The 144,179-nt window shown below is 35.8% G+C and overlaps 7 protein-coding genes across 8 annotated transcripts in view; 1 reads left to right on the top strand and 6 right to left on the bottom strand.

Moving 5' to 3' along the window:
* Positions 1-25,765, bottom strand: part of LOC144436349 (afadin- and alpha-actinin-binding protein A-like) — a 36,949-nt gene extending 11,184 nt beyond the window's left edge. For both annotated transcript variants that reach the window (XR_013480951.1, XM_078125122.1), the window contains exons 1-7: positions 25,661-25,765; positions 11,591-11,897; positions 9,343-9,500; positions 4,243-4,550; positions 3,088-3,160; positions 2,232-2,397; positions 874-1,048 (exon numbers count right to left, since the gene is read on the bottom strand). Coding sequence is in view for 1 of the 2 variants with exons in the window: in XM_078125122.1 (XP_077981248.1) it covers positions 874-1,048; positions 2,232-2,397; positions 3,088-3,160; positions 4,243-4,550; positions 9,343-9,500; positions 11,591-11,851 (1,141 nt within the window). In the remaining variant the exon portion in view is untranslated. The remainder of the gene's footprint in view (positions 1-873; positions 1,049-2,231; positions 2,398-3,087; positions 3,161-4,242; positions 4,551-9,342; positions 9,501-11,590; positions 11,898-25,660) is intronic.
* Positions 25,766-36,982: 11,217 nt separating this feature from the next.
* Positions 36,983-41,962, bottom strand: LOC144436619 (uncharacterized). Its single transcript, XM_078125445.1, has 6 exons — positions 41,670-41,962; positions 39,848-41,079; positions 39,392-39,470; positions 38,725-39,029; positions 38,017-38,139; positions 36,983-37,672 (listed from the first exon to the last, which is right to left on the bottom strand). Exons 1-6 carry the CDS (start codon positions 41,782-41,784, stop codon positions 37,628-37,630), a joined length of 1,899 nt encoding a protein of 632 aa, XP_077981571.1. The 5' UTR covers positions 41,785-41,962; the 3' UTR covers positions 36,983-37,627.
* Positions 41,963-44,294: 2,332 nt separating this feature from the next.
* On the bottom strand, positions 44,295-45,212 carry LOC144436748 (uncharacterized). The gene has a single exon (XM_078125606.1). It carries the CDS (start codon positions 45,187-45,189, stop codon positions 44,638-44,640), a length of 552 nt encoding a protein of 183 aa, XP_077981732.1. The 5' UTR covers positions 45,190-45,212; the 3' UTR covers positions 44,295-44,637.
* Positions 45,213-60,064: 14,852 nt separating this feature from the next.
* On the bottom strand, positions 60,065-69,554 carry LOC144436284 (spliceosome-associated protein CWC27 homolog). The gene is made up of 11 exons (XM_078125032.1): positions 69,440-69,554; positions 67,909-68,118; positions 66,767-66,910; positions 66,337-66,435; positions 65,747-65,850; positions 64,874-65,023; positions 64,508-64,699; positions 64,152-64,261; positions 61,887-61,993; positions 61,084-61,259; positions 60,065-60,637 (listed from the first exon to the last, which is right to left on the bottom strand). Exons 1-11 carry the CDS (start codon positions 69,479-69,481, stop codon positions 60,478-60,480), a joined length of 1,494 nt encoding a protein of 497 aa, XP_077981158.1. The 5' UTR covers positions 69,482-69,554; the 3' UTR covers positions 60,065-60,477.
* A 295-nt stretch (positions 69,555-69,849) lies between these two features.
* LOC144436764 (uncharacterized) lies at positions 69,850-73,202 on the top strand. Its single transcript, XM_078125622.1, has 4 exons — positions 69,850-69,953; positions 71,233-71,442; positions 72,322-72,385; positions 72,768-73,202. The coding sequence occupies exons 1-4, from the start codon at positions 69,935-69,937 to the stop codon at positions 72,952-72,954; spliced, it is 480 nt and encodes a 159-aa protein (XP_077981748.1). The 5' UTR covers positions 69,850-69,934; the 3' UTR covers positions 72,955-73,202.
* A 139-nt stretch (positions 73,203-73,341) lies between these two features.
* On the bottom strand, positions 73,342-77,662 carry LOC144436478 (small integral membrane protein 7-like). The gene is made up of 5 exons (XM_078125278.1): positions 77,503-77,662; positions 76,643-76,684; positions 75,971-76,032; positions 74,930-75,020; positions 73,342-74,366 (listed from the first exon to the last, which is right to left on the bottom strand). Exons 1-5 carry the CDS (start codon positions 77,526-77,528, stop codon positions 74,351-74,353), a joined length of 237 nt encoding a protein of 78 aa, XP_077981404.1. The 5' UTR covers positions 77,529-77,662; the 3' UTR covers positions 73,342-74,350.
* A 58,534-nt stretch (positions 77,663-136,196) lies between these two features.
* Positions 136,197-138,296, bottom strand: LOC144436763 (uncharacterized). The gene is made up of 3 exons (XM_078125621.1): positions 138,166-138,296; positions 136,923-137,172; positions 136,197-136,746 (listed from the first exon to the last, which is right to left on the bottom strand). Exons 1-3 carry the CDS (start codon positions 138,214-138,216, stop codon positions 136,472-136,474), a joined length of 576 nt encoding a protein of 191 aa, XP_077981747.1. The 5' UTR covers positions 138,217-138,296; the 3' UTR covers positions 136,197-136,471.
* Between the last annotated feature and the right edge of the window lie 5,883 nt (positions 138,297-144,179).

The raw sequence follows: 144,179 nt of genomic DNA, 5'->3' as shown, positions 1-144,179 counted from the left end.
AAACAAATTAAGGGGTATGAGTTATACAATGACCAAAAAAATATCAATTACATCATAAGAGAAGGGGGGGGGGGGGGGGGGGGGGTTGATCATTACTACTAAATTAGATTTTCACTTGTGAAAACAATGATAGAAACCAAAACTGTCATGAATGCTGTAGAAAGACACTGTATACACTCAGTAGTTTGATTGGGATTAGTTTGTAAGGTAGGTGCCCCCACACATTGGTCAACCCCTCACAGAGACGGGAGGCTGGTGAGGGCAAAGCGACACAATGCTAGGTATATTACAGTCTGGACTGGGATCCCTATTCTACTAATCACACTCTATTCTATTCATACCTCTGATTTATTACTAGATTCATATTTTTTGTATAATTGTATTTTGACTGCATTTTATTTCAACGTTAATTATTATAGAGGATTTTTCTATAGAAGTTTGAAACTGTCCTGGTCAGTACACTCCTTTGTTTACGTACATGCATGTATTTCATTGCTCCAACATCTAAAGAGAAAAACTGGAACCTGGGAAGTACAACTGAGAGTTCAAAAGTGAAAATTTAAACCTAACTAAAACTAACCTCAACAATATCGATTGTCTGTTGTTGAAATTACACTTTGTAGGGATGGGTGAGGTGAAGGAAAGGTTGTAGCAAAGGGTTGGCAGCAGGGTTCAAATGTAACTTATTTGCTTGATAGCCTGCTTTAGCCAAGTGAACTGTCTCATCTACAGTTTCCTATTGATATCCATTGGTCTAACAGATAATCACTGTATAATTTGGTAGTCTAGATGCAATGTTAAGAAGTCTGTGTGTCCTGGACTACTGCTAACTTTGAGTCCTGAAAGGTTACCCAGATTACAAAAAGGACCAACCTTTGCCATTCTCCATCTTCTTGATATGTGCCTTCAGTTTTCTCCATTTCTGTCTCATACTATTTTCAATGCCTTCCTTCACCATCTCATAAGGCATTTGATAATGACCTGTAGACAGCTCTTCAATGGATGATGATACTGAGGTACTATCTATGTCAGATTCTTCACCTGAAGACTGAGTACATAAAGTCACAAAGTTAACTATATAAAAGTGTAGAATTTGATACAAGTTGGTCCTTTTTACGTAATGGCATGTAGCGCTTCTTTCAAGTGATTAGGGATGAACGTACTGATGATGTATTTCAGTCTAATGATAGCCATGACTTTGATTCTCTGATGCTGTATGATACACATGACTTTGATTCTCTGATGCTGTATGATAGACATGACTTTGATTCTCTGATGCTGTATGATACACATGACTTTGATTCTCTGATGCTGTATGATAGCCATGACTTTGATTCTCTGATGCTGTATGATACACATGACTTTGATTCTCTGATGCTGTATGATAGACATGACTTTGATTCTCTGATGCTGTATGATACACATGACTTTGATTCTCTGATGCTGTATGATACACATGACTTTGATTCTCTGATGCTGTATGATACACATGACTTTGATTCTCTGATGCTGTATGATACACATGACTTTGATACTCTGATGCTGTATGATACACATGACTTTGATTCTCTGATGCTGTATGATAGACATGACTTTGATTCTCTGATGCTGTATGATAGCCATGACTTTGATTCTCTGATGCTGTATGATAGACATGACTTTGATTCTCTGATGCTGTATGATAGACATGACTTCGATTCTCTGATGCTGTATGATAGACATGACTTTGATTCTCTGATGCTGTATGATACACATGACTTTGATTCTCTGATGCTGTATGATACACATGACTTTGATTCTCTGATGCTGTATGATACACATGACTTTGATTCTCTGATGCTGTATGATACACATGACTTTGATTCTCTGATGCTGTATGATACACATGACTTTGATTCTCTGATGCTGTATGATACACATGACTTTGATTCTCTGATGCTGTATGATACACATGACTTTGATTCTCTGATGCTGTATGATACACATGACTTTGATTCTCTGATGCTGTATGATACACATGACTTTGATTCTCTGATGCTGTATGATACACATGACTTTGATTCTCGATGCAGTACGATACACATGACTTTGATTCTCTGATGCTGTATGATACACATGACTTTGATTCTCTGATGCTGTATGATACACATGACTTTGATTCTCTGATGCTGTATGACACACATGACTTTGATTCTCTGATGCTGTATCCAAGTCATCCCAGTCATACTTACCGTTGATCTGTTTGTCTTCATAGGTGATTGTTGATTTAACAGATCTACAAGTTCTTTTTCCATATTCCGTAGTGATTCTCTCAGATCTTGGTTTTCTAACATCAACTCTTTCTGTCTTTCTTCATAGTTAGTGATTATCAATCGATACATGTCTTCCTCATGCTTACTGAAATACAGGTAACATTGATGGTATTACATTCCTGTGAATAGTTATGTACTTCTAATGACTCTGATTGTACAATAGATGTGTGCCCTCTCAGACAATTGACATGCCACTGACACACAGCTATTCCTTGATGCATCAAAACTTTGGTGTTCCTCATCCTTTTACTATGTAGTCACTCACAAGAAGACAGGGTTGTATAAATATGATCCAAAGACTTTCATGAGAGGGCACATTTTCTGTGACAAGTCGATGAACTTGACACAAACCATACAATGGATAGATGGAAAGTCACCACTGACCGACCATCAATTTAAAAGGAAACGCATAAAATATATTGTAGGTGGGTACAGCAACACACTTTCTATTTCTACTCATCACCATTTCATGGACTATATATACTTCTTTAATTTAGTACTTTTCTTGTAGGTGTATTATTGTTTTATCTCCTACTTGAAGAGACCATAGAAATATTAATATTCCGTAAGTAGCCATGTCATTGTAAAAATGACAATATATGAACATACCAACCTCTCAAAAAATTGAATCAAACACAAAGAAACCTAACACAAAACCTACACAAGTTATGTATATTTGAATGTTGCTAATTCTTGATAAACTTTGAGTTTAAGTCTCTGTAACATGGAGAAATCACTTGTTCATATGATCTCTATATGTGATATTCTAAAATACCTGTTTTGTCCGACAGTTTTCCACGTTCCTCTTTTGCCATCTGATCTTTGTAATGAGTTTAAGATATCCATTCCTGTAAGTAAGTAAGCAAGTACATGTATTATTTACTACATTTTTGTAAATGAACATCACAAAATATGGCTAGGAGCTAGTAGCATAAAACAAATCAGTGAAATGTCCTTAATGCAAAATTTCAGAATAGAGCTATACTTGAATTAAACTTAAAGTACAGATATTTTATCATATTTTGTATTAATAGACATCAGAATTTTATAAAACATGGTTAGAAGATAGGAGACACAAATAATTGAAATGGCCTTCATACTAAGTTATATATAGAACATTTCAATACCATTTGGAATATAAATCATACTCTCAGCTTTAATAACCTTTAATTACACACAATATTTCATCTAATTTGTGACAACATTTCCATTGAAATCTCATAACGATGTACATTCAAAGTAATTTGTCATTTTGTCATCATGGCAATAGTCAGAACATTCTAGAAATGGATGAAATTTCATACAATAGAAGATATTACAATACAAGCTATGTTTGGCCGCCTATAAGCCGATTTGATGCACAGTAATTTCCTATGACACACCAAAATTTGATGTGCCCCTATTTCTTACTATGGATTGACTCACAAGAATACCTATCATTGTTCTGACCCATATCTTTTTTATTTACTGTTTATTAAAGGAAATACTGAAATACACAATTGCATTTGTAGATTTCATTCTGGTGATATACATGTAGTGCTTCAGGGTTAGGGTTGGGGGTTTCAACAGCTGTAGGATCATGTAGAACACAGCAAAGTCAGCCATTAGGCAAAAGATAGCAAACACAGTACGTCATCCAATATTATCAACTGTCTACTATCCTAGAATGCAGGCAAATGGGGTTTTTGTATATTGATTTCCCCATCTCAGAAATAATGCTTGCAAAACCCACATCCACATGGATTCCAGGCTAACCGTACACACACACACACACACACACACACACACACACACACACACACACAAGAAAACACTCAGTACAATCACAAAAAAACACACACAGCACAATCACAGAAGTTGTAAACACCCATAAATAAAATAATCAATCCCTCCCTCCCTGAGATCAGATTTGATTGCAAATTCAACTCACCTATTCTTCTCTCCTGTGTTTTATCAGTTAACAACTGATGTACTCTTTCTTTCAGTTTATTAATTTCTCTTTCCTTTTTCTTGATCTCATGTTTAAAATGAGTGTCTCTTTGTTTTAAAACACCTTCAAGTTTCCTTAGTTCTTCTTTCCCAACTTTGACTTTGTTGGACAATGATTTATTTTTGTTTTTTAATTGTCTTTCTTTTTCACACAGAGCAGCAATGTCTCTTTGGCTTTGTTCTATTTCTTCTTTGAGTCTGGTTTGACTTGTTTGAAGATGGTCCAAGTCACTGAAATTACGATGTTGCCTGGAAAGGAGAAAATCAATCAATCAATCAATCAATCAAAAATGCTCGAAAAAGTGCAAGCTTCCATATGTACTGTTTTCGAATTTGGTGACAACCAGCTGACAGTTGTTACCTCACCAAGGAGTATGACTTTGGTGTGTAAATTTGAATTTTAAAATGACATTCCTTACAACTTTGTTTTAACACTACCACCCTATGGCAATTGAATGCCATCAGAGCTGTTACTGAATATTTGTGGACATAACTGTGAAGCATTCTGAAAACAGAAGTCACATCAATATTATTATTATTATTTGGCACTGAAACAAAGTTTACAGATGATTTGCTTTTTATATTCTAAAACACGTGTAATTATAACTACCATCCTATGGTGGAGCTCTGTATTTAGCTTATATGATCACTGTTGTGAAAATATTTTACACGTAAGATGTCTGAAAAGTTGAAATTGTAATCAAATATGATAATGCATATTTTTTCTAAAAAAAAGAAAGTGCACATAATGATTTGTTTCATGATAATGAACCAGTGAAATGAATATGTCAGGTACCGTTATAATAAAAATCTTATAGCGTGTCTTCAATAGTATATAGGCAGACTCTCTATTGTACACCCACAATAACAGTAACTTTACTGATCTCATATACCTCACTCCTACATGTGAAGATGTGTTATTAAGGACATCAACACAACACACACTTTGGTAATGAGACCCTCTAGTCAAGGAACTGTCATTATAAACATACATACAGACAAACTACAGGACAAGTTGCTATGTTGTACAGACAAAACTTCTTTGTCATTGTGAGTACTGTCCAACATTCCTCAAACTAAGAGTTTCTGTCTAATGCAGTCTAACAAAGTGTATGTAGCGATGGTTTTATGGACAACATTCAATGGCAGGATAATAAGTTTTCTAGCGGCCTCTCCAGCTGCCATAGTCATTTGTGTGTTTTTTTCAGTAAACCCCATATCTTGGTGTTAAAGTACCAATCCAATTGATAGTTCTACAAAGAAACAAATCTGTTTACCCCTTGCTACGTCAATTAAATGACCTCTCTACTGATTGTCCCTCTACCACTCCAATACCTGGAGTGACAATAACAAAAGACACAACAGTGTATTCATGTGTAGGTGGTAACATGTTTGCTATTGAAAACTGGTAAAGTAAACAATTCAAGGTATGGGAGAAAGGTAACCTGGAAACTGTGCTGCTCTATTATTGTAGACATCAAAGTCTTACAGTCATTATGAGTTTCAGATAAGAGATCAGTTTTCAATTCAGATATGGATAGCAATAATTTCATCAAGACAGTTTGTACGCTAACCTTCATTTTAGTGCTACAACACTGGTTAGGGTATTACCTATACACAAGTAGTTTAGTCTTGCCATGATGGGTATTCTAACATCCCTAACCCTAATGTTACTTGTCACCTTCATTTTTATGGTTACAAAACAGACTTGGTTAACAGTGACTGTTTTTTAGCCTTGACTGGACTACGAGAAAGGTTTCACAGTTACAAGTCAACCATTTCACAGCAAAATAAAAGAATGTATTTAATGTGCACACCACACTGACCAAGGTAAGCCATCATTCACAACCCAAGGAAACTATTCTACAACTTCCAATGAAATATTTCACACCAAACAAGAAGAGAACACATTTATAGTTTAATACACAGGAAAGCATTGACTTAGAAATAATACATCAGTGGATATTTTTAGAAACACTCTATGAAACTTGAGAACATGTTTTGGACTGTCTCTAGTTTAGGGATATATATCACACATTAAACATACCTCCTACATATCCCTAAATATTTCATTGCTCTACCACAAAACAACTGAAAATGATTCCATTATTGATGATAATATACTAAAAGATAAATAACCTTCTAAGAAAAAGTGAAGCCATTTTTTAAAGATCCATATACTATGTTGACAAAACGACAACTGGGATCAATACTGGGGTATGTTGATGACTGAATATTGCCCTGAAGTTGTTTGGCCTCAGTGTGGTTTTCAGTAGATAAATAAATCCTTGACTAAAAATAGAATCCATACAACGTGTGTCAGTTGAATCTTGATATGTATTCACAGATTTCACACAGACTTGTTTCTGTAATCTTTTGTTTTGGTGACTGGGACTTTAAAACTTAATACAAATGAATGTTTTGGCGCTGGGAGTGTCAATTGCATAACAACCTTTTCAGTACAAGGGTTTAATCTTGGTCTTTATTGACAAGTCCTTAATTGTTACTAATCTTTGAATGTGTGCAGGTCAATCATGTCAATAGGATTGGGATAATTCTGTTTTTAAAATAGTATCCTTGTAAAATTTTAGGAACTTTTATTGCAATACCTGTCAACACATAGATATATTGAAGTAGAATATGTCAACAAGTGGATAACACAATAGGGGTTACGACCTTTGACATTCCTGACACAAACACATACAGTACAATGATACATACTTTGCTTTGGTTCATGTTTATGAAATTCTTCTCTGTTTTCAATGAACAGAAAAATCTGTCCTGATGTTGTTGAAAAATGTACATGTTACTGTGTAGAATTTATCTGTTTGTGTATCATTTTTGTCCCAGAGAACTGAAAAGTCCCTGTTAATGATTTGTTTATCTTATAAATAATACAGGAATAGAACAGTTTGTTGAAAAATGGATGTATAAATGTGTTATAGATTTTATCTGTTTATGTACCAGAAAACAAAGAAGTCTTTATTAAATATGATATTTTTTCTGTTTCAACGAACAGAACAATTTGTTTAAAATGCCATGTATACAAAACAAATTACTACATTTGTAGAATTTTTAAGTTGTATCATTCAAGTTTGTACCAGGAAATGGAAAACTCTGTGTTTATGAAAACTTGTTTATGTTTTAAGGAACAGAACTTTGTTGAAAAATGTGAATGGTATTATACTAAAAATGTAGAATTTATCTGTTGGTGCCATTGTTATACCAGCATCTGATACAAAAATAGCAAAAAAATCTAACAATGTATAAAAATGTTACCAATGTTATAAAGCCACAGGAATCTCATCTGGACAAATAGATTTACACATACATACTGTCTTTATCTACATTTAAATCTATAAATGCACAAAGGTTTTCTGACTAGCTCAGTACACATGTCAAGTTAATATTCAGTAATGATTGTAACTGTTATATACAAGTACCATTGAAACTGATCACTTTTATGATCCTATTACATTCCCTGGAACACTTTAAATGTTGTGACAAGTGCTAATTTTGAGTAGCTCTCATTAAATAGATCAACTTCTCTCTTCTTCTGTGTTCTAGTTGCACTGCATAACTCTATTATATTTGTGAACTAGCATGGAACTTAGGAAGGTGGCAAATTTCTGAACTTAAAACTTTCTGTTAATGAAGTTACAAGTCCATCAATTCTTTTAATTTCTATATTCTTTTATTTCCCAATTTTAAATTACGCCATCTCATTTTTTGTTGTTTGTTTGTTTGTTTGTTTGTTTGTTGTTGTTTTGTTTTAGTTTTTTTGTTTGTGTTCTTTGTTGTTGTTGTTGGTTTTTTTTGGGGGGGAGGGGGGGGGGGCTGCTAGGTTTATAAACCATTTTAATGACAGACAATGATTGTAATGATGTAGGAAACCAAAACCCAGTGATGCCCCAAAACACTCCCAGACATTCTGCAATTTGTAAGGTGTGCTCAAACAATAGTGCTTTTTAAACAGAGAAATATGATGACTCAAATGGAAGGGTGTAGCACTTAGTGGGAAATTCGTGGTTAAAAGGAAATGTACACAGTATTTGAATGAGGAAATATGGCTAGCAAACAGAAAGCAAAGTATATTTTGTTTATCTATGAATGTATGAGAGACAAAACCACTACTGTGTACGTCAATATCATAACTGTGCAGATTTCACTAAAAAAGCACACATCTTTGAAAGTAAAGACAACAAAGATAACTTCAATTATTTTGGAGTATTTCTACTTTCATGTTTTTTTCTTGTGATGAAAAAGTATATACTCTGGAACTCCACTACCATGGTTTATACAAAATTTTGTCTCCGCTCACTCATCTACAAATCTAAGTATGAGTGATATGAATATTTCAGAGTGAAACCCCATTGCTTCCCCTAAATGTACCTCCTAAATTAGAGAATCCAAGATGTGCTATAACACAAAGATCATAGAAATACACAATGTACCTGTCAATTTAATGTTCTACATATAACCAGCCTAATGTAAATATCATGTACACAGAAATTTTGACCAAATACTTGGATATTGTTTGCCCTAATTGTTCTCAGATGGACATGGTAGAAAAACTTCACAAATATAGAAAGCTGAAGGCCACAATTATGCTGGTATGATATCCACATTATCTTGTTTACCAGAGGAAATGAATCCCCTGTAGTTTAATCATGGACTAAAATATACCACATATGACAACTTCTATGTCATTTTTCACCTTCTTCCCAGCTCCCATTTATAGCCCTAAAAACACTAATTGGAAATTCTAACTCTGCGCAGTAATAATTTGAGTTGAGGAAAAAAACTCCTGTGTGTACATTTCTGTTTTACATACTGCTTTGAATACCGTATACCTTATTGCTATAAAAAAAATATAGACTTCATAACAATAAACTAATCCTAAACATTAAAGTTTAGTTATATTTCTTTACTCAAGAGAATGTTGATAAACCTAATGAAATTTATACTCACTTATAGTTGTAATTCTGCCTTTCATGAATTTGAAGTTGAAAAGATGAAAGACCGAATTTAAGAGACTTACCTAACTTCCATTTCTTCTTGCAACCTCATACTTTTCTGATGTCTTTGAAGTAACTCAAATGTACAATTTATAAGCCGCACTATATCAAACGTATCAGGAGGACCTTTATCACTTGGTGATGTGGTGTACAAGGATGGAAAACCTACTACTACTAATTCCTGTAAGAAAAAATTCAGAAAAAATTCATTTTTTTCATTTCAGGTAAAATGTACTCTCTTATACAGTGAACAACCTAAGATTTTCTACACAACATAATAATCATTTATTCATCCAAATAAATTTGGAAATTTTGTTGAATGGTCGCCACAGGAGCAGCACACCCTTGTGTCCTAGTGTTGAAGCAGGAGGAAACAGAGTACCTGGAGAAAACCTGCATTGTTTGACAGGGTCAAACTGAATGACACTCTTCTTACTTACAACGTAGTAAATTATAAAACCCAGCCAATGCTTGGCAGGTTTGAACCCAGACTGCAGAGGTAAAAGGTGTATGAGCTATCTGCTCATTCCCTGACAACCCAGTAACTTAGCAGAATGCCTTATGTTTCAACTGTATGATAGGATACTATGATTTCACAGCTGTCTCCTGTTTGCCAGGTAGCGGTGACAGTGACATATCACAATTTCTTAGTATTAATATTTCCAATGGAATCTATAATTTTTTAGTGTTTGACCAACTATCACATATCTAATTAAGTGCTTGTTGTGAGCATATTTTTACAGTCGACAATTATTTAAACATTTATATTACATCATAGTGTCTATTGTCTATAATTACATGTGTATTTTGAGAGTGGCTCTGAATATGAAAGTGAAACTGAAATAAGTGATGTGGAATACGAAAAGGAATTATCTTGGTTAACTGTTTTTCTATTAGTAACCACAAGTAACAATATGGATAACATTACATATATCATATTGCAAAAATATGCATTTTACAAGGATTCCTCAGTATTTGATGACATCAAAACCAGCAGATTGCTACAAATTATCTGGTTTTAATAATTATCTGCATTTGTGATATTAAAAAAATCCCAGCCATAAATAGTGGTGGTAGTCAGTGTGGAGTGTTTGTCACAGCTGACTGTAACATGCTACATCAGTAAATACAAAGATTAGTATTATTATCATCTTTCTATTGTATTTGTCTATTAATATTGTAATAACTTTTAAAGCTATCATAGCAATGAAAAATTCACCCACTCAGATTACAGCTAATATGTTATTAGTCTCATGTAAAATTCACATTGCTATCTAGTACCTGGACATTCATATGTCTCTATTGTGTGTTTATCCACAAGCTTCAAGAAATGGGGTCAAACAGTCAACATTATGCATCAGTGACAATATCACACCATAGAAATAAAATAAATGTCTTAAATTTGCATACGTTGGTGTACACATACACTGACTTTTTACTTTATTTTATTTCTTTTCATTTGTTTTGGAGATGTCGACTGTAAATATTTGTAAAATTTAGTTTTCCGGTCATGTATCTGGTGTATGTTTTAATGTTGTGTCTGTGTCAATTATATGCAGTTATTTTGAGAAAGACTGTTATTGGGTGTACACCTGTTGTCATCTTTTGAAATAAATCTAAATAAATGAAGTCTTTATGACAAGAATTTTATCCTATCAATATTATTTTTAGTCAAACTGTAAGTGTTTTCTTCAAGTAGGCTATTAGCTACTTAGTAATTCTTAACATAAATATGAAACAGCTGAGCTTGTCTGGCACATACATTTTGTATCACCTGAGACTGATATAAATAATATGTATGAAATAGGCTACAAGTTAAATTCAATAGCTCTTCCTTCAAACTCAATAATATGTAATGCATATATTAGTTAAGGACATCCCCCAATTTCTAGAACATGCTTACAAATCCTAATGGAGTTACTTGATCATCAATCACAGTAACAGTTTCTAAATGGAAAAGTATTTTATGTTCTTCAAATTAATACACTTGGCAATTTCTTAAATTAAATTTTTTGAATTGTCAGTATAGGTTTTTTTAATATCGAATAATACTGACTATCTTTTACTGTCATCAAACACATCCAAATAAAACATTCTGAAAACATGTCTTGAAAACAGCTTTGAGGTTGTTTGTTATTGAATGATTTTTAATTTAACATGTAGAATTTCATAGACAGAATCGTTAACAAATACTATATATATACACAAACTCTACATGAATCCCACAGACTAATGCTAAACAGAGTAAATAATTAATGACTTCTTACTCACCTGATCAAGGAAAGCAATGCACTCATCTACACTGTCGCGTGTACAGAATACCGGCTGGATTAGCTTGTCTGTTAGGGCTTTCAGCTGTGGATGCTGTGGGGATGGCGTAAACTGCAACACGGAATGCTCTTTTCCTAGCATACTGGGGGATTTGTCGGAGTGTACAAGGTATTGCATAGGGAATCCATTACTGAGTCTATTTGGTGCTGTCATCATGTCTGTTAACCTTGTAAAACTACTAGCCGTGGTCCAGTCAGCCATCTCTCTACCAACTCATATCAGCTCTTCATTCTTTCACTCATACTCCCTGTAAAAGTCAAGAATTCCATTTCAAAAATAGAACCATATCACATAGATACATAGTATGGTGGATTTTATCAAAAAAACATAGTGTTTTTTTTCCACTTCCTGGCTAGACGTCTCGGGTCAGAGTTCACAATGTAATGTTTGAGACTAGGAAATCAATGTCACTTCAGGTTACAAGTATATGCAAGCAGTGCACAGACTTGACAGTGAATAAAAAAGGTATGTACACTAGACGTGACAGCCATACAACAAGCCAACTATGTCAGGATGGGTCAATGGAGTAGATATGACAACCTAGAAGATGTCCCAGTAGGCTGTGTGTTATCATCTTTAATTACTTAGAAAGAAAGTCAACTGCTGCTCAGTTAATGACCCGAACAGACCCATACAACCGTGCCAGTCAGAATTGACAATATCTTTGTCATATAGTGATACACAGTATGTTTTGGGGCAGAGAATTAATAAACTACCATAACACAACAATACTCACAAATTAATACTAGGAATCATTCCACAAAGTATTTCAAAATCCCACATACATAATCTTATCTATAAATATAATTTACTTTCATGGGGGCAATTTTTAACATCTTGAGTTTAGCAACCACAGAGTAATTCTGGATCAATTACCTGTAACATACACATAAAACAGAATGTAATAGAAAATAATATTTTGTCTAAAACCCTTGATATATCATTTTTGTACCACTACAATTATAACTTGTAGTTTGTGCAGTTCATCTTGTATTTTGGAACAGTAATTGTGGAAAGGTTGGGATATTTCAAACTGCTGCATATACAGGTATACCCTAATCAGTAATCTCTAGCAACAATTCAATAGCTATAGATAATTTATTAATTGACACAATGACAGCAATTTTCACTACCTGTATAAATTCAGTAACTAAACTCTGAACTCACACAGAATAAAAAAAAATAAAATTTTGACATTAATTTCCACACATTACAACAACTATTTGTGTGAATAGTAGATATGAAAAGGATGGACTAAAACATGCATGTACTAGTGTGTAGCATCCTTATATTGAATTTCATGACATCATTTCTGAACCACTTGCTGACCTTTCTAAGAATAACACACATATGACACAGGGATCACTCATTTACTGGATCACTTCAATGCTTTACTGGGTCAACCAAGCTTATAACATTACAAGGTATATAACATAAACTTGAAGCTAGGAAACCTACCAAAGTCATAACTCAGCAACCAAGAATTTCAATCATTACAATGCTAAAGACAAGAATTCATTTTATGATAGACTCACTAATTCTGACTAAATTGTGTGGAAGTCAGACCCACATGGTTGTGCCATTACCATAGTAACGCAGCAGATATTGACATACTTGTAATTCACTAGTGAAAAGTCCAAGCAACTAGTCCCTGTGACCGACATGCATCAACTACATTGTCAAGTCACCCATGGATAACAAAATAAATCACACATGAAGTTTAGAAGACATTACTAATGTACCAGGACAAGAATGACTACATCAATAACGTTGAATAACGCATTCATAACTTTATAATGCAAATACCACACACTGTTATCATATTATCAAAACTAGGTGATTCCGGAATTTTGTTCATTAATGCACACAAGTTGCTTTTATAAACTTTTGAAATATGTGGGTACCTACATAATCAGTCTTACAAATTGATTTCAAACTATTCATAATATTTACTATGGCAGGATAATGATCTAAGACTTACACAACATTCCTAAAAGTTAAACATTTTAGAAGAGAAATACAAATATAGGATAAAATCATCAAGTAAATCACATTTGGAATTAAACATGATAATTTCATCTTTTGAAACAAATATTCCAGTTTCAAATTCTTCCAATAGATGGGTTTATAGATTACATGATGTACATCAATTTCTAAATGATGAGATAATGTACATTACAAATATATGTGACACTATCAAATTACAGTAATTTGGAATTGATATTGATGCTAAATAATATCTTTATTAAGTTTATATGAAGATGTAATACCATACTGAAATTAAACTTCTACATTATAAAAATACCACAAATGGTGTTGTAGCACAACTGTACAGTTTTTGGATCCAGATTAAAATTTTCCCACCCCTCAAAAAAGATGTTTGACTGTTGTGAGTCAAAATGTTCATTTTCATTTGATACATTTGATCCAATGAACCCAGAATCCTGAAAATTCATTCTCGTATCGTATTATTGTATTTTGGGGACAGATAGTTTAATTCACTTATTTCCAATATTTCATTCCCCCATTTATAAATATTGTTCATACATCTTACAATTTAACTGCCATAAAATATGAATAATTATTCTCTGTTGACAGATATGACAGACATACATGTGAGGTGAACAACCATATGGTACAAAGTTAGACTGGAAACAAACATACATGTATATGACATATTGATTTTGTGACAATCTTGAATATTACACCAAAGCCTGTACATTTAGAATGCTTTCGTTGCACAGGAAACCAACTACAGTTACACATGATTTAATATGTTCTACACGGAAAAATTGCAGTCATAATCCAGAACTGTATTATCATTTATACATCCTTGAACTACTTACTTCATAGAATTATTTTCTAACTAATGGTAATAAAATTTAATAATCTTTGCAGAAACAATTTGTTCACCCACGCCATTACTTTCTATTGATAATGAACAATACAAAACCAGGAAGACATCACACAACAGAAGGGTACCGAGTAGATGAACACAATGAAATAATGGCGTGGTTCATTTTTATACTGGTATTTATCGATGAATGAAATTTCAATTTAGTTATCATACATAAATCAACTCATATTTTTCATCTCAATTCCACTTTCTAACTGACAACAAGTCAAAACAAGGAAGTACTGGATTACCTGTATGGTATCAAATCATGTTGACGGACTGTGATCAAATATAATCGTCCAGATTCTGAAGGGAAACTATGAGAGGGCATTATAATCTAATTGTTGGGATTGGCATTAAAATGATATGAAAATATGATATCTATGTATGTACATTATAATTCAATTATTTAATACCCTTTAAAATCATGACACGATAAGTTATACATTCTGGAATGAATGGAATTTACACTAAGTTTTGTGTTGTACAATTTAAATTATCCACAAACTATTTCATTTTATTATGATATACATTTAGTAATTTAATCCTGTATGATGAAACATTGTTATTTGTAATATGTATTCATAATTCACAATATGATAAAACATATTCTATTATCCTAAGGCAAAATGCCATGTACTTTTCAATACCTGTTTAAACACAATAGTTATGAATATCATATTTCTATATCTTTGTCAGTTTGTATCTAATATCTAGCACATGTTTAAAATGGTGAATGATATATCTCTCTGTCGCCCTATTTATTTATTTATTTATTTATTTATTGCATCCCTTTCGTATCAGGGGCTCACTAAGATTGTTAGGAGCAGCACTAACAAAAAATTAACATACACTACTAAAAAAAGACAAGTTAAAAAAAAACATATACAGGAACAAACAAAACAAACCAAAGTGAGGTTGATAAAACAAAAATAAAAAAAATACACTTCAAATGTTAGTTGTTGTCAGAAAATCTAACTGCTATATTAGTTTTAACAAAATCTTTTCTGTTTTCAATTGCATCAATAAGGTATTATTATCTATCTATTATTCTAATAATAATATATAGTGCATACTTTGAATGTTTTTCATATCATATTTCACTCCATCTAACCATCTAACACAGTTTTTATGGGTATAAAGTACCATATTTTTATATCTAACTTTAACATTTAATGCAGTTTTTACTTCTTTTTTTTATTTTATCCATAGTCCAATGTTTTTTTTTGAATTCAGCAGATTACAAACTAGGCTATCATTAAACATTATCACTCACAATCTAACATTTATCCTTGATAATTATGCCATTCTACATATTTCTCTCTAACATATACAGAATGTGTCATTATTTAGCATTTTTTTATTTCATCCTTCAATTTATGACCAATTTCTAAACTTTCTGGTATCATGTTCCAACTACCGGTGGTATATCATTTATCATGGCGCGCGTGGGAAAATACTGGTACTACCAGCTGACAAAAAAAACAACACATAGATAATAACAGAAACAAGTTGCAACATGGTATGATGATGAGTGGAGGTCTAATGATATATTGGTATATTGTCATGTCTGTTGGCTATCCATATCATAACAGTTATGACCTTCATATTTCTAATATTTCAGTAAATACCAGACATATCACAAAGGATATAACTGTCTGAAAATTTACAATTCAAGCTGTCTACATATGTTGCCTTATGTAAAATTACAATTGTGTTGGTAATATTTTTTAATGAGAGTAATGTATCTTTATTACACATAGTTATTTCACAAAGTTCTCATGAATTTATTTTTGAAATACCTGGATGTCTGAAATTTCTGAAATATTTCAGTGCCATGTATAGTTTATTCAAATTTTTGAGTGAGAGGTATCAATGACAAACTTTCTGGCATATTCTTTCTGAAAAGACAACAAATTATTATTTAACTTTTAAAAAAATAAAACCTGGGTAATACTGACTTAAACCTGAAGGTAGATTATGCAAATTTAGAACATACCAGTATGATGTTTTTGTCAAATGTGTACCAACACTTAGCTCAACTGTCAGAAGTCGTTAAAACTATAACAGAATGTCCAAAAAACTTAGTAAGAATAAGATAAAGTTCACTGTCCAAACAGAAGTTGGTGTAAAAAAAAAAGTTAAAACCAGCTGTTTTCAATCACACTTGTGAAATTGTGCCCGGAAAGTATACTATAAATGTTTTGTTGTCATATGTAACAGTTGTCTGGTGCATCGTTGTAAAATACTCTCAGTCTTGCTGAGGCAGTATTCTACTTGGTTCACAAAAATGCAGTTGTAGCAAATCTGAAATATAAATGTCCTGTAGTAAGCAACTGCTGCAAGTCTACATTGAGTTCACCTGCCCGAGGTCTTTACCACTCAAACAGAATATTCTGAAGTGTAAATGTAATTGTTGTAACGTAACAGTTGTCTTGTACTTCATTGTAAAATATACTCAATCATATTGAGGCAACTGTATAACTATATAACTTACATTTCAGGTCACAAGAATACTTACAAAGATTCAGAAATAAAATATCCTCAAGTAAGCAACTGCTGCAATTCTAGGCATGACTTCTAACACACAGAAACACTATCAGCCTAATTTGTATTGTACCATTATTTCACAACCTTTGGCACAGAAAACAACCCGCCACAGAACAAAGCCAAGTATTGTTCTTGACATTTCAAATTTCCCTTGGGGTGAAAACTTGTTTTTCATCATTTTTTAATCAACTCCAGTAACGTACACTACAAACCAAGGTTCAAAATGGGTCAGTGTCACGATGCTATTGTGCACTGTACGTTCCCTCGACACAAACAATTCCAGTGAACCAAAACTTCAATGATTACTAACCAGTCATCCAATTCACCAAGTGTTCAACCTTTTCATCAATACAAGTTAAACTGCATCAGCAGAATAGGGTCTAAAACTGTACACAACCATATTGAGATGATATTATGCTGTATGTACCATGGCTTCATTCCAACGCAGTGTCAGCATACCAACATAGAGCTAACAAGTTGTAAATACTACGTCAATAGCGCTATAAGCCAATGCAAACTTTCCTCCCCATATTCTACTAACAAACCCACCTGGTGAAAGGTTATAATAACAAAGTTCTTGTCCATATTAGTAATAGCAATCTATTTACAACTTTAGTCAAGCCATGATGGCTTTACCTTCAAAGTAATAATACTGTTTGTGGTTAAAAACAAAATGTAACTGAAGACATGGAACTAGTTGTTCAAACACTTTCCAAAGTTGAAATTGCAACCTAGCTGTGACCAAAACCGCTAACTGAAGTAAAATAATGATGTGATGGTCTGTCTACTTGCTATGCTATCTTTTCTGAGAGAAATGTTGAAGTGGGCAATACAAACAAATTCTTGTTTTAGCAAAATTTGAAGAAAAAAAACTTTCAAGATGCTGATGAATGGTTAACATAAAATGCACGGTCTCTTTGGTTATCCTAAACTATCCTAAGTTGATGACAGTATAGTCAGACACAACACATGAAGATGAAATATACATAAAATCATGAAAATCTTAGTCCAGGACTTAAGCTGCAATTCATTTGAAACTTTCACTATTGTTCTCATGAGTGAAAACATACTCTTATTTCTACTTTAACTGTCACTTGCATGATTGTTTTTTCCTAACACTTCATAAAGTACCCTACTAATCACAGCAAGGTCACACAGAAGTTATCCAACTTCTGAGCATCAAATCCTAAATCCCTTCCAAAGCCCTAAATACCACAGTCATCAAAGGAGAACAAATGATAGGACTATCAGTAATGTTCCAACTGAAACTTTTCATATGGCCCAGTTTGTCTCAGTCAGAATGTGTGGTCTACTTAGTATTTTGACCACCAAAAAGTACTGGGTACAAACCTTGCTGACCAATATTTTCAAACTACCTAAGGCCTAAGTCTTTGGTCAACAATTATAATGACCTTGACTAGTGCACATAAAGGGATGATGGAGTTGCTATTTTCAATGACCTGTTTTGTAATTTGCATGTGTGTCGTATGTGATAGCCTAAATCCAGGCCAAAAGGGATTTTGTATTTTGTAAAGATTTATTTCAATCTGTGTATTAATTTTCTATAAGTAAACACCCATGATAATGAATGAATTCAAAACCCACATTTGCATGGATTCTAGGCCACCCCATCTCTGATCTGCTACCTACATGCTGATTGCAGACGTAATTTTTCATCAAGTACATATGACATGAATCAGCGAGTCTATATACAATTATTGTGTAATGCAATATGCACAATGCATTGAAATGAAAATTTTGGCATTAGTATACCGAATTAAGTATTTTCTGCATGTAAAGTACAATGACAAAGTGTTGGCACATTACAAAGCATAGGTACATGCTATGCAGACCTGGATATTCACAACTGTGACCTCTGTGAGAGAACCATTTTGTTTAATGTTTGTTTTTAACTACTCAACAAGTTTACCTTGCTTCAATATTTTGGTATTCAATTTCTAAGTAACTAGTACTGGATGTGAGGTGTAGAGCACTAGAACTGACCCTTGACACCAATACATTACAACAGTGATACACTACATGTACCTGTAATTTAGACACTGATTGCACTTCTGAATTTCTTTTCAGACTCAAAACTGAAAGGAAGAAAGTACAGTGCACAATAAACTGTTACTCCACCTAGTATATTAAGCGTATTCTTGCGTTTGTGTTCTTTTCTAAGACAGTTTACAATCAGGTAACTCACTGTTCACCGTAAGCAAATTTCAATGTTCAATTGTACAGGAAAACCTTATTCTATCTTTTCCATTCAAGTTGGTTGTGTTTCTGGGCTAATTTGTCATGTAACATATGTCATGACATCTCAGTGCCCATATAACATATTGGGTTGTACCTGTACTAATCACTTCACAAACCCTCTATCATAATTACTAACCCAGAGATTTTGTTATCTGGCCCAACAATATTGTTCTCCAGAACATCTGTGGAGCCAGTATGTCAAGCCAGATAACCAAGTCTCTGGGCTATATTATTGCATGCATGAAGTATTATCAACTTTGCATTCTCATGATATGATCATTCTTGCAAGCTAGAGTATATTTTTCCACTGGCAAAATGTGACGAGTGTCTCTAGGATAGTTCTGTAAAGAGGCTTGTGGTTTTATAATGAAGATATATCTATTAACTAGGAATTCTAATCATGGCTTCAGACGACTAAACAAATATTCATTGCAGACAGACACTGATTCAGTGATTATATGATTCCAGGGTAGTGCTGGCATGTCTCAAAGATCATATGTTCTTACAGTACTTCTCAACGTGTAGTACACATCATAGACCTGTTGTACCACAATTTATGTTACTAGTCCTTCACATACATACAAATACTACCATTCCTTGGAGTACCGTAGTATAAGTATGTGTACCAAGAGTCCAGGTTATACCTCTTTAGTGTGTGTGACACACAATTTATTACAGGAACATTTCACCCTAATAAATAAACTGGTGTACATAATAGATTACAAATGATTTAGTATTGGGTTATGCATGGTCACACCGCCTCCACTTCTCCTTTCTATTATTTGTGATGTAAGGCAATAAAAGACAGAAAACAAACCACATATCTTGTTTAAGTCTAAACTTCAGTACCCTTTATGTTTCATTGAAGAAGTAACCATTATCAATAGGCTATGACATCATATGAACACCTGCACTGTGTACACATGGTTGCATCATAAGAGGTCACTTACTGGTGATCAGGTTGACACTGCTAGACTGGAATAAACTAGCCAGGCTTGTATTCAAGTCTTACAGTTCATAAAAACATAAAATTTGAAATGAAGCATCACTTCCACGCTAGTAGAATATTGTAAATGAACATAAATCAGACAGAGGTATAACATATTTCTTCCATTTTTCAATTATCTGAAGAGCTCTTACTTCATACAAACTGCACTGATTTTTTTTTTTTCAATTTTAGGAAGCTTCTAAATACTCAGAAATGAGTTATATTGATTATCAATGTTGTTGTTATCTTGTTACATACATGTAGATATTATAGATTTTAGTTCAAAGTCAAGGTCAAGACTGAAAAATGTGAATTCTGAACACAAAATAAAGCATGGTAAACAGTTTAAGACTCATTAGTTCTAGTTGTGGAAAATACTGATCTTATATATATTAATCATTATCTTTGAAATATTTTCCAGAATATATATGTACTACAAAGTACAGGCCATCTAGCATCTCAGCTAGTCTCTAAACGTCATTACCTATGATGATGAAATATTACAGGAAAATATTCAGATTGAAATGATGATTGATTATGATAGTAGACTAGTAGATGTACTACAGGTACCAAGTAGATTGCTGGCCATTTTAATCATTGACAAACCGCTCATTATGTCCTGCAAAACATGAACCATAAGTTAATAAACTGCTGTTCATTCACATATATGTACTTATGACATCATTTTTTACCAGCTAATCCAAGTAGACAAGGTTTCATAAGACACACTGCAAAACAGCAGTTTTGTACAAGGAGCATTACCAGTAACAAATGAACCTATTTATTTCATATTAAGTAAATAAGTTGCCTGGCCATGATATTTTCACAATATTCAAGTGTTTTATTTATATGCGGACAGATAATAACATTTTATTTCCCAGATTCAAAAAAAAAATGTGTTACAAACACACATTACATTTTATAAAATGGAAAAAGGGGAAAATGGAAAATAATTTTCCCATAATTAGTCAAGTCAATTCCTACTTACTGACAAGTGCTTAACAAACTTGGAAGGTAACTTTTTGTTTTCGTTTCCAAATACTTGATTCTACTGTCAGAAGTTCATTTATTTAAAACAATTTATTCTCATAGACCAAAGCTGATATTTCTTTTTTCGCGACGCTGCACAATATCTCTTGACGGTATGTCTTGGACAGTATCATAATAGAGGCTGTGGTTTATGATGATGAAATAATTATGCTATCTAGTCTTGACAGTAATAAAAAACTTGGCTTGAAATGCCTATATTTACTTATGACAACATGGACTTTTTTAAAATCAAATTTCATATCTGTTGCTATGAGCTTTGTAGTGTGTGACAGAACTTGTCAATAAATTACACCTAGACTATAATTTCATATCTGCTGCTGTTACGAGTGTAACAGTACTACTTATCATGAATTACACCGATCTATATTTTCATATCTGTTGCTATGAGGTATGTAGTGTGTGAAAGAACTTGTCAAGAATTTGATTGATCTATGTGAAAACCTGACACAGTACATTCGAGGTGAAACTACCTGTATGGCTCTGACAAAAACTGTCACATATATGTACAATATTCACTCTTGACTAGGATAAACTAGTGACTAGCCCTATTGATTTCTAATCCCCATTTTAAATAAAATATGAATTTACATCAGCCTGAGAAATGAGGTAAATCCTGCAATTTCTACCATCATAATCACCTGACTCCACAGATGATCACATTAGTTTCAGTCTCAAAAGCTCAGTGTGCTTCAAGTAGGGAAACGCCTCCCTCCTAAAAAACAAAAAATTATTTTCCGACGTACCTGACAGGTAAATACTGGAATCCTTAAAATCCATATATATCTATACTAATATGCGTTGGATTATTTTAGTGTGCACTCCATATTAATAAGAATATCGAATTTACGAATACACACACACACACACACACACACACACACACACACACACACACACACACACACACACACACACACACAGTCAGTCTCAAAAGCACAGAGTGTATTTCAAGCAGGGGAACATGTCCTTCCTACCTTAGTTGCTCTCCTGTAATCATGAGCTTGGACTGGAAAGACATATCAAATGTATTGACATATAGTCCCTAGGGCTACCTTCTTCATGGCTTTCAAGGACCCAAAAGGTAGACATACATGTAGGTTCTTCAAAACCTTCTTTCGGAAAAATCCTACAAGAACACTTCACTGCCACCATGTTTGATTTTGCTCCAAGCCTGAACAAAGAGCAACTCCTTGATGATATTAATCATTTCCTGACCATTAGGAAGAAGGAGATCATTATCTCCTCATTTCAATTAACAAGGTCATCATTAATGTAATCATTTTCTCAAATCAACTGTACAGTTCAATCAGCATGAATTTAACTACAGTTTTGTTTACATAAATTGTTTTCAGTTGACTGGTTCCTCCTCAAGTTCCCTGTCCACATGCACATAACACAATGTACACAGCAGGATAAATCCTTCTTATATTTAACTAATGTATGTCGGATTATTTTAGGGTGCACTCTACCATATTACAATGAAAATAAGAATATCGAATTTAATAAGAGTATCGAATTTACAAAATTCTACAAACCAGGACAATGTTACTTCACATGTAATTCAACCTTCACACCATACACATGCAAAGTTGAAATATTGTGTCTTGCCCAAAAAGTACTACCTACCAGTATTTGAGTACATGACAATCATTTCATACACTTCTAATACCCAGTAATCAGTGGAAATACTGTGGATTCTAGGCTAGTCTATTCAATAATTCATTGTTACTTTACTAATTACCTGTTCCCTCATTAGTTGAATGCAATACAATTTACAATTCAAGTATAATTGGAATACTTTATATCCATAGATTTAGCCAGGCTGATGCCTTACAAAGACATCACATAACATATTATATTTTATAAACAGATGTTCCTACTACCTTACCCAATCTCCAATTCATCCACAAACCACCTCCAACAGAGTTAACAGTGGTTATAACAATGAAATTTTTCTAAATTATTCTAAATTGCCAGAATAATGTTTCAGGCTAAACCATCCTGCATGACAATCCATCAAGCTATATCTTAACAATTACGCAATTTAATTTCCATAAATATGTCTTGAGTATTAATCATTTCTATTCCACTAATGCCTCATATGTGTATATAATCACTGGTCTATCGTCTTACTGGAAACACACACACACACACACACACACACACACACACACACACTGTTTTACTTTGGCTGTATTTACTAGAATTCACATCCTGGTCCACAACAATAGTTGATTGTATATGGCATATTAAAAAGTCAAGGAGCACAGCAATTGCGACCAAATAGTCACCAACAAAATGTCTCCACTTTGGTAAAACAATTCAACAGAAAATGATAGAAATGAACCACAACTTGCAAACAGTAAGGTTGACTTGTTCTCAGCTCTGTAGTTAACCACCGGTACAGTAAATACAATGTCACCTTCCTTATTGATGTGACTGCACAGTGACAACACTCCCTTCATTGTCTATTCTTATATCTGACATCACAATTTCAAATAACACACTGATTACTCAATAATTAATGAAATGTACATCTCCACCCTGTATATTCAGTACACAATGTAAAGGATTATCATATTTACATTTAGTCCTTGTACCAGTGTATTCCAATGTCACATTCTGTATTAAAATTCAATCAACAAACAAAATGTTGCCATGTGTCAATTAATCACCCTTTGTCACACCTGGAGATAGGCATTGTTGCTAAAAATAAAAGGGGATTATGTACTGGCCAGTTGTTTTCTACTAAATATTAGTCACAAAAAATTGTAATTTGACATCTATCTATAAACATCTGTTATTCAGACAAGGTACAGTTTCAATTTCATCAACAAATTCTGTTTGCTGATGTACTACAGTGACATTGCTCTTCACTGATGTCTTCTGTATGAACATCTTCAAACCATAGAACTGTAATAAATACTTCTCTAGTATACCTTCAACTAATATGGTCATATTCATTGTACCAAACAAAACTTGAACACATGATTTCTGAATTCTATAGTCACAATGATCAATTTGTTTCTATATTTGAACACTTTTTAGCATTGATACATTAAATATCTTTGTACCATATGTTATTTTGGTCAATACAAAGAGTACTAAAATTCTGGAAAGATATCACACCACCCAAGTGTACTTATCATCCACTATGAAGACTACTCCAACTTTTCATGGATATCCTATCTAGATGGTGATTAAAGCTTACAAAATGTAAAGCTGACAAACTGTCAGGTGTGTTTTCTTTGTTTTGATTTTCACATTTATCTTATTCCCCCAAAGACTTTCTAAATTATATAAAATCACACACTAGTTTGATGTAGACTTGGTGTTTACTTGATAACTTGGTTTTAACCTAGGTACAAGGTTGTTCAGAGTATTGGAACATTCGACGTCAGAGTGTACAATTTGATTGTCTATGACCAGCCATGCGAATCACCGGGGACATTGAACAAAAAAAAAACATGGACTGTCTCCTGACAGTTATAAAAGTCACTATGATGTTGCAATCAATATGGATAGACACTATTCAATTATAAATAATCATATATTGAAGTCACTTGTAGCATTAAATAAATTGTGCGAGGTATGAGCTTTATACGGTGATTAACCATATAGAACATTACTTTGACAGTTCGGTGAATCTTGTAAGTTGTACGATACAATAGTTCCTTTCGGTGAGCTTGTTTGGGCAAGTCATTTCACCAGAATACATGCTTCAACTTCATATCTAATCCTCGTGGAAGTACTGTACATGTAACGACTGATGGAAAATTTACTGAATTTCACATATATCGTGGGTCGGACTCCATTGAATGTTGACGTACTACTTCCGTCATGGTGTCAGTTCGATGTGATTGCTACGATATCGCAATCAATTGACGGAGAAAATGTGTGTACTGTATCGTCGAGTCGTACGACAGTTTCCATTTGGTTTTTCAGTTGATTCCAAGACATAAAACGTGAAGGATTTCACTTGAATATTCAGGGCAAATCATGATAAAATCATGTTCATGTACGCATGTACAACATAGTAACAACCTTTGTGTCATATAGACGTGGTGATTTATACACTGACAACAGACAGTTCATATACATACAGGATGGACGGAACGGACGTCCATACTCCAGACGGGCCGGTGCGAACGGTCCACAGTTTGTCAATGTAAATAATCGGATTTTTCGGGAGAACTGAAGCGTCCATTGATTCATAAAAGGATTAAAATCTACATGGGATACATTATTATAACGTATAAATACTCACCTTTTCAATAAACTATGTATTCCGTGGTTAGAGAACAGTATTTCATGCAATATTGAACTGGTTACCTTCACCTACCAGCACACCTTTCCCAAATCTCTATTTGCATGCTCTGACGCATGCCTCCTGTTACAATGGCTCTGATTGGTTGACCTATTCACAGCGCCATTTTCAAACGAGCCTCGAACCAGAAATGCGTCTTTGTTGATATTGAAGCCCCTCGCGCGCAGCTGCTGACTTCGAGTCACTTTGAGTAACATCTTCGAAAGTATCATGTAGTATGTGGCTCTCAAGTAGATGTTTCTAAGCTTGTACCCTGAAATAAGTTTATAATGGATGTCTGACGAGAATAACACACTTTTAACGCCACCGTTCTGAGGTAAGGGTCATCAGCAAGGTCAACGTGACACAACTCATCGAGTCATCGCCAAACAACAATGGCGGAAGATTCAAACCGAAACAATCACGAAACTGGGAAAGTTATCATAGACTGTCGTGCCAACCTTCACAAGAATGGAGAAAGCAGCGCATACAAGTCTTGGAACTTTATGATCTGCTTACCAAGCGATCAGGCGACAGATTGTTCGAAATTTAAAGGCTTCAAGCAGATGTTGACGAGAAGGATCGAATCTAGTGCCATCAAACACGGCGTAACAAAGATCGAACACAAAAGCGTAAAGATAGCCCTGTTTCGTATTAGTGGAAGGAGAAGAAAAGAATTTCCAGTTCAATGTCAAATGGACTGGGCAGAATATTATCCACTGCTTCTGGAGCACAGTGAAAACTACGAAATCGAAGGTAAGATTGACTTAAAAAGAAAAAAGAAAAAACACCAATATTGTATTTTGTAACAGTAACACTGCGTCGACGGCGGAACATCACAAAAATAAACTTCTCGTTGTTGAGGGCAAAAAAAAAACTCCCAAAAACCTGCGAACGAAAAGATCCGTCTATTTCTGAAATAACGAGAGAGAAATGAGTATTTAATTTAACCTGGTTAAAAATGGCTGTTTAAAATCCCCACGAGATTAAGTTTTTAAAAGATTATACTGTTTTATCATCACCAATTAGTGTGATAACATAACTGTTGTACAAAGACAACTTGTTACATGTACAATCATGAATCTTTCATTTGTAAAGGCCATGTGACATCAATATATTCTGTAACATTTTTTTTTTCAAACAAGCGTTCGGATATTTCTGAGGATTTCTTGAAAAAGAAGAATCAGGATTTTACTGTATATGGAAATAACTCTAAAGTAGTTATCAAGTGTTACTAGAATTTACATTATGGATAATTAAATCAAAGTTTCTAAGTTGACATCAACATGTACGAATATCCTACAAGTTTATCAGATTCTATTTGATTTTTAATGAGTAATGGTATCAAAACACCAATGTAGATTTCTTAGTAGTACTAGTAATTTTTTTTAAGTTCAGAATTTCTTTGTCTGTAAGTTAAATTAAATTAAATTAAATCATAAATGTGATTGCTACCTAATATGGCAGTCATTTACACATGATTTTTTGTGTGAAAAAAAAAATATATATAGTATGATGTGATAGTTTTTATTTCATGGTGATAAACATTGTACCTATTATGTTATCCATTTCTTAATCTTGCAGTTCAGTGTCAGTTAGAGAAGAATACAGTTTCTGGTACCAAGCGATCACATGCTGATAGTGAAGGGGGTTATGAAACCGACGTGTCAGCAAGCAGCTGTAGTACAAGTAGAAGAGCTACATGTAGTCTAGGTAGTGGTTCTGAGAAGACAAGGTCAGTATTGACCTCACTGAGTCAGACCAGTGACTATCACCCACCCTCTCTCACCAATGATAATGAAGAAACTCATTATCAGACTTATGGATATTGGCTTTAATGTAGTATGGATGACATGCAGAATGTAGGTTGCAGTCAATATTTGTTGTACAAGAAAATAGTTAACAGAGAAAGGGAAATATTAGGACTCATTAAGTTCAGATATCTACATCATTATTTCACATAGGAATCATACATTTGTACCAGACTGTAACGGTTACAGTGGCTTTCCTATAATCTACACTCCACATATGACATGGTTTGCAATGTGTGGACTGGTGATTTTAGGGGACCTATGTGATTGTGTCTAAGTCTTCAAATATTGCCATTATTGGTCTAGTTTTCCTGTACAGTATCGTTACCTTCATTCACACATGGTTAAGTTAGAAACTACTTTGACATCCATCTAATATTGAAACTAGTGTATAGTGCTGTAAGAAAATTGCAAATATGTTCAAATCTGTTAAGTTTCACCACAGTGACAGAGGAACTTTGGTTTCACTGACTCTAAACATATACCATAGTTGACACACAAGATATTGATAGAAGGTGTTAGGTGGTTTTAAACACTGTTTGAAAATTTCACACTCCTTCACAAACTTGTGTATTGAGATTTTATTAATGACAGTCGGTATAGTTGTGCAATTATTGAGAACTGATATAATATTTGTTTAAATTTAATACTTTTTCTCCCAACTTGTATTTAGCTGTGTACAAATACCCCCAAGGAGAAAGAGTTCCAGTGTTTTTATTTAATGTTTGTGTACATTGCATTTCTGTGATCACAACCATTAATCATATATGCAAATTATTGTGTAATAGAGGGCGGTAGACACAGTCTCCCCTCTCTCCTCATTGGCTAACTCATATTTTTGAAAATTACTTGCCCACATCATATAGTTCAGTCATGGGGGTACCTGAAAACTCTGACCATTCTAGTAAATTATTGGTTAATTGACTGAAAAATTATATAATGTAATTAAAATGCACTATTTTCCTAATTAGGAAAGATGCCCTTTTAGATGAGAAAATACAAATGATTCAATCAAAGTAAACCAAGTCTTTGTGCATGTTATCAGACAATAGGTATTACACCAAGTGTGAACAATAATGATCAACATTATTGGCTTGTAGTAGTTTTAGACAACAATGGAAGTTGAAGCTATTAGTGTTGTCTGACAGTCTTATCATGTCGTCCTTTGTTATGGAGCTGGAATGGTCACTGTCTATGTTTCAACAGATTAGTGCTAAAATTTTGTAAGAAATGAACTGACATTTTGTCACCAGTTTGAAGAATTCCTGACATGGTGGTTACAAGTGTTACAATTTAAATCTGACACCATTTGCAAGACCATAATGTACTTGGTAAAAAGTGTCAAGTTTTCCTGGTGAGATAACCTTTTCTGATATTTTTGTCACTAGTGTGCTAATCTAATGTGTTGTCATATTTTTGCATTTCAGATCCATTGATTTACCAGTAGTAAAAAAAACCAAAAGTCTGAGTGTAACAGTTTTCATCAGCTCACCAGTCGGGGAACTCTTCTGCTATAAATTAAGTCGGAAGACACAGTTGAAAGCCATCTGTAAAGAGTACTGTCTGCGAACCGGATACAAACTACATGCTTTGAGGTTTATGTATGAAGGTGAACTAGTTTTTTATGAACACAGTGCAGAGTATTATGGAATGAAAGATGGTGATATTATTGATGTTTACTTCCAAGTTCCAGCCAAAAGTGAAAACGTTGATAATACACAATAATGAAACCTGCCTAGCCACTGTTCTTGCATAGAAGATTTGTTTTGCATTCCAACCCAAAATATGTCTAGGCAGTTTTCTTTGCATATGTTTGTCTTACGTTCGGGCCAAGTAATGACTAGACAATATCAAGAAGACTTGTTTTGCCCTCCAATAAGAATCAATTGATCTCACTAGATGATGATCTTTACATAAATTATATTGCCCTCCAATAGATATCAATCAATCTTACTAGATGTTCTTTACATCAGCAAATTGTTCTGCTCTCCAATACAAACCAAAGAATCTCAAAAAACAACCAACAACTCATCCAATTTAAATCTACACCTAGTCTACAATATATTGTATTTCTATTATTTTAGTTAGTTTTCTAGAAGAGCCACGTGACTTTTTTCCAATTCTTAGAAACCTACTCTTTTCATTCAGTTTTCTGAACAAATAACGAGATGCGATAGTTTTGTGTAGTCATAGTAACAATGACACAAAAATGGTACATTGCCGAATTATTCAAATTTTGAAATGGGGAGGGGGCAATAATTTCTTTACTGATAAACTAAGGATAAGGAGCTCGGAAAAAAAAAACAATTACATGAAAATTCTCACATAAGACTTTTATGAAATTTTATTAAATTAACCATACATGTCAATCATACAAATATAAAATGATTCATAAACCAGGAAGTGTAATATCCAAGTTATTTATAATTTGTACATTTTGTAGTATTTGTTTGTGATTCATTCACAGATTAATTTAGTGTAACATGTGTGATTTATGATAAGTATTGTTACTGTACATCCAGATTATAGCTTGACAATAATTGAAGTTGTACATTCTGTGATGTACAAAGACCACTGCCATGACAAAGCATAGTGCAATCAAATCACTTTTCAGACTGACTTGACTGATGTTGTCCCCCACGAGGGAGCTTTTAAAAGGGCCTCCCCACGACAAAAAGTCTTTCACTCTAACAACTTTTCAGCAGATAAACTTCAGAGTTACTGTAACTGTATTATTTTTTGTTTGTATTTTGATCATGTTAGTTTTTTATGAATTACCAATACTTTATCTGTCCTCTTTATATTTCAATTTGCAAATTTCAAGAAATTGTAAATAGTATTATCGAGCAGTTGTTGTAGAAAAATACAAGGTATGGTGAAAAACATGTGTTGAGTGTGTATTTAATGATTTTGAAACAAATCTGTGTGCATTGGCCAGAACTGTTACTTTTTTAGAACTCCTCCCAGGCTAATTTCTAAGCAACCCTACCTCTATACATGGACTGACTGACGGATGGGCCTACACATGGTTAGTCTAATCCCTATCTCAATCATCTCCACCATATATTCAAATGGATTTCTCTTAGTTTATGCTATTGTAACCAACAGGCCTTTCCAAAATTTGTCTTGGTGGCGCTTTACTTCCTGTCTGTGTGTGTGTACCATGGGGGTATACATGGTATAGGTAACTCGGTTAATCATAGAGCACTGCTGCTTTCCTCATTGTCTGAACAATACAAAAAACATCCCTGATATACACTTCTACAGAATACCAAGGGACAAAGCTCTTAAGAAATGGTACTATGAGGTGATGATACCCCTAATTTGAGCAAGGGTGCTGTATTCCTGTTTGCAGTCTGGAATGGCCTATTACAACTGCCTGTCAGTGTGTGATGGATTACTACTGACATGCACTGTCCACCCTTTCCCCAGCAGGAGATTTAGTCTGTTTGACTACACATGGGGAGAGAGAGAGAGAGAGAGAGAGAGAGAGAGAGAGAGAGAGAGAGAGAGAGAGAGAGAGAGAGAGAGAGAGAGAGAGAGAGAGATAGATAGATAGATAGAGAGATACATACAGTAACTAGACAAACACATAGTGGTAGTTGGTTCTTACAGTATGTCTTTTCTTGAACCAACTACATATGTATGTTCATTACAAAACCTAAAAGTCTAAAAAATAGCTGATTATTAGTAGCCTGCGATTCTACAATAAGCCAGGCACACATGGTGCCGGAAAAAACCCACAGCTTGTGTTTTACCAGTATATATGCATTGTTTCACATTGTGACACGCCATCTAATGTGACCAAGGTAACAATGAAACTATCAATTAAGGTTATAGACCACGATAAAGCTAGAAAAAATTACAAAATTAACTTTTTGGGGGGAAATGACTACCAACCATTTGAGCTATCATTGTATGCAACCCAAATAAATGTAGCACTTCTCAATCTTGAGATATGGGAAGGAATAAAAAACCAAAACAAATGCACATGGCTTTACAACCATTTGCACACTTTATTATAATATAACGGAAAGTGTCAAGTACTAGGCAGCTCATTAGCATACATTTGACGAAATGTGTCAAGTACTTGGCTACTCATTTACATAAACTTGCTGATACAGTACAGTCTCAGACCAGTAAAAGAATTGCTATGGTCATGGGGTCTGGGGTACAGTGTACCACAAGTATGAATAACAAGAGGACGTCCTTCCAGTGTCAAAAAAGAGTTGCCCAATAATGTAATGAGCGAGCTAAAAAAATGAATAAAGAGAATGAATTAGAGTTGCTGTCTCTCTCTCTCTCTCTCTCTCTCTCTCTCTCTCTCTCTCTTACTCAGTCTTTTCAAGATATTGCTTATAACCGATTGTCTACTCAAAACTATTTAAATGGTGAAAACATTTCTCAATTTTAATGAAATTTTACTGTGCATAAAGGAATGTATTACAATAGGTGTCAAAATGCAAGTGAAAGTCAGCTTTGTTACAGTTTAGCACAGATGGTCTTTGCGAAGTCTTCCAAAACCCAAAGGCATCCTACAACAAAAAATGGTGGAAAGGTGTAGATAGTACCACATCATCACAATTTTAAACAAAAAAGGGAAAAAAGTATTTATCAGCTGATTTATCAGCAACGCATCGATCCTCTGGGGAATCCATTTTCGCTATCTAGGCGAAGTAATGTAATGATTCATAGCCTAGATTTACAAAACATACTCGCCCTTGTGGTACAGTAGTGGTGATTATGTTTCAGCGAGTGAAGTCAAAACCCACGATTTGGAAGTTATCTTTTCGTGAACCACATGCATAGCTATTTTGTAATAAAAAAATCAACTCACCACTCGTATCTCTCCCGTTATCTAGTAATCTATCTGTTAGACCTCGGATGTTCTTCCGTTACAATTACGACGCACGACCTAACATCGCTATCGAGGATGTTCGGGCAAGCCCTCACTGCAAACTTCGTTCGCTTATATGTTATAGTAACTTATACGAAAGAAAGCCCGAACGTCTAGCAGCAAGACTAGTTATCTAGTACAGGTCAACAGATCGTTTCCATGTAAACATATACCGTCCCGTGTTGTTCATCGACACTACTTCACTTAGGTGACACTAAATAAAATGTCACAGAAACGAACAACGTGGTACATTATCATTCCCAGTTATTGAATTTTTGGGTACATGTCCTAAAAAATCTACGATATTCAATGTACAGATGTTCCATCGGTATACGCGGTACGTCAGTATCGAACGCTAAGTCCGCCCCCCCCCCTTCCCTTCGTAGCACGTAGTACGCGTCATCACTCTACAGTCTTCGACCTTCCAAATGCGAAGTCGTCGTATACGCGTAGTAGAGCGAAGCTGTCGGATAACTATCCCTCTTGAAAACTATGTACTCGCTTATTTCATTTTCTTTTGATTGAGTTCATTACCAACCACAAATTGACACGAGGTGGTTTCGTCTTCTTTCTAAACACGGCCCGTGCTCACTGAAGCCCCCGCGTGGTGCCGTGTCATCTCCGACTATTTTTGCTTTTGTAAAAAAAAAATTAACATGCCGAAGAGCTAGAGACATGAGAGAGCTATATTGCTAGACATGTCTAACAGTTTTCGTTTTGCATTGACGTTGAAGCGATGTTTTGAATCATAGACCCTCCACCCATGGTTGAATGTACTGTGTATGCTGTATCCAGATGAACCGGCGCTGGTAGACACAACAAATTCAACAATGGCAACATATCAAATTACAACAATAGTGGTGCGTCTTTTGACGTTGATTTCGACACAGATACATGTTATGTATCAAAATAAAAACAATCGACTCTGAGTAAGATGCTTCAAAGCAAAACATAGTACATCAACAATCGCGACCGGACTATACATTGTTACTCCAAGAAAATACCATCATACTAAAGATGTTTTATGAAGCTAACTAGATTCTTTATTAGTTAAAACACCACTTTCAAAGCATTTGGTATATTTTCCGTCGTTTCATGTTGAACGGGAACCCAGGGAACATTTACTCTCTAACCGGAAACCACTACGTTTATTTTACATAAAACCTGAGACCGCTAAAACGTAGCTTGACACTCTGCTTTCCATAAAAGGAAGTAGGCTCCGCCCTCAATTTGTTCGCAAACATATGCAAATGAGGAAGTTAATTTTTAACCCGAATAGCCAAAATCGCATGTCGAATAGTGGGCGTTGGCTACCTTTGAACTGACAGATTTCATATTTTTTGGCCAATAGAATGGTCATAACATGGAAAAAAACAAATTTTCGAAGGTGATAAAGGATGTGACACTTACAACTTTTCTGTAAGGAATGTGTTAAACGTTTTTTGTTTGTTTCAACTCAAACACACGTTTTTGTCATTTTCTCAAGTTTACATTTTGTAAAGAATTGCGTTACTTTGTGGAAATTAGCAACCTCAAAGAGTACCCGACAATAACAAACACAGTAGGATCTTATTCACCACGTCAGTGGCTCCAAAACCGTGTCTCAGATTTTTGATTGCGTCTTTTGTTCGAAAGTAAGACGGATTTAGATGAGACATACATGGTTTATTTGGACACTATTTATTATTATTTATATATCTTCGTTACAAAAACAGATAGGAAAAATCTGAGACACGGTTTTGTAGCCACTGACGTGGTGATAAACACTGTGCGTCGTTTTCTATTGTTGGTCGAAATTTGAAGGAGCTAATTTTTGTTGAACCAAACATGCAAATTATCACGTATGTAGAGGTCACGTGATCTGAAGTACATAAAACCAAATTTTACTAATTTCATTGTAAAGAGTGGATCAAGAGCTTTCAGAAAATGTATAGTTATGGATGTGTATAATCATTACTTTCTTAACTGCAAACCAATATCAGCAAGGGACATTGAACGTGGTCTATAACCTTAAGTGATGAATGACATGCTACACATGTTCCCAAGGAATTATTTCATTCAAAAACCTCAAACACTATGATCAGTAATCAGTGATCAGTAACTGACCAATGAGTTTCTTTCCAGTTTCTTTTCATTCATGTGCAAAGTTCTTTCATATAGTATATTATTGTTTATATAAAGTGATACAGTTGAGACTGCTGTCTCTTCTTGGTGTAGGTGTTCAGATTATGTTCTCACAACATGACAGCTCATTTCTAAAATGAACACGACAAATTGTATCCCATGCTCTACTTCACTAAAGGCTTACAGTTATAGCTCTTGACATTTCAGCAATGGGAAGAAAGTTGCCTTAATTTGTTTGTAAATTTAAAGGTTGAATAATGTACATAGTAAGAAAAGAAATTGTAATTACAAAGTCAACTTTGAATGATAATGAATCTTGCAATAGCAATGTGTCAGCTTGAACTCAGCTTATTGTTTTGTTTCAACACCCTGACATGTGTGAAATGTACAGCTGAAGTACAGCATTGTGACCCAATATAATATAATTGACACATGTTGAGATGTAACATATTGTACTGTGTCATACTTTGTCAACAGTATATATGTAAAGATCCCACCACACTTCTAACCCCAGCCCAAACCATGGCAAATGTTAAGAAATATTGAAAACCTTTCTTAACTGTATCCCAAACATTGCAAATGCAATGAACAATTCATAACATTTTCTATCCATAGACACTCCACCACAGAGCCCCCACCCCCACCCCACCACCAATGTTGGTGGGAGGGTCTACGATCTATCAGTACAGTTGTTGGTGACTCTCCAGTAGTCTATACTATGTATACTGTAAGAGCACTGTCCATCAGTAACTCTAACCTATTCCAAACACTGTATCTGTAAAGATCAATTCATCAAATTTCTAATTCTACTCCACCATAGACAGTCTATGACTCCACCCACTGCTTTTTTTGTAATTTTTTCATCAAATTTCTTACCCTAGCTTTTTCATGCATAAAACCTATCCTGACATATGGTCTGTGGTTTCAGCTTTTTGGGGGATAGATTCTACAATTCTCTTGTAATTTATTGTTTCTGATTCTACATATGTGAATATAGTAATCATATTTGTGATTTCTCTCCACATTACCAAACTGAGAATAAACATATCACCACAATGTTCTTGCATTAGTTAGAGTTGTTTGCAAACACTGGCTATTTACTCAGTGAAATATGTACTTTGCAAGGCTGACAGTGACTGCAATGCATTCATAGACTAGCTCTCTTCTTCCCCTCGAGATTAAGAAACATTGCACATAGTTAGATAATATTTCCCAATATATTATTTCTCAGTTCAGCTGTGGAAATTATGACTGACATAAGGGGTCTTGTCACTACTAGTCAAAGATGAGTACTGACAAAACTCTTACATTAGTATATTTTCAATAGTGGTTTGTGTATGTAAGCAAGGAATATACTTTCACAAAAACAATAACGTTTCCATCAAATCTTCTTGCCCTGAGAGAACACAAAACACAGCCATAATATGGAATAAGTATAGTGTCATTTATTATCAAATGTACCCCTACATCTACTAGATTCTGTTAACAACAACAAAATGTAACTCCTGACTGATTTCACTCAAATTATTTACATTGTTCTACAAAAATCAACGATATCACAAATACTTTCCACAAAATCTGACTTGTTCATTCCATTATCGTACTATTCTGCTTTAATAGTTTATGTACAGATTGTTGAAATATACCATAGGAAGCAGTTGGTTAGGCCTTCTTTCTACAGCTCTGTAAAACTTATATATTAGTCATGGCCAACATTTTGTGTCACTATAACGTATAGTCATGGCAAACATTTTGTGTCACCATAACATATATCTTTTATCTAAACTATATTTCATGCAAATCATATGTGAACAACAGATGTTTTTTTTTTTTAATTAAAAAATTCTAGTGACTTGAGTGTCTATTACATGTAATAGATAAATATATAGATGATATTAAAGGTGCTTGTCAAATTTTTGACAGCGAATACACATGTACCTCTCTACAGTATAGTGTCATTGTTGATGTAATTTGAGATGACCTCTGTAGAATAATGTTAGTTATGTGTCTAACTTCATCAAATTCAACTGTCTCCTTTTCACACTGCATGTATAATAAACACATGACAACTAGGGGTGAATTCAGACATGAGGGCCGAGATCACGATAAAAGTGGTTTCAGATCCGTTAGCTAGAATATCCATGTCACTGGTATAGTAATTATACTAGCTCTCATAGTAGACAAGAGTTAGTGCAGCACAGTTCCTGTGACATGGACATTCTAGGGCAGCACAGTGCCTGTGACATGGACATTCTATCTAACAGATTACAACCCATTTTTATCCTGAACTCAGCCCTAGTGTTCATCATGACCACAGTATATTGAGTCTCAATAGAGCTATGCTAGTCCTAGGACAGGTGACCATGAAGGTAGTTTTAGCTATGGTATCATTGGAGGTTGTTTCTCTGTAGTGTGTAAAACTAGTTCATGTAAAAACCAGTGATAGATGTTACAAATTATGTCTTCTTTACAGTGTACTGGTATTGATTCAGAATTACACACTCATCCATAACCAGAAAACCCATACAGTGAAATCTGATGTTAAACACACTTGAATGACAACAAGTACTTGAAGCAGGCAGTATTATCTTATCCAAACCTGGCTGGACCGGGATAGGCTGACACAGAGGGCAGTGTCACGGATCACTACATCTAATCACAGTCCTATGTGCTTAGTTTCAAGTACCCATGCTCAACCAACAACACAACAAATCGGTGGAAATTTGCTGTGCAAAAATGAGAAAAGCTGTGAATTTGGGTAATACATTATCATTCCACTTGTAAAGGAATAACCATCTTGAATTTGGCGACATTCAGATTTGTTTGCTCAAAAGTGCACTGCTTTCTGGGGTCAGTCATTTTGGTTCAGAAATTTTCTTACAGCATTTCCTACGACTCTTTGGAATGCTCTTTGAGTGTGAACAAAAGACTGATCTTATGGAACTGGGACAACAGCTTGATCACCCTGGCTGCCAGACACGCATTGTTATTGATCACAAAAGCTGACATGAGAGGGCAGTATTCATTGAAATCTCCACAGCTGAGAGGGCAGTATTCATTGAAAGCACCACAGCTGCTTAACCTTAGAAGTCTGCCTTACAATCCTGGCATAATATATGCAATATTTTCCAATACAGAGATCTGTTGAGGAAAAAAGATCAAGATTACAACACTTTAGTTTTTTTTCATGAAATGTGGTCTTTAAAAAAGGACTTTTTCATCAATACGAATAAGTATGATAGAAAACATACTATAATCTCTAATGTCAAAATTACAAAGCAGAAATCTCCTGCATTTGAAAAACAGTATACTTCTAGTTTTCACTTTTCCTAACAATATGTATATCATTTTATAGCAACTTTTTATCAATCACTTAGAAAATTCAAAAATTCTACAAATGCAGCTGGACCTCAAACAATGCCATTATTATTTAGGGAGACAGTGTGTTGTGATATTGACACTACTAGTGTCTGTATATCACTAACCTGTGTGTTGTGCGGACAGCCATCCAGTTCTTTGACTTGAGATGTTAGACACAGCAATGGCCCCAGTGCGCACAGTGTAGAATCCAGTAATACTGACAGACTACCATGAACTTCAATATTACCCTACAATCAAGAGTACAAATATGATTTAATAATTTCACATGTTCATTTTTGAAAATATGCATACTTATACACATATTCAGACATTGCAAACATGAATTAACATGTCAAATATACAAATACAAGGAGTAAAGTTTGTTGCATCAAGGGTTTGGCGCCTTCAATGACCAGTTTAGTCTGTGACAATACCATGACAAGTACTACACCAAGAGAGCAAATGAAGACATGGAACTGTGAACAGATGTATTTGAACACTGTAAGGTACCTTGAACCCCTTCAGTTGTCCCATTATAAATTATACTGAACTTCACCATAAAGAGTCATACATCTGGATCTCACAAAAGCTCGGATGTCTTGGAGTCTATAGTCAAGAAACCATGTAAACTATGCACACCACAATCCCCTATGACAAACCTTCTCCATACAAAGACAGTGACATCAACAAGTATTTTCAGATGGTGCTACGAGGCCATCCACTGTAGGCTAATCAACTCAAAGATATAAGTTGATAGGTCAGATATTTAGACCCAACAGTGCAATGACTTCAAGCTAGAATTTAGAAAGGCAAATCATTTAGAGTTCATATACCTGGTGTTCTTGCAGTCTATGACCAACAAGACTGAGAGATTCTCCTAGTAGTTTGAGATATGCTGCTACATCAATGGGTTCAGTGTTAGGATCACTACATCTCAATGGACTGGACGACTTTCTGATTGGACTTCCTGGTTTCTGTTTAGCAGCTTTCTCTTTCAACTCTTGTTTATTCTTGGACAAATTAGGCACATTCTTGTGTTTTGTCTTCTGTGCTTTTTGCTTCCTTTTCCATTTGCCTTTCTCTTTCTCTGATAACTGTTGCCAGATAGCACCAAGCTTCTTACTTATTGTAGAAAAATCTAAAGAAAAATTACCATGTGTTGAATTTATCTGCAACATTATTGAAGGGGACACAAGCTGAGTCTATACCTTTTGAGAGTAACTGTTGCTACACATTTAAGAGTATGTACAATAATATTCTACATACTGAATCATATTTGACTTGCAATTAAGTGAACTTAAACCAGGTATAAAGATATAACTTACAACTTGCATGATACAACAACTTAACCATTGCCTGGGTTATCAGCTACAAGTTTGGATCTATAGTGATTACATCACAACATGTATACTGACAATGACTTACCTATGCCTGAATTATCAGCTACCAGTTTAGATCTGTAGAGATTACATCACAACATGTATGCTGACAATGACTTACCTATGCCTGGGTTATCAGCTACAAGTTTGGATCTATAATGATTACACCACAACATGTATGCTGACAACGGCTTCTTACTCTGTTGACACAAAAGATACAGATGTATAAAGTTGACAGGAAACATAATGGACATACATATTTACCAAATGTAAAATTAACCCTTTCATTCCTAGAGACGACATTGGAATAAATAGAAACTTGATTGTAAGAACATTTTCTAAAATTTAAGAATATTACTTCATTGGGAAGTAATATTTCTTGAATTCTGGTCGAAATAAAGTTGATCTTTTTCCAAAAATTACAGAGAAACAAGAATTTTTGTTCAAAAATTTTGGCGGGAAAGTTTCTAGTCCTGAAAGGGTTAAACTATATTCAATCATTACCATAGATTTATTTCCACATGTAGATTATTTCAGAAGCATACAAATGTAGTATCAAATCCATAAACAAACTTACTTTTTCTTTCTTGTCCTTCTTCCCTTTTTTATCTCCTTTCTTGGAGTCCTTTTTTTCTTTCCTTTCCTTTGGCTTAGATGGTTTCTTCTTTTTCTCCACAGTTTGTGCAATAGATGTATCTACTACATGCTCCGTTCCAGGACCAGACATTGTTATCATATGTTGGTTTACATCCTCTCCACTCTGTGATAAGACTGCTCTCTGACTTTCAACTCCAACAGGGTGAAGCTCATGTTCAGTAACATTAAATTTGATTTTCATTCTATCCTTACTTTTATCTTTTGATTTTTCTTTCTTCTCTTTTTTCTCTTTTTCTTTTTTATCTTTCTTTTGTTTCTTTTTCTTTTCTTTGTGTGGTTTTTCATCAATGACAAGACTAGGTCCTTCAAAGTCTGGAATTGCACTCAGTTCACTTAAATCAGTGTGACCCTTCTTTCGTTTTTTCTTTGGTGGTTTTTCTACCACCTCTGGTAATAGTTCCATTTGCATTTCAAAAGTCTGTCTCTCTTCCAACTCACTATGTTTTTTCTTTTTCTTTTTACTTTTCTTGGGGTCAATGATACCCAGTTCCATTTCAGACATACTACTTTGCTGACTTCCATCAGATTGAAAAGTCAATTTTGTTTTCACACTTTCTTTTTCTTTCTTCTTTTTTTTCTTTTTTTCTTTTTCTCCACTAGGTGGCATCTCAGCCTCTGGAGAACTGATTTCATAGAATGGTTCATTTTTTTCTTTTTCTTTTGGCGATAGAATCAACTTTAGTTTTATTCCACTGTCTTTAGTTGGGCTTTCTGGATAACTCTCAAAGGGCAATGGTATATTTTTCTTACTCTTTTTGGAAGAACTTCTGTGTTTAGTCTCTGGTAATGTTTCTGTTGTCTGGTATGTTGGCAAACTTGTCATGGTGTCACTAGATTTCTTTTTTTTTTCTTTAGACTTTTTACTGCTTCCTTTCTCTTCCCTCTCTTTCCCAATACTGATTTTTAACTCTGGGATTGGTTTATGTTGATACAGTGAAAATATTTCTTCTTCCTTATTTTTCCCTTTCTTGTCTTTCTTTTCCAAGGATCGTCCCTGTTCAGAATAATGTGGCATCTCAAAAGTGATTTCTTCCTCTGCTTCCAGGAGTTTTGCTGATTTCTTTCTCACTCTTGAAGGTCTGTTCAAGCTTTGATCATAGGATGGCCAATCTGAATTCTCATCACTAGATTCCATTGATACACTACCAAAACCTACGAAGTACCACAAACAGTTATATTCAATTTCAAATGTTGTAAAATGCTACCGGTTGATATATATACAAAAAGAACCTATTGAAAAGAACTCAACAATGTGTGTTGCATGCAACGACTGTGATTTCAAAGTCGACTGGAAACTCAGACCACCCTTGTTTGGTGATCTGAGGTCAAACATACTATAGCTGTGTGCAATGCCACTAGCAACATGGAACCCATATGATTGCTTACTTAGAAAACTTGGAAATCCTGAAGCTACCTAAGCAGATCAGTTATAGCACATTTTATTCTAAAACTGACTTTTCCATCTCAAAAGGTGTAGACCTGTAATCTTACGTATGAGGATAATTAATTATCACAAATTTCCCTATCTTTACACCCACATCCCCTCTCCCTGCCGAGACAATGTTCTCGAGAAAACTTACGGACACAAGGTATATTGGAGTACTACCCGCGGTCATCATGGCACTGTCTCGGTATGAACATGGATGTATTATTAGTGAGATCCCAGTAATACATACATGGTATGAAATATCATCATTGACATCAATGCAATGTACTACAATACTAATAACAATGCAACTTACTGCTAACGGACTCGGTTGCTTTCTTGGCTCGTTTTGATGATTTCCTTGGAGTAAACTCTTCCTCTTCGAAATCATAGTCTGTAGAAGGACGTTTCCTCTTGCTCTGTCGACTCATGGTGCAAGCATACGGTAACAGACAGCGAAGTCTGGCTGGTGTATTGATTCGATTCACAACAAACAGTGCAAAATATGTCAACGTTTCAGCTCCGTCTCCTGTGGTGTAAAAAGAATGCAAAGATACTTGTGTTGGCGAATATATATAGCACGCGGTGATTTTCCGGCATTTAAGGTCCTCTAAAACTATTTGAACCACAATTATACATATGCCGATGGCAGAGTTGCAGTTTTTGGTCCAGATATGAAACACAGAACAATCACAACATTTCCGCCATTTTTTATTCAATGTGAGAGAATCGTCGATGAGGGCGCACAACATAAAAAAGGCGCCTTGATTTGAACACAGGTACAGACACAGTATATGTACAGACTTCAGGCGTGACAGACTAGGAGGCCGAGTCTAGTGCGGTAAGCGGTATCAGTTGCCGGCCCTACTGCCACCACCCGCGATACTTCTCGTCGCTGAACATTTCATTTCTCATGTGCACACAACCACCACTCAAAAAAGTCTACGTAGCGGCATATACGTGTAAGCGATAAGCTGATCCATTACATTTTTTTACAAAGGCTGTGTTGTCTCAAACAAAAACCACTCCTGTAATTCTTTTTTCCATTTTTTGAAGAAAAAAATTAGATTTTGACCCGAACCCAGAAAAGCTACTTGAACACTTGAAAGCATTATCTAGGGGAGTGTACACTTTTAACCTCCAGGGGTGTCCAGAGGATCTCCGGTTGGGGGGGGGGGGGGGGGTTAACAATGAAATTTTCAGAACGAAAAATAATATTCATATTTCATTAGGGGGATATTAAGAGAATACGCCCCCACCATGACTAGAACATTTTACTGAAATGAAATGAGTCACGACTCTCTGATTTCTCTACCTTACTTTATCTCAATACAAGTAGCTAAGAATTCACCACCACTGCCATCGTGTAATTCATATTTACTAGATGAACTGTCACTGTCGCTGTCACTGTCACTGTCACTATCACTCATTGTCAATTATTCCAATCACATTATTGTCTGTGTCACTACTGGTACTATCTGTTGGAGTTGTTTGTATGTGAACAGCAGCAATGATTTGTGTTATCTCTTTGTCTATTTGTTCGATTGCCTCCTATGATGTCATGCATTTATTTAAAAAAAAATGACTCGCCACTAAAGACTGTTGCAGTTATTACTCTTCTGCTGTTATCCACACTGTCTCTTTTCTCTCAATTCCATGCAGTTGGTTGGGACACTTTACAGTGAACAGGAGTGTTTTACACAATGAAACTGTCCACAATCTTGTTGACCATCTATGAAATAATTTATACATTTTTTAACAAGGGGATCACCGAAAAAATTCATTACTTTGATGAAAAATACCCCTCCGAAGTTAAAAAAATATACACTCCCTTAGCTTACATATATGTAAAATGAAAATACCTCTATCATGTAAAATGAAAATACCCCTATCATGTATTCTGTCCCTTGTATGCTTGTATATTTTCAAACAACGTTTAAACAACACTTTAAAATCCGATATACATTAATATTCAGCGACCTTTGTGTAACCATGGACACTGTCTATGGTGTAACAAGCTGGTTATACTTTACTTCACGATCATCTGTGTGCCAGTCTACCATTTGTGACTGGACTTCACATAATAAGTCATTATTCAAACTCAATCTGACGTAGAAATACAGCTAGATTTCCTTTATTACCTCTTCTTCCTTAGCATATTGTCAAGTTTTTTTAACAAATTACTTTGTCGTGGATGAATGAATGAATTGGTGGGTGGGTGGCGGTGGGTGGATGGATACAACCATAACACAATAATAATATACAATGTTATAACGTTATTGCTTTATTGGTGTTTTGTTAAAATCTTAAAATATACAACTTTGCAAATTGACAAATACATTTTGAATATCGCTTCCTTATAAGAGAGTACACGAGATCCGGTAGACGAACCAAGTTGAATTGGTAGTAGGTGAGGGCGCCACCAAGTGTTGAAGGATAAAAGTCTGGTAAACGTCCGTCTCCACTGATAATTGATACTAAGTATATCCGTGTATTAATTTTCCACACGTGCCATAGTCTGTTTGCCAATCAGTCTGATAAGAAATTGTTATGAAAAGAAATTTCCAAGATTGGCTTCCGCAAAATTGAAATATTACAGCAGGCTGAGACATTAAAATTTATAGTTTTATTGTTTATGACGAGCACAACAGGTAAACAATAATTTTCTATGTTTGTGCTATGAACTGGCACCATGAACAAAAGAGTATAAATTGTGCAATTGCAAGGAAGAGGGAAACATAATAGACTAGACTTCTGTCGTGAACAAAGACATACTAACAACTAAAGTCTCCAGTTTACTTCATTTTAATCTAGATTTATAGCCCACTAGTGATTGAGAAGGATTACATCATGTCTTTTATCTCACATAGTACAGTAATCAATCAGGGTAAAACTTAGCAAAACCTCGCGATATCTTAGAGAATTTCTATACATGTAACATTATATACAAACCACTATGGTGTAGAAAGTTATTGTAAAAACGTGCTTTAAAATTATTGAATTCCATACCGTTGTGCTCCAGAAAGTGAACACTTTGTGTTAAAATTGCTCATTAATGTTTGAACTGTCGGGTATATACACCTATGAAAGTCCAATGGGTCAAAACGGCGTCGTATGTGGAGTGCTGCCTCGTCCCTTTGGATTTGGTTGCTTACAATGTATCCGGGAGTTCGACGGTCGCGTGTCGCGTGTCGGTTGTATCAAAGTCTGTCACTTTTCCTGGTTTACATGTACTAGGAAAACCACAGTTTACGTAAGCAGACATTCATTTGTCCCCGGTGGTCTTAAAGATGCTGTGATTCCTTGGTAATGGTTCTTGTACTACTAGTGGTATGATTTGCGTTCGTGAAACACTTCATATCAATATGACCATTGAAAAAATCATCATGTACCTCGTCTTCATTGATATCACATATTATACTGTTATCTTGACTGCAACTTGAAAATGATGGTGACGAGATCGGGGAAACGTGTACGCTTCTATCATCGTCACTGCACTCTATACGAGTTACGTTAAAACTGTGGGATGCTGGTGAACCGGTAAACGAATCGCTCATATTTCCAATGCCAGCTTCTTTCTCTTGGTCGTCCCGTAGCTTAGTCAAGAAGGTGATGTATTTCATCGTCAGTCGCAGAATTTCGTTCTTGCTTAGTCTCTTATCGGGTGGATGGGTTGGTAGCAATGTTCTCAACTCGTTGAATGCGATATTTACGTTTTGTTGTCGCCATCGCTCCCTGGTGTTGGTATACATACGACGTGGAGTCTTCCACGGTGTTCGCTCACTGTGAATTCTTCTTTTTGCTGCGAGTAACGCTGCTGATGTCAAGGGTGGCATGTTAGCGCTAGTCGTGTGGAACGTTCCAGGGTACAGCTCTGGGCGTACTTGCCAAGGCAGACTCACCACTCTCTTTATATTGTCCCCTTTCAGCGTGTTTTCATTGTTTTGGTGACGTAAATCCAACCACGTTTCCATAGCAATAACATTTCGCCAATCAATTTTACTCACAACTTCCTCGCGACGCGGACTCATTAAAGTCACTTCCTGCACTGTTTCGTCTTTTTGTTCCAAAAGTTTCTGTCGTAGAATTTCACCGTTTGGGATTGTTGATTTTTTAATGTCTTCGTTTTCAGCTTCTAGTTCGATAGAGTTTCCGTCTTCGTCCACAGTTTTCACAAAGTGCGGCATGTCCAAGTATGGCGAAAGTTCAATGTCGATGTCATTTTCAGCTGATGGGTCGATATCATTTACTGAAGGGACTGGTGAAGCCATGCTGCTTTGTTCAAATTAAACTTTCTCTGCAAGAATGACGTGTTTTCCTATAATATTTACGTAACTTTGACAGTGGTGGGTAAAATGCACGATTGGGAAAATGTTTGATGCCTGCAAAAAGTAGGCAACAACAGTATTTACGTAGCCTAGTGTGATGACCCGATGATTACCTCCTAATGCCGTTTAACTCCAAACAGTAATTTACCAATGGCTTGTAAACTTTCGCACTTGTCTGACGGCTATCTTCCACTTGAGTTGATCACAGTTAACTATTTTCGTGCTCTTGAATGTGAACAAACACTTTCTTTTAAAAATACAAACAGAAGTATCAACACGGTGTACAGTTTACAGTTTTTGATGAGGGATCTGCCTTCACACCTCAGACTTACACCGATCGACGATATGTATATTCTTTGGATCGAACTCTGTGAGTGCTGTGTCTGTGGTCTGTGTCACGGAACATTTCACTCCGACAAAATCAGATCTCGTGATCGCCTCACGGCGACAAAGTCACGTGATTCACATTAATTATTCATAATAGTGAAAAACTTCTTTACCTTGCAAGAGTCGAAACTGATAGGTTGAAAAAACTATTGGGGGAAGCATGTTATAATAACAATACACTACTTTGAATCTGTATTGATGTATGATGTATCTCCCCTAATACATCCATGGTCATACGACCCCGGTAAGAAAGAAGTTTGTGGAATCAAACCGGAACTTCAAAAATATTTTCGAAGAAATTGAGCATATGAAGCTAAATAGTTGTTCAAACAGATTATTGTTGAAAGTTAAACATACAGCTGCACAATCAAACAAAAACTGTTCATTAACGATCGAATTTATACCGAACTGAGTTGAGTAAAATTTCTGTATTTTCCATCCGTCGAAACCAAAACGAGTCGATTCTTTAAAGAGAATTAAAGTAAGCAAATGAGCATCTGCGTGAGATTTAAAATCTACAGAAATTTCTGTTTGTCTGTAAATACATGCGGCAATTAAGTATATAAGTTGTCATAAAGCGATCACAAATCCGTTGATGTATTGCCCGCCATTATATATTTACGGAGTTTCGTGAATTCAGAAGAAGAAAACACATTTCAAGGTCGAGCTGCTGGAGGGCTTGCCTTATGTCAGGATCATGTGCATGGTTATGATCATGTTGTTTTGAAAGGATTGTCTTTAGGAACAAACGTACCACGACTTTCTTTCCATTTGTTCATATTTCCCATTAAGATTTGTTATAAAACACGATAGCGTGACTCGGCATTATGAAAGAATTTGGCTCGTGCTAAATAGTCTATACTATCACAAATTAGAAATCATACCATGATTTTGAGAATGTGATGAATCCATGTAATCTACACAGTAACGCAGTTGATCTCTGAATCTTATATATAAACATTAAAAACATCATCACACAATTTACCAAGGGATTTTTAGTTTCTTTTATAACATAATGAAGATATTGAGGCTAATTTGTAGGTTGGGTGACAGTTACTTAGGAGAAAATTGGGCAAAGTGGGCTGAAAATGAATTAAAACATTGTACAGATGGTAAAACATGTGAAACCATATTAATACTGTACAAATGGCGATGATCACTTCCATCCTAGGACTGTTAGTTGTCTGAGATACTGTAGAGGGTTAGACCGAGTCGACAACTGGCAAATACGACAAAATACACACGACTTAAGCTTGGCATTGATTACCTGCAGAACAAGGAAAGTTTCACTGTATATGTAATCGAGTCATGTCACGTGATACACCACCTAAGTTGTCCAGACTAATTGTGCCAATTGACAAATTAAAAGACAAAATTACGCAAAAGACAGAGTTTTATAATTCCCTGACATGATTTTAATGATGTGAAGTATTTATACGTGTACTATTTTCTTCTTTAAAACTGCTAAAGAGAAGGTCATTATAACTGGGAGTAGACTGGAACAACGAAACGACCGAGCTGAGAAAAATACATTCTACAAAACGGAGAAAATACAATCTCCAAAACGGAAAGACAAAGTCACGTCCGTGTCCACTCAATGCAGAAATAAACTTAAAATATGATAATTCGTTAATTTTTTCCTTTATATTAAATTTTAACGGGTTTGAGTCAACTCAAAATTCTGAAAATGTCATTTTATTTCAAGTCTTGTTTTGCGGAAGTACGACAGTTTCCTAGTATTGCCGAACACAATAACAAGCAGACAAAATGAAACAAAAACCACTATAATTGTACCCCAGGTATTTCTAAGAATAACATGTAATGTAATTTTCTTACAATTACTTCCCTACCATCGTATTTCAAAAGCCATGTCCAGCTGCAACCACGGTAATCGCTATAGCAACAAAATTATCCAGATTTGTGTTGAAAAGAAGGGGCAACAAGAGTTCAAGAGCCCAGATGTGTATATATAATTATGAATTAGCTCAAATTGTTGTAGAAAATTTTCTATATTGGTCTGAGGTACTAGTAATCTTGAAGGAAAATATTACATTCAGTTTGGAAAGCGTTTAGATAAAAGTATTCCATTTGGATACAGTAGAATTTAGATTAAAACAAAAACACGGGGAAAATGTTCGAACGACTACAAACACTCATCAATCATCACGTGGTTTGTTGACACTAATATTTCATCTTGTAGTCATTTACAGCAATCTTATATGGATTGTAGTATATAACATATAATACTTTAAGCAGTAGGACACATTTACAATGTGAATATAAATAAACCGGTTTCACCATGTGCATTTTACCACCTAGTTGGCTTTTTTCCATGTATCTGATAAGATTACATCTAAATCTGAAGGAATATGAGAAAACAGCAGGGCATGCAGTACACCCAATCAATACCAGTGGCAAGTCCCTCGTCAGTTCATAATCAATTCGAGCGAATTCGGAACTGTTAAACATTTGGGTAAACCTGGTTTCATATATGAAGAAACGATGTGTACCCCAGGAATTGATTCTAAACAAACCCACTGGTAACAAAGCCATTTTGATGCTCACACTGTACACCATAATTATGATATCCTCGGATCGTATCATAAAAGGTGTTTCTTTTCACAGTCACTTGAGACCTAACATTCTATTCAAGGTTGGTCATGACACAAATAATGGTGTTATTAGGTATTTACGAATATTCACAAAACGTCACACATGTCACAGGTGTTTGCATATGCACTGTGTGTGCGTGCGTGCGTGCGTGTGTGCGTGCGTGCGTGCGTGTGTGCGTGCGTGCGTGCGTGCGTGTGTGTGTGTGTGTGTTTGTTGTGTGTGTGTGTTTATCTATTTTTCTGACTGTTTTAACTATAAGATGTTTTGAATGTTGTTGCCTTCTTTTCTTTCCCGAAATAAAGTTTAATAAATAATAGATATATAATACTAACACCATTGTTTTGTAACATGACATTTCTTGCATAGAATATTAGATCACGCGCGACTTTTTTCTTTTTTTCGAAGTGAAAATGAGAGACACAATACGTCGATCTACGTAATCACAGCACTTCACAAGCATCTGTGAGAAGCAGAACAGACAGTGTAAACAATTTATGAATTATCATAAATTAGGTTGGATATGAAACTTTGTAGTTCTTATCTATCATAACACTCTTTCCTCTTCGTTTCCTTTCACCTTTGACCTGCAGTGTAACATCCGTGCAGCAATAATCATGACTAGATTGTCTGAGGTGAAAGTATTGTGTTCTTTTTTTCCCGGTGTTGCACATACAGATAACAAACGGAGAAACGAAATTCTTTTCTTTGTCTGCGACCAGACGACAACTGAATGGGTCGTGTACTAATACAATTGTACCCGGGACGTGCGAGTGAAACATATGATCCATGCACTGAATTCCGTATCATATCTAAAATATAAGTACTTTATCGCTCGTGTTGGGCTAAATAACCAAGCTTTTAGATCAGATGTAGTATTTTCCGCCGGAATTTGAGTCGCATGCGATACGCTATTGTGATATAATTGTAAGCATCAAATGCGTGGGTGAAAGTAACCGGAAAGACGTCTTAAAATAGAGCGACTGAGGTAGCATTTCCTGCTCTGATCTCAAATTTGGCGTTGTTTCTATTTTTAGAATCATTCACCGTCGCTTTTAACAAGGAGGTTATGTAATGCTCCAATAAAGCACGACTTGTTGTCGAAGATATGAACACAAATTGTAATGGAACCTAAGCTTGTTTTAGGGCTGTTTAGCCTGTTTTGGTTGAATCACTGACCGACTTCGATAAAACTCGTCTTCTTCAGTGCTGAGTCAGTCATTCAATGCCGTAACCATAGACGGTGGAGGGTCTATGCGTAAACACAGTCTATTTAATAACGATATATGCAAGGTATCATTAACATATCCAGGGAGGATAACAGACAGACAGACAGACAGACAGACAGACAGACAGGCTTATTCAATAATTCAATTCAATATAACTTTATTGTCCTCATCGGAAATTTCTCTTACAGCTTCACCCCCAAAGAGACAAAAATACAACTTACATGCAAAATATAGACAACTGAAGACTAAAACACTGATATACATACAATAAAGGAAACGAAAAATGAATGTAAATGGCATTAAAATCCAGCACAGTACAATTATAGGATATTGATATGTTAATTATAAATACCAGTCAGGTTTATACTGCACATGATAGAAATGATTTCTTGAAAACGTTCAATTTGGGAAATTGTAATTTTGATTTTGTACGTAGGTTCAAGCTAGTGCATTAACAGTAGTTGAGTAAAACAACTTTTTGGTGTAAAATTGTAGAAATTTAGATAGTAATAAGTCATTTGCATAATTAATTACTTTTGATAATTAGGCCATATCTTAGAATGCAAGCTTCAAATGTCATAGTTGGTACATCGTATATCAAACATAACAAAATGTACATGTACTATAATTTACATAAAGTTTGTAGATGCAGCTTTAAATTTCAGATAATTCAGTACATACATTGATAGTAAAGAAGTGCATGTGTCCTTTAAAGCTGTTGATGTAACTTAAAATCGTAATGGTTCATCTGGATAATTAATGATTTTTCGATAATTAGGCAATATCTTACGTATGCAAGCTTCAAATTTGATACATTTGTAATTAATCTTCGAACTAAGTGGTACATTATATATGACAGCTATAGCTCAGAATTTTGCATTCCAACAATATGTGTTGGAACAAAAATCTATGATATTTGCCAAATGGGAGGCATTCGGTTTACTTCTGGTTATATTTTGTAGGGATGAAAATAATAAAATGTCACCGGGTAAATTGTTATTTGAGTTTAAGAGATGACAACCACTTTCATCTCTAACCACAACGTCGCTGACTTTGTTGTCAAACACGAAATGTCGATGTTGATCAACTTTTAAGAGGTTAACCATTGCACCGTTGTGTTCATGCCATCCACAGACATGCTTTATCGTTTTATCGTAAACAAACCTAATGTAAATGCCGTAATCATGGTAATGGTAGCTGGCAGCGTTTGTTATAAGAAGTGTGTTATTGGAATGTCGAATCGTGATCTCTGTACAGCGTTGATCGTGTAGTGTCAACGATATTCACTTCCGTTCCACTTTACGCTTCTGTCAAATCATTTGATATGGGCTTCCCACCGCACAGTTGACGGTCACAGTTGTTATCAATGCGACGTAATAGATGTGTTTATTGACGTATTTTGTCTGTTTAACCATCTCCCCCTATGGTTTAACTGAGAATGTCAATGTGTCAATCAATGCATCTCTCCTTCCATCAATGCATTGGTACACTATAACTAACGTTATAACATAGTTTATAGTTTCTCATGTGCTTGTATGTATGTATGTATGTATGTATGTATGTATGTATGTATGTATGTATGTATGTATGTATGTATGTATGTATGTATGTATGTATGTATGTATGTATGTATGCATGTATGTATGGATGTATCTATGTATGTAGAAAGAAATGCATATGGAACTTGTGAGACAGTCCGAATAAATAAATGTAAAATCCGACGTTATGAACAACAACAACAACAACAACAACAACAACAGCAACAACAGCAGCAGACATACATACATAGATACATACATACATAGATACATACATAGATACATACATACATACATACATACATACATACATACATACATACATACATACATACATACACACACACACATACACACATACACACACACATACATACATACATACATACATACATACATACATACATACATACATACATACATACATACATACATACATACATACATACATACATACATACATACATACATACATACATACATACACTATGGCAAACGTTTACTACTTTCGCCCTGTTCAATAATATGACGTCAGATGTGGACAATTTTCCTTCCGTTTTAGCCGAAGGGCAGTAAATTTCTTTTTTCAAATGTTCTTTCACACATGTACAACAAGTGTCTATTTGTACTTGTAACAGACACCTTGCACCTTAGCTATGTAATTGTATCAAATGATTGATCAGTGAAAGGATGACCCTACCCTTTAATCAACTCACCGACATGTCACCATATATAAAGAGCTCCCTTCAATGATTTGTAATGAAATTACATGACCCGAATCGTTGTCTTGAAGTAGTCAGTACGCCAAGCCCAAATGTTCAAGGAGATTTACTGTGTATTTAGTCTTTTCTAGGTTAAACTTTCTTAACGGCTAATGTCGATTATTATTTCCAGTACCATTTATATATACACAAGGGAGAGAGGAGAGAGAGAGAGAGAGAGAGAGAGAGAGAGAGAGAGAGAGAGAGAGAGAGAGAGAGAGAGAGAGAGAGAGAGACAGAGAGAGAGAGACAGAGACAGAGACAGAGACAGAGACAGAGAGATATAGAGAGAGACAGACAGAGACAGACAGACAGACAGACAGACAGACAGACAGGGACAGAGACAGACAGACAGACAGACAGACAGGCAGACAGACAGACAGACAGACAGACAGACAGACAGACAGACAGACAGACAGACAGACAGACAGACAGATATATACTGTGAATGTTTAAATTAGATAGGCAAACAAAGACGACTGTATAATAAAGTCGATGAATGACCTAAAACCTATTCCTTTTAAAAACGTCAGAAGAAACAGCCATAGCAACTTGACATACCTGTGAAGTTTGAGATTGCAAGAATCGGATTTCAATCATGCACAATTGTCATTTGTTTTTGTTTTTTGTCCGTCTAACACTGTAACAGGAATTAGTAGTCATAATGCTCAAACATATATGTGTAGGAATAGACAACACATATCCATACACTAACTACATATATGTGTAGGAATAGACAACACCTATCCATACACTAACTACATATATGTGTAGGAATAGACAACACCTATCCATACACTAACTACATATATGTGTAGGAATAGACAACACCTATCCATACACTAACTACATATATGTGTAGGAATAGACAACACATATCCATACACTAACTACATATATGTGTAGGAATAGACAACACATATCCATACACTAACTACATATATGTGTAGGAATAGACAACACCTATCCATACACTAACTACATATATGTGTAAGAATAGACAACACATATCCATACACTAACCACATATATGTGTAGGAATAGACAACACATATCCATACACTAACTACACATAGACGAAGTTGAAGATCGCGCTGTTGATACCAGAAATATTTCTTAATTTTGATATAACAATAATAGCATGTCAACAACATTTTACACGTTATCAAAAGTAACTAAAACTTAATAATAAACTCGCCAGGCCGTCAAAGCTTTAGAAGTAGTAAACCGTACGACGGTGCAGTATGGCGGTATGAGACGAGACAGAGGCGTCGCCAACGCTCTTACAACATGTACAATGGAAAAACAAACACCCACTTTTAGTACCATCGAAGCTGAAAATCGGTGTTTGTTTTGAAAAGGGTTTGATCGTTGATAAATTGATCTCGTTTGAGATAGAATCGTCCTTGCTTGGTTGCAGCTTATTGTTGTTTGCTGGTTGATAATTATAGGTTTCAAATTAAAAAGTTCAGACAGTGTCAAATAAACCAGTCAGGTAGAAATGGAACATTGTTGTAGACATCCGAGACCTTCTTCCGTGTGGGTGTATGTATTCATACATACTTTCATTTCAAATGAATAGATATTTCTACAGACAATAAGCAACCTTCTAAAAATACACAGGGGAATTACGATGGGTTTTTTATTTCAATTATGATTAATGCGATGGAATTTCCGACATTCATAGTGATTAATAGGCGATGACAATATTCATTTCAAGTCTGGTCTGATTTCACTGCAAGGAACGCAGAAAGTGAAGTATCGAGATTTTCGTAACGAATTAACTGGAATTTTCTAATTATTCAGAATTTAAATTAATCACGAACTGCCCAATTTGTACAGATCTATACAATAAAGCTAGTGGCGACCAGGTCTTTGGCAGGGCGACATTTACGATTTACATATACAGTTTACAGAGTAAGCGTACGCCAAGTATATGATTCCATCCGGGCATTCTTTGAACACAGGAGAAACTCCGAAATGTACACGTACAACAATATCCTGGCACGGCAATCAGTTATTAATGCACCCTTGCGATCAAGTACATTGTTGTTGATAACTGAGGATATCTATCTCAGCATTGTGTTTGCAGCGTGTCCTTGGTCATAGCCTTGACATTTTCTATCTACACAGACTGACAAACGTCATATTGTGTGGTCAGTTGCTGGAAGCTACAATTCTGTAAAAGTTCTCCGCGTTTGCAACATCATTAATTTATGTAAACAGCTGGAAGGTATCTCGCCAAAGTATATCTAAACACCCTTGACTACGACGTCGGATCTATAATACATGTAAGATCATTTTTGTATGAAGCACACCATGTGCAAAGCAAGAAATGGTCACTTCGCAAGACGTCAGTTCTCAAATTTTCACGAACTATAAAACAAAATTACTATCCATTCAATGTTTTCGTCAAATCTTGCGTTTGAAATACATTTTTATTTCAAAATTTGTTAATTTGCGGTTGAAGCAAGTGCTGGTATTCGGAATAAGCAAATCCCACACAGAGGCCAATCATAACAGTGCTTATGGCAATAATTTAAAATAACATATTATTGCTAGGGTTATTTAGTAGGTAGTTTCAGCATTGGTGACTTGTACAAACATCAGTATTCTGTTTCAAGTATTTCTCCTGTAGTCTTGAAAATCACAGAGCATCGTACTATTTATGCGAAGTTTAGTGACTCAGGTAGCAAAACGGGTTTAAATTGATTTCTGGCTATCACACAGGGATCTGTCCCAATTGGGTCGCAGGCGCCTCAAGGCCACTGAAATGAAATAAGCAGACGGAGATAAAGGACAAAAATAGAATATTATAAACGATTTATCACGTCATATTTTCTGCCTTTTTTTATTCCATTCCACAACAGGCAAGTTTCCTGTCTGTGATTCCACACTGATGGCCCAACTATAGTTCAAAGTTTACATTGACTTTTCCTGGGGAACGTAAGCTATTACTAATAAAAAGCAAGAGTCTAGGTTACTGTGAAAAGAGAAAAAAAAGAAGTGAAAGTGTTCCGAGTTAATTTATCATGTGAAACATTATTCCTTTTACCGTCGATAGGAATTGGTTAATGATTGTTGCTTAACAGCCGCACAGCTGCTGACTATACGGGTCGAAATTCTGTGCGATACACGTGGATTTACCAATAAATACTGTGACAGCGCTTTCCAAAGCACCTCACAAATATTATCGCTGGTGACTACTATTGAGGCTTTACTGCAAAGATAATTTTAACTGGTCAAAATGGGGAAAAAAACATTTTGGATGCTTAAAAGGGGTTTTACTCATTTTATTGAAGGCTGTTTATCTTTTTATTCTAATTTATTTTATTGTTATGGTCTGTTTATTTTTTTGCAAAAAGTCATATTTACATCAATATTTATATGCAAGTTTTGAGGGGTAAAATCTCAAAATTTCGCTTGGAAGGCTTTGTCTTTTTTTTTTTTTTAAATTCAGCACCATCAAATTACCGTAAAGTTGCCCAAGCTTCCACTTATTTATTTACCCCGAAATGCCTACAGCAGTCACATTTGCTGGATAAGTTAGTTTGACTTTTAGTACGGAACTGTTACAATATTAGATGTATATCTTAGTTTCGACGGTGTCCCTCCGAGAGCAAGGGAAAGTAGCTTACATATCCACGTGGTTTCGTAGCCCGGCGATATCATGGGCAGCCATCCGTACGTCTACTGCAAAGACACACAATACCACTTCCTTGTATGTAACAATACATACCAAACTGTCCTACATCGTCGATCTGACTATGAATTATGAAATGGTAAATAAAACACTTCGGCAATTCAAAATTTGTAAAATTCAACACGATTGGCTCACACTCGCGATAGGTACAATGTCCCATTTACATGGAGATGCAAACAAAAGCAAGATTTGAAGGGTGACATATTTTCAAGTTATTATTTCCACAACAATGGATAAACTTTACTCCATCAACCCATACATTTTCTGAAAGTTTTTTTTTCTCTCCTCTATAACTGAAAAAATATTATGCACGAACGCCGTAACCATACAACGCACGCACGTCGACGTCAATCACATAACCGTTACGTCACATTACTGCATGTCCCGTCGTGTGTGTATGCGTCGTGTCACACCCTGTCACGCCATCACGCCACGGCACATCAGATAACGGCGCCATGTAATGTCAATCAAATCACACCATGTCACGTCACGTCACGTCACATCACATCAACATGCCAAACATTCAAACTACATGTACATGTATACGATCCAACTCAACTCTATCTGAAAACATATTATGGGTCCCGTGGCAGGAATGGAAAAACAAAGGTGTCTCGAAAAAACAGTCTAAGGAAATCTTAACTGATTGCCAATAATTATGGAGAAAGATACAAAAAAGTACAGTAATGTGAAATACTAAAACATTCACTGGAAACACAAAGGAAAATTGTTTCGGAGAAACAAAGGAAAGACATTATCAAGCCCAATTATAATGGGTCCAACTGAAATATGTCACCCTTTCCTTCTCCTTCCCTCGGCCTGAAACCATGTCAATAATAATGTGGAATTGACTCAATAGCTAAACGGAACATTCATCACTGATAATATAAATCTTACACACATCCAACCTCTGCCAATCGATATCCCTAGTAAACATGGGTTTTTTTTTCCAGAATAAAAATAAGAAATATATTCATAGGTAGTTTATTGCTCGCACCTGAAAAGATTGCCCGTATACATACAAGTCATGTGTTAACCCCGAGGTGGCGCACCTACAGCAAAGTTGCACTTTCCCAAAAACAATATGAGTGTTGTTGCCGATGGTTTCGGACAACTGTACCGCTACGCAACAAATATCTTATCATCTGATGGGTAACTGGAATTAAATTAACAATTTCTGTACGATTTTTAAACCCCTTTAAAAACAACGTTTTAAAAATACGATGTTAATCTAAATGAATATTGCTGTTTATAGTTACAATATACGAGTACGTTAGCTGTTTTGAATGTAAAATACGTCGCCGGAGGCGTCCTTATCCTTTCCCTTTCGTCGTGGAAAGGGATGAGGAGAGCGCCCACAACGGCTGATCTTTCTGCTATTGGAGCATTTGTTTTTTTAAATTAAAAAAGCCAACAACACATTCACAGATAATCGATGCTGTACGTGTTAATTAATGGCATATTTTATCTGTAACTTAGAGGCTGAAATTCTGTACAAAAAAAGCAACTTTAAATTTTGACACCAAGGTATTTCTTGGTGATCATGACGACACAAAATATGAGCCTCTGGATTTCACCACAACACTGCAGACACTAACATTGCCAATAAATTCAATAGATACATACAGTTTCGATAGCAGTAATGGATATTTGTCAAACTGTGTAACTGATCATTCTGTGAAATTACAGACACTCTAAGTTATAACAGGGGTGTGGTCTCAATTTTATTTGTTGCTTATGCTGTATTAATTTGTACAGATACGGCTACATACTACACACCAAAATCTATTGCTAATTTAGGACAGTTCAGAGTTTATTGAATGTAACAAAACTATCACCAAAGAATCCTGCAATTACAGCTATTGCAACTTTAAACATACACTTGCTGTAACGGGAGTATATTTTTTTGAAAATTGTTAAAATATAAATAATTAGACATTGTGAATGTTAATTAGAGGTTGATTATATCTTTCAGTAGTACAGTAACAGGTTGAAATTGTGATTCAATTGGATGCTGTCTTTTGGTACAGACCCCAAAATAAATTTGTTTGGGTTTATTCCACAATATTGTGTATACAGCTACAAAAATACATTTACCCACAGGTGATTCAATACTATTCAAGGTATACAATATTACGAGCAAGTCAGTATATCTAACAAAACTGTTTTCAAAAAAACTTCCAGTTGCAGCTAGTTTAGCTTTAATACACACACAAGTGTGCCAACAATTAGCAATTCAGTTGCTAAACACTAATGGACTTTGTCAAACCATACGGTTTAAGTTTTATTGTTCTCCCTTTATGCATACTTGTAAAACGTGATAATGTAGGACTGCATAATGACAATAGCTCGTACAATTTACACATTACTATGCTCACTTTTATCACTTCTATTCATTTAGTTTAAAGAAAATAAAACTCACATTTTAAGTGACATGAATCTGGACACATCTGGTACTTTGTTGGTGTACAAGTTAATGTTCACTCAAGATCTAACCTGGACAATACACCATGTCACTGCGCCCTCAATGGTCTTGATCATGAAATGGGGTGGCTGATGCCTGAGGGCGCCCTGACATGGCATACCTTACAGACTACTCAATATCCTGTACTGGTCACCACTTCTTTCATAAAATATAGTTTCTTGTGATTCAGAACCCCATTTACAGACAGGGTGTCAACTCTAGTAACATTTCAATATTTTCAGCATACAACTGACCCACCATATATTCAAACCTAATTTCAGAAAGATTCACACAGTGAGAACAAAATCTGTCAATTTTCTTGACTTTGTGTATTTCACAAAAAATTAAAGAGATATTCTAAGAACTCAGAGGATAATATCAATTACATGTAGTACAATTTTATGTGTATTTGTGCATAATTTTGAGAGGGTAAGAGGCAAGTGGTTTAACCACTCAGCCACCAACAACCCATTTTGATACAGTACTCTCACGTACCTGATAGACTTTGAAGAGTTTCCATTACTTTTAATAATAATTTTGAAGTTAGACACAATAAAAACCTGATCAGAAGCTATCAAAATTATTGCTTTGTGCAAAACACTACTACTACTGTGGAAACCAAGCTTTCGGTTTATTAAGATATACACAAACTAATTCATAGTTGATTGATGTATTAGATTAACAAGAAGGTGATAGCATAGTCTGTAAGGTAATGCTGTGACAGGGCGCCCTCACACATCGATCAAGAGAGGACACCAGTGAGGGCGAAGTGCCATGACATATCGTACAGTCTAGTGATAGCAAAGACTTTGTTGTGTTGATATAACCAGGACAGTGTAAACACTAGAAGTCTCCAAAAAGGTAGAATGCAAGATAAAACTCTTCAGCAGAAATGCCACCCTATTGTGAGTACAAATAAACCAACTTCCATTCAATAACTTCAACAATGGTTTTAGTTTGTCACATTTGTGTCTATCTTAGTTAGCTGAAAGCTCACTTTCCACTGTTGTATATTATCACCATTGGTTCAAATGTTAATATTATAACATCCAATTTCTATCATTCTCAGCACCTGCAATAGCATTTTACTTCACGCTAGAGGGTCAAAATAGAACAAGAAGGTTGACTTATTCTCACGTGCGTCTACAGTAATGCATGTGCAGCGCGTGGAGCAGAAGTTATGATATAGACCAAGAAATTAAATAGTCGTTATTTTTATGACAAACTTAGGTGGTAGAATTCTATTGCAGGTACTGAGAATTATGACAAACTTAGGTGGTAGAATTCTATTGCAGAGAATTCATAGTTTTGTTCTATTAAATGTTCTATTTTGTGTAATCATCCATAATTATTCTTTAGAAATATGATGCAATGCTGTTATGGTGTACTTGATTACACAGAGTTGATCATATACTTTGTAATAAACAGTCTGGCAGAATAGTAGCTACAGCTCAGAGAATTTGTCAATAGCTACAACTCAGAGAATTTGTCAGAGGAAAAAATCTAACATAATATAAAGAACATACTTTCAGATTCCAGAAAATAGTACTTTGAAGTGAACTTATTAACAAGGCCCACCAACGTGTGAAATTAGTCGAAGTTTCAAGCTCTCTGTTACTCGTTAACTACTTAGAAAATAGTACTTTATCATTCATATAGACGTTCTACTCAATATTGACAGATAGGTACAAAGATTATTTCATGACACTTTTTGTTTAGTTTATTTTAATGCTTTTAAAGTCAAACTAAGTAGTTCAATTCTCAAGTTCAAAATCTTTAGTTTTTTGTTGTTGACTAATATGACCAGTTAACGATACTTCTATTCTATGAAATTTTATCATGAATCCCCTCAATAATATTCTGAAAATCCAAATATTTCAAAGTTTTGTATTAAAAATATGATCTGGACTACAAATAGTTAAGATATCATATATCTAAAGTTTCCAGAAATACAGATTGAAAGTTAATAAAAATGATGGGTTTTGTACTCAAATTTGTGATGAGGGAAAATATTGGCAGTATGCAGATTAAACTAATGGAGAAAAAAACTCTTGATTTCAAATTTTGTAGTCTGCAAAAAAAAAAAATTACAGATATTGCGCTATTATCTATTGGTTTGTTTCTTTCTCTTCTGTTTACTTTCTTCTCTCCTTCTTTTGTTGATTGGGTTTCTTGGATCATAGATAGCAAATGTGTCTTCATCTTGAACATTGGCGTCTTTGACTTTGTTGTGACGACTCTCAAAATGCAAGCGATGTTTTAACCTGTAAGCAATGATATGTTAGCATCTCTGAGTTTGTTGTAATGATTTTAACAACTTACTACATCGTTTTAACTTCTTTGATACCCTAGCACTCAATTACCTCCTTTTTTTCACCACATTTGACCTCTTAGATCTTTAATTTACCTCACTTGACCTCTTAACATATCAATTTACCCCTCAGCTCTACACTTTACCTCATTTGACCCCTCAGCTGTTCAATTTATCTGATTTGACTCCTTAGCTCTTCAATGTACCACATTTGCCCTCGCAACATAGCAATTTACCACTTTTGACACCCTAGCACACTGATTTACTTCCTTCGACCCTTAACACATCAATTCCTCCCCATTGACGCTGGCACATTAATTCACCTCCTTTGACCCCTTAGCAACATTACTACAATCAGTACACTATCACTATAACCCATAGCAACCACTAGACACTTACAGGGATCCTGCTGGAATATCAACACCATCATCCTCTTCTTCCTCCTCTTCTTCTACATCTTCTTTTTCTTCCTTCCCATCCGCTTTGTTTTCCACTGTCTCTTCCTCTTCCCTTTCTTCTATAGAAGTTCTTACAGACTGCAGTCGACTTTGAAATTTAGCCAGCATAGCTAATGTCTGTATAGATGAGAAAAATAGGATGAAGTGAGAAAACAGGTGAAGAAATAAACATGCACACGGTCACCATAGTATCTCATCTTCGCGCAAGATTTGAATGAAACTGATCAGTGTATGGCTGAGAAATGGCTGGGCACATACACACATGTATACTCTCCAGGAAGTTGCGGGCTTGTAAGGAGTTGTTGCACCATTATAGGTACAACATCGTGAAAACGATTATGCATGTGCATGATAAGCAGTGATGGAACCTTTACTCTACCCTTTGCTTTTGGCATAGAGAGGCAAAAAGCACCACAGTAGTAAAAACAATGTAAATAAACCCATCCAAGCATTACATCTTTTATCTCACTCAATTTTCCTGAATGATGCAGAACCTAATTTATGGAACCTAATTTATGTATGGTACAGTTTGTTATTGTGCAACGATATATCAGATGTCTAAACACACTGGTGTCCTATATATCAACAGGGTTTATGCAATGGATATGCAATGGACAATGATAATATGAAATCTGAACAACTCATGGTAACATAGTTTACTTTAATATCAGCCAACAATATATTCTATTTCATTATTTCTTTATAGTAACATTGCATGTGTAATACATCTGCTATATATCTTACCTCATCTTCCCGACTGCTACCTTTCCCAAGCTTTTTCCTTTTCTCTTTATATTTCTTCTTTTCATTTCGAAACTCTGCCAATACTGCATCGTCCTCCTCCTTTCCATCTATGCAAAGAAACATAGAATATGAATTGAGACACATTACCATTAAATGAAATAGAACCAGGAGGAGTGTGTAATCACTTGTGATGTCCTAGAAGGAGTTATATATCTGGAATTATCATGGTTTTATTAGACACTATCATGTCTTTATTATGAATTGTCAGCAAGGTTAAAATGTCATACAAGAGTCCTTGCCAAGTCACACCTCACTACTATGTTGAAATGCAGCCATGGATGAAATATGCTTTAGCTCCTTTTAGCTTTATTCTATACTTATAATATATCATTCTTATAAACTTATTGACATCAAAGGAATGAGGTCCTTTAATTCTGTTAGTCATTCTAAAGTGTTTAATAGATATTTGTTATTTAGGTGTGATGATTAACATCTCAATTTACAGCTACAGCTTTTGTTACAAATCAGTTTTTACATTAAACATTTCTCAATATCTTGTGAAAAGTGACAGCCCTTGATATGTGACAGCCCTTGATATGTGACAGCCCTTGATATGTGACAGCCCTTGATATGTGACAGCCCTTGATATGTGACAGCCCATGATATGTGACAGCCCTTGATAAGTGACAGTCCTTGATATGTGACAGCCCTTGATATGTGACAGCCCTTGATATGTGACAGCCCATGATAAGTGACAGCCCTTGATATGTGACAGCCCATGATAAGTGACAGTCCTTGATATGTGACAGCCCTTGATATGTGACAGCCCTTGATATGTGACAGCCCTTGATAAGTGACAGCCCTTGATATGTGACAGCCCATGATAAGTGACAGCCCTTGATATGTGACAGCCCTTGATAAGTGACAGCCCTTGATATGTGACAGCCCTTGATATGTGACAGTCCTTGATATGTGACAGCCCTTGATATGTGACAGCCCTTGATATGTGACAGCCCTTGATAAGTGACAGCCCTTGATATGTGACAGCCCATGATAAGTGACAGCCCTTGATATGTGACAGCCCTTGATAAGTGACAGCCCTTGATATGTGACAGCCCATGATAAGTGACAGTCCTTGATATGTGACAGCCCTTGATATGTGACAGCCCATGATAAGTGACAGTCCTTGATATGTGACAGCCCTTGATATGTGACAGCCCTTGATATGTGACAGTCCTTGATATGTGACAGCCCTTGATATGTGACAGCCCTTGATATGTGACAGCCCTTGATATGTGACAGTCCTTGATAAGTGACAGCCCTTGATAAGTGACAGTCCTTGATATGTGACAGCCCATGATAAGTGACAGCCCTTGATATGTGACAGCCCATAAGTGACAGCCCTTGATATGTGACAGCCCTTGATATGTGACAGCCCTTGATATGTGACAGCCCATGATAAGTGACAGTCCTTGATATGTGACAGCCCTTGATATGTGACAGCCCTTGATATGTGACAGTCCTTGATATGTGACAGCCCTTGACATGTGACAGCCCTTGATGTGACAGTCCTTGATAAGTGACAGCCCTTGATATGTGACAGCCCTTGATAAGTGACAGCCCTTGATATGTGACAGCCCTTGATATGTGACAGCCCTTGATAAGTGACAGCCCTTGATAAGTGACAGCCCTTGATATGTGACAGTCCTTGATATGTGACAGCCCTTGATATGTGACAGCCCTTGATATGACAGCCCTTGATAAGTGACAGCCCTTGATAAGTGACAGCCCTTGATATGTGACAGCCCTTGATATGTGACAGCAGTTGATATGTGACAGCCCTTGATAAGTGACAGCCCTTGATAAGTGACAGCCCTTGATATGTGACAGCCCTTGATATGTGACAGCAGTTGATATGTGACAGCCCTTGATATGTGACAGCCCTTGATATGTGACAGCCCTTGATAAGTGACAGTCCTTGATAAGTGACAGCCCTTGATATGTGACAGCCCTTGATAAGTGACAGCCCTTGATAAGTGACAGCCCATGATAAGTGACAGCCCATGATTAGCGACAGTCCTTGATAAGCGACAGCCCATGATAGGTTGCAGCATTTCTATTGCTAGCAACTCAATCACAGTCAACTGTTGTTCGACAGCTATTTTATGTTGGGTGTAGTTCCACAAAGACAAGTGATGGTCAACTGATGTTCAGCATGGTTAAACAAAGACAGGTAAATTCATGACATGACTTCAATCTACTTACCTTCTAAATCTTCATCTTCTTTCTCATCTTGATTATCCTCTCTTGTTTTCTTCTTCTTGGCTTCCAACATTTCTTTCTTGAGTTGCCGAGATTCTTTTCTAAGCTGCTCACTTCAAAAATCAAATCAATAAGGTAAATTTAGATATGTTATAAAAATTTGGTACTTACAATGGAAGCCAGTTAACTTGAAAGATCTTACTAACATTTGCTACATTTTATTGTATGACTTGGCAAATACCTTATTGATATTGCTACATTTTATCATTTGGCATGACAAAAATAAAGTACAATTGTTACATTTTAATCAATTGAAATACAATGTGTTTCACAGTTTAGTGAGACATCATAAATGTTACCTTCGACTTAATGTCTGTTCATCTTTTTCTTCTGCTTTCTTTTCAACAATCTTGTCTTGTTCTGATTTCTTTAATTTCTTCCTGACTTGTTCTTTCATTTGTTCATTGTACTCTTCATCGGATACATCGCTCTCTTTATCCGACACATCATCTCTTAACCGTTTAGACTTGTTATCTGAACTTGATGCATCACTAGAAAACAGGAAAATAATAGAATTCCATTAGATACACTGTTAACTGGATATCATAACACCAGCCAATCATCTTGGACCCTGTGAGCATGCTCACACTAAATGAGTAATACCCACAAATCACAGCACACCTTGTGAGCATGCTCACATAAAGTAAGGGTGACTTTTAACTAACCTTGATTGCACAGCTGGTACAGTACTCAATCTGGGATCATCTATAAGATCATGTGCACTTTTACTTTTAGATTTCAAATCTTTGCTGACTTCCACAGATTCTTCTTCATCTTCTTCAGCTTCTTCACCAAATGACAACAAACTGAAATTTCTATGAAAAACGAAAAAATGGAAACGGTTAATAGTAACACACACATACAGAGTAGTGGTAAGTAATCAGTTATGTTTGGAGTTAAATAATGAAACCTGTGACATTAAAGGGGCAAGTTAGAGATGTTATTGTTTTAAGGCATGATAAATACTTGACTGGTAGAGATATTCAAATTAAATACTTGAATCAAATAAATAATCCCTTATGCCTCCTTAAAATTAACTTGATCAATTCCTTTATGACTCAATCCCTTCAATCCAAATGAAGAAAGTGTCTGGTAGATGTCATGAAAATAACAGTATATATAAAACTATATTATAATAACAATAATAATATATGTGAAGTTAGAAATCATGGTTGTTGGTTTTTTCAATTACATCATTGAAGAATGACTGCCTGCCAAGATCCTTGTGGAACAACTGGTATCTCACAGCTTCTCCCTGGAACTAGACTGCTACAGTTGCTACTGCCCTGATTGCTAGGCAACAGTAATCTAGTATTGGATACATACAGCACAACATACTTGGAGATGCCCTAAGCCTAAATTTAGTATCTCACTGACATGTACAACACTTCTTTTGTTTATTTGGTTTATATGGAATTAAAATTGGTGTATGCTTAGTACTCACTTTGTGGGTTTATATGGAATTAAAATTGGTGTATGCTTAGTACTCACTTTGTGGGTTTATATGGAATTAAAATTGGTGTCTGTTTAGTACTCACTTTGTAGCTTTTGACTTGCTACTTTTTTTATCTTTCTTCTCTGCATCTGACTCTTTAGACCTGATACGTCTTGGTATAATGTCATCAAATGGATTGGATAGAACCTGGATAAGTAGCACACAAACAAATGTTATAACAGAACCATGTGATGTGTGAGAGTACATATATGGCGTACTTTGCACAAGTGATTTCTGCATTCTCTGCATGAGTATAGCACAAGTGCAAATATCTTGAATGCATAGTTACATACTTTGGCACTCATGCATCCTATATTCTGGTAGTAATACACAGTGTTTATCCAAAACAACCAATCTTGTTTCTATACTGCAACTTTACATTCATTCAGGTATGTACTACAGTGCAAAATACAATATGTGTGCAGCGCAAATTGCTGCAAGTAACCATTGATTTATACCAAAAAGGTACTGTCATCATTGACTTTGGTTCAGCAGGGGCACTGTCATTCTCAGCTTTTGTTCAACAACCTTCTGAGTGCAGACCTGAGATCTTGCTACAAGATTATCCAAAACTTTGATGAACTTCAATGTACTAGAATATGCCTTGACATCATCTTGTTTTAGATTCCTTACCTCTGTACTTTTGATTTTATGTGGTTCCAAGGGTCTGTTTTCTCGATCTGTTTCCACCTCAGCTAACTTTAACATATTGTAGACTGTATTACCAGTTACCTGTACAGAGAGATGGAAGGTTGGCAGAAATGTGTTAATAATGATAACTACGTCTGTAACAAGAAGACTTGTATGGGAACCATGACAACAAGAAACCAATCAAGAGTTTCGTCATCAGCTAAGATACATAAAATATGATGTGGCATAGGTCTGACATCACAATGTGAATGGATTTCAAAGAATAGTAATCAATTCAAAAATATGTGGAAGAAATATCCTGATCACCTTCAAGAAAAAGAATATCTCTGTTGCTTACTGTTCAGTTGCATGAGATATGACAGTTCTACCTAATGATCAACTTGGTCTTGGGTGAAGAACTTGGAGTCCTTACCTTTGCAAAGAGTGTGTGTTTCCGATTCAAGTGTTCAGCTCGGTCTAGGGTGAAGAAGAACTGACTGCCATTGTCATTGGGTCCCGCATTTGCCATGGCAATCAAACCTCGACGAGTGAACCTTAACCTTTGGTGGAATTCATCCTGATTTTGACATAACAATATATGAATTATGTAAAAAGTTGATACTTGATGAGAAATATAATTAGACAAAATAGATATTGATGGTGTGGACCATTAAATGTTTTTAATGGGAAACACAAAGAGTGGGAGTTGTATAGGTTTAAAGGTATATTTGATTTGAAACATGGTTACCTATATACAGCAGATTTATCAAGAAGGATTCGTTACTATGGAATTTAACAATTCAAAATTAGATAGATTAGATCGTATAGCACTGCTCCCTCAGTGTTTAGCAATTTTTTACACTAAGGATGTTGACAAAGTTCATGAAAAAATAACTCCATAATATCCAAACTTAATAAAACTAAACACAGCTAGTTCACTACAATTGTTTTATATTCTGTGCTGTGCAATTATATAACTACAGTCATACATCCATATCTAGCTGATTACCACAGTTACTGCCAACAGTAACTGATTACCACATGTTACTGCCAACAGTAGCTGATTACCACAGTTACTGCCAACAGTAACTGATTACCACAGTTACTGCCAACGGTAGCTGATTACCACAGGTTACTGCCAACAGTAGCTGATTACCACAGGTTACTGCCTAGAGTAACTGATTATCACAGGTTACTGCCAACAGTAGCTGATTACCACAGGTTACTGCCAACAGTAGCTGATTACCACAGTTACTGCCAACAGTAGCTGATTACCACAGTTACTGCCAACAGTAGCTGATTACCACAGGTTACTGCCTAGAGTAACTGATTACCACAGGTTACTGCCAACAGTAGCTGATTACCACAGTTACTGCCAACAGTAGCTGATTACCACAGTTACTGCCAACAGTAGCTGATTACCACAGGTTACTGCCAACAGTAGCTGATTACCACTGGTGACTGCCAACAGTAACTGATTACCACAGGTTACTGCCAACAGTAACTGATTACCACAGTTACTGCCTAGAGTAACTGATTACCACAGTTACTGCCTAGAGTAACTGATTACCTTACCTTGAATGGTTTTCCATAGATGGATTCCCCACCTTCTCCTGTCCCTGTGGGATCTCCTCCCTGGATGATGAAATTTTGAATGACACGGTGGAATACAGTGCCATTGTAATAGCCTTCCATACATAGCTGGACAAAGTTACGGCAAGCTTTAGGTGTTTCCTTAGACCATAACTCTATGTCAATTTCACCTGCTGTGGTTTTCAGGAGAACCTGTACAAAATATGAAACGTACAATGTCATTTAAAACATAATTTTGAAAGCACCAGGTCACTTTACAGCAATGGAAGTACAAGCCAAGAGATGCCCCGGTCTATTATGTGTTGTCGTGAATTACATTTATTGATTCATATTTTGTGTTATACGTTGTTGTTGTTAACATTGTTGCCGTTTCTGATGAACTCATTATATAGTCATACGTCATATATAATCAACCAATCAGCATGCAGCCTGACGATAAGGCAGACGATCAAATCAAAATTTCTTGTGTGATGTAAGTTTCAGTTACAAGTTGGAGTGTGCGTACATATAAAGAACAGAGTTCCCAGTGTATACTACTACTTGCTTGTATTGTCATTTCTATTACTGCTGTTTTCCGAACCCCTTTTCTATTGTGAGTCATCCACATGTGTTTCACCTGAAAGACTCCTGCAATAGACTTCCATGTGTACAAATGCAAATAGCTATAGCAATGTGCATATTATTAGTAATTAATAATAAAAATAATAATAATACTGGATATACCCAGGGAAAATCTGCGTTGTTCAGTAGAGTCAAACTGAATGACCCCCAGTCTTGTGGCAAATTTAATCAAACCCAGACTAAGGTTCAACCTATGGCCACAAGTGGTTTAATTAACCACTCAGCCACTGACAACCCAAAGCAAATATTGACAGGCAGTTGTAAATTAATTAAATGCCTTCAAAGGTATATAATCATCTTCCAGCATTGTTAGCACAGTTGATGTAATAATAGGGTCTCCTAAACATTGTAGTATAGATCACCATGCATACTACATTATGTAAAAAAAAAAAAAAACCCACCCCCAATCTGATCTATTAAATTAGGAAGCAGAAGGCATGATTTGCTTTATTACAATATTTCACATATCTACAATCCTTGGGATTTACAATCTCAACAAAGTCTGCCTGCTTTCCTTATGTTTGTAATCACCGTACCGCGTAAAGCTGTGAGTTGCACGGGATGACTTACTCCGTATGCAAGCAGGATTACACGGTTGCCTAAAGCATGGAAGTAGAACCCCGGATATCAGTATCATAATTGACACTTACAGCAACCAAATCTGCTTTAGGAGTCACATTGCATGGGAAACATAAGGAAAGCACACAGACTTTGTAAGAACAAAATAAAGAAACCACGTTCAGTTCAGTTCAATTACTTTCCTCCAACACCTGGAGAACCACAAAAGATGTGTAGAAATATGTTTACATCTGAACATGCCACTTGCATTGCATGTGTCACGTAAAAGGTTCATTGTAAAGTATGAACTACTCAGCAAGGAAAATTAACATACCTTTCCGCTTGTTGGAGGTTCTGAGATATAAATATTACTCATGTTTAGTTTCTATCGTCAGTATTTCAGTTGGAAACGTAATCAAAACAGCAACAGCCGTTCCCGTTCATTGTCACTGGGCGCAGCCATTTTTATTACCATATACTTGGTGCTTCAGTATTTACCCAAGAGCCTTTTTGGGCAGCACAGTGTGCGAAAATGGACTTTCTCGTTTAATTTTCTGTAAATTGGCTTTTTCATTTAAAGAATAATAATTAGTAAACTTGTCAATTTAATGAAATTTAAAGTCTTTTTTTTTTTTCCGAACTTTGTGACGATGAGCGGAACCAGGGTTAGCGATTCGAAGGGATGCATCCTGGTACACAAACAATATTTCGGGATTGATGGTAGACTATTTGGGGTCAAAGTCAGGTCAACTTAGTTGCGGGAAGACACTTACGTACGTTTATGTGTCGTTAGTGTACGTCTCGGTACAACAGTTAAAAGACGGTGATCATGAACTACGACAGTCTTGGTAAGTACCTAACACGTACAATAATGACCTACGATAATTTACATTGTAATGAATAAATACGTATCTCTTCGCTTGTAATTTGAAGGTAGGACTAGGCGTCCATGCTCTGCTCAGATCATGGACAATGCAATGTGTTTTGTCATTATCAAAGGGGGGGGGGGGGGGGGGGTGTCTACATTTTGAAAGAAAATGGTGAAGCAGACTCTCTTTTACCATAGACAATAGTCTATGCTTTTACCCACCAAGCATAAAAGAGAATGATGGGGTATAATTGCCACATCTTCAGATTAGGGTGATGTATCAATATGATTTTGAAATACAGTTAATAGTAGGAGGAGCAGGGGTTGACAGAAGTACACAGTTTTGAAGTGGTGTGGACTAGCTTTTGGAATTGGAGGGATGAATAGTATCAGACTCAGAGCCAGTTGGAGGAGTGATGATTTGCGAAAGGAAGTCAAAGATTTTTAACTATGGGCATGGGCAGCTGTCTATGATACAAGGTTGATATAGAAATGAATGACAGTAAGACTCAAACATGAGTTGGGGACATGAATGATAGATGTGGTATTGTAGTAGAGTATAGAAAAAGAGAGGAAAACAACACATGGTGCATGTACATCATTAATGACGATTCTAATTCAATCTCTGACCCTAACAAGAATTCAGTGGAATTCTTGACTGTTGAGTGAATTCACGTTTTGGGTAGGTCTGTATACATTTGTATGACTTGAATGGTACAGTTGACTTTCATATGTCTATTTAAGTATATATGTTAAGCTCTGTCCCCCCTCCAGAGTGAACTCTAGCTCTGGATGATATGCTACAGTGACATTGATACTCAGACTTACACCTCCACTATGGTTCCATACTCAGGCAGCAATATATGTGGGTAGTATTGTAGGTATATGTATGCGCAGTATTTGAACGCTGGGAAAATGTGTCCAAGGCTGTTGTAAAAGATAGACCAGACTTACGTTGAATAAGTTTCTGATTGTATTTTTAAAAATATTTTATATCATTGTTAATGAAATCAATGTACCCCACCCGCACATATCACTACCTTTGGAACCATAGCAGAGGTGTAAGTGTGGGTGTTATTGATGTCACTGTAGCGATTATCCAGAGCTAAGTGAACCTCTGACAGATTGAACCAAAAGTAAAATTTGAAGTAATTCAGATAAGTTTTACATGTAGCGAATTGTTAATACTTCATCTACAAGCTGATGTAATTTCTTTGAACTTTGTAACTATTTTTATATTTTGATTAATTTGATGACAGGTATCTCAATCAAATCCAAAGAAGCTCACGTAGCTTGTAAAAAATGTGGTTATCCAGGCCATTTGACGTACCAGTGTAGGAATTTTGTACGTGCTGATCCACAGAAAGATGTTACTCTGGATGTGAGCAGTACAAGTAGTGAAGAAAGTGATTCAGAGTTAGATTCCTTACTACAGTCATCGTCAGCGTCATCAAATGAAAACATTTCAGGTAATAACTTAGAAAGATTTTTTTTCTGTTTTCTAGTCTACCAGTTTATAGGGGAACACCACTCCAGGAAATAAAGGTATTTTTTATAAAGTTGGGTACTGGAGACTTAGCAGGCATACATATGTATTAGTTGGATATTCAGGACTTTATCTGAAGGTAGCATATCACTTAGGACTCATGAATATTAATTATTCAGCTAATAAATATGTATGTATGCTAAGTTCCATGAAGCTAAAGTGAACCACTATGAGAGCAATGACGGTGAAATAGTTTCAATTTGGTGTTGGTAATAATAATAATAATAATAATGTTGGGTTCTTATATAGCGCTTTCCCACTCCGTGCTCAAAGCGCTTTACAATTATTACCCCTGGCTCGGATCAGAATGGCACAATGACCCTTCAGTCTTCCTCGACTCCCCGGGGAGCATACAATCCATTGCAGCCATTTAAGCGCATAGGATTAAAGCCTTCACATTGCAACCTACATCCTACCAAGTCCCCAGTTATACAGCTGGGTTGACTGAGGCTCAGTCGTGGTTCAAATCTTGCCCAAGGACTTTAGCCACTCAGAAACAAACAGCAGGCAGTGACGGGGCTCGAACCTGCAACCTGTAGATTCCAAGCGGGTCACGCTAACCATTCACCCATCATGACTTCATGATCGTACAAAAATTTATGTGATGTGAAATTATGAAATGACTCAGCATTATCTGAAGTTTATGAAAATACCCTTGTTTCATGGAGTGGAGTTCCCCTTTAAGATCAGGCACATGGTGATAATTTTCAGATCTATAGTTCAATTTCAAATTAAATTGTTTGTCATTGAAACTTTCCCAAACTGTACAGTATTGTGACTTGTTATTTCATGTTTCATGCAGCTTCCAAATTGAAGAAGAAAAGAGAGAGGTCAAAGACAAGAAAGAAAGAGAAATCTCGGAAGAGGTAAGCTGAATATCTTGTATTTTATCCTCTTATTCTATTTTCTATCACCAGTATTACCTTGGGGTGCAACACTGCACCAAGTTTAAAGTTCAGCTTTCTTGTTGTGATAGCATGACCAATTGTGTTGTATTGTCAGCTAGTCATATTTCACCTGCTCCAATTGGCTGGCTTTTTCAAACTGTATGTTTTCAGTCTACGAGCATAAAAAAATTACCACATATGATATATATGGGGTAGGTGAACTATAATACATTACTGGTCAGATGAAGATATTCAAGGAACTCATGTTGTAGTTTGTCAAAGATTATTACACTATTCAATGATTAGAGATAATAATTAACAACACAAAAGGACTAAACTTCTAATTTATTTTCATCTACAGGCACAGATCACGATCATCCAGCAGTGAGAGTGAGGACAGTGAAAAACACAGCAAGAAAAAACACAAATCACATCATCATAAACACAAGAAAACCACGCATAAGAAAAAGGAGAAGAAGAAACACCATAAAAAAGAGAAAAGGAAGAAAAAGAAAAAGTATTCTAGTTCCTCAGACAGCAGTGATTAGTGAAATTCAAACCAGACGTTTCAGTGCTTGGCACAAACTAAAGGATACTCAAATATGAACAGGGGGGGGGGGGGTGTTGGTGTTCAGTTGAGAGTCAAAATTGTCTGTTACAGATTGATTTGAACAAAAGTATTTTTAGTCAGTTCAGTATACTAGGGCACTGAATACAGATGAAATATGACAGAGTCTTGAAACATTTCACCGCTATGATTTGTGAATACAGCCATCAACTATTTCCATGACTCTCACATACAGGCTGCCATTGTTATCAGTAAATGTTGTTTGTCTTTTTGGACCACACTTGGTATATTTTTCATTTTTTTGTAATAAAAACTTCTTTTAGACCCATATACATGTAGTTGCATATTTTATTATTATAAGTTTGCCTTAACACCCAAAATTTTAGATACAAATATTTCTGATTACATGTCAAAGTCTGACAAAACACAAAAGAGCACATTTCTGGTATTTAGGATCCCTCCATTTCATATCTCATCAGTATCACTAAATTATCATATATAAAATCCGTTTATTATCTCCTCCCTTACAAAGGTAAATATTAAGAAGCTATTTCTGTACCTGTACTGTCGCTGACTGTACACAACACTTCCAATCTGATGAAGGAATATGCCATGATTTCTTTATTTACCTCTATTTCCTTTGTATATTGTCATTTCTTTCCAAATTGGTGTTCCGTGAATGATCACCTCATTCCCACATCAGATGTGGGAAGAAGACGCTCACTCTCAGAATAACAAAATTGAAACTAAACAAAAAGAAATAAAGGTACATAAAAACAAATTAAGCCTTATTCACCACATCAGATCAGATTAACAATATACCTAGCTGTTATCAGTCACCAGACAGCAGCTGTTCTCTTCCTAAACACATATATGGATGTCTTTTCTTTCAATGTGTGAATGCCTCTCAAGTTTTCTTACTTTACCACAAGTAATGTGCTAACCCAATGACACTGTGACAATCTACAACATTGAATGTGTACTGAAAATCTTGTGTTTTGGACCTTCTATTTCATTGTTATGCTATACAACAAAGTCCCCTAGATGCATTGGATGATAAAGATATCCATAGAGCATCTTTCTTTATATACAAAATAAATACAGTTCACATGAATGGAATCTACAGAACATAAAGCGAACTACAGAACTCTGGGTAGATCAACAGAAGTTGTGGTTTTGACAAAATAAGAACAACATGACTTTCCTGATATGTGTTCTTTACAAAATGATTCAAGTGTAAGTAGGTTTTCTTTCAATGTAAACCGGAATAACTTTTCATACAGAGATTTTTAGCGATGCAACACGGTAATGTCGTATTTACAGATGTCCAATATATCCTGTTGTTAATGTAGATAGAAAACCATTCCTGGTGACGTCTATGATCCGAATAATCTGTAAAAAGACAATAATTCAGATTTCAGATTCAAATTCAGATTGACATTCACATTCACATTCAGATTTAAACCCACAAATTCAAAGCACAATATCTGTTATCATTGGCCTTTTTGTAGTACAATGCAACTCTTTATTGTAGCTATTTTGCTCACTATATATCTTTCCCCATACATTTACACCAACTAAGCCAAGTTGTATGCATTCAAACAAAAAGTATGGGACTTGTTTACTAGTTCTTCTATGTCACTACAAATCATGCTTACCTCACTGGTTTAATTCAGCTGTACACATTATACCAGAAATAGCAGTCTTAAACAATTGTACTATTCTCCTATATTTTTTCCTCGAGCAAGAATATATTCATGACATAAGGGGCCTTGTCACTACTTGTCTTTGATTCACAGTGACAAGGTCCCTTAGGTCTTGTATTTTTGCAGAGCTGAACAAAGAAAATATTGTGGAATACTATAAAATAATTCTTTCAATATTTTTGAATGGGATGGTTAAGTGTGAAAAGCAATACGATTAAAATCATAAAAAGCAAGTGAACTCATACTTACATTATCATCATCAAAATTACACAAATATTCCAAAGTCCAATAAATATTCTGAAATATCTTAGGTTGAGTAAAAATTCCCTAATCTTGTCTCCTGCAACAAATGAAGAAACGAGATACAGCTTAATGTTAGTTACATGGTATAGACAAAAACAGTTGCTAGGACTGTGATGAACTGGGTGCAAAAAGTTAATAATAACACAAGCACTCACTATTGATGGGTTATCATTTTTTCAAAAGCAGAAGTAAAGTTGTGCATGTGTATACAACAATACAGAAAGAAATAACAAATGTATTAGACATGACTAATCCGATAGACAATTTTCCGGTTCCAAGATGTATTGCGTGAGACTACATTACCTTTTGGCTTGTTCTATCTCTATTACATTTGAAATAACATTTTCATCATAAAATGATGGAAAGACATGTTGACCTCTTTAATTGTGGGTGATTTTATAGAACAAAGACTAAATGTCATCAACTATAGAAGGATTTTACTGATAAACTCAGGGTATAGTCAGGTGACAACCATCCCCTGAGTAGTGCGTGCAACCCCCTCTTGCACATGCAGAATACATGGCGTATTGAGAGATGCGTGATGAATCTTGGAACTTGGCAACAGGTCTATTATAACAGAAACATAATGTTGATAATGTGTCAAGATGAAAAGAATCACAGCCACTACTAAATACCCAAAACCTTGCACTTACACATACATTTAGAATTTCAACACTTTTTAGGGCTATCTCACCATTCGTTGCTCATATCTACATTTACATTTTTTTTCATTTTTCTGGGAAAATGCAATATCATGTAGAATGTTGCAAAAAAAAATTATTTTTTAAGCTACACTGTTGCTAAATATTTGTAGTTATATGTAGTCTTCTCTCAGATTTGTGCTTGGAAAGTGGTAACAAAAGCTGAAGATGACGATACCTCTGGTCGAGCCCTCGACAGTGTCTTTGGTGCTATGCCACCTGTGGTTGCTTTTAAAGTTATCATCACTGCCTGAAGGTCTAGCAGCCTGACTAAGTTATACTGTACCTGTAGTTGGTTCTTGAGGGCTGACATCAAATGAGTCTGTATCTCCACTAGCCTTCCTTCTCCTGTACAAGAAACACAGTGAAACCATCACTATAGTTGATCACAGAAAGCCTAAAGTCTAAGGCACTGTATTAGGCTTGCACATCAAAATATGTTGTCAGAGGCAACATGGTATTACTGTGGTTAGTACAGGGGCAGATTCATAAAGTGTTGTTCCTGGCTTCATGTAAATGAAAAGTGATCATTGCTCAAAAAACTGGGTACATATCCCAAACCCTGATGTTTATAATCTTGGTAACCTCAACCCACCCCCAATCTATGAGAAGTAATTGCAACAACCCTTTGGCTTTGATGGTAACAAAATGCAATCCTTTTTGTCTATCCTTCAATTTTGTAAGACCTTCGAATAAACAACCACTCTGTGCTACTGATAAAAACAATGAAAACTAGACAGTCTGCCAAGACATCTATAACTATACTAGAGTATGACAGGTACTCTGGTTTTGTTGTATCTGTGTTATAGGAATCACTTAGTATGACAGAATGATAATACTTCACTTCTGAATTTCAAGGTTTCTATAACATCATGACAGTTCAGGCGTAACTTATACCATGGATCATGCTTATACTAACTGTATCACATGGCCATACAAGAAATGTGACAAAACTTACAGTTTGAAGTTCAGGACAGCTCCTGCATTTACTAAAAGAGTTCTGTGAAGAATAAAATTCATACTTTACTAGAGTAAACTGGCCAATATCTTCATAGACATGGTAAATAATGAATATATACAAAGATATTATACATGAAAAGGTCAAATTTGTAACAAATTTACCAATCTGGCAAACAATCTCTAAATTCTATGGTGAATGTTTATATGTGTCCTAGATGTAATGAACTCATGCCATGCTGCATGGATGTACATAGCTCAGCTGCGATAACTGTATCATTAATTTTTAGGTCTTTGTTTTTGTTTTTAACCCTTTTTTTCATTTCGGGGTTTAAACGCAAAATAGTTAGTTTTGAGTGCAAACCCCTGTGCGATAACTAACAAATCACAACTCAAAATCAAAACCTAACACTTCAATTATAACAATTAGGATGTACTGATTCCACATCTAAAAATCGTTTCACAGTGGTAAAGTCAAGACAGATTGTGGTCAACTCGTGAATTAATTATGTGTCATTTTCCTGTACTCTACGTAACACTATTTCAACCATGGAAGTAGGGTTATACTTCCATGTTTCAACAGAGAAGGGACATTGCATAGACACCAAACTTTATATATTATAACATTAGCATTACACCATTAAATTTGGGAATGGTTCTATCGACTGTTTATGGATCCATTGATAAAGTAACATAAATGCGAGAACCTGGGATGGAATCATGCACCTTTAAATACACCACCACAATCTGTAACGAATATGATGAATGTTTCATGGTACAAAATTCAGACTACGTGACGTGTCCAGTTGGCAACAGTGACAAAACTGACATGACAGCTAGAACACCGTAAAGCATACTTACCCGAAGAGAATAAGATCGGAAATCATTGTTATAACTTTGATAAGTTACTCCTATTTAAAATACAATGTCGTGGATATAAATACGTGCCGTATCTTCTTTCTCGACTACCTCTTCAATAAATAAACTGTGGCGTTTTGGTTGGAGTTAAGTGGAAGACGCCATTTTACCCAAATTTTCTCTGGGTCACCTGGTGGCGGCGCTGTTATTTCCAGCCAAAAACATTCCCATAAATTTACATAAACAAAACAGAATATACTGAATGATAATCTATTACAATGTAAAACACCAGTTACAAAAAGACTATTAAAATATTGCAATCTCACCATGAAATTAATAAACAAAAGCCACTTTTTAATATTCAGTACTAAGGAGTACACACAGGCACTTGAACTGATAATATGAATAAAAGAGACTAACGTACCCTTATTGTGTCATTGTCCATCTTTGAATGTAACAGAAGAGCTATCTTGAGTATGTATACTACGTGTATGTACGTAGTGTACATACTCAAGATATATGCATTCAAAGATAGACAATGACACAATAGGGGTACGTTATTCTCTTTTATTCACCATTTGATTTATGGGGAGGGGGCTGAAGGATTTTCCGAAAAAAAACTTGTCGCCAGCCCAAAGCAGGAAACAAAAGTTGCTGACCAACTCAAGACAGCAAAAAAAATTGTTTCCAGGGTATGAGCTAAAACAAAATTGTTGTGGTGCAAGTGCAGAAACTGGCTACGAATGTCAAATTCCCAGGTACATGTCTTTCATGATGAAACAATTGTAAATGTGGTATTGGCGTGCAACAAACAATATACTTTGAAGATTTTTTTTATGTTAGTTTTCTGAATTCAAATTTCAATTGTGATCAGGAAAGGGTATTGTTATCACCTTGAAATTTTAAAATAACACCAGATAACACCCTTTTAGTTCTTAATTTCCTCCCGTACCCACCCCCACCCCACACTCTTGTAATTTGGTTCAAAGTTTAACTAGCATGAAGTTGTTGCCAACTTGACATGTTACTTTTATAGCATCACAAAACATTTTTTTAGTTCCAGACCCCCTCCCACACCCTCCCCACATGGCTCCCTCATTGTTACCTCTTACTTTTGAAATAAGTTACATTCATCATGCATGTCTCCTGTTATGAGGAAACTTAATTTCAAAAATAAAAAGTTACACGACACGATGTGGTGTAAAGTCAAATTTAAAGGATATATTATTTTTTTAAATTTGCTGCACCTACTTGGCCCAAAAAAAAAATTCTGTGTAGTTGCTCTCGGAAAGGAAAAAAATTGTTGTCGGGTGCAAAGTCCTCCAGCCCCCCCCCCCCCCCCCCCCCAATCAAAAGGTTATCAAGGTATCGGGCTGAAATTTTATGAATAACGTCTGGAAGAGACATTTCATTTTCAGAAATAGCGTGAAGAGATATTGAGAACAGATTATGTTGTTGTGTTTTTATTGGTAGAGTAGAGTAGAGTAGAGTAGAGTAGAGTAGAGTAGAGTAGAGTAGAGTAGAGTAGAGTAGGGTAGAGTAGGGTAGAGTAGAGTAGAGCAGAGTAGAGTAGAGTAGAGTAGAGTAAACAGACTAACGCAATGGCAATAAACATCATACATACATACATACATACATACATACATACATACATACATACATACATACATACATACATACATACATACATACATACATACATACATACATACATACATACAGACATACAGACATACAGACATACACATACGCATACATACCAAAGAAACCCTTATTTTAAGTTTGTCCTTGTATTTGAAACTTATGAAAACTATAAAGTTATTGATGCTTTCCTAGTTATTATACAAAATGACTACTGTCAATAATGTACAGGTTGAAGACATCTTGTTCCAAAGCTAAACCACAAATTTAAATAACATATACAACCATTGGTCAAATTATACAACAATTATTGTTTCCATGGAAATGGCAGCAAGGAGCCGAACTTTGTCTTTTCACACAAGAACATGACTTTTGAGCAATCTATGCTGTAGAAGAAGGAGAAATCAACCCATTCATTTGAGATAATATGGAAATCACTGTTAAGTTGTGAACTATATACATTATTGAATAAATACTCCATACAAGTTGTCATGACAACATTTCAAGTAGGATAAATCTTGCTTTTATTTAAGACCAACGTACAAAGATTGTATAATTTAATAATGATGATATTAATAATACACTTGTTCACACCATTCCTGATATTCAACCCATATTTCACCCTGTATTAGCACCAAATTTGTCAAAAACAGAAGAAAAAAAACAATGATTTCTCAACTAAATAAAACAAACATAAAACAGCTAAAATACCTCTTGATCTTGAATAAACTAAAATCAAAAAAGGACTTCAATTTCTGAAATTTGTTTTTATACACATTTCTATCATCACTTTTTTTTGCTCAAGATAATATTTAATTTGTCTCATGAAAAATATTTATAAAACTTTCATAAAATTATAGAAATTTTTACATACAGCATTTATATAGTTAGAATAGCACAGTCTAACGGTTGCCAGAAAGTACAAAGAACTTTGACCAAAACGAAAACAAATAGAGTAATTCTACATGGGATTACTTATCAGGTGTCAACTCATATAATTTATTGGGTATTATGAGTACAAACTTTTCTTTGTAATAATGTCGTCATGTATAATATACTCTGATATGAGTCATTCTTATGCTGAAATATAAAAAAACTACTTCTATTTCTACAACGCTGTAGTCATTGAGCCATCTTTCAACTCTGTGCCAGTATCTTCATCGACTACTTCATACGCTGGATTATCATAGGTTAGTGGAGAAGATGGTTGCCTAGAAAGAAGGATAATAGAATATTATTGTCAATCAAATAATATGTATGTGACATCATCAACAAGATACCTTTACCCAGGCCTTATCATTTTGTTGTATTTTAAGTGAACAATGACATCGCTGAAAGCTGTTCATTCATAAGCCAGTTATATAAACCTGACCAATGACATCACAACGATCACATGCCAGTTATATGAACTTGACCAATGACATCACAGACCAACTATATCAACCTGACCAATGACATCACAGACCAGCTATATCAACCTGACCAATGACATCACAGACCAGCTATATCAACCTGACCAATGATATCACATACCTGCTATATCAACCTGACCAATGACATCACAGACCAGCTATATCAACCCGACCAATGACATCACATACCTGCTATATCAACCTGACCAATGACATCACAGATCAGCTATATCAACCTGACCAATGACATCACAGACCAGCTATATCAACCTGACCAATGACATCACAGACCAGCTATATTCATTTGGACCAATTACATGACGAGGGATATATATTTGAGTAGAGTATGTTATTCATACCTGATACTACATGACTATTGAAAGTTATACTATACATACCCGCCTTCTGCTATTAAATTATCCAACTGATTTAGTGCTTCTGTTTCTGCTTCAGGTGGTGGTGCAGGAAGTGGTTCATCTGATTCTGTTGGGGGTTCTGCAGATTGTGTTTGTACTGGGGGAGGGGGAGGTGAGGTGGAATCTGTTATTTGTTCATAATGTGGAGGATCTTTTGGCATTTCTGCCACAACATCAATTGTACTGACTGGTGTAGATTCAATACTAGCAGTAGTAACACTAGGAGTCTCTGTAACCTTGGTTTCATCTTCGTGTGTAACCCTGGCAACGATGACATCAGGACGGTCAGCCTTGCTGGATTCCACGTCATTCATTTCTTTCTCTATATCTCCTTTACGCACTTGAGTAGACACTTCATCTTGATTCATAGCATTCTTTATCCATGCCTGGTATACTAGAGTGCCCTCATCTTTCATTCCCGGAAGAGGACCAGCACTCTTGCCATTACCAGTTGCTGTATGCTTCAGTACTTCATCCATGTCATCAGGGAACATTTTCTCCAACCTGTAAATGCCAATAATGCAACACGTGTACTAACAATGACTTCGGTCAAATTTATATGGTCATGAAGCAACATGCCTAATTTCCCTGTCTAATATTAAAGATAATCAAATATAACTCTGTCTGTATCTATGTCACCAGTATCATACATGCTACAAAATGCTGTAATTCTCAAATACATATCATAATATTGAAAAATTATCCCATTCCAAAAAATAAAGCTGAATAAAATGTCCCACAATCCTATTAGTGTACATACCTCTTCTTCCTACGATACCACACCCAGACGATGATCAAGACCACTATTGCTGACACTATCAGAAATAGAATAAGAGCAATGACCCATGGTTCTAGTAACAGATCATTACCATCGTCATCATCAGTTATCTCAGGTACAGATACAGTGTAACCAAGAGCATCTTCTAATTCCTTCTCGTACGTTTGTAACATTTTGCTCAAGGAGTTGCTGTCCATGAGAAGGTCGTGTGATTGCTTCGGTTTTGTTATATAGAATGCTGCAACCATATTCTTATCGTCTTTACAATTGTAACCAGTATAATCGGAACAACTGCCTTCATCATACACTACTACGTCATGGCCACTGCAATAAATCAAATCGACATTTAGTTACTGTCAAATGAGGAAATGGTTGTACAGATCAATGCTGTCAGTTTCTTCGAGAAGGAAAACTTTGCAAACTTTTCGAATGTTGGTAGAAGCTAAAAACAACTTGAGACCCAATTCTGTACGTAAATATGATTTTGTTAGATGGGGTAGTAATTTGTATAATAGCATATTAAGATGTGACAATATCATATACTACTTACTGAAGCATACTTTACCATCACTTACTAATGGCAGAAGACAATTTTCATGACAACATGTATCAACAGTAACATTTTATAAGACTAAGTTTAATTGGGGTTTTATGTAAGTATTTTTCACCTGACTAGAAATGTTTATAAACTCCCCATATCCCCATAAGGTGTAATCATTTGTATATATCATCATATTACTATTACTTGTTTACTTGTTATGACTGTCCTCTTTCCATTTTCCCATTTCTTTACAGCGGTTATTTCATCTCATAGTGACAAATAAGCTCGATGGGCTGGGTGATGTATTAACTTTCTGTTCTTTTTATCGGTAATTTGTCATTATATACTCACATATAGACAAGACTAACGAAATCTACTTTCCCCATCGCATAACTTTTGTCGGCAGCCTAGTGGCTCTGAAAACTGAATGAAAGTGTGCAGCCTCATCAGTGCCTTGACAAGTTCATTTAATTTTGAGAAACTGTCACCTTTCTAAGCATATTTAGCACTGTATCGGGAACACATTTCCTGTGTTTTTCCCTGAATCGGAGGCTTTTTTATCTTTAATCTGGTGTGTGTTAAGGACGGTATACTACTACTTATATACGACAATGAACACCTGTCACAGTAAGCATTCCTACACCTTATTGGCTACAAAACTATTCACACCTGCTTGTAAATTAGACAACAATTTCCCGCGTAACTGCGAGTCGTGGCAAATTAAATATATTCATACCTAACAGTCACTGGATCACTTGGAAAGTAATTTTCTCCGGGGTTCTCTGTACACCATTTATTTGCCGTTTTTCCGATTTCATTTCTAAATTCTGTCTTGTCCCACTGTAAATGAACAAAATGCAGATTATCAGATACTACTATATATATCAGTCATCGAAATATTGGAAGTCTCTGGTTGTTATTTTCACTGTTCATTGTAGTCCTGCTTGCAGACGAAGAATCGAATCTCGACATATTCCATCAGCAAGCAGAACTATGTTCAGTGGTGAAATTAACATTTGTTGACTACATTGTATAGAATGCATGGATAAATGTTTTTGTTGATCATACGGTACAAACATATGCCATTCGATGATTATAATAATTTTAAACTGTTATCAATCACATTACTATAATATTTTTATATAAATTAATAACCGCCACTATTCACATAACATAGCTATTTCTTCAAAAAGTTAAATTCGTTAATTTATTGGAAAGGACAATTCTTCATGAACTGACTTGAATATTGAATAATATATAAGTATTGATATGTTCTGGAAATTGGATGTAATCAGGTAGATCCTATTTTTATTACAACTTGTGTATGATTCCAATCTGATTAAAATCCGATGTAGATGTCGGCTAATCGTTCATTGCTATCCTGATCGCCTCTATGGCGACCAGGATAAAAACGTAAACATGTACCACGAAGGTCAATTCAGGCAAAATAACGAAGGTAAAATAGCAATGAACGATTAGCCGACATCTACATCGGATTTTAATCAGATTGGTATGATTCATGTAGTCCCATACTGTTCTGACGTATATTTTAGTGTTCTTACAGTATCGTATGAAGTTCCAAGTTCAGCTTCTACCCCGCCCTCATCTTTCAAATCTTCTATGGGTTCAGGATTAGACAGTGTAGTAGGTACAGGATCTGGTGCCTTAGTTGTGGCGGCCGTTGTTGTAGCAGTTGTTATATCAGTGGAATCATCATCCGTTGTCATGGTGACAGTTGGAGTAGACCCTACATAAAGAGAAAGACAGTGATCTTATTTCTGCCACATCTATTATTATGGGATATACGCTACCATGTGTCTATATCCCGTCGTCAAGGGTGATTTCTGACAAGACTTTTATTAACATTACCCATCACTCACTCACAATGAAGTTGTCAGCTTTTTGGAAACGCTTACGTCAGAATCCAGTCACGTCCAACAAATTGTTCAAACTATGTCAGAATTTAGTCATGTCTAACAAAGTGACCAGGTTATGTCAAACTACGTCACAATTTAGTTCTATCCAAGAAAGAGTTCAAACTTTGTCCGATTTATCATGTCCAACAACGTGTTTAAGCTATACTGTCTTTGTAGTAAGACACTCTGTCACCTCTCGATAGGACGACTGGTAGTATGAGTGTGATGCACATAACACTCATTCAGGATTTAACTTGTATATACCTACACACACAATATACATTTTTAAGACAGAATTTATAATGAGATAAACATTTTGAGCAATCATTCAAATCGATTTCTAATTATTTTAACTCACATTCCTTCAGACAGGAATGTAAATCTACCAAACCTAGCTGTACTGTCAACTATTTCTGTTATAGCGTCTTTCCTGTATGTGCATTTAGGTATGTTAGTTCCACCAAGTGTTATATCTCTTTACCGCTATGTTATTTAATTATACTGAAGTTCTATCATGTTATCTGATGGAATAGTTAAGATTACCTTTGACCGAGTCTAGGCTGACTCTATCTCTCAGAGCAATGGGTACTAGGTGCTACATATCTACATGATAACCTAGAATGTATATGGAAATATATGAAAACCGCCTCAATGTACCACTGACAGTATGGTGTGAGAATTTAATATAAAAACAAGGTTTTGTAAAATACTTAAATTATTCCATTGGATGTAAACTATCATATCGTTTATTAGATTGCAAGCATTTTAACGTGTATAAAACCATATAAATGATGTGTTACCTAGGCAACCCTATAATTCATAAAACTCCCATCCATCTATTCATCAGTTCTCCTACTTATCTAAAAGTGGGTCAGTGCATTAATGTCCCATCCCAATTATTACAATAATAGTTATACGGTAAACACACTTCATATCAAACCATTAACCCCAATAAAATATTGTGTTCACGATAAACCTTATGTTTTAAGTAGTTCACACTCTATCTATTGTTATCACCCACTGTATTTTTATACATGTTTGAACTGATTGCGTCTAATTTGAGATCATCTGTATCTGTATAGATACATGTAGTATCGTGTAGGTTTTTGAGACCAAGTCTGCACCATATTTCTAAACCAACCACTTCCCGGCTAATAGGCTTTAGAACACTGTTCAGTCTCAGCATATGATTATTAAGATGGCAAATCGCACGCTCTGGCCTACATATTCCAGTCACCATTATTTAGTTTAATATATTGCTAATAACTAAAAGTATGTATCTTTTGCTACTTTTGCGATGTATACGGGTTCCTTCCTATCTAAAGTTTTGTTGTAACCCAACCGTTGATATTCCGTAAATAGCGCCTCAGATCACTATAGAAGATGGGATCTACGTTAATATTTACGTTTACTGTATACGGCATGGAATTCAACATCTCTTCCTAAGGTAGTAAGTCGTTCGTGTTCTTCACATTTATCGCAATGGTTGCTATGGATACGGTGTCGTTTACTTATAAATCTTTGTAAAACATTGAAAAAAAACCAACTTGTAATGTATCTTTAGTGTCTACATCCGTTCGTAACTATGGTTACAAATGTACTATTTCTTATAAATGAGAGCTTTACATGTTTCCGTGCTAGCTGAAATCCGTATTGAAGTATCTTGTGGTTTTTTAATAATGTCAGTTTTTATGCCGTGACGTACCCAAAAATATATGTGGTCTCTCTGTAGCTCTATACAGGACTTGAACACATGGAGATTTTAAACATCTAGTTAATAACTAGGGCCAGAACGAGAGTTAATCATTTTGTAAAAGTAACATGTTGACAAGGTGTGGCAATGTTATGTTACTGCTACTGTGTTTCAGTTAATTAAAACACTATCCCGCACAACGATGGAATGATTAGTGTTGATTTTACCCATTCGTGACTATCAGGAACAGAACACGTTTGAAGATGCCAACATATAGTTTGGTCCTTTGATTTCTAGTCGATATGTCTACATATTACCAACAAAATGTCACAGAACCAATCAAGTTTGGTCAACTTTGCTCCCATTATATTTACATTGTATACATCGTAAATAACGATATATAGAATTTGCTCAAAATGCAAACAGTAGTCGTATATACAATTTGGACTTTGGTTACGCTGTAAACATTGTATTGTTATAAAAACAGATTGCCATTTTATCTGGAATTGTTGTCTAGGAGGTGAAATCATTATTACAACAACGTGTATCTTATAACGAAGACTATAAAAGATTTAACGTGAAATCTATTACAAAAAAGGAACTACACTCTCGCAAACCAGAGCTGTTATTTCTTCCGCTACACTTCGAAATAAAGTGGGAGGCTCGTTAAGAACGGTGCCGTAAAACAGGCCGTGGTTTGCGACGATGAAGGAACCCATACAGGCATATTTACTTGGGAGGCAATGAGAACTCTATTGAACGGTGCAACTATTATAAAATGTAGTATTTTTTATCAATTAATATCAACATTTCACCCCTGTAAGCCTGACTCTTGAGAACATTTGTTTATTTGCGTCCAACGAGCGAGATTAGAGTATACAGAAAAAACTTTTATAAATGCAAAATGTTGGTTACAAGCTGTTCAATAGTATTATAACCACAACCCACAAGTGACTGTGGTCAGAAGACTGTTTAATAATGTAACTACAACCCACAAGTGACTGTGGTCAGAAGACTGTTAAATAATGTAACTACAACCCACAAGTGACTGTGGTCAGAAGACTGTTTAATAATGTAACTACAACCCACAAGTGACTGTGGTCAGGAAACTGTTAAATAATGTAACTACAACCCAGAGGTGTTTGTGGTTACGGTGGTGCAACCACACAAATGTTATTGCAAAGTAATTCAGAAGAAAAAAAATCCGAGTAAGAAATTCGTTCTATTTAAAATAATGCCGTTACAACAGTCTGCGCTCAAAGTCGTAGCCCAGTTCTTTGTTGTGGTCTTGCGATTATCCAATAATATGTTATCCAATGGGCGACCGAGGAAGCGAAACCACAGTATGTACAATCTTGGTACTCATCCCAAAATACAAACACAGTATTGTGATATCAGTATTGTATTTGAGGATTTGACTGTGGCATCCATCATTACTATATACTGTTTATGTTATAGCCCAGAGACTTGTCGTGGTGTTTTATCTTGGAGAGCTTCTTGAGATAGTAACATCAAGGCATGTCTCTTGGCTATAAAAGGCTTACATATCAGTTTATGCAGGCAAACATTACGTAAAACCCATTGCATTCGTGCCTCCTTCATTTACACGCTGCTCACCGCGTACTATCGACGAAGAAAACTTTTGCATTTCGTGTCATTGAATTACAGAGGTTTCAATACACTTCTTTCAATGGTACAAAGTTGTGATAATGTCAAGTTTTGATTCATCAAAAATCATGGCTCTACCAATGGAATTAATCTACCTGTACAGGCCTACATTGCAAAGCACCGGTTTTCAATCATCGTGAATCATGTGATGAGTAGTTCAAGTTGGAATTTCGATACTACTTGATTTTTGGATTAATTTGATTACATAATAATATAAACATTTTTGGTTGGCTAAGTGTACATCGTTTGGAGAGTCTAACAATAATAAGGTTTACGAGCTGCATTCACTAAGAATCAATCTTACGGTGGTAATACATACATGAAGTCGAAACGAACTAGATAGTGTTTCGAGTATACTTGTCAGATATTGGAGACAATGATTAAATTCTACTTCCAAGGAACGCCCAGTTTTGTTCTTTATTGTGTAAGCCGACCTTGTTGATTTCCACTTATTAACATTTACATTGACACAAATTATTATTTGAACAAAGCACCGTCGTATCTATGACGACCACGCCTATGCACGGCTTTCGTCGTATACTTTTTTTCAATTTACTCAGAAAAGATAAAATTGTTCAAAGTTCATACAATAATGGCGTCTAATAGAACAGCTGATTTGAATATACACAAGTCGTTTTTGGTGACACGGTGACTGTATAACAGGGTTATATTTGTATTTTTGTATGACAAGACCTCTAAGACATCAATCGAGTCGGGTTGATACTTCTGCAAGTTCGAAGTTGGTGGTAGACAAAGTGATAGGTAAATCACTACATCGTATGATTAGGACAACTCACAGGCACTTGATACCCGAGATATGTAACAGAATATTTCTATCAGAATAAATAATATCGATAATATTGTCGTATTTAGCCAACTGTATATGAAAGTTAGAGCTAACATTACTGTAACACTTGTTTCTGACTTACGCGATCACAGAACCAAGTGTAATGTTACCCCCTTCATATACAATTGGCTAAATACGTTAATATTATCGATATTATCGACATTTTATTGTATTCTGATAGAAACATTCTGATACATATCTCGGGTATCAAGTGTCGGTGGGACAACTGTCGCTTACGATATCGCGATCGTCAACTGCCAACACACTCTTGTAACTGACAGCATGGTTGAATACAACCTACATATTCGTACAAGACAGAATGCCTTCTGGTGTGAAGTAGCATTTTGTTTGACTTTATTGAGGTAATGAATTATTGCTCCCATCAGTTCAAACGTGTGCTTAGAGGCACGTAATTGCCATGTTATGAATGTTTGTAGCAAATTGCTGACACGGGCTTAATAAGTTAAACCACAGACGAGGAAAAACTATAGCCCCTGTAACTATACATGTTTAAACGAACTCAAAGATTGTAGTTTGGAATTTCCAAAACTAGGGGATTCTACTCTAAATACTCGTAAGTTAAATATTGTCTGCATGACTACACTTTGTTCATGTAATTAGTTTCCTGTTGGGTTTGAAACCAGGTATGTTACACTTGTAGTGGAGATTTTTTTTATATAATCTGATTAAAACGAGTTACGAAGTATGTATCATTTGCATAAATGTAATTAGTCTGCATAGGTCAAGCATAAAGTAAACCCTCATCACCGAAAGAAGAATTTAAGATATGCATGGAGGACAACGATCGATGGCTTTTCAGGTTTGACGTGATATATGCTACTTTACTGTTTACCTGTTACTCACTACGACCTATCAAATGTACTAAGTCAACCACTCCCTAAAAGTTATCAACTAGGTGATCGAGTCAGATATGCACCTCTTCAAAAACTAAATCAACTTTATATCTGTGTATATGACTTAGGTTGTACACTAATATACAATCAAATATACAATAAAAGTGATTCTGACACGATGGATACTGCCATCCTTCTGACTACTACCTGCTGTAAACACTAGTCCATTTTAGTTAGATTAGCCAACTTTACATGAACTTTGACATACTAAATGTACACAGTGTCAATTCGAATTGCTCACGAGCTTTTTATGTATGGATCCTCCACGCCCCTCCAATTTCTCCGACTTTTGATCAACAGTACATGTAGAGGTAGATATTCAGACTGTATAACTTATACTGCACTGTTGGTGGTGGACAGTTATTCACGTCCACTAAAATGTATACGGAGTCGAAATGTTAGTCCTGGTCTTTGTGGGAAGTCATTTATTAACAAGCCTAGTTTTAATATCTATGTGACCTATGTACACTGTACGATATTCGCCATGTCTGACAGTTTTATACGATCATTGCACATACCTAGTGCTATATGTCGACAGTAAAGATCAGTTTACTTCGATATCCACACGTCCATGAATTTATTATTCTAAAATGCTATATCTTGTCATAGTATATAGTTCCAAAAATGTCCATAAATATCCGAGTCCGGTGTAAATTTACCACTTCTGATTGCTACAAACCGTCTATATTTGAAATATGTATTTGGGGCTGTTGGCCATGAACTTGAATAAAGTCTAATCTTACCTAAAGGTATCGATTGATAACGGTGTACCGTTTTCTATAATCAGATGTATCGGTTCTACATGTACAACACTTTAACGAGAATTCTTACCTGTTTGGGCATGGCATTGCCATATACCAATAAATAACAGGGTTGTTAAAACTGCTACTGTCTTCATTGTGTTGTTAAGTGTGCAACTCTCCCAGGGTGAGTTCTTTCCACCTTTCTACTTCTACCTGGTGGTCTTTGGTAGTGATTTGATATATCTTTGGATATGAAAGACCATACACCAGCTGATCACATACAAGGAACAATATATGAAGACACAACGTCACTGACTGGCCCAGGACTACACTTTGGGTGTGGCGCTAGACTGAGTCGATTTGTCCAATGCCATACCGACTACTTGATAAGCTGTCTTTACACATGAAAAATTGATTTGTTATCGTATTTGAATCAGATATGAGGACTGTACCAAGTGTGGACAGGAGGCGTAGCTTTTTAACGAGGGACTAGTTCCGTATCTTTGATTCAGTCGGTTCGTATACAAACTATCGTTGCACTGGCTTGTGCTTACACACCTGTAGCTATCGTGATAAAAATTGAAATCTCGAATGTTTGCTTCACAAGTTTTTGTCCATTCGATTCAATGAATAAGATTTGCTTCCCCAGGGAAGTGCACACTTGTCCCTGGCTTCACAATGTACATGCTTAGGTTAGTTACATATTTACAATGTCACGTGATCAAATATGCGATTTGCTCGCGGTGCCACTGTACGCCTGATTTAGCCCAATCCTTAGTGACATGGAAACAAGTTAGGAGATAGTTTACACAGTAGCTTAGAATATACACCGAGTCAAGATCTTATTACAATATTGCATCTTGCTTTGTGAAAAATGTTAGTTTTCAAACCACCTGTTGAATCACGATACAATCTTTGGACTTCTCGCCTGATTGTCAAGGTCGCTTCTCCTGTAAAATCATATTTATTATTTAAAATGATAGGCTAGTGAAATTATGAACTTCTGGTGAGTACGATCAACAGTAGGCGAAATGGCAAATCCTGACAATTACTCTACGATCGCTTCAGCCTTTATGAGCCGGTGACATCTTATGATATTCGTCCTTGGCCACGAGAAAGGAAACTAAAACCTGTGTTCGGTAGTCTGTACAGGCGGACTCAACATCATTATTGTATCTGAGTCTCGGTGTTATATTTACCGCGATCGAAAGTATCTAGTATTGGGGAATATATATATTGGTAATGGATGATAATCCGATAGCTGTGAAAATGACTGATAGAAGAGAAGGCTACCACTAAGAATGTATTGCTATTGTCACTTGATGTGAAATATTGCATTATTGTTATTTGACACCATAAGAATTTGACTCCAGTGATCCCGAATACCTTGGCGTGCACATCAAGTATTGTTGATGTTTGATAACTAAATTGACACGTTGATGTGTGAGATATTATTGTGTTCAGCACAATGGTAAACGATAGGTTAAGATGTAATCTCACCACCCCCACATATCCCCTTTACTCAGAGGCAGACAGACAGACAGACAGACAGTCAGACTGATTGACTTGACTGACTGACTGACAGGCGCGCACGCACGCACACACACACACACACACATATCCACATCCACACACACATAGACAGACTGAATGTCTTAACTGACTGACTGATACACACACACATACATACACAGAGGTTTGTATGTATGTATGTATGTATGTATGTATGTATGTATGTATGTATGTATGTATGTGTGTGTATGTATGTATGTATGTATGTATGTATGTATGTATGTATGTATGTATGTATAGATAGATAGATAGATAATATATGTATGTATATATATATATATATATATATATATATGTGTGTGTGTGTGTGTGTGTGTAGCTATGTGTGTGCATGCGTGTGTGCATGTATGTTCGTGTGTGTAGCTGTGTATATCTCCTATGCTTTGTTTTATACTTGCATAGTAAAGTTGATGTATATTCAGTCTAGTATTGATTGTTTTGATTTGAAGTACTGCAATTTTCCTAGACATACTTCCGTTTTAGGTGTACTCCTTCAGGTGCTCCTACTACAACTACCATTACTACCACTACTACACATAAGTAGACTTTCTTGTCAGGACTTATAGTTACTCAATATAATCTCGAAAAGAAGACAATCTTAACTCTTAAAGCTAAAACTTTTATCATGAACTATGTATATTGTGTATTTTGATTAACATGGTTTTGTTTTGCGTGTCTTCTATCACAACATAATAAATTGTGTTGTGTTTATGAGCGGACGTAATAAATAAATAAATAACCCAACTAACAAGAAGTTATAAGGATCGGAACGACGATGTCGTAGCTGAGTTGGGCTTCGACAAACCTTTACCTGATCATGGAGAAGTCACAACCAATGGTACTCATAATTCTCAAGTTTATTGATGTTGACGTATCATTTTCGACGTGAGATTTGTTTTTGAACGAATTTTGTTAATGCAATGTTTCTGCAAAATCCGTGGACCCTGTAAATCTTTTTCTGCAAATGAGTGGATGTAATCGTAACTCGTACCGTAATGGAACCAGACTATCCAGAAAGTTGAATGCTAATTTATTTCGATGACTGCAGATACGCCTTGGTACTCAATGGGAACATGGATTCACATCGTGTGAACTTTGACATACCGTACTAGTTAGAAAGCTTATGGACTGAAATCTGGATCAGATAACACAGGTCAAGCTCGGGTTGATGGTGATTGCTGTGAGAATATTATTTAAAAGAACAATATTTAATTGTGAATATGAAAATGGTTTGTGATGTAACAACGATGGAATTTTGAAATTTCATTCAACATTAAAATGATATTGTTCTGTTAATAGTTATTTTGTCACAGCAATCGCCACCATCACACATGAATCGGGTATATATCTTTTAGATTCTTAATCAGATGACGTAATAGCTTATCGTTTCCACTCTCTTGCATCATGTGCAATGACCTTTGGTAACCTTTGATAAAATACGAGTGTCAGGTGCATTACGAGGACATGTCGACCATGATGCGTACAAACTAAATTTGATTGTTGCGTTAAAATTTACTTTACATAAATTTCAGTTTTGAAACTTTTTAATCTGCGATTACGTAGGAGATATCATTCTGTGTTATGCCACATATATAAAAAAAATATTTATTTGTTTGTTTGTTTGTTTGCTTGTTCGTCTATATAATCACAGACCACAAGCCACTGTGTAACAATATTAATGAGAGATGGGACATTAAAAAATCAACAGACACTTCAAACATAGATTGGTAACTCTTTTCAATTTTTTTGTTTCAGGTAGCCGGGAAAAAGTCCAAAAAACACCGGAAGTTTGCCGTCTATGGTCTGCCGTCTATGGTTCGTCAGAGAACATATCCGGTGCGTTGTCATGACTACAACAGCGTCTGCTCAATACAACCATACGAATTATTTGCCAATATTATTTCAAAACAATGTAATGTTTAAGTTAATATAAGTGAGCTGTAATACCTAAATATGATTATTTCCACTACATGTAAGTAACTACCATGTGAAAGTCAAATTTCTAGCTAATTTTGCATGTTTGAGAAAAATGCCAAAATGACCTTTTATAGTCTCATATTCAAATGTATACAATAAAGAAGGCGTGGCAAAACACGAACTATGCGTTAGATAGCACACAGTGAAGGAGTGGAGTGGACCACAGTGACAAAGTCCGAACAAAATGACAATGTAACTAGGAGTAAACCTCAGTAAACCATGCAGTATCCTGTTTTCCACAAGGTGTATTTGATGATTCGGTCGATAAGTCAAGAATGAGGTTGGCAACAGATCCAGATGACAGGATACATACATTCTGATGAATTAATCTCAACTACATTGTATATATTTAATAAGTGACCTTGCTGTTGCTAAGACTATTTGTCTGTATTAAGGTATAACTACATTGCATGCAATGAGGAAATGATAAAACCAAGTTAAATCCAAATATCGATTCGGTCATAAAACTGTCTGTTTAATGAAATACAACCCGGATGTAACTGGGATCAGCACGAATCATCTTTATCAACATCTGTACAGATAATGCCCGCAATTTGGCCCTAGAGTCGAGAGGTAACAGAAATCCGACCTTGAAGTTTTTGTTGTTTTTGTTGTTTTTTTTTTTACAGAAATCTGATTTAACTTGTCGTTACTGGATCTTGAATAGTTTTTTTCAAAGCTGATATTGGAGGTAATATGTTATTAAACAGTCCCTAAAATATAAGTAAAAAAACAGACGTTTAGAGCCATGGCGTCACCAATATACTTGATATTATTTGTGAGCCTAAGGAGACTAGACAGACAGGGACTGGGTACCAAAGTGATCGTTAGACGAATCCATTATTACATTGCAACGTAAAATATGTTTTTCATACATTAAATAAATAGTATAAGTTGTCAATCTTTGAAATGTACATTAGTGTAGCCTAGTTTAACCTAAACAAGTAGATGTTATTCTTCCTTAGCTGAAAATACGAGTGGCCTAATGGGCCATTTTCACTACGAGTCGCTAGACGAGTAGTGAGAACCCTTAGGTCACGAGTATTTTCCGACTGAATGAAGAAAAATATTGGGGAATATAATTAATTATACCAACGCCAGTAATATCAAAGAAAAATCGCCGGAAAGCAATGGCAAATTTAAGCGTTTTGACTCATATTTCGAACATAGCATACAAAACGAATGACGTAAACACGCGTTGTCGTGACGTAGACGTGCATTGTTGTGACTCATGAATGATATAATGGTGTACACTTTTCTTGAAATGTAACTCAAAGACTTGTAATATTGATTCTTATATTGTATTTCACATTCCAAATTATAATACATTGAATGTTTTTTTAAATCTCAAAATGTTGTTGTGAAATCAGTCTGAGTTTCATCAGTCGTGGTCATAACGTCGTTGGTGTACGCCTCAGCTGCTGCCTTTTGTTTGGCCTTTCTCTGTGATCTGTGGATAAAACATGATTGTCATGGTTACTAATTTTAAGGATGAACTAGAAATATATCTCCTCTACTGATATGTTTCCATGTAACCTTTTTTATGCAGGCTTGTAAACTAAAGTCTCTGGTAACTTATATAGATTGTATGAATGTATAAATAACTTGTCGATTACTCTATGTAGTTGTTCTCCCGGTATAGTACAGTTGTTCTAGTGGTCATTATGCTAATTTCCCACAGCTTGCAACATTTAATACAGAGAAAGTAAAGTTAGTACTGTAATTAGTATTTTTTGTGTCTTCCGCAACTTTTGAAATGACTGACATAAACAAACCACAGAGGACTCAGGTAGTATTGTTTACAACAAATAAACACATCAACAAAAATATTATATATATCAACACTCACAAACATCAGTGAGCAAAGCAGTAAACATTGTCTCCTAATGTTTATTGCAATAAATACTTCGGATCCTATATACAAATAGTTGTTCTTTTATGTGATACTATCTCCGAAGAATTTATGTTAGTAGAATTTGCAGAAGAGAAGAGGATGTGAAAAATCTTACCGTAAACCACAGTACCATGGCAACCATGTAATTCCAAACAGGATAATTACCATACAGTAAACTACAAGTACAGTTGCTGGGGGATCCAATACCATACTGGCTTCGTCTTGTATCTCAACATCACCAGCCTTCAAGAAACCAAGAAGTAATGATATGAAAATAAAGATTTACCAACAGATGTACACTGAATGCCTTTCGTACTATAGCATACAAGTTGAATGTCTTCCGTGCTGTAGAATACCACCTAAATGCCTTTCATACCGTATAGCATACAAGTTAAAATGCCTTTCGTACTATTGCATACAAGTTGAAGGCTTTTCATACTGTAGAATACAAGTTGAATGCATTTCGTACATTAGCATAAGAGTTGAATGCCTTTTGTAGCATATAAGTTATATTCCCTTTGTACTATAGCATACGAGATGAATGCCTGTACTGTAGCATACCAGTTGAATGCCTTTGTACTGTAGCATACGAGATGAATGTCTTTCGTACTCTACGTGTTGTAGCATACCAACTGAATGCCTTTCATAGTGTAGCATACCAGCTGAATGCCTTTCATAGTGTAGCATACCAGTTGAATTGTTTTCGTAGTATGTGAACTGAATGTCTTTCGTACTGCAGTATGTTCTAACCTATCACATCGACTACATGTATGACGTACGTGAAGGGAATATTGTGACGACATGAAATAAACAAATATTCGAACATAATAACTACGTGTAATCCTGTCTATTAAAAAGTCGTTTGTACAGCATTATTCAATGTAGGTGTACAAATGATATTGTTATTTGACAAATAGACGATGCACTGGGGTGATAATAGACCTGTATGGTGACGCTGTGTATTGTGATTTATACCTTCAAGTCATTTTTATAACTTATCCACAAACAAATTTACTACGTAAATAATTAACCAAACTTCAATGCTACGGTTGTTTGATGTTTTCTTGTGCTCTCTGAAAAAAATACTTCAAATGGCATGATCATATAACATTTTAGTCTGGGGTACCTACCTGTATACTGACTTGTTTGGCGGCAATTTCCATGGACCGTTTTGATTTTGCTTGATATAGAAAATAATAATAAAGAGGGGTATTAGATTAACGAATCTGTGACTACAAATTTCAAAATACATTATTAGTCTCTTTTAATTATCGTAAATCTGGAATCCGGATCTCCAAGTTCTCAAACAAATGTTGTGTGATGGATATGTTGTACAATATATAGGTCAGTATGATAGTGTTGTGTAGTGCAGTCCAGTGCAGTGCAGTGCAGTGGTGTAGTGTAGTGTAGTGCAGTGTAGTGTAGTGTAGTGTAGTGTAGTGTAGTGTAGTGTAGTGTAGTGTAGTGTAGTGTAGTGTAGTGTAGTGCAGTGCATTGCAGTGCAGTAGTGTAGTGCAGTGCAGTGCAGTGCAGTGGTGTAGTGTAGTGTAGTGTAGTGCAGTGCAGTGCAGTGCAGTGCAATGGTGTAGTGTAGTGCAGTGTAGTGTAGTGATGTGTAGTGCAGTGCAGTGCAGTGCAGTGCAGTGCAGTGCAGTGGTGTAGTGTAGTGTAGTGTAGTGTAGTGTAGTGTAGTGATGTGTAGTGTAGTGCAGTGCAGTGCAGTGGTGTAGTGTAGTGTAGTGTAGTGCAGTGCAGTGCAGTGTAGTGCAGTGTAGTGTAGTGTAGCGTAGCGTAGCGTAGTGTAGTGTAGTGCAGTGCAGTGTAGTGTAGTGGTAATCTAGTGTTAATTTACCATGACACTAAACTATACTTCAGTCTTAAAGCAAACAAAATGATGTAATGATATAATATTTGTACAATACGACTAATCAAAAACATTAATATTTCAATGGATCTTCAGGCCATTCTGTTTTCCTTAGACCCACACCCAGTATTTCTTGACAGGGCAAATACTACTATTTCGCTCTGTTTGGCCTGGTTTGCCTGAGCATATGAATGTCGCCCTCTCGTGTCTAATTAAACTTGGCAGAATAATTCTCAATATATTCAAATACAGATATAAAATATGTGACAAAGCAGATAACCATTTTGGATAGCAGTTTCTGCAATGAGAAGCTGGGGATGCCTGCAAGGCTGCAAGGAGACAACTGCACAGGTGCAATGGTGGATAACAAAAAACAATTTCCGAAAACAAAGAGGATGAATGTTAAACTTCTAATACTTCAAATGACGTATTTCAGTCACATCTACATGGCATGGCAGTCAGATAAGCACACATCACATGTTATTGTTGATATAGAAAGGTACTTGGCGAAGTACATACATACATACATACATACATACATACATACATACATACATACATACATACATACATACATACATACATACAAACACACACACCCACACCCACACACACACACACATACATACACACATACACACATACATACATACATACATACATACATACATACATACACACACACACATACATACATACACACACATACACACACATACACACACACATACATACATACATACATACATACATACATACATACATACATACATACATACATACATACATACATACATACATACATACATACATACATACATACATACATACATACATACATACATACATACATACATACATACATACATACAAAGTTTGTCCAATCAATTCAAAATTAACGAGGTGGCTTACCTGCTGACACACATATCATAGATACACTTATAATGACCAGTAACGAGATGAGGTGGGAAAATAAACTGTCCGCCATCTTTGATGCGTCACTTGTCTTACATAAACCAAACCAAAACAACCTTCTCGTCAAATAATGCCAACGATTGTCAGTGTTATAGAATGCTATATGATAAACACGTGTACCATATATGTATATAGTATGAAGTGACTTGGTCAACAATACGGATGTTCCAAGGTACAGGTATACGGTAGTGTTATGTCTGTTTTCTAGTCGTGATGGTCATGTGGTGAAGCTTTCATAACAGTGATTAATTCGAGTCTGAGTTAAATTTTGAAACTAGATTAAACATTAGTGATAGACACATGACACACTGCTTAGATAAGCTTCCAGATAACGATTACCACCGTGGTCATTTTTATCGTCTGTCAACTACGACACACAACAATGATTGCAGGAGGGCAAACGGTTTAAACCAGGAACAGCTAAAAAGCAAATATTCTAAATTATATACAATTCGGATATATTGGAAATAGTACACGTAACCATGGAGACAATAATGAACAACAACGACGGATTAAAGAACGGTTGACACCTTCAACTATAACCTACCTACCTAAAACCTAGGTGACTACAATTTAGTATTGTTAAGGGTATAACAATAATACACATAACAAATTTTATATTGAATGTGTATTTACCAACAAAACAATAGTCTGGATACCAAATGTGGTTTCTATTGTCACGTGAGTGGAGGTATATATCGTAACGATACTGTATAGGAACTAGACTAACAAAACGCTATGGTAAAACATGGTTTATTTACTTACTTATTTACCTTGTCTATTTACTCTGTTTATCAACATTTATAATATACGTTCCTATTTCATATTTATTTTGTATACCGTACTTGCCAACATACCTTGAAGTTCATACTGTGTATGCTGTCAATCAAAGTATAGAGAGAATAAACAGAGCTGAAGAGTAACCCACATTTTTGGAGTTCGTGAACTTTTGCAGCATCACATTTACAATAGCCTAGAATCCAGTTCAACTGGCTACGGATATTTTGCGGACTATTCTCTTTCCCCTTCGGCAATATCCAAAATGCCCACATAACTGAATTCTAGGCTACATTGATAAACACAAGATTTAATAATTGTAACCTTATCGAGGTGACCGGTGTTTGGCGTAGTGGGTAAGGAAAGATAACCAGAGTCATAGAGTACATTCAAAACACTACATTCTTTATTTGCTACATGTTGTACACTAAAAGTTACAAGCCAAGGATAATGAATAACCCAACCCCTAATTAATATTATTGTACCTTCTCATGACTAGTAATGCAATGGAATAAGCAGGGCACATTTCATAATATTTTTTATATATATAAATGTTAAGGATGTCCATATAGATTGACGGACGTGAATGACCCCCTAGGTTAGGTTGGAAAACAATTTGTTTTCATTACTAAATCATGAAAACAAATTGTTTTCCAACCTAACCCAGAATGTTTTCTTTTTGACGACCGTAAACAACGTGAATACGTATAACAATTTTATTTACATTTTTAAAAAAACCAAAAATAGACTTACTTTGACATGAGAATTTTAATAAGAAAGTTTAAAAAATCCGCGAAAGCTGTATCAGTTAGTTTAATATGTCAAAGTGTGATGTGTCATATAAGTTGTCCGTACATACAATCTTAATATCAAATCTGACACAAGATTATATTGACACATTTCCGTCTCGCCCTTGTTGTTTTAAATTAATGTTATACTCAAAAACGTCGAAAAGCAACAGTGGTTCGTAATCCCTGGGTTTCTAATCATAATTACGATCGGGCTTGTCTAGTCTAATGTCAACCAATATTTTACGTGTACATAGGTGATGACGCATGACGTGTGCCTAAGGCGTTGGTATTTTATACAAGGTCATAGGTCATAGGTCATATGATAAGAAATCTAATGTTGACGGAGAGGTTGTTATGGACACTCCCAGTAATAGTTGAATGGTCAGTAATAAATAATTCACATGAATTCTTCTGACAAAGTTCCATTTACAGTGTGATATGTTAATGCCAGAAGTTTTCTTGAAGGAGTATTTACTTTATGGAAAAATATAACAGACACTTGTGAGCTAATATTATATTCCAGAATGGTGATATTTTAGTCTAGGATGATCATAATACAAAATAATCACGTTATGGGGTATATACAATATTTCAAAAAATATTGTTAACGTTGCCGATTACTGTTTCGGATAAGAAAGTTATCCGAAACAGTAACCGGCAACGGTAAATATTGTATACTAGTATACCTAATAACGTCATTATTTCATGTATTTTGTATTATGATCATCCAAGACTAAAATATTGTCATTCTGGAATAGAATATTAGCTCACAAGTGACTTGAAAAATATGAAAATTAAACTAAATTAAACTGTTCATAAAAGTAGATCAAAAAGTTACGATATCAATGACGGAACATGGTTTTAGAAATTGTAAACTAAATGAAATATTTAAGATAAGTTCGAAAGAATGTGGCTGTTCGTATCTGCAATAAGAATATATCGTATCGTTTCCCGAACAGTTTCCTTTCTAACATTGCCTTGTAGATACTAACGTATTATGACAATCCATCAGGTGGGCAATCGACCCCCACAAAGACCACCTGATTTAAACTGAATGCCTTCCGTAAGGAATTTCACGATTTATGCTAGTTGTCAAAAATGTTGTTGAAATGCCCGCCACGCCTCCTATTCTCAGCACAGGAAAGCTTGCCATCCTCGACTTCACTTAGTCCTGCTTACAATTTACATGACGGTGCACGAGTCTGTATTACTGACTTGAGGGACAATTGTCAGAATCGAGTCCCGGATTACTCCGCATGCAAGCAGGACTAGACTTCACTCAGCTTTCGTGATCCCTTATAGTACATACCCGGGATATGGCATGTGCGTGTTGAACTTCCTTCTGTCCCACCACGAGTTTACACATTCCTTTAATCACTACGGGAAAATTGTCAAGATTTTGTTGAGTGGCGCGCCCTCACTGACACTGTACACTAATTATATATTCTTCATAGGCTAGGCGAGGCTTGGTCTATTTTCCATATTTTGACCATACACATTTGGGTGTAAATTATTGATTATTACACTTGATAAATATGTGAGAGTGTATTTATATCTTGAGATACAGAGCTAGATAAATTATTATGTACAATCCTTGCAAAAAACAGCGGTAGTTTGTTATCGAGAGAAATCGGAAAAGAACATGGTGAAAAGGAGACGGTTCGAGGTCACGATTTCATCTCTGCATTAGTGTGTGAAATTTGAAAATGATAAGTCCATATTTGACGAAATTGAAACGATGATAAATATTTCACCTGTTTGTGAACTCCGCGCTCATTGTAAACCTATTTTAAGGCCAAGAAAAACAATTGTTTTCTGGTGAGTTTGAATCACTTAAATACCCTGCCTCAGTCTTCTTTTTTTCTCGTGTTTGTCCAGCCAATGCAGAGTGCAGATCCAAGGGAAACACAAAATAAGGTTGGCACGAAACAGAAAACAGAGTCTTTCTCAGTGTAGAGTATAAAGTTGGCATCAGATTCAGATAGCGTCATATCTATATGTTTATATGTTAAGATTCTTATGTTTAAGAACATCAGTCATGTAACATATATTTATTTGGATGTCGTTGTCCGAATTAAAGTCTATAATAATATTGAGCGTCAGCTAGCCTCAGATCCGAATACACCTGACGGCAGTGAAGCAGAAATCTTCCCTGTAGTCTCAACAGTATTATTTCAAGTTTAAGTCCTTCGGGTGTCTTCGGATCTGAGGCCATCTGACGCTCAATATAACATTCAAGATGACACTACCAGAATCTGAATCTGAACCTGAATCTGACGCCAACTTTATACTCGTTCGATCGATTAATTACTCAAATTGGTCATTAATATTCATCGGATTATTACCAAAACCTATTAATCAGTTCTTTCCATTACCATACGGAACATGTCTATGAAATTTCGTTCGTATTGATGCAGCCGTTTGTTCGGAAATGGTGATACAGACAGACAGACACACACACACACACACACACACACACACACACACACACACACACACACAGAGAGAGAGAGACTTCATTGCTATTATATAAACTTCCTTACGGAAGCTAAAAAGAAAGAATTGCTTCTGGTCAGTGTGCATCACTTACATACTCCCACTTTGAAAATTGACTCAATGTAATCAGAGTAAATATTATATTTTGAAAGCAATTTATTAAAATTATAAATGTCTATATACAATATCGCCATTTACAAACGATTACATTCCTAACATTATACTAGAATGGTGATGCAAGTGACAGAATAATAATAATAATATTAGTGGTTATGTATTCAATTAGCCCAAATCCTATTTCTGGGCCTCAGTGTCTTCCAAATCTTCCAGGAAACGTTCTGCTTTTCTCGCCAACAAGTCTTTCTCCATGGCCTCTCTGTGTCATAAACGAAAAACATAATTTGAATGAGTATGAAGTTTTAAACATCATTGGCAGATTAATAGGTTCAATAAACCAATTGTTTATTGTCTTCCTCACTGAATTCAAACTAAGGAAACAGTGGTTGGGGTGGTTGAATCTATACTCCGTTCCCTCTCCTACTCACTTTTCCCCGTTGTGCATGTATAATCATGATACTGTCGGACTGTTACAGGCTGTGATGCATAGCAACGTTGTAAATGTATCTTAAATATTCCATGTATTTCTTTGGATGTAGTGAAATAATTTGACCAGAAACTCTTTAATCTGTTTTCATCTCTTGAAACTATTCTATTCATATTTGATCTGAAAAGTTTTGTATTTAGTCTTGATCAATATAAATGTTCACAGATTTTGGTCAATTCCGGACAATTTTGTCATATTTCTGTAGACTCTTCACTAATGGAATTTAGCTCGTTAAAGACACAATTTGCCCATCATGATTCATCATTAAGTCTTTTACAGTAGTTCAGTCTCAACAAATTTGTTATTTTGTTCCTGGTCAGTCAAGGTCACCAAGAACTGAGCATATATATATGAATTCGTGCTGGTTACACATTCACCGATTAGAGTTTAATTTTATTATTTACTAATTACACAGACGTTACTTATCCTACTTTGTGGTGACATTTCTCGTTTTATCAAACAACTATAATGATTATTTAAGTTGTATTCAGGAAAATTTTCATATATTGCAAACCTGAATGTGTAAAATTATTATACTGTATATCTCTTGGTAAGATTTTTGACTTCGCTTCAATTTTACCCCACAATTGACGACGTTTGGCTCCAGCAAGTCTACACCATCTTTGTGAAAGCACAACTCCAACTCACAAAGTTAATTGTGTGTTACTACTAGTATAGTAGTTTACATCCCAAAGGCACTTGAGTTTAAAGAGTGCACATCAACAATTAGCACAAAGACTAGACTGTCGACAGTCGCTCGCGCCTTTTTTCCCTACGTTTTATCTAAACTTAAGTCGTTGCCGCGCTCCGATCCGGCGCAATACCATTATAATCGGATACTGATATCGAGGGCCGGGCCTTCGGCTCTCGATATCAGTACACGATTATATTAGTTGCGCCGGATCGGAGCGCGACGACGACTTAAGTTTAGATAAAACGTAGGGAAAAAAAGGCGCGAGCGACTATCGACAGTCTACAAATAGACAGACAAGGAAGAATCTTTGGTAAGAAATATTTGATTAACAAAGTAATAAATAAATTTAATTGTTGTGGTCATCTTTTAATTAGCCATACATGTATATATCCAGACGTTATCACAATCCCAAACTTACATCATATCTTGCAAGACTTCCTCTTCTACTTCAATCTCCTCCTGAGTTTCTTTTAATCCCATACCTGCGTGTCTTCGTCGACGTCGACTCGACTCTTCGCTATCTCTAACAAAAAGTGACAGCACCAGTGCCAAACTCAGCAACAAAACCAAAGCTGTCTTCATTGTTATCTTTGTATCTGAGAGTGAGATAATTGTCCTTCATATTATATTGGATTATATTCGAACACAAAATATTTAATACGGAAAGAGGTTATGATACACGCATCGATGCTGAAAGTACATTTTATAGTATGTTATCTGTAAATATGAAATCAGCAGATGTAGATATAGTTGTAAGCGAAAAGATTCGTCGTTGTGGGCCCTCCTCATTACAACCCAGTCTCTTACAAAGGCCAGACGAAAGAACAGTAGTTCTAATCGGTTTTTATTATTATCAAACGTTATTACGGATGCATAGGCCAGAGAAGATCAAAAACACGGAACAGCTTAAATATTATATAACATCAAAATACAAACAGCAAAATATCAATGTAAATTCTCAAGCCAGGGGGCTTTACGCCCACCAAACCGTACATCACATGGAACAACATTATTTAATCAGAGTATTTTGACTGTCAAATAGACATAACATAAACATAAACACCACCTTTCTTATCAAAACTGAAAGAGAATAAATTGCATTGAAAACCATCTCCGCAACGCACTGTTGTAACAATTATTTTTTGACATACTAATTAGGCCTAATCAAAAATTGTTTGGTTCCGGTTATACCCGACCCCACCTAGTTTTTACCCAACCCCACCTAGCCGATCCTAAACTTTTTTTACGTATTCGAGAAAAAAATGCAAATTGTGAAGTCTCGCAAGAAATAGTGAATGCGGAAACTGACATCAACTTAAAAAGGCAATATAAAACTATTCTTCCAATCTGTAAACATCTGATGAGAAGAACCAGTAACACAGAGACTAAGCTTGATTATCAGTATATAATGTTCACAGAGATGTTTACTGAGGCCTTTGATAGATGGAGAGATGAGACATATATTGTCCGCATATGACAAATTATTTTAATTGCAAAGCCACCCACTACAACCTTAGTAACGTACGTCAAAAGGACAGGTACATTCAGTTTTGTGATGTCACACTGCTCTCCGAACTGCTTATGAATCTTGAACACAACTGAGGGGCAAATCAATTCTAGGCCATCCGTGTAAAATAGGTGATTGTTATGACACCCTAACATTTGCCTACTGACTGAAACATTTTGCTTAGTTCACAAAGGAAACATTTGGAGACATAAGAATGTTTTAAAAGTGACGTTAAAACATCAAAGCATTTACTATAAGAGTCAATATAGTCCATAGGTTCCTACAAGACTGTTTGAACCTAACAACTATGAAGGCACTGCTAACAACCGGTTTAACAATGATTTTTTTTCACGTTTTGGCGACATTGTAGATGTGCCAGGAACTAAACAATTAAGTGAACATTTCCCGTCCCAAGATTTATGACACTACGAGGTAAAAAGATGATAACAGGGGAAAAATAGAATATAAATGATTATATTACGATAAGCTGATTACGATTGATAAACGCCAATAAATGATACTTACCGGCCAGTAACACAGACTTTACCAAGAAGTTTAAAAGTCGGAGAACAGAATGCAAACTTTGTGGGTTTTGCCTCGCTATATATAGGCTTCCTCTCCTTCAAAAATAATAGTCAATGATTACCATTATAATGGTTATTAGCTACATATTTAGGAAATGCAAATTTATTATTGTTTGGATCATGAATAGATAAGCTTGAAGAATTCAATGCTTTGTTTTAATGGGATTGAATAGACATTGTGTTTGAGGCGGAAACCTGGATCAACAAAGCATTGATATGTAAATGTTCCGGATTTCTAATATTTATTTCCTACAATTGACAGGAAATGATCTCCAGTGATATACTTAACTTTTTGTATATGAGCGGGCCATGTTCATGATAAACGTGTCAAGTTCAGGAACTGACGCGAAACTAAAGACAAAAGAAGGGTTAATATTAACAAGTCCACGTCAGAGATATACAGGTACATAAAATTCAATTCAATAGAACTTTATTCATCCCAGACATGGGCAATTAAAGGTAATTAAAGGTGTGGCTCAAATACAATACATCAATATATCAAAAAATACAAACAAATATACAAAACAATATACAAAAATGTATACAGAGACACAGAACGATACTAAGACAATCAACATCACTCACAAAGTTTACGAATCATTCATAAGCCGCACAGCGGTGGGAATAAATGACAACTTGCGCCGGTTTGACCTGCAAGCCGGGCATCTAAAACGACGACCAGAGGGAAGTATGTCGAACTCTGTAGATAAAACATGATTACTAGATAAAACAATTGAGCGGACTTTCCTAACTACTTGCTGATTATAAAATGATGACAGATTTCTCTGGGGCATTCCAGTTAATTTTGAGCTAAGAGACACAATTCTATCGAGTGAACTTTTGTCTTTGACTGTCAGATTTTGAAACCAACAAATGAACGAAAATGAAATAACGCTCTCAATGTAAGTTTTATAAAAAAGGGATAAGGTTTCTCTATCAACCATAAATGAACGCAATTTCCTTAAAAGATACAGTCGCTGCTGACCTTTCTTCAAGATAGCATCGCTGTTTAAATCCCATTTCAATTTGTTATCAAATATTGAACCAAGGTAAGTGTACTTGGAAACAATTTCAACCTCTTGACCGTGAACAATGGTTGCCGAAGGGTTGCGTTCTTGCCTCCTGAAGTCGATTATCACTTAGTTTTCTTAACATTTAAGTTTAGATAAGAAACATCACACCAATCGACAAATTCGCCAAGAGCGGGACCATGATGACATTCTGATCCCAATAGAAGGGAAAGCAAAGCACTATCATCGGCGAACTTTACAAGATGGCTACGCTCATGTGTACTTCTGCAATCATCAGTGTAAAGGATATACAATAGAGGAGACAGAACGCAACCCTGAGGAGAACCAGTATTTGTTTGTATCAAATTAGAAATGAGACCATTAACAGAAACCCTTTGTGATCTATTTGTAAGAAAATCAAGAATCCAGAGTACAAGTTGACTGCTAACATCAAACTTTAAGAGCTTTTCTGCAAGGATGTGAGGTTGAATTGTGTTGAAAGCACTGGAGAAATCTGCAAACAGAATTCTTGCATGCGCACCTGTTTTCTCTAAGTGTTTGTATAGTATGAAAAGCTTAGCATCTTCAACACCTTTTCCTGGTCGATATGCAAATTGTAGGGGATCTAGTTTATGTTCAACCAAATGGACGTGAGAATATTGGCGGAGAGTCATCATTTTTTCCCACCTGCTTGCCTGTGAATTTTTTTCTCCTTCGCCTATGCTGGCAACTTTTTTTCTTTCCTTCTTTGAGATATCTGGATTTTTTTTACGTCAATGTTGAACACCTACTTTTGTTGCCACAATTTTCTGTTTGGTTTTCGCAGGGTAATACAGAGAGTAAAGAGATGCTGTTCTAACACACAGAGATTATATTTAGAAAACTACATATTTCATACATGTTTGATTTTTCAATTAAATAAACATCATTGACAGTTTTTATGCCATGGTATGATGACACATTGGAAATGCAAATCGGAAACTTGATTGGTGAGCTCAAACATTCAGACAGGCCGGTCAGTTTCTCCAGCCTGTGGGGGATAGGGTGGTCAGTGTTTTTTCCCATTGGGCCGACAAAAAGTCACTGCCCCCCGTGAATAAAGTTTCATAGCATCTGACAGTAAGCTGTAGAGGGAAGAGCTTTTGAGACTGGGATATATCCACCTCTTTGTGTGAGTGTGTGTGTGTGTGTGTGTGTGTGTGTGTGTGTGTGTGTGTGTGTGTGTGTGTGTATGGGGGTGGGTTCTAGGGGGTCTCTCCCTAGAAGCCCTGGAGGATTTTTACTCCTCAAGGCAATTTTCAGGCTATATTCACAGACACTTCCAGACAATAATTTGCAAGCTTTAAATGTAACCAGATTTAAACTGAATGCCTTCCGTAAGGAATTTCATGATTTACGCAAGAAATTTAGCTCTATATCTGTGATTCGTCAAGTCCCAATGAAAGTTAGTTGTTAAAAATGTTGTCCCCAATCACTAGTTAATCCTATTTCAAGGGAATACGGACACTCTCAATGCTAATTATTTTATTTTTGCTTCAAGTAACACTTGTAATTTCCCTAGTGTTGAACATAATTGTACAAACAATTTTTCAGTTGATGGTATTTGTGATAATGTTGTATTAGTTAAGGACAATTTGGACAGTGTATTTGGCTAGTCTTGCTTATGTAGTGAGAACAACCCGAGTTCACATTGTAATATGCATACATTTGTAAGAAATAGGAGTTTTTCGTATACACACTGTAGCGATGATGACATTAATATTCATCGGATTATTACCTAAACCTAATCAGTTCTTGCCATTACCTTATGGAACATATGTCTATGAAATTTCGTTTGAATTGATGCAGCCGTTTTTTGGAAATGATGATACACACACACACACACACACACACACACACACACACACACACACACACACGCACGCACGCACGCACGCACGCACGCAGACAGACAGACAGACAGACACACACACACACACACACACACACACACACACACACACAGACAGACAGACAGACACACAGACTTCATCGCTATATTAAAACCTTCCTTACGGAAGGTAAAAACTCGAATATGTAATACAAAGGGTAGTTCAAGCTAGTAAGTAATGTAATGCCAATTATAGTGAATACATACTATAGCCGTCCACTACATCGGATTTTAATCAGATTGTAATGTAGTAACATGACTTATTTTGTTCAGTTGTCTTTCATACTATGATTTTACAAGTACGATAACTACACGGATAATTTTTACTAGTCTTCTGCGTTCGAAGACATAGACATGTATTGTGCTGTTGGAAATATGGTCCTTCGATGTTATCAGAAAGGTTATCCCTTATGACATTAGTGTTGCCAACTAGAATGGGGAAATATTAAGAAAACGTTCAAAATTATTGATTTTAAATTTGACCTTGAAGATGACAGTCATGGTCAAAAGTCTGTCAAAATAGTAAGCTTACCTCTAACAAACATGCAAAAACAAAGTTCATGTCATGTTAACTTTACTCGGTGATCATGACTGTATAACTAGACACTAATTATTTCATTTACATGTACCATTCGAGAAAAGCCAATAATCTCTGATACTATGGTCTGACTTTGAAGTATTTTCTTCTCATTGTTTGTTGCATATACCTTGTCAAAATATAGATCTCACTTGAAGGATCCCGCCTTTCATATGAAGTCTGTCCGTCCGCAGTATACACTCTGTATATCATAAAATGTGTAGTTATCTCAATTTATAAAGAGAAATGGTTTGCGCGCTTCACTATTTTTAATAAATTTAACGAACTTCAAGATATTGTGAGATGGTAGAATTAGAAAACGAATATTAACCTTAGTTGTCAAGGTGGGCTAGCCTTTATTGATGAATGGATTCGTCCTAACTAAAACGAAAGCCCCACGGTCTAGTGAATGGCATACAGTATAAAATGATGTAGATGTGGTGTTTCACTCATGGGACGTTATGTTTTTGACACAACGATAGACACATTCCAACTCTATACTAACAATAACAGAGACACAATAAACACAGCAAGATCCTTCGCCAAATCATATATTGAACACTGATAAGCATTGCTATTCTTTCACAGTTCAGTAAAAACAGGCTTCTAATGAAAACATAACACACGATTTTAATGACTGCAATTGTTTCTTTTCCAACTGATTATTAACATTTCAACTTGACTACTTCTACATCCCCCTACTGTGCATGTCACCTATGTAATTGTTTATTTTGCATTAGAAGTTGTCTGAGGGTGTGTATTAAATGTCATGTTACATGAGTAAAACACCAAGCCTACATCATTTTAGCTGTAAATCATGAATATACTTGTCCTGTTAGCCAAATGATTAAAGCTAAACGAGCCAATAACGAGAAGTATTTTACCTGTTGCATAGCAACGTATAGTGTTGATTCAACTGGTAAAGTCGACTGATCGAGGACCGTACATCAAATACTTTGATACCGCATCCACGTTTGTCAGACATCTTGTTTTTATTTTAAAAAACGTGTGTAATTGAAGATGGACACAGGGATGCTGCAAGTTTTGCTGATTCTCAACTTCATTTCGTTACTTTTCAACCAAGGCATGACACAAAGTAAGTGTATACAGTAAAGTATTATGGATTGAATGATCTGAGATTTAATTTTATTGGTTATATCTCCAACTGTACAAATGATGACTTGCTCAATTCATGGCAATTGTCATATCAGTTCTTCTTTCACTTCCTTATTTCCGAAAAAAAGATAGAATATATAACGATTTCTTTAAGTTTAATTTTGTTCAAATTCACAATGTTTGGTGACAAAGTTAAAGATGGCGTCTTTAGTAAAGAAAGCGTTGTCGTAGTTACCTTTAGAATGAGTATGTTCTAGATTTTTCTAATTACTTCTATAAATCTCACATGTTATTACAGAAGTCAAAATTACAACTTGATATCCCATGGTCAACCATTGAAATTGTGGTTTCTGACATTTCACATTTTTCGATTCTGGATTACAATATTTATGGTCGGACATTCCCTACGTAGCTGTGCATGGTTAAATATATGTTCTATGATTTAATTGCTAAAATTTAGTCCTCAGTCATTTAGCTTACAAGTGTTTTTTAATTTACAAACTGAAAACCATCACATACACAGGCAGACACAGACACAGACACAGACACAGACACAGACACAGACACAGACACAGACACATACACAGACACAGACACAGACACAGACAGACTATCACACGATAGAGAGAGAGAGAGAGAGAGAGAGAGAGAGAGAGAGAGAGAGAGAGAGAGAGAGAGAGAGAGAGAGAGAGAGAGAGAGAGAGATTTGTTTAAATGTAACAGACATTCACTTTTTTCATCTTGAGTTTATTCGGTAAACAATCGAGAGAGTGTGTGACAGTTACCCACGTACGTTGTTGATTTGTGGCCATACTCTCCTTCAAAGTGTATTGAAATGGAAATGATCCCATTTGACAGGTCTCTTTAATCTGTCCAAAATTAACTCATTCTGATAATTCAACAAGTATCTATCAAATGATAGATTGTACAATCATTTAGACACTAATGTTAAATTGAAAGTCATTCAATGCTCTCAAAGCCCCGTCATGTATTTCATAGTTTGGTCCTTTTCCTGGTAGCAAATAACCATCACTGTAATCTATTATTGATTAATATGTTTTCATGCGGTTTTTTCAAAAGAAATACAGACAGGTTTATGATGAATTTATTCAAATATTATCTTTAACCATGTGACAAATAGGCTTAACAAACAAATATGATAAACTCAGATGTGTTAGATTATGTTATGTTGAGACTTTACTCTGTACTGTATTGTACTATCCCAAAGACTTAGCTACTCAGAATGACAATGTTGTTCGCTAGAAAAGTCAGTATGTTGTGTCAGATAACCAATTCTTTGGGCTACCGCCTACGTTGAGACTAGACTAAGTTCTTCATTTTTTAAACATTGTATGATTTTACACAGTCTGTGAAATATTGGCATTGCTAAGTAATACAAGAATGTGGATTAATGATTGCTATTATGGGAGTTAAAGAGGTATGATATGACGAGAAGTGATGAGGAGAAAAGACTTACAACTAAAGCAGAAGACTGGAAAGAGATGGATTTATTGTAAACCGTGTAACTGTGTACCGTATCATACTGTAGAACAACACCCTGGCTTCCAATTGTTATGTGCATGTACATTGCCTTTTTTATTTTGATAGAATTTAGTTACTTTGCAGTTGACGTCTTCCTCTTCCACGTATCACATGAAATATTTATCCATAAGCGATAGCAAAAGAAGGATACCAGGCACAACTAGTCTAGAGTAACTACTCTTGTGCTGATTTATACCACGTTAGTTAATTACTCTGTAATCAATAATTATGAATGACATGTGTAATCTCTAGTGACAAGGCACTTGAATGCAACGTACATTATAAGACGAATGAAGGGGTTTAGTTACTAGTATTTGGTCTTTCACTCCATCCTTCCAACCCCCACAAGCTTACAAATCTGCTACCTCCTGTAGCACGAAGTTTCGCACACAGTCACACAATATTTCACCAGCAGTGACATGATGATGTGATAGTGTATGAGACAAGTCTCTATGCAAGTATGAATATTTCGATTTCTCATCCTGTATATGGACTGTCGTATCGCGTATACTGACGACAGCTATTTTGAGGGCGTGTCACTTTTTAGAAAACGAAATTGGGCAGGTCATATTTTATCCAACAGCCTGTAATTACTTAAGGCTTCCTTATTTTCGGCCCGGGCTTCCCAGATGTGAAACACTTGCGCCAAGTCCAGTATTGCATTTGGGACTAACAGAAGTAATGACTTGAAGCAGTAGTTGAGTTTTTGTCACGGACAGTCTTAGGAGTTTTTTTCCAAGAAGCCGATAGATTGTATTCATTCAAATATTTTCAATAATTAGTGCTTGTTGGCCAATAGAATAACGCTCTTTCTCATGCATGTCTCAGCAAGTAATGCTAATTGGCCAATGGAATAGTACCCTTTCCCTGTGTATGCCCCAATAACTAATACTATTGGCCAAAAGAATGGCGCTCTTTCCCATGTGTCAACTTGCTATTGGCCAATGGAATAACGCTCACAACTAATGATATTGGCGAAAAGAATAACGCCTTTTCACGTGTATGTCTCAAAGGCCGGTAATGAATGATACTGACCAATAGAATAATGATTTTCCCAGGTGTCAACGTGCTATTGGCCAATGCAATAACGCTCTTTTCCTATGTATGTCTCTACATGTAATGTCATTGACCAATAGTTAACACCCTTTCCCGTGTGTGTCTCAACAAGTGGTTCTATTGGCCACTTTTAATTTCAGTATGTAACCATGGTAATGCCGTTGTTATAGATACGTTAAATTCTTGAATTGTTTCAGTTTATTTATTTAGCAGAATCCGAGTGATCATATTTTTTATATCGCATATAATGGAAAGTCCATTTTAGGAAACTTTACATGTAATAGTGTGTTAATATATCACTTTTCTCCTTGTAATGCAGCTCTATCGACTTACTACACTTCAGACGTACTGACAACTACTGATACTGGATTCATATCAGTTGGATATTCTACGATTCAAGCCACTTCTACCACTGAACCAACAACCCAGCAAACATCGACAGTAACTACAACCCAGTATATCAGTACAGTTGATACAAAAACAACGGGAAGTACCACTGAAAATACCTCACCATTGGCTACAACCACCCCGTCCACAACAGCCCAACTGACCACGACAACAATAGAATCTCCAACACAGCAAAGCAGTTCACTTTCAACTACAACCCCGCCTGCAATTACTAGTACTACATTCGAAATAACAACTGGGCAACGTAGCCCTACAGTATTGTCACCAAGTAGTACCAATGTGATCAAAACCACGACAGAAGTTATTACAACATCGCCTGATGTGTATTCTGTCAGCAGCGACACAACAATGCAATCGATAACAGTACCATGGGAAGTGACTCAGGGTGGTGTTGAGGTTGAACTTGGCACACGATACGACCAGGTACGTCTTCATTCACCTATCGTGCGTAAATTAATCTTTAAAGTTCATGCGAAAGTGTTTAATGACACGGTTAAATATAATAGGAACCCAATACCATACATTGCAATGCAAACCTATACAATACAATGCAAACCTATACAATACAATACAATACAATACAATACAATACAATACAATACAATACAATACAATACAATACAATACAATACAATACAATACAATACAATACAATACTTTGATAAAAAATAAAGAAAGAATAACAGCTATAAATGACAATAATGTTACTTTGTTTATCCTTCAGTGGAATGAGACTGAATACAGAATCGTTATTGCTGAAACAGTTCTTTTGTTTTGTGGTAACAACACTGAAGATTGTAACTATGGTAACCATACAGAACTTTCAATCAGGTAATGTAACACAGTCGTGCATTATGATTCCGTGCGTTGTATATATTCATTTTAGAAATGTCTTCCTGATGGGTTTGTCGTTTTAAAATTAGATGTTGGAAACGTATCTTCTCTTACGCATCTCACCTATGTAAGAGATTGTTAGGTTGTGGTGGTTGTGGTGGTTGTGGTGGTGGTGGTGGCGGCGGCGGTGGTGTTGGTCGTATTAGTCTGCCAGTAACTAACATCTGACGTAATTTCTCTCAATGCTACAGCTCAGATGATGTCATAATTTACTATTCTAATTACTGCAATCAAAGTCTCATCTGCAACGATGACGAGAACACATTGGTCGGATTTTATATTCAACACCCATCACTAGAGGGCGAGCTACTTATGGGAAGTGACTCAGTAACTCGTATGGTAACAGAGTACAACGTCTATATAGAATCTCGCCTGGGTTATAGTATCAATGTAGTGGAGAGACCGGATCAAGATGATAGCAACAGCTCTGGAGTCCAAGGTTGGGCTATATTTTTGGTATGTCTTGGTGGAACTGGTGTATGCGTTGGTGCTGGTGTTGGAGTGTGGTACTACTGGAAGTACAGGTACAGTTTCTTTGTATATAAAATATCTGTAAACGTATAATTAATTACAAGTGCTCTGTGTACTACCGAACATTGAGTTATTGGTAGGCTAATATGTAGAGTGTCACTGGACATCAGTGATACAGGCATATTAAATCATATGTATAATGTTGCATCGAGCTTCTCCACACACACACACACACACACACACACACACATACGTGTGTTTTATTACAAATGAGGCCTTCAGTACGGGTGTGTGTTATGAGACCCCTAGTTTGTTGTGATGCTAAATCCATGAACATGATATCGTATATTCTTCCCCTAGTAGACTATACAAAAATCATCGCAGTTTAAAGAAACAACCATTAATGAGCTTTCTGTAGGCATGTGAACTTATGAAGCCTTCCCAGGCTGACGTGGTTTATGGAGCCATTGGGTGTGAAGCATTTACTGGGCATAAGCTTAAAAGTAGAACCTTGGACCGAGTGTGTACTTTTAAGTGGGAAGTAGGGCCATTTACATACTCATGGAAGTAAAGTATAAAATAGGACCTTTATGTATTTTTAAAAGGTAAATTAAGTATCCCGGTATTTTTCGTTGTATCTTTACACAACAGCAACTGCAAAATTTTCAGAAAACTGACAACCTACTGTAATAATCTGGTATTTGACATAATTTAATATGCTTTCTTCCTTGAAATATATATAGACTTTTGAGAATGCAGAGTAGACAGAGGAAAAGATACCAAAAACTCTTGAAAACTTCAAAACCAGTTTGAAGTTTACTAGGTTGTTAGCATGTTATTAGTAGACTTCCTGAAACACGATTGTAGTCATATACTGGCGAGTAAAATCAGACTTTTACCTTTATTTGACAATGATTTAATTGGCCGATAAAGACTAGGTAAAACAATATGGCAAATTTGAACACCCCTTGTTGTGACTGGTCTGCACAAAGGAACAGTGTGATTACATATAGGTTTTTGCATAGTGCTCTTAGCATTCTGAAGTCATAGGCTGATATGACACTAGACACAGATATTACACCAGAGACAGAAAAATATACTGATCATATATTTTTAATTGAAACATCAAAACAAACAGAACTTTGCTATGTTGTGGACCAACATTATTTTGTTTTGGAATACAGAATTCTACTTAAAAGGGTTTCTTAGCTGATCTGGCAAGTAAAACGTGTGCAAGAAGTGAAACAAATTTTGAACATGATGTTTACATAAAGTATACCCAATCCTTGTTCAGTTTATTTATTTTCCAAAAAATGTGAAAAACTGACTTCAAATGAACAATACGAAATACAGTTCCTGCACACCAAAATTTTGCAGTCTGAGTCAAAGTTGAACTTTTTAAATAAAATGGTGTGACAGGTGAACAAAGAAATGAGTAGGTGGCCCAGAATGCCAGGTCCACTTATATTATCACTTCACATACTCCAAAGCTTCATGGTTAGTCAGAGATTTCAATTATTGTGCAGGTACTGAGTATTTTTGTTTGGGCAATGGAAAAAAATAAATTAAATGGTACATTTCCAAGGAAAGCCAAGCATTATTTTCAGAATGTGGTCGATCAATACACTAGCTATTTGTCACAGCTGAATTTATGTATGACATGCATTGAGCCCAGGTGACAGTGTAGTGACCATAGTTGGCAGAACTCACATGGAGTCTAAAGTAGGTTACATGATGCATTTGTATAAATAACTCTGGCCCACCCCCATCTGTCAAAAATTGTTGTGCCTTATCTCACTAACAAATTTACTTTTTTTAAAAATAAATAAGAAAAAAGTCTGCTTACAAAGGTCAAACTCTTTCCTGTACATTACAGATTTGTCCAGTTAGTGACTAGCTACTATCTGCATTGAAACATTTTTCCAGGAAGAGGAACATGAATCAAAATTATTCCACTGTTGTTATATTTAGGAAAGTGAGTTTAAAGTATTGAGCTTTTGAAATAAGACTGATAGGTTAGCAAATAAGTTAGTATAGAGCCTAGTAACCATTCAAGTTCCTAATACTATGGTCACCACAAAGACACTAAAGCTCAGGCCACAGATGAGAGATTCAATTTCTGCTGTAATTTCAAATAGAAGACACAAGTCAAATTGTGAACACATTACAAGCTACAAAGTAATACTTTGGTGTGTGTATTTTCAACAGAAAAGCAGGACCATTTACACACCCTTGGTACCATGGTACAATAGAAGGCCCTGGAGTGTGATAATTTAAGTGACAAATAAGGCCATCTACACACTCTTAGTAATATGGCAACATGACAGACCTTTGACTGTCTATTTATACATTGAAAGTTGGCCATTTATACAATCATAGTAATAATATGGCACAATGAAAGGAGTTTGTAGTGTGTACTTTTACGAGGAAAGTTGGACATTTACACATTCAAAGTATTTTGGTAGAATGTATTTTTTAAGTTGAAAGTGGGGTCATTTAAACACTCATGGTAGTTTGGTGGAGAGAGAGACATTATTGTGTTCTGAAGTGGAAAAGTAAGAAGTCCCAGAATGTAAACAGACAAGAGGTCAACTACAAGCTATGCAGCTTTGAACAGCAACCAATACACAATTGTAAGATGACTGATGACTCAATATATTGTTCTCACATTTGACAGCACTTCATATATGTGGTCTTGCTAGATATTAGACTTTAGGGGATATTACACCAAACACAGAAAAACTATACTGATCACATATTTTTAATTGAAACATCAAAACCAACAGTTAGAACTTTGCTATGTTGTGGACCAACAATGTTTTGTTTTGGAATAAAGACTTCTACTTAAAAAGGTTTCTTAGATGATCTGGCAAGTAAAACCTGTGCATGAAGTGAAAAAATGAAGTAAGAAAAGTTTCAACTTAAACTTTGAACATGATGTTCACATTAAGTATAACCAAGCCTTGTTCAGTTTATTTATTTTTCAAAAAATGTGAAAACCTGACTTCAAATGAACAATAAGAAATACAGTTCCACCATAATACTCAGTGAAGGTTGAACTTTTTAAATAAATGATGTGATAGGTGAACAAAAAAGTGAGTATGTGGCCCAGAATGCCAGGACCACTTAAATTATCACTTCACATACTCCAAAGCTTCATGGTTAGTCAGAGGTTTCAATTCTTGTGCAGGTACTGAGTATTTTTGTTTGGGCAATGGAGAAAAATGAATTAAATGGTACATTTCCAAGGAAAGCCAAGCATTATTTTCAGAATGTGGTCGATCAATACACTAGCCCATGGTCACAGTTGAATTTATGTATGACCATGCATTGAGTCCAGGTAACGGTGTAGTGACCATATTTGGCAGAACTCACATGGTGTCTAAACTAGGTTACATGATGCATTCGTATAAATAACTCTGCCCCCCCCCCCCAACCTGCCAAAAATTGTTGTGCCTTATCTGACTAACACATTTACTGTGTAAAAAACAGAATAACAAAAAATTCTGCTTACAAAGGTCAAACTCTTTCCTGTACAACAGAGATTTGTCCTGTTAGTGACTAGCTACTACCTGCATTGAAACATTTTTCCAGGAAGAGGAACATGAAGCAAAATTATTCCATTGTTGCTATATTTAGGAAAGTGAGTTTAAAGTATTGAGCTTTTGAAATAAGACTGATAGGTTAGCAAATAAGTTACTATGGAGCCTAGTATCCATTCAAGTTCCTAATACTATGGTCACCACAAAATCACTAAAGCTCAGGCCACAGATGAGAGATTCAATTTCTGCTGTAATTTCAAATAGAAGACAAAAGTCAAATTGTGTACACATTACAAGCTACAAAGTAATACTTTGGTGTGTGTATTTTCAACAGAAAAGCAGGGCCATTTACACACCCTTGGTACCATGGTACAATAGAAGGCCCTGGAGTGTGATAATTTAAGTGACAAATAAGGCCATCTACACACTCTTAGTAATATGGCAACATGACAGACCTTTGACTGTCTATTTATACATTGAAAGTTGGCCATTTATACAATCATAGTAATAATATGGCACAATGAAAGGAGTTTGTAGTGTGTACTTTTACGAGGAAAGTTGGACATTTACACATTCAAAGTATTTTGGTAGAATGTATTTTTTAAGTTGAAAGTGGGGTCATTTAAACACTCATGGTAGTTTGGTGGAGAGAGAGAGACATTATTGTGTTTTGAAGTGGAAAAGCAAGAAGTCCCAGAATGTAAACAGACAAGAGGTCAACTACAAGCTATGCAGCTTTGAACAGCAACCAATACACAATTGTAAGATGACTGATGACTCAATATATTGTTCTCACATTTGACAGCACTTCATATATGTGGTCTTGCTAGATATTAGACTTTAGGGGGATATTACACCAAACACAGAAAAAATATACTGATCACATATTTTTAATTGAAACATCAAAACCAACAGTTAGAACTTTGCTATGTTGTGGACCAACATTATTTGGTTTTGGAATAAAGACTTCTACTTAAAAGGGTTTCTTAGATGATCTGGCAAGTAAAACCTGTGCATGAAGTGAAAAAATGAAGTAAGAAAAGTTTCAACTTAAACTTTGAACATGATGTTCACATTAAGTATACCCAAGCCTTGTTCAGTTTATTTATTTTTCAAAAAATGTGAAAAACTGACTTCAAATGAACAATAAGAAATACAGTTCCACCATGATACTCAGTGAAGGTTGAACTTTTTAAATAAAATGGTGTGATAGGTGAACAAAAAAGTGAGTATGTGGCCCAGAATGCCAGGTCCACTTATATTATCACTTCACATACTCCAAAGCTTCATGGTTAGTCAGAGATTTCAATTATTGTGCAGGTACTGAGTATTGTTGTTTGGGCAATGGACAAAATGAATTAAATGGTACATTTCCAAGGAAAGCCATGCATTATGTTCAGAATGTGGTCGATCAATACACTAGCCCATGGTCACAGCTGAATTTATGTATGATCATGCATTGAGTCCAGGTAACGGTGTAGTGACCATAGTTGGCAGAACTCACATGGTGTCTTAAGTAGGTTACACGATGCATTTGTATAAATAACTCTGCCCCCCCCCCCCCCAACCTGGCAAAAATTGTTGTGCCTTATCTGACTAACACATTTACTGTGTAAAAAACAGAATAACAAAATATTCTGCTTACAAAGGTCAAACTCTTTCCTGTACAACAGAGATTTGTCCAGTTAGTGACTAGCTACTACCTGCATTGAAACATTTTTTCCAGGAAGAGGAACATGAAGCAAAATTATTCCACTGTTGCTATATTTAGGAAAGTGAGTTTAAAGTATTGTGCTTTTGAAAAAAGACTGATAGGTTAGCAAATAAGTTAGTATAGAGCCTAGTAACCATTCAAGTTCCTAATACTATGGTCACCACAAAGACACTAAAGCTCAGGCCACAGATGAGAGATTCAATTTCTGCTGTAATTTCAAATAGAAGACACAAGTCAAATTGTGAACACATTACAAGCTACAAAGTAATACTTTGGTGTGTGTATTTTCAACAGAAAAGCAGGACCATTTACACACCCTTGGTACCATGGTACAATAGAAGGCCCTGGAGTGTGATAATTTAAGTGACAAATAAGGCCATCTACACACTCTTAGTAACATTGCAACATGACAGACCTTTGACTGTCTATTTATACATTGAAAGTTGGCCATTTATACCATCATAGTAATAATATGGCACAATGAAAGGAGTTTGTAGTGTGTACTTTTACGAGGAAAGTTGGACATTTACACATTCAAAGTATTTTGGTAGAATGTATTTTTTAAGTTGAAAGTGGGGTCATTTAAACACTCATGGTAGTTTGGTGGAGAGAGAGACATTATTGTGTTCTGAAGTGAAAAAGTAAGAAGTCCCAGAATGTAAACAGACAAGAGGTCAACTACAAGCTATGCAGCTTTGAACAGCAACCAATACACAATTGTAAAATGACTGATGACTCAATATATTGTTCTCACATTTGACAGCACTTCATATATGTGGTCTTGCTAGATATTAGACTTTAGGGGGATATTACACCAAACACAGAAAAAATATACTGATCACATATTTTTAATTGAAACGTCAAAACCAACAGTTAGAACTTTGCTATGTTGTGGACCAACATTATTTGGTTTTGGAATAAAGACTTCTACTTAAAAGGGATTCTTAGATGATCTGGCAAGTAAAACCTGTGCATGAAGTGAAAAAATGAAGTAAGAAAAGTTTCAACTTAAACTTTGAACATGATGTTCACATTAAGTATACCCAAGCCTTGTTCAGTTTATTTATTTTTCAAAAAATGTGAAAAACTGACTTCAAATGAACAATAAGAAATACAGTTCCACCATGATACTCAGTGAAGGTTGAACTTTTTAAATAAAATGGTGTGATAGGTGAACAAAAAAGTGAGTAGGTGGCCCAGAATGCCAGGTCCACTTATATTATCACTTCACATACTCCAAAGCTTCATGGTTAGTCAGAGATTTCAATTATTGTGCAGGTACTGAGTATTTTTGTTTGGGCAATGGAGAAAATAAATTAAATGGTACATTTCCAAGGAAGGCCAAGCATTTTTTTCAGAATGTGGTCGATCAATACACTAGCCCATGGTCACAGCTGAATTTATGTATGACCATGCAGTGAGTCCAGGTAACCGTGTAGTGACCATAGTTGGCAGAACTCACATGGAGTCTAAAGTAGGTTACATGATGCATTTGTATAAATAACTCTGCCCCCCCCCCCAATTGTCAAAAATTGCTGTGCCTTATCTGACTAACATATTTACTGTGTAAAAAACTTATAACAGATTCTGCTTGCATAGGGTAAACTCTTTCCTGTACAATAGAGATTTATCCAGTTAGCAACTAGCTACTACCTGCACCAAAGCATTTTTCCAGGAAGAGGAACATGAATCAAAATTATTCCACTGTTGTTATATCTAGGAAAGTGAGTTTAAAGTATTTTGCCTTTGAAATAAGACTGTGATAGGTTACCAAACAAGTTAATATGTAGCCTATAATCCATTCAAGTTCCTTATACTATGGTCACCACAAAGTCACCAAAGCTCAGACCACAGATAAGATAGTCAATTTCTGCTGTAATTTTAAATAGAAGACAATACAAGCTATGATGTGTGTATTTTCAACAGAAAAGCAGGGCCATTTACACACCCTTGGTACCATGGTACAATAGAAGGCCCTGGAGTGTGATAATTTAAGTGACAAATAAGGCCATCTACACACTCTTAGTAATATTGCAACATGACAGACCTTTGACTGTCCATTTATACATTGAAAGTTGGCCATTTATACAATCATAGTAATAATATGGCACAATGAAAGGAGTTTGTAGTGTGTACTTTTACGAGGAAAGTTGAACATTTACACATTCATAGTATTTTGGTAGAATGTATTTTTTAAAGTTTAACATGGGGTCATTTAAACACTTATGGTAATTTGGTAGAGAGGGAGACATTATTGTGTTCTGAAGTGGAAAAGTAGGAAGTCCCAGAATGTAAACAGACAAGAGGTCAACTACAGGCTATGCAGCTTTGAACAGCAACCAAAAAAATGAATTAAATGGTACATTTCCAAGGAAAGCCATGTATTATTTTCAGAATGTGGTCGATCGATACACTAGCCCATGGTCACAGCTAAATTTATTTATGACCATGCATTGAGCCCAGGTGACGGTGTAGTGACCATAGTTGGCAGAACTCACATGGAGTCTAAAGTAGGTTACATAATGCATTTGTATAAATAAGTCTGCCCCCCCCCCCCCTCATCTGCCAAAAATTATTGTGCCTTATGTGACTAACAAATTTACTTTGTAACAAGCGACCTATCGGTCAGAATAGCTCCGCTGTTTTTTTTTTTAATTTAATTTTTTATTTTGGTGACATGTAGAAGTGGTTCAGGTCTTCACTATGCAGTTTTGTTTTAGCGATGCAATAAAGTGGTTAGTGGTTTCATATGATGTCTCACTATAAAACACATTTTACACAGAAGTTGGTAATGTATTGTACTTTTATACCATAGTCACCATTTTATAACAAAAATCTACTGTTATGAAAAATTGCACAAAATCTCAGAAAAAAATGACTGGGAAATGCACACAAGAAAAAGAAAAAAAGAGGATTTTGAGGTTGGCTATAAATAATTCCAGTGTCTTACAGCTGTAACCCTGGAAAATTTTAATGATGAATGAAATAAACTAGGGATCTAAAATAATTTTGAGGCAATTTGAATTTCTATTTTCTAACAAATTTACAAAGTCAACAACATTCAACTTGTACTAGTTGTGGTAGATATATATAGGGAAGAAATGTATTAATCGCCATCTTAGTTTCCGTACGGCGACAATCTCAAGTACCCGGAAGAGAGTCATTCTCAGCCATACGTTACAGTGGTAACACTCGTTCATGTTCGGTTACCTTTCACAAAGAAAACACAACGAAATGGTTGAAATGATCTTTTTTTTTATTTCTTTTCATCACAACAACAAAATCTGCGTGATTGATCAAAAGTGTTGTAAACTAAACCAGAAAGAATTATCGGACTGGCTAAACTTCCCGATGAACTGGAGTAAGGTCCTACTACTTCCAAGTAAGCCTCGATAGTACTATAGTACGTGAGAAAATCGTCTCAAACTAGCGATACAACTTTCAAAATATAACTTGACATGTCTTCATTTGTTAGAGTTATACAATTCAAGACGGGTTTTCACTCGAAAACAACAATTCTGTGAATAATGACACTCTGAACGCAGCGATTTCTCGGACTATGTTACCACTGTAACGTATGGCTGACAACGACTTGCTTCCGGGTTAGTCCCTCGTGCATACGGGTGGATTGTCGGCGATTAATACATACATCGTCTGATATTTTAATTCACAGTGTTTCTTGTGACCGGCGCCTGTCAGCAGACTCTGCCATTTTTTTCATCATTCCATTGTATTTAAACCTTGTACTTGACATTTCGCAATATTTATAATTCTCAACAAAATACCTCAACATGCCTCACTTCGCTCGTACTCAAAGCAGCCCCGCGCGGTATGATCACTGACACTGATGACATGATGAGAGAGAACCTTTTCGGATTTACATGTAAAACGGGGAAAGATACGCAAAACATAATGCAAAGTCTGAAGCCAAATTAAAGTTGTAATTATTTTAATTATTTTTACTTGCCAAATATTTGCATTTTGGAAAGGCAAGACACGTTCATGTCGTTTAACTTTACATGTGAACTGTCGGCCATAACTTCAACCGCATGTCTGGCATGCCCTTCCTTACGCAAGTTGTCTGAATTCTGGTTCACTGTCATTCCAAATTGCACGACAATATAGAATTAACCACAAGTTACATGTTATCTGAAAACATCACACTTTTATAGTGGGTCTGAAGTGTGATTTTAGTGAGTACCAAGAACGTCCTGTGTTGATACTCAAGATACTTGCTGTGGAAAATCGCTCGGTCAAATGAGGTCACCTTCAGCTTCTGGTCGAATCAGGATAGAGTATGCAAATGAGGATGTTGCGGACTGATTTGAAGTTTACAACCCTGTTTCGAACAAACGCTTGTCATTTGGGCGCCCAATGCGTAGAATTATGACTATAGCACATATTACATTGCTTGTTTGACGTCAATAGTGTCTTTTGAAAAGTGGCAGTTTACTTAAAGTCTCGTCGACTGATTTCCAATATGGCGTCGGTCATTATGCTCATTAACATATTCATTTTTTTTTCAAATTACAAAAAAAAAATCATAAAAAATAAAAATGAGGATGTGCTGACTTGAAATTAACAAATCTTAGTAAGCTACCCCCTGCGCATCAACACGCCCGATATCAAAGCAATCTAATAAGAGGTTTTCAAGGAGTTGATGAAAATGACATTTTATGAAAAAAAATCATAAAAAATTGAAAATGGCACAGATCAACTTGGCATGAACAAATCTGAATAGCCTCCCCCCAGGGAACATGCACACCAAATATCGAAGAATTCCGACTGTCACTTCCGGAGTAGATAGTAAAAATATAAAAGTTTGACGGACACCTATGATTCACTCTACTCTCTATACCTCAATACCCACCTATACCTAAAGCTACGCTTTCAGCTTTCGCTGACAGCGGAGCTAAAAAACTTAATAACAAAAAAATTCTGCTTACAAAGGTCAAACTCTTTCCTGTACAACAGAGATTTGTCCAGTTAGTGACTAGCTACTACCTGCATTAAAACATTTTTCCAGGAAGAGGAACATGAATCAAAATTATCCCATTGCTGTTATATTTAGGAAAGTGAGTTTAAAGTATTGTGTTTATGAATTAAGACTATGATAGGTTAGCAAACAAGTTAGTATGGAGCCCAGTATCCATTCAAGTTCCTTATACTATGGTCACCACAAAGTCACTAAAGCTCAGGCCACAGATGAGAGATTCAATTTCTGCTGTAATTTCAAATAGAAGACACAAGTCAAATTGTGTACACATTACAAGCTACAAAGTAATACTTTGGTGTGTGTATTTTCAACAGAAAAGCAGGGCCATTCACACACCCTTGGTACCATGGTACAATAGAAGGCCCTGGAGTGTGATAATTTAAGTGACAAATAAGGCCATCTACACACTCTTAGTAATATTGTAACATGACAGACCTTTGACTGTTCATTTATACATTGAAAGTTGGCCATTCATACAATCATAGTAATAATATGGCACAATGAAAGGAGTTTGTAGTGTGTACTTATGAGGAAAGTTGAACATTTACACATTCATAGTATTTTGGTAGAATGTATTTTTTAAAGTTTAACATGGGGTCATTTAAACACTCATGGTAATTTGGTAGAGAGGGAGACATTATTGTGTTCTGAAGTGGAAAAGTAGGAAGTCCCAGAATGTAAACAGACAAGAGGTCAACTACAGGCTATGCAGCTTTGAACAGCAACCAAAAAAATGAATTAAATGGTACATTTCCAAGGAAAGCCATGCATTATTTTCAGAATGTGGTCGATCGATACACTAGCCCATGGTCACAGCTAAATTTATGTATGACCATGCATTGAGCCCAGGTGACGGTGTAGTGACCATAGTTGGCAGAACTCACATGGAGTCTAAAGTAGGTTACATGATGCATTTGTATAAATAACTCTCCCCCCCCCCCTCATCTGCCAAAAATTATTGTGCCTTTTGTGACTAACAAATATACTTTTCAAAAAACTTAATAACAAAAAATTCTGCTTACAAAGGTCAAACTCTTTCCTGTACAACAGAGATTTGTCCAGTTAGTGACTAGCTACTACCTGCATTAAAACATTTTTCCAGGAAGAGGAACATGAATCAAAATTATTCCATTGTTGTTATATTTAGGAAAGTGAGTTTAAAGTATTGTGCTTTTGAAATAAGACTGTGATAGGTTAGCAAACAATTTACTATGGAGCCCAGTATCCATTAAAGTTCCTTATACTATGGTCACCACAAAGTCACCAAAGCTCAGGCCACAGATGAGAGATTCAATTTCTGCTGTAATTTCAAATAGAAGACACAAATAAGTCAAATCATGTACACAATACAAGCTACAAAGTAATACCCTGGTGTGTGTATTTTCAACAGAAAAGCAGGGCCATTTACACACCCTTTGTACCGTGGTCAAATGGAAGTCCCTGGAGTGTGATAATTTAAGTGACAAATAAGGCCATCTACACACTCTTAGTAATATGGCAACATGACAGACCTTTGACTGTCCATATATGCATTGAAAGTTGGCCATTTATACAATCATAGTAATAATATGGCACAATGAAAGGAGTTTGTAGTGTGTACTTTTACGAGGAAAGTTGAACATTTACACATTCATAGTATTTTGGTAGAATGTATTTTTTAAAGTTTAACATGGGGTCATTTAAACACTCATGGTAATTTGGTAGAGAGGGAGACATTATTGTGTTCTGAAGTGGAAAAGTAGGAAGTCCCAGAATGTAAACAGACAAGAGGTCAACTACAGGCTATGCAGCTTTGAACAGCAACCAAAAAAATGAATTAAATGGTACATTTCCAAGGAAGGCCATGCATTATTTTCAGAATGTGGTCGATCGATACACTAGCCCATGGTCACAGCTAAATTTTTGTATGACCATGCATTGAGCCCAGGTGACGGTGTAGTGACCATAGTTGGCAGAACTCACATGGAGTCTAAAGTAGGTTACATGATGCATTTGTATAAATAAGTCTGCCCCCCCCCCCTCATCTGCCAAAAATTATTGTGCCTTATGTGACTAACAAATTTACTTTGTAAAAAACTTAATAACAAAAAAATTCTGCTTACAAAGGTCAAACTCTTTCCTGTACAACAGAGATTTGTCCAGTTAGTGACTAGCTACTACCTGCATTAAAACATTTTTCCAGGAAGAGGAACATGAATCAAAATTATCCCATTGCTGTTATATTTAGGAAAGTGATTTAAAGTATTGTGTTTATGAATTAAGACTATGATAGGTTAGCAAACAAGTTAGTATGGAGCCCAGTATCCATTCAAGTTCCTTATACTATGGTCACCACAAAGTCACTAAAGCTCAGGCCACAGATGAGAGATTCAATTTCTGCTGTAATTTCAAATAGAAGACACAAGTCAAATTGTGTGGAGTCATGATGGGTGAATGGTTAGAGTGGCCGGCTTTGAATCTGCAGATTGCAGGTTCGAGCCCCGTCGCTGCCATTTGTTTCTGAATGGCTAAAATCCTTGGGCAAGGTTTGAACCACGATTGTGCCTCAGATAACCCAGCTGTATAATTGGGTACCTGGTTATAGATTTAGGTCTATGCTAGGGATAATAATAACTCGACCCTCATGAAAAGAGGCATTATACCTATGAGGCTATCGAGTCTAAATAAGGATTATTATTATTATTATTATTATTATTATTATTATTATTATTATTACAAGCTACAAAGTAATACTTTGGTGTGTGTATTTTCAACAGAAAAGCAGGGCCGTTCACACACCCTTGGTACCATGGTACAATAGAAGGCCCTGGAGTGTGATAATTTAAGTGACAAATAAGGCCATCTACACACTCTTAGTAATATAGCAACATGACAGACCTTTGACTGTCCATTTATACATTGAAAGTTGGCCATTCATACAATCATAGTAATAATATGGCACAATGAAAGGAGTTTGTAGTGTGTACTTATGAGGAAAGTTGAACATTTACACATTCATAGTATTTTGGTAGAATGTATTTTTTAAAGTTTAACATGGGGTCATTTAAACACTTATGGTAATTTGGTAGAGAGGGAGACATTATTGTGTTCTGAAGTGGAAAAGTGGGAAGTCCCAGAATGTAAACAGACAAGAGGTCAACTACAGGCTATGCAGCTTTGAACAGCAACCAAAAAAATGAATTAAATGGTACATTTCCAAGGAAAGCCATGTATTATTTTCAGAATGTGGTTGATCGACACACTAGCCCATGGTCACAGCTAAATTTATGTATGACCATGCATTGAGCCCAGGTGACGGTGTAGTGACCATAGTTGGCAGAACTCACATGGAGTCTAAAGTAGGTTACATGATGCATTTGTATAAATAACTCTCCCCCCCCCCTCATCTGCCAAAAATTATTGTGCCTTTTGTGACTAACAAATATACTTTTCAAAAAACTTAATAACAAAAAATTCTGCTTACAAAGGTCAAACTCTTTCCTGTACAACAGAGATTTGTCCAGTTAGTAACTAGCTACTACCTGCATTGAAACATTTTTCCAGGAAGAGGAACATGAATCAAAATTATTCCATTGTTGTTATATTTAGGAAAGTGAGTTTAAAGTATTGTGCTTTTGAAATAAGACTGTGATAGGTTAGCAAACAATTTACTATGGAGCCCAGTATCCATTCAAGTTCCTTATACTATGGTCACCACAAAGTCACCAAAGCTCAGGCCACAGATGAGAGATTCAATTTCTGCTGTAATTTCAAATAGAAGACACAAATAAGTCAAATCATGTACACAATACAAGCTACAAAGTAATACCCTGGTGTGTGTATTTTCAACAGAAAAGCAGGGCCATTTACACACCCTTTGTACCGTGGTCAAATGGAAGGCCCTGGAGTGTGATAATTTAAGTGACAAATAAGGCCATCTACACACTCTTAGTAATATGGCAACATGACAGACCTTTGACTGTCCATTTATGCATTGAAAGTTGGCCATTTATACAATCATAGTAATAATATGGCACAATGAAAGGAGTTTGTAGTGTGTACTTTTACGAGGAAAGTTGAACATTTACACATTCATAATATTTTGGTAGAATGTATTTTTTAAGTTGAAAGTGGGGTCATTTAAACACTCATTGCAGTTTGGTAGAGAGGGGGACATTATTGTGTTTTGAAGTGGAAAAGTAGGAAGTCCCAGAATGTAAACAGACTAGACATCAACTACAGGCTATGCAGCTTTGAACAGCAACCAATATACAATTGTAAGATGACTGATGACTCAATATATTGTTCTCACATTTGACAGCACTTCATATATGTGGTCTTGCTAGATATTAGACTTTAGGGGGATATTACACCAAAAACAGAAAAAATATACTGATCATATATTTTTATTTGAAACATCAAAACCAATAGTTAGAACTTTGCTATGATGTAGACCAACATTATTTTATTTTGGAATAAAGACTTCCACGTAAAAGGGTTTGTTAGTTGATCTGAGAAGTAAAACGTGTGCATAAAGTGAAAAAAATGAAGTAAGAAAAGTTTAAACTTAAACTTTGATCATGGTGTTTACATAAAGTATCCCCAATCCCTGTTCATTTTTTTTTATTTTTCAAATATTTGAAAAGCTGACTTCAAATGAACAATAAGAAATACAGTTCCACCATGATACTCAGTGAAGGTGAACTTTTCAAATAAATTGGTGTGATAGGTGAACAAACAAGTGAGTAGGTGGCCCAGAATGCCAGGTCCACTTATATTATCACTTCACATACTCCAAGGCTTCATAGTTAGTCAGAGATTACAATTATTGTTCAGGTACTGAGTATTTTTGTTTGGGCAATGGAGAAAATGAATTATATGGTACATTTCCAAGGACGGGGTAGTTCCATGCATTATTTTTAGAATATGGTCGATCGATACACTAGCCCATGTCACAGCTGAATTTATGTATGACCATGCATTGAGCCCAGGTGAGAGTGTAGTGACCATAGTTGGCAGAACTCACATGGAGTCTAAAGTAGGTTACATGATGCATTTGTATAAATAACTCTCCCCCCCCCCCAACTGTCAAAAATTGCTGTGCCTTATCTGACTAACAAATTTACTTTTAAAAAACTTAATAACAGATTCTGATTGCATAGGTTAAACTCTTTCCTGTACAACAGAGATTTATCCAGTTAGCAACTAGCTACTACCTGCACCAAAGCATTTTTCCAGGAAGAGGAACATGAATCAAAATTATTCCACTGTTGTTATATTTAGGAAAGTGAGTTTAAAGTATTTTGCCTTTGAAATAAGACTGTGATAGGTTACCAAACAAGTTAATATGTAGCCTAGAACCCATTAAAGTTCCTTATACTATGGTCACCACAAAGTCCTCAAAGCTCAGGCCACAGATGAGAGATTCAATTTCTGCTGTAATTTTAAATAGAAGACACAAATAAGTCAAATCATGTACACAATACAAGCTATAATAATACCTTGGTGTGTGTATTTTCAACAGAAAAGCACAGGGCCATTTACACACCCTTGGTACCATGGTACAATGGAAGGCCCTGGAGTGTGATAATGTCAGTGACAAATAAGGCCATCTACACACTCTTAGTAATATGGCAACATGACAGACCTTTGATTTTGACTTCACAATTATGAAAAAGAAAAAAAAGACCTTGAAAAAGTAGGATCATTTACAAAGTAACATTGCAACATGGTTAAATGTGCGACTGGGGAGAGTACACAAACTCTTTTTTATAAACATCAAAGCCAACAAAGTTACAAATATACCATACTGAGAACCCATGTTTTTTTAATATTGGGTAAAAAAAGTCATTTCCCAGATAAACAAATTCCTACATACTCTGTGAAGTCAAACTTGCATATGAAGAGGAAAACAGGAACTTGGAAAACTCAACGTCAAAAAGCCTTCACCTTTGAATAAAATGTTTTGATGAAGTATCTTAGTTACTCTAGTTCATATGAGCTGTCTTTCAAAAATGTCAGAAAACAGGTGCCAAAAATCAAACACCTTACAGCACACTTAAGTTTTGTTTTGTCAGCGAAAGGTTGAGATTTTGAAATCAGTGGGTAATCACAAAATATGTAGCCTAGAATCAAAGCCAGTTCCGATTGCATTTATTGTTAGTGTAACACAACACAAAGGCTTGATGGTCAGTCATTTTAATTACAATGAAAATTGACTAATTTTGATTAGAAAATGCTCATATGAAAATTACATTGTGTGGTAAATTTCCATGGCAATGCCAATGTTTTCAAAATGTCAGTACTATACCACACCTGTTTGATTCCTTTTTTCCCCCTTTTTTCATATGATATTGCTCTGGTTTGAACATGCCATTTTATTTATTTCCAGTCCCTGTTGCACAACACTTTCTCCTTCAATTGGCATTCTTCAGCTTCAGTCTTTATTACAGCTTTCCTCTTTTGAATGTGAGACATGAAATGCCTGTCAATGGCTTCTTCTTCAGCCTTTGTCCATGGCAATTTTCGTCGAACAACTTTAGACTTTGTCCCAACTACATGTGCAAAGAAAAAGGGACAATTTTCAGCAATATACATTAAACAGAACTCTAGTGTGTTCAGACCCATGTTGCATCCAAACATTATGTCAGCCCACAACTGCTTGAAAGAAAGTTTGACACTAACAACTTGTTAGCATATGTAGGTCCATATATATATTATTTGTTACAGTCATGTTGTAACCACTCATAATCAGTGTCTAGAATGATACAAATATTTTTGGTTACACATTTAATGTTTTCTCATCCATATATACTATTTATTGTGCCATGATTCATACAATAATATGCTTATACAGCAAAAGGAATGCAAACAGTATTCAGCAATGAGCCGTTTCTTTACAAATCAAGGAATTGCTATATTTACACAAAATGCAAGCATCATTTGGGTATAATCACTGACAGAGATAATTTAATTGTATGACATCAAGCTGAAGTCCAGTAAGAAATCTGAGGGTGTTCCAGTATTCCATATGCTGCAATGCAAGTCATCTCATTCCCTTCTCATGCATTGTCAGTTTTATGCTCAGATGTCTAGCAAGACATTAAGAGATTGATCTGGCATTTGGGACCGGTCAGTTTCTTTGCCCTGGGGGGTGGGGTGGGTGGATTGGGAGGGAGTCACCCTGTTTTTGAAATTGTCAGTGGGGGGGGGGTATTCTGTTTTTAAAATTATGGATAGGGGGAGGGGTCATTGTGTTTTGGATTGTGATGGAAGAAAAAAATCCTTTTTCTGCAATGGCATATAGCCTTGTCTGAAATGTGGTACATGTAAATATTTGTTCTTGTCCCTGTTTCTTACATGAATTTTTTAATATTACTTATTAGTTCAAGCATAACTATAAATATACATATACATGTATTACCTAGCTACCACACTAGTTACAGAACATGTCATGTAAATGATTGACTGTTTCACAATCAGTGCTTCACTTATATTGCACTTTCGGGCAAAAGTGAACTTGAAGGTTTCGTAATCATGGTAATCTTCATAGATAGTTTATAAAAGAAGTTAATCTAAAATGTTCCCTACTCGTCACTATGAACTTGTCAGAATTAATACACTTTCTATTTTGGACACTACAAATCACCACATCTCATCAATTTCCAGTTTCTATAAATACACTAGGTATGACCACCTAAAGTTCTCTAACATACCGGTGACTTTACTATACATGCAATATTAATGCCACTATACCAATGTTACAGGGCCATTTTTATGTGACATGGGAAACCCATTTAAAACTTACATTTACGTTAGCTATTCGAAGCTTGGAAATATTAGCTCAAAGGATATGAATAACCTAAGCATTTCCTTAATAGAAGCAAAAAACTGCAGATCTCCCAGGGGGAAACCCCCAAGGACTCCCTCACCCCCAGAGGTCACTCATACATTCAACCAACAACCTTTTTACTGTCATAATGGTATTAAACTTTTCTTAAATATTTTCACCCAATTCTAATTTGAGATGATATTGTCTTTTAAAGATGTGAAATGTTTGCCAAGGTAGTCTAAAATTGTCTTAAACTCCAAATCTCCCCTACCAATGATAGTACCAGTAGATGTGCTGACCTTTACTATATGTATATAATGATGTCATTTAACTGTTTAAGAACATATTTTCAACCCTATGTAAGTTATAAATAATAGTTTCTGATACTTGATTGTGCTGTCTTGTAAAGCATGGATTGAGTTATTGCTTGAAAGGGTTTGAATAGCCTAAAATTGGCTTTAAGAATAACAATCCTCCAGGGCTTCTAGAGGGAGATCCCTTGGACCCCCCCCCCCCCCCACATAAGGTGGACATATCCCAGTCTCAAGCTCTTCCCGACTTACTGTCAAGATGCTATCAAAGTATAAGTATTTCAACCCTGTGTAGTTGCTTTTTACATGTTGGTGCTGTCTTGTAAAGCTTGGAAATTATTGTCTGAAAGGGTCTGAATAGTCTCAAAATTGACTTTTCACAGTACAAAACCTCCAGGATTTCTAGGGGGAGACCCCTAGGACCCCTCCCCCACTACATGAGGTGTACACTGTAAATTTTGTATGGTAAGCATAAACATGGTCTATATTTTCATTCATTTGTGACTTTTCGTTTTTCAGTACTCTTGGCTTCTGTGCTTTCCCTTTTCAGACTACCCAGATTTAGGCATGTCGCCATCAACTAAAATTGTACAGCCCTAGAAGATCGCCTCTGTCTGGAACATGAGCGACTACTTTTAAATAAAAAAACACATGCATGCAGATGAATGTCTCTATCCTTTGATGAAAGGCTTGGCAACAATAAATGCTGAAAATGTTGACAAAAATAGATGAATTCAACAACATCTACAGCACAGAGGGCCACACATATGAGCGACCATATTCAATTTGAGTTTGCTCACTGTGAAGGGTCAGAATAATAGTGTCGCCAATTCATTTTGAAACTCTGAAATAATGGTCTTAAATGGTAGTCATTAAATTACCAAAATATGAGTGGTGGATTACTAACCTTCAGAAAAAGGAAACTCCAATGACAGGACTTGTCATGAGGTCGTGAATGCTCCCTGGAAGTACTCACAAGTGAACAGCAAACTTACACTAGTTACAGAGATACGCGCATGCGCACATGAACGATTTCAACTCTTGGTGGCGCTATGTGCCTAGAACATGTGTGTGTGCTTTCCTGGTGACTTTTGCGAACACTCACGCCGATTTTCGCACATATTATATTTTTGACAAAAAAGTAGGACCATTGCTGAGAACATTTCTAGGCACTTTTTATGCCTTTTTAAGCGTAATAGGAGGGCCAAAAGTGTGGAGCCCGAGTGCGTGGCTTCACAACATTTTGTGGCTTTACAGCGGTGGTGGTTTCGGGGGGTAATGGATTGACATTTGATAAAACACACACACACACACACACACACACACACACACACACACACACACACACACACACACACACACGCACGCACACGCACGCACACACACACACAGCTCAAATGGATAAATAATTACAGTGTATGATATATATATATATGTGTGTGTGTGTGTGTGTGTGTGTGTGTGACACGGACCTATAACGGCACAAGAAAACTTTAGGATCTCTTCAATTCCCTGATGAACATAATTCCCAGCTTCACTTTAACACATGTGATTGACTTTAAGATATACTTTCGCCAGGTTGATCTATTTCTCAACACAAGACATGTCTGCATTAAATGTAACTGTTATGGGTTTTTTGTATTGACTCTATCATTAAATGTCTGGTTTTCATAACTATTCATGACTTTCAGACCAATGCCTACGGTTTTTAGCAAAATAGCATTTTTTGGCATTTTGAGCTTGGAACTAGAAGACAACATATCAAATTGACATTTATCCTATAAGATCACAGATAGACATTTCCGTCATCAATAATGAAATATTAGTTTGTCTGTTTTGAGAGTTTAATATTATAAGAAAAAATGTGGAATCACAGGAGTTCTCCCTGTACTTCTTTCAGGCAGTCCCGTCTGAGGACAAGTCCAACACACTATCGAGAAAATTCTGATTCTAAACCAGATGTCGAGGGCGCCCTTACACAGACACAGGACCACGCGTTTGCCGATGAAGGTACCGAGTTGGAGGTTGGTGACAAGCTTGTACAAAGTGAGGGTGTTCATGATACTTTCAACAGTGAAGAAGTTTGTGACGGCTCAGGAGAGAAAAGGTTAAATGTAAGAGACGATTAATCGTGTCTTGTAGATTTTTCAATAAAATATCAGTTTATATAATTATATTGCTTTTGTCTGTGGAAACAAATTCGAAGTGAGCAAGTTTTTTAATAGCCTGCCAAGTTGTAAATGTTATTTTATCTGTTGTCGTTTTCGTCTTACTTGCAGGGTGAGACTCCAGTTGACACCGGTGTATAACTTCACTAGAAAATTGGTTAAATATATTGGGAACAAGCAAGCTTAACAAGTAATTAGAAAGTCTTCCTAACATGATTTTACCTTAATTACGGGCGCCCTCACACATCGGTTAATCCCTTCACATGCCGGTGAGGGCGGAGTGACTAGACGTATCTTAGAGTCTTGTCTATATATGAAGTACTTTTGCATTTGCCTATATAAAGTTTCCGTATTTTTAATATTGTTCATTTATTTGCAAATAACAAGATTTGCGTTACATTTATGTGTTAACATTAGGTAATTGTAATTAGGGATTCCAATGTACTCTTCCATGTAAAATTCATACTTTAGTTTAGTTGACTTTTTACAAAGTGAATTCTTTGAACAATTGACATATTACACGTTCTTTCTTTTACTGGCGACATTTCTTTCAATTCTTGATAGTTTGGAGATGGTTATTTTGTCACTTCAGGTAGCTATTTATCACACACGTTTGATATATTGTCGCATTATATCTTACTTCGATATTGGAAAATAATTACAAAAATATCATTTTTTTTTGGAATGTAATTTTTATTGAATACGTGTGGAGAGCAAAACAAAAAACAGGTACATATGTTAAAGAATACAAACAAAAAATGAGACATGTATACATATTAACCTTTAAAAGATTGTGGAATCGAATCAGACAATAAACGTTTTAAAATATATGGTGATCATCTTCCGTGATGTGAGTCAAAGTTGACGTATACCATTGGTTTTCATGTATTAATATATTATGAAATGATGAATGGTCAAAATATAAACCTTCCATAAATACTGTGTTAGTTTAAACTTATCTTGGTCATATCTTTATAAGCTGAACCTACTATCGACTATTATTAAAACAAGAAAGTGCCCGATTTGTCTACTTTTAGAAGGTTTTAGGCCCTTATTTCGAATTTTTTCTTAATATCACATGGTTAGACTGAAAAATGATACTTTGTCATCGAATGATATTTTGCTAGGAGGGACAAATCGTTTCCATGACAAAACCTTCACTGTCGCACTCAATTGTTCGGTTTAAATTTCCTCTATAACAACTCTTTGGTGTGTTTAAGTTGATGTTGAAGTTAGAACATATAACTGTACTCCCGTTAGTAAAATCGCAATTCTCCATTACGTAGTTTTGGCACCCATTGGATGATAAAGATGGTCCGTAGAGGGCACCATATCCATCCAGTCGCTGTGTGCATGATGCGAACTTATTCTGACAAATGATTTGTCGACGATTCGTTGCTGTGGAAACAAGTAGATACAATCATATTTTAATTCAAAGTGATTTGTAATTCGTAAGACATGCTTCCTCACCCACCATTTATAAACATGTTTCATAGCAATTTACCAGGCCTTTCTCATCCTTTTATGTGGTGTATAATGCCATCACTAAGATTATCAACTTCAAGGTAACATACCCCATAGTTTATTGTCCAGAGACACACCAAAGACCAGACCAGCCACCAAACTACCAATCAGAATTCCAATGATGAAACCAACAAATGATATGTATTGCCATCTTTCCTTTATTTCATTAGCAGTCCAATCATCACTTTCCACCGAATCGATGACATTACCGGCATCGTCGTTGGAGGCGCTATTGAAACTATCGTACTCTGCTAATTTGTTCAAATCACTGTCACCATCGTTGGCGGCGCCATTGGTTTTCTTAGAGAAACGAAATGATGACAAAAAGATAGGTATTACCAATATATTTTTTTTAAAACAAAAATAAAAATCCCGGTTTTTAATCTCGAATATTATAAATTGGTGGTACTGTAGTGTATTTACATGTGAAATTAACGGGCATAATTCCGACTTGGTGACGGAAGTTGCTACTCTAGTGTATTAAAATCATCGGACATGGTAAACAGTGCGTGGCATGGCGACACGTACTTCAACATATTTAAGATTAACAATCGCGAACTACTTAAACAACATTTTCAACTTAAATAATGCTATGATACAGAAACGCTAATGTACGTGTAGAATAAAGTGGTCATATACTAATACACGTCGCGCCCGTGGAGGAGGTTGTCTGCTTCCTATTGCAAAAAAATTGAAATATTATAATACGAGTATTAATGCATACAAAATCACAGACGCAGAGTAAATGTCATATCATGCATAACATTTGTCTATTACTTCGCTAACACTAAGTCTGTATATATTATGTCAAAAATATATCTTTGCACTGTATGTACATTTTGTCGTCAAACTCATTCCAAAGCGAATTGTCCCCTTACGTAAGAATCATTGATAAGGGCGATGATTTAGAAATGGAATGGTGTGATTTAATTTAATGGATTAGTTGAATAAAGATTAGCATAGAGGACAAATAAAATGTCTTCCTTTGGTAACGATATCTCAGGAGTCACTGTTTCAGAGATTTTTACAAAGAGATAATGTCGGATAAAAATTTTGGGGCAGTCGAAAATATATGTCCTATTCAACAATATTCATTATAGTTAGTTTATTAATGTATTCTATGTTCTGCTATCACAATTCTCGCAAACAAGTGCACGTTTTTTGCTGACGCAACCAACAAATTATACTGAGTTCGGCGGTTTGTGCTCGTGGAGGGATGGGCGTTGATGATGGCTGAGGGGAGAGGGTGGTGGGGGTGGGGTGACGATGGCAATCACTAAATAACCTACCTACCTGTCCTTGCTGACCTGTTATAAGTCGTTGTGTTTCAAGTTCGGAAGACATTCTCCAAATAGAGTCAATCGTTTTCCCAACCGAGGTTACATCGATGCGTACACAGGAACTACATATATATATATATATATATATATATATATATATATATATATATATATATATATATATATACATATTGTCAGTAGCCTAGATCTGTACCTTTCGAATAAATGATGACACAACATACTAGGCTAGTAAATGTCATCGAAATTCTCAAACCATCTGTGTCAAATTTATTCAGTAAAAACTCAAATATTGATTCCATATTTCGATGGTACGTGGAATGTTTTTAATAGACACAAGAAAAATGTGAGGGTATGGCATTCCTATGTGGGGCTATGACACTCTGACAGAAGTTAAGTTTTTAAAGTGTAAAATGGCAATTTTGTTTATTTTATGTAAATATGTATACAATGTGACATACTTTTAATAGTAGAGACCATATCGAATATTCGACTCAACAAAACACAATTATACTAGAAATTATCAACCAATTCAGACACCAGAATACCAAAAAATAATAAGCTCTTAGTCATTCTATCCGATCCCATAACTTTGCCATAACATCATGCAACAATGACAGAGTATTGATGAGATAATTTATTTTTCATTTTCATTAAAGGTTAGTTTTTTAGATATACTCAGTACACCTGGTGCTGTATACCCAGTATACCCAATGTGATATACCAGTACACCCTTTCCTTGTCTGTGCTATGGGTATGCCCAATACATCTCGTGTGGTATACCCAGTACACCCAGTACACCTAGTGTTGTATACCCAGTACACCTAGTGTGGTATACCCAGTACACCTAGTGTGGTGTACCCAGTACAACTAGTGTGGTATACCCAGTACACACACCTAGTGTGGTATACTCTGTATACCTAGTGTAGTGTGGTATACCCAGTGTGGTATGCCCAGTACACCTAGTGTGGTGTACCCAGTACACCTAGTGTGGTATACCCAGTACACCTAGTGTGGTATACCCAGTACACCTAGTGTGGTGTACCCAGTGCACCTAGTGTGGTATACCCAGTGCACCTAGTGTGGTGTACCCAGTACACCTAGTGTGGTGTACCCAGTACACCTAGTGTGGTGTACCCAGTACACCTAGTGTGGTATACCCAGTACACCTAGTGTGGTATACCCAGTGCACCTAGTGTGGTATACCCAGTACACCTAGTGTGGTATACCCAGTGCACCTAGTGTGGTATACCCAGTACACACACCTAGTGTGGTGTACCCAGTACACCCAGTGTGGTATGCCCAGTACACCTAGTGTGGTATGCCCAGTACACCTAGTGTGGTATGCCCAGTACACCTAGTGTGGTATGCCCAGTACACCTAGTGTGGTATGCCCAGTACACCTAGTGTGGTATACCCAGTACACCTAGTGTGGTATGCCCAGTACACCTAGTGTGGTATGCCCAGTACACCTAGTGCGGTGTACCCAGTACACCTAGTGTGGTATACCCAGTACACCTAGTGTGGTACACTCAGTACACCTAGTGTGGTGTACCCAGTACACCTAGTGTGGTATACCCAGTACACCTAGTGTGGTATGCCCAGTGCACCTAGTGTGGTATACCCAGTACACCTAGTGTGGTATACCCAGTACACCTAGTGCGGTGTACCCAGTATACCCAGTGTGGTATGCCCAATACACCTAGTGTGGTACACTCAGTACACCTAGTGTGGTATACCCAATACACCTAGTGTGGTACACTCAGTACACCTAGTGTGGTATACCCAATACACCTAGTGTGGTACACTCAGTACACCTAGTGTGGTATACCCAGTACACCTAGTGCGGTATACCCAGTACACCTAGTGTGGTATACCCAGTACACCTAGTGCGGTATAGCCAGTACACCTAGTGTGGTACACTCAGTATACCTAGTGTGGTATACCCAATACACCTAGTGTGGTACACTCAGTACACCTAGTGTGGTATACCCAATACACCTAGTGTGGTACACTCAGTACACCTAGTGTGGTATACCCAGTACACCTAGTGCGGTATACTCAGTACACCTAGTGTGGTATACCCAATACACCTAGTGTGGTACACTCAGTACACCTAGTGTGGTATGCCCAGTGCACCTAGTGTGGTGTACCCAGTACACCTAGTGTGGTATACCCAGTACACCTAGTGTGGTGTACCCAGTACACCTAGTGTGGTATGCCCAGTGCACCTAGTGTGGTGTACCCAGTACACCTAGTGTGGTATACCCAGTACACCTATAGTGTGGTATGCCCAGTGCACCTAGTGTGGTATACCCAGTACACCTAGTGTGGTATACCCAGTACACCTAGTGCGGTATGCCCAGTGCACCTAGTGTGGTTTGCCCAGTGCACCTAGTGTGGTATACCCAGTACACCAAGTGTGGTACACTCAGTACACCTAGTGTGGTACACTCAGTACACCTACTGTGGTACACTCAGTACACCTTGTGTGATATACCCAGTACACATAGTATTTTTTGAAGATGTGACATAAAGCCTGTTTTATGTGCTGTTTTACAAATAAGTAGTGATTCATAGAGGGAGTAATACTCAGAACACACTACTGTTAGACATAACGTAAGAGATTTGTTTTATTTACATATGTACGGGTAACATTTAATGTCGTATTTCTATAGAATTGTACCATACAATACTTTTTAATGGTGTATTGAGTATTATAAAGCGCGATTGATTGATTGATTGATTGATTGATTGATTGATTGATTGATTGATTGATTGATTGATTGATTGATTGATTGATTGATTGATTGATTGATTGATTGATTGATTGATTGATTGATTGATTGATTGATTGATTGATTGATTGATTGATTGATATTTCTAATATAATATCACGAGTACAGTTAAATTCTAGGATGAAGAAAACGTGGTTTAACAAAGTTCATGTTCCAATTAAGAAATGGTTCCCTCGGTAATCATCCCTGCTCTACAAAGAATAGTAGTTCTACAACACCAATCGAACTCCATTTATATACATTCGTAATCATACATAATACACAGACTAACTCAGAACTAATTCTTCAGTGCATAGTTGAAAAAAATTGTTTTAAAGGCGCAGTCCGGATTATAAATAATTGACGTGTAGAAATCAGTTGTTTGGCATCAGAGCTATATAAAAAGTTGGTTCAGAACAGAACAGAACAGCGATCTCATGTATTCCTTGTGGTTCCATTGGTAAGATAACGTTAATATGGGAACCTGGGATTGAAACCCTGGCCTTTTAAGAACAGTTTGTTGTCATATCGAACACATCTCCACAAGATATCGTTTCATTGTTTGGTCTAGTACACTCATTGCCTCCATCCACATAGATGTTGAAATTATAGCATTGTATTGTTAAATTACTAGATGTAATATTACAATTATGATAAACATAGTTCTTGCATCCAATCTCATGATTTAAAGGTCCATATATATTCCAATAAGAAAATAACCTGTGTTGACATGTTGACAAATCGTCCTGGCAGACAGCAAGGGTATCCAGTGCATCTACAAATACAAATAGTTTATGTTAGACTGTTTTAATGTTTTACGATAAAGTTGTTTAGATTGAACATTATGTACAAGTAGTAGACATATATTAATGAGTCATTGCAATGGAATATTTTCGTATTTTGTCAAGCTTGAGTCCTGATGCAGGTCTAAGTTTAATCTCCTAACGACGTCGATATCACTAGAACAGCAACTATTATCTAGATAACTAGGTGCTGAATAGAATTGAAAATATGGAAACTTAAGGTATATTCTACTCGTGTCATCAATATGTGTGGCCACCGGCCTAAGGTACAAAAATAAATATGTATACGATAACTGAGAGCTAATGTAGATGACTGCTATGACAAAAAAGGTTAACTAAGTCTACATATTAAGTTAAATTATTGCAGCGTCAAGTTTGACGTAAATGGAAAGAGAAAAAGACTTTGTCAAATTTATTCTGTGCATGAACATGAGTACTTTTCATCAACTAATCGTGATAAATTGTGGGATATATAATTTCCTCAGTCACCAATATACTTTTAACAAATTAGTCTTCAATTCAATCTCTATCACAAAAAGTACGTAATCTCCTATCTCTTGGTACATCGTCCCTCCTTCCATTTCTACTGTCAAACTGCGAGCAGAAGCTCTACATATCATATATTAAGATTAGTATGAAACATAATCATCAACATTTAAAAGATCGTTTTCACATGCACAGAAGAGATTAAACTTCTTGTAGGTAACTAGTGTTGTATCTAGTTTCGTATCTAGTTTTGTAGTTCGTCTACATTGACATTGTGACCGCTGTCATTTAGTTTCGATACAATGCAACATGAATTTCAAAATGTGTAAATATACAGACTACCATTGAAGAGAAGATATGTACAAACCTTGTAACTGTGCACTTAGAGTGAATCCTACCACCAAGCCAACAACTAAAGCGCCAATGATCAATCCCAGTATGAACATTACAAATGCGATGCATTGCCATTTTCTCTCCAGTTTTTCAAGAGCGGATTTTTCGTCAGATTCTGTCTTGCTCTTTTTATCGGGTTCAGACTTGGTCTAACAACATATGAAAAAAGGACCAAAATTAAACACCAAACTCGTAATTTTCAGGAGACATGATGGTTGACGTTTTCTAGACTATAATCCTTACAATATTGCAAAACTATTTTCTGTGAGGCATATTTGCTATCACATTTTAAATAACTAAGTAATGATTAATTTTATGTTAGAATTCAAGTACAATACTTGACTTCATATTGTACTTCATTCGATGCATTCAGACATGAAGTGACAAATGCGTTTGTTTGACTTTTATCATATACTTCTGTTTACACCATGATTGCACTTGCCTTCTGTTCTTCATGGTGAGCGTACTCCTCTTTCGCTGTCTTTGTATCTTCGTCAAACTTAAAGTCAGACTTCTTCTCTTCTTCTTCCGCTTCTAAATGTGTCAGCTGTGTGTCCCCATTGTCGACTTTGTTTTTCCTTGGTGGTCTTGTATGAGACTTAGTAAGCCGTGCCTTGCTCGACGATATCGGCATATTTTTTTTCTCGTCCGGCCGATAAGTCACTTTAGCGGGAAGCCATATACAAATGGCGTTTTAGTCAGCATATACTTTGTTCGTTGAGTTGTATTTTTAAAACACACAAACTCTAGTCATGTGCCTACCCTGCACTTTTTACTCCGTGTTTTATTATTTGTTATTCAGCATCGTATAACGTTTGGCATGACGGTGTGGTTAATATCTCTAACCATATGTTTGTTTGATTAAGAGAGCGGAAACAAACCAGTTATTGGTAGTATTTAATAAGTATTTTATGACAATGTCTGAGATATGGCATTCATAATTGTCAAGGTGAAACAATCGCTAGTTTGTGCAACAACTAAAATATCATTGATATAGAGCATGTTGCTAGGCAACTCGAATTAAAGTGTAAATATACTACATTAAATTGTCAATGTGTGTGTTTTAACATTCCATGGCCGAGTCGATTTATGGTAGACATGGTAGTGGCATCATAAGTGTACTGTCTAGCCATCAAACATTAATGTACATGTATTTAAATAATCTTCCAACAAAATATAGTGATGTACAAATGGTATCTTTAAATCGAACTTAAGCATGTTAAGATAAAGTATGGATAATAAGTAAAGCTGAACTTGTGTATTAGAAACATAATTGAAAACAAGTATTTTGAGTTGTGAATCAGTGAATGTGTGTGTTGTATGCATGTATATGTGTGTATACATACATACATACATACATACATACATACATACACAACATACATACATACATACATACATACATACATACACAACATACATACATACATACATACATACATACAGACACAACATACATACATACATACATACATACATACATACATACATACATACATACATACATACGTACATACGTACAATATAATATAAAAATATTTTATCATGGA

The sequence above is a fragment of the Glandiceps talaboti genome, chromosome 6 (genome assembly GCF_964340395.1).
Source record: "Glandiceps talaboti chromosome 6, keGlaTala1.1, whole genome shotgun sequence".
Lineage (NCBI taxonomy): Eukaryota > Metazoa > Hemichordata > Enteropneusta > Spengelidae > Glandiceps > Glandiceps talaboti.
Note: the sequence above shows the minus strand (reverse complement) of the source record. Positions and strands in the feature narration are given on the sequence as shown.

What these genes read in the sequence shown, in the direction of transcription:
- LOC144436619 (XM_078125445.1), bottom strand. Translation starts at nt 41,784, where the DNA reads ATGAGTCGACAGAGCAAGAGGAAACGTCCTTCTACAGACTATGATTTC. An exon ending in AGAAGGACAAGAAAGAAAAA is followed by an intron (nt 39,471 to 39,847) that starts GTAAGTTTGTTT and finishes TTGTGTCAACAG; the next exon opens with AGTAAGAAGCCGTTGTCAGC. An exon ending in GCTGTCCGCACAACACACAG is followed by an intron (nt 37,673 to 38,016) that starts GTTAGTGATATA and finishes TTTCCTCAACAG; the next exon opens with ATCTCTGTATTGGAAAATAT.
- LOC144436748 (XM_078125606.1), bottom strand. Translation starts at nt 45,189, where the DNA reads ATGCCACCCTTGACATCAGCAGCGTTACTCGCAGCAAAAAGAAGAATT.
- LOC144436284 (XM_078125032.1), bottom strand. Translation starts at nt 69,481, where the DNA reads ATGAGTAATATTTATATCTCAGAACCTCCAACAAGCGGAAAG. An exon ending in AGCAAGTCAAAAGCTACAAA is followed by an intron (nt 65,024 to 65,746) that starts GTGAGTACTAAA and finishes CGTTTTTCATAG; the next exon opens with AAATTTCAGTTTGTTGTCAT. An exon ending in GTAGCAGTCGGGAAGATGAG is followed by an intron (nt 61,260 to 61,886) that starts GTAAGATATATA and finishes TCATCTATACAG; the next exon opens with ACATTAGCTATGCTGGCTAA.
- LOC144436764 (XM_078125622.1), top strand. An exon ending in ATCAAATGAAAACATTTCAG is followed by an intron (nt 71,443 to 72,321) that starts GTAATAACTTAG and finishes TGTTTCATGCAG; the next exon opens with CTTCCAAATTGAAGAAGAAA. An exon ending in AAAGAGAAATCTCGGAAGAG is followed by an intron (nt 72,386 to 72,767) that starts GTAAGCTGAATA and finishes TTTCATCTACAG; the next exon opens with GCACAGATCACGATCATCCA.
- LOC144436478 (XM_078125278.1), bottom strand. Translation starts at nt 77,528, where the DNA reads ATGATTTCCGATCTTATTCTCTTCGG. An exon ending in TCCGATCTTATTCTCTTCGG is followed by an intron (nt 76,685 to 77,502) that starts GTAAGTATGCTT and finishes TATTCTTCACAG; the next exon opens with AACTCTTTTAGTAAATGCAG. An exon ending in CCCTCAAGAACCAACTACAG is followed by an intron (nt 75,021 to 75,970) that starts GTACAGTATAAC and finishes CATTTGTTGCAG; the next exon opens with GAGACAAGATTAGGGAATTT.
- LOC144436763 (XM_078125621.1), bottom strand. Translation starts at nt 138,216, where the DNA reads ATGTCTTCCGAACTTGAAACACAACGACTTATAACAGGTCAGCAAGGA. An exon ending in TAACAGGTCAGCAAGGACAG is followed by an intron (nt 137,173 to 138,165) that starts GTAGGTAGGTTA and finishes CGTTTCTCTAAG; the next exon opens with AAAACCAATGGCGCCGCCAA. An exon ending in TCTGGACAATAAACTATGGG is followed by an intron (nt 136,747 to 136,922) that starts GTATGTTACCTT and finishes TTGTTTCCACAG; the next exon opens with CAACGAATCGTCGACAAATC.